The sequence below is a fragment of the Pinus tabuliformis genome, chromosome 3_2 (genome assembly GCF_031772625.1).
Source record: "Pinus tabuliformis cultivar Carrire ecotype Pingquan chromosome 3_2, CPIR1, whole genome shotgun sequence".
NCBI classification, from domain to species: domain Eukaryota; kingdom Viridiplantae; phylum Streptophyta; class Pinopsida; order Pinales; family Pinaceae; genus Pinus; species Pinus tabuliformis.
This window is the reverse complement of record NC_142302.1, coordinates 273,115,177-273,259,355: the sequence shown is the minus strand read 5'-3', so window position 1 is coordinate 273,259,355 and position 144,179 is coordinate 273,115,177. Positions and strand designations below refer to the sequence as shown.

The 144,179-nt window shown below is 40.3% G+C and overlaps 1 pseudogene; it reads left to right on the top strand.

Moving 5' to 3' along the window:
- The first annotated feature begins 37,759 nt into the window (after positions 1 to 37,759).
- On the top strand, positions 37,760 to 127,573 carry LOC149180703 (annexin-like protein RJ4; annotated as a pseudogene).
- The last annotated feature ends 16,606 nt before the right edge of the window (positions 127,574 to 144,179 follow it).

Below are 144,179 nucleotides of genomic sequence, written 5' to 3'. Positions count from 1 at the left end.
AAAACGAACGGTGCAGATTGGATTATAGAAGCCATCGAGAAGAAATTCGAAAAGGAGGATCATGGACCGTCGGATCATGATCAGGGAGATCCGACGGCTGACGGGTGGCAAAGATGCGAGAGCGTTAATGAGCGGGGGGGAGGGTACGGTGGCGGTAAGCGGTTTCCCCGCACCGCCTTTTGGGAGAAGGTGGTTTACGTACGAGGGCATGTGATCCAACAGATTTATGACACGTGGCTGGCGGGAAACCACTTCCCCGCGGGTTATTGGACGAGCAAGTAGGCAGAGCGGGGGCTGCGGATACCGTCAGATCTGCGGGAGATGATCGGACGGTCACGGTTAGCGCACATATTTGTTGGCTGATGTGATAGGTACAGGCCCACCAGGTTATGTAATTTTTTATTATATGCGTGGCTATAATGGATTAAAACGTTAGAGCCAGGGTTAGAATGAAAAATAGGTTAATGCGGGGTTTTATGAGGTTATCAGGATTTATAAAGGTTTTCGGGGGTTTATAGGTTTTAGACAAAAAGAAGCCTGGGAGCCTGAAAAAGGGTTTAGGCGGGGTTTACAAAAGACTATAGAAAGACATGAAAATAATGGGTTAGGGGAGAAATAGGAGAATGGAAGAGGAGGTGGAAACGGAGGTGTGGGAGTTATAAGGAGAAAAGGGAAAATGAAGGAGAAAGCATGAAAAACCACTGCCAGCCTTATACAACCAAAGCAGCACTGCTCAACACCTATTTTGATCCATCAAGCATCAAAGAACATAGCAGAGATAACAGACACTATGCATGGGAGTGTATGAGACAAACATTCCCTTCATGCTGGTATTGTACTCAGTTTGACCATGCGATACAAGAATTCCCTATATTGATAGCTAAAATGCAGGAGAAGAAGGCGCCTAAGCAACCTACCCAAAATCTACAAATTATGAGGGCTGAGCCCTGCAAAGAAGATCCCAACATGAATATTGTGCTACGAAGTGGGATTATGACCGGAGATGATAAAGGGAAACAACCTAAAGAAATTGAGTGGGTTCGCAAGGCTCTAGAAAAGGAGGTGGGATTTGATCTAGAGCGTGAAAGGGAAATATTCATGGAATCAAGGAAAAGCTTCGTTGAGGCCTCTGCCTCAAGAAGTCGAGATAATTTATCTGAAGAAGTTGAACCCTCTATTCTTACCCCCTTTTTGGAGGCTTGTATGAAGTTGTTTCATGACAGAAGGGTTGTGAAAGGGGTACAGGAACTGATAAACAGATGTGCTAGTAAGGAAACTTCTCATGAAGGGTAGCGCACAGTCAGAAAGATAGGCAAACACAAGATGATAACAGGGCATGAGATGAGGCTCACTGCGCAAATAGGAGAGTATGAAATGGACCAAGTCATTCTGGATCTAGGGTCAGATGTGAATGTTTTTCCTAAACAGACATGGGAAATAATGGGGAGACCTACACTGCAGTGGTCTCCGATTCAATTGAGAATGGAAAATCAACAGAAGATTATCCCTATGGGAAGATTGCATGGAGTAATAGTAGACATAGAAGGCGCGAGCGCATTGGCCAATTTCGAAGTGATAGAGATTGTTGATGACAACAATCCATACCCCGCACTCCTTGGAATTGATTGGGCTATCGACATGAATGGGGTAATCAATCTGAAGAAGCAGACAATGTCATTTGAGAGGAAATCGCTCCACGTAGTAGTACCTTTGGACCCTACAGAAGGACCACGCTACATTGAACTGGTATGTGATTATGAGGAAAACGATGATGATTTGGATCAAATCTATAAAATAACAGCGCGAGACCAAGATTGGGTTAATCTGACTGCTGATGGACGCATTGCATGGGACTGCAAAAGTTCCTGGACATCAGATTCAGATGAGGAATTGGAACCCTGGCAGAATAGACTGCACGAAGTATCCATGCTATGCTGTAATATGTTAACTAAATCGTTGTGCTGTGTATCATCGGAGGTAAGAAGTTTGCCTTATTATGATGGTCTAACTGAAATAGATAAATTCTTGGATGCATTTGAATGGGAAGTGCCTGAGAAGCATCACTTCCAAGCACTGGATTTGGTGCTATGTGCTACGCTCGTAAAGGTGGTGGGGTACGCATAAAGACAATTTTGATGGGTGACACAAGTATAGAAAAATGATGAGATTGTGGTTTGGTCACCCAAAAGTTTGGCTAATAGAGAAATATGATGGAAGGAATGATCTGTGAGATCATTTAGCAACATGGACTGAGGTTTATGGAACTGTGTTGCAACCTGAGTGGGTGCATTTATTTTGTCACACTCTGGATGTAATACCAATGAATTGGTACCTGGAAATAAAGCTCTGCCATGACACTGAAGAGTGTGACATTTTGAGACAGGGATTCTTGATTACATTCAGCTTTGAGGATGGGTTTGAATACATTTATAAGGCGCTGCAGGAGGTTGAGGCAGCGATCTTTAGAATACCACAGGATCCTTTGGACTTGATTCAACCAGATTGGAGCACCCAGTTGCGCCATGCATTGGACTGCTATAATGTGACTGTCGAAGACAAAGAGGATGATCCTAGGAACATTAACATCCCAGATGCAGAAGGCCACTGCGAAGTTGAGGGGCCATAGATAGAGAATCTAGATATCACCGCGCCGTTGAAAACTAGACAAGAAAACATTGGCAATGAAATGGAGCCAAAGTTTGCAAATATTGGAGACTATTGGGATGATGCCACAGTAAATAAGGTTGGTGAGCTGCTCTGCGAATATCAAGATTTATTTCCCACAAAATTTTCAGATTTAAAAGGCATCATAGGCAATTTGGGAGTGATGAAAATAACTTTGAAACCAGACACAAAGCCTGTTAAGTAGAGGCCATATTGCCTTAATCCCCAATACAAGGAAAAGGTCTGCCTGGAGTTGGACACAATGTTTGCAGCAGGTATTATTGAACCAGTGGAGAAATCTGATTGGGTGAGTCCAATGGTCATTTAGGAAAAGAATCAAAAGGATGAAATAAGCATTTGTGTAGATCTCAGGAAGCTCAACGATGCTTGCATTCATGATCCTTTTCCAACTTTGTTCACAGATGAAGTATTGGATAATGTTGGTGAGCAGGAGGCCTATTTATTCACTGATGGGTTCTATGGATACCATCAGATAAAGATCGCACCTAAAGACAGGAGTAAGACTACCTTCGTGACTGAGTGGAGATGTTTTCAGTATACAGTAATGCCTTTTGGACTTAAAAATGCGTCGGCGATCTTCTCATGCGTAGTCATCGCGGCGTTTAAAGAGTTCATTCACAAATTTTTGGAGGTGTATTTTGACGATTGGACAGTGTTAGGATTGGTAAAGTGCCATGTAGCTAGTTTATGCTTGATGTTGGACACATGCCGAAGGTATCCAATCATGCTAAACTTGAAGAAATGCTTATTTTTCATCCCCTTTGGAATTTTTCTAGGTCATGTGGTATGCAGGCAAGGATTTATTGTGGACCCTACTAAGATCGCGGTTATAATTAATTTGGAGGTGCCAAGGAGTGTTAAATAGTTGTGTGCAACACTGGGTCATATTGGATACTACAGAAAGTTCATTAAAAGTTATGCTCAAATTACAGTGCCTATGGAAAAGCTACTGAAAAAGGACACTACATTTTGTTGGAGCGAAGAGTGTCAGCGGAGTCTGGATGTATTAAAGGAAAAAATGGTCACTGTGTCGATCATTGTCTTCCTGGATTGGAAGAAGGAAGTTCATGTGCATGTGGATGCGTCATTTATTGTGCTAGGAGCAGTGTTAACACAAGCTGATGAAGGAGAACTGGATCATCCTATAGCGTTTGCGAGTAGGAAGTTGTCTAAGGCTCAAAATAATTATTTGACAATAGAGCGTGAAGGATTGGCTATGGTATACGTGCTCCAAAAGTTCCAACATTACCTGCTAGGTGGGCATTTCAAGATGTACACATACCATTCTGCATTGAAATACCTAGTTAATAAGCATGTGTTGGGGGGTGCAATATGCATGTGACTGCTACTGTTTCAGGAGTATGATTTTGAGATGATTGTGAAGTCAAGATGGTTGAATGCAGGGCCAGATCATTTGTCACGCATTGAAACAGGAGAGGAGCCCACCAATTTGGATGAAGGGTTGCCTGACACACAGCTCTTCACGGTGTGCATAGCAGATAATCACTTTGCAGACATTATCCACTTCTTGACTACAGGAACGACGTGAGAGGGATACACAAGGCAACAGAAGAAAGAATTAGTAGTGCGCATGGCATAGTTTTCAGTTATTGTAGGGCATTTTTACAATATGGGATCAGATGAAATATTGTGACATTATGTGCCTAATTTTGAATGAAATAGTATCCTTGTTGAAGCTCATGGAGGAGCTGCAGGAGGCCACTATGCACGGAAAGTGACATCGCAGAATATTTTATGCACTGGGTTGTGGTGGCCAACATTGCATAAGGATTCCAAAGCATATTTTCGGGCATGCGATGCATGTCTGAGAATGGGTCGGCCATCGCAGAGGGATGAGCTACCTCTAAATCCACAAGTGTCATTGCAGCCATTTGAGAAGTGGGCAATTGATTTTTGTAGGGCCAATTCAACCTCCAGGAAAGAAGACAGGTATGCGGTATATCATCACCGCAACCGAATATTTGACCCAGTGGGCGGAGGCACAACCTATGAAGGACTGTACCGGGGCAACAACAACGAAATTATCTTTTGAATATGTGTTTACTAGGTTTAGTTGCTCGAAGATTTTGAAGAGTGATCGCGGTACGCATTTTCTCAACGAGACAATCAGTGCACTGACAGAAGAGTTCCAAGTTTCTCATCAAAAGAGTATTCCATATCATCCTCATGCCAATGGAATGGTTGAGACTTTTAATAAGATATTGGAGAACGCACTGACAAATGTGTGCAACGCGCTCAGAACAATTGGGACATGTGCATACTAGAAGTGTTATGGACTTACAGAACTACCTGTAAAAAGCTTACTGGTCAAATACCTTTTAGGTTGGTCTATGGCGTAGAGGCTGTGATGCCTATGGATTATATCATGCCTATTCTATGCATAGCAGATTTCATAGGAATGGCGGACCGTGGAGATTTAGAAGAAAGCCTCGCGCAACTGACAGAGCTCGAGGAAGATAGGTTTTTGGTTGGATTCCATCAGCAGGTTCAGAAGGAACGTGAAAAATATTGGCACGATCAGCACATCAAACTACGCACCTTCAAGGTAAACGATTTAGTTTTATTATATGACAGTAAGTTTGATAAGTTTCCAAGAAAATTTCAAATGCACTGGCTTGGGCCATATGTTATCAAAGAGATTATAGATGGTGGAGCAGTTCAGCTCGCGAAGTTAAATGGAGATCCATTTCTGGGGAAGGTAAATGGAAGCTAATTGAAGCCATACACTAGGGATCCGGCCCAATGACTACCTAACGGTAGCAAAGTCTTAGCGCTCCAGGCAGCTGCAAGGAGGCGCGGAACTATAAACTACACTACTCGGTTTGAAGACCTGCATGACAGGGGGTCTGCACGAAATAGGATGGTGTCATAGTATCAAAAGAAGCATGAAGGGAGCTGCGCTCTAAGGGGAGAAACCCCATAGCACAGCTAGAAAGTAACCGTTACAGTCACTATTCATGATTTGACTGCCAGGAGACGGTTAAGAGGAGAGGGGGGCGACATTTAAGGCTGAATTTAAGAGTGAAATCTTTGGGAATCTGCCGCTAATCTAGAATTTATGGATGGATTTTGGGGGGAATGGTACAATTCGAATTCAAATTCACCTATAAATTATGTGTGGTCGTCTAGCGGAAAACAATTTGCCTCCCTAGAATTTTTGTATTGTGTTGTCTAGTGTGCATGAATCATGAGTATTTTGAAGCTCTGATCGCAAGCCCTGCATTCAACAAGTTTCCTGAGTTAGATAGACAACTCATCACTGACATCATGTTAGGACTAGGTTCCGCTAAAACCGCTAGCACTGGAGGAACTATTGCCTCTAAGGGAGCTTCCCCGGAGGTGATGAGCATGGAGGTTCCAGTTGCAGTGCCTACGACGCCTAGGTCAAAGCCTACGCCGGTGAGGGAGGTCCCCAAACCAAATAAATATAAGAAAAATAAGTCGGTGTAGGTGTGCAAGTCACCAAGAAAGAATGCTTCCACACATGCCCAGAGGAAGGAAAAGTAGAGCGCAAAAGAGAAGGGGAAAGTGGTGGATCTAGAGGCTGAGGAGGGTGCAGAAGATATAGACATCGAGGAGGTGGATCCTGTATATAAGTTTTCAGATTATATCCCTCCGTGCAAGGGAAAAGTGAAGGTCCCTAAGGACCCATATGCAGTACAATTCCTCCTCAACACACCCTTGCTACCAGAGAACCTAACCTTTGAAGGTCCGCGCTTGGCACAGATTCCACATTTGAAGCTAGAGGATTTGGATTTAGAAGACCATGAATGGTTCCCCCACCTTGCTATAGACACCTACATGAAGAGGTTCTTCTACAAAGAAGCTGGTGTGACCACATTGGAGCCTATGGAATGGATTCGTAGAGTGAACCAGTCGGGGTTGTTGAACCTATTGTGGGTGCCCCACTACCACCACTCCAATATTAACTTGATCGTCACTAAGCAATTTCTGTGCCTGGTGCATGACAGGTGCTTATGGCTAAGTGCACCAATCCCCATCAACAATATGCTGATCCATCGGATCACGCTATTACCACACTCAGGGTTAAATCCGGCCAAGGAGTTTGGTAGAAAGACGAGCGAGCGCGACCTCGCTAAGAAGATGACGGACAAGTTTAAGCTTGTGAAAAAAACATGCCGGCATTCTATCACCTCAATCACTAACCCTATGGTAAAGGTTGCCATGCAGATCCTAGCTAGCAACATTATGAGAAAGTGTCGCGCGGACGAGGTGTTGGCACCAATGGTTTCTTTGGCTGCACAGTGCCCAGAGGGCGTGCAATTCAACTGGGCGCACTACCTGTGTAGTGAGCTCCTTGCAAACTGCAAAGAGGCACAAGACGAGAGTAAAACATTCCACTATTCATGTTTGTTGCTCTTAATTGTGTTGGTTTCCTGGGACTGGACGAAGGACAGCCAATTTCCTGTCATAAAGAAAGATTTGTCGAAGGTTACAAAATTTGCATCTCTATGGGCCACAACGATGTTGTGTGGGTCACAGAGACCAAAGTATTTTGGGTGCTGAACAGAATTCATGGTTGTCACCAACCGTATTTGAACAGCTTTAAGGGTACGTGGAGTTCAAATCTGACTTCCACTGCGTATACATGTGAGCACAAAAGGATCCAGAGAAAAAGTAGTTTGACCTACCCTACCTCACTTCAGATGACACTATCGAGGAGGTGATCAAGCACTATGCAACATATTGGTATTCACTTCCGATCTAACTACAGGTACCAAAAAGTTCACGGAGAAAAAGAAGAAGGATGCAGCCAAACAAAAGGTTCAGTAGTTGGCTGAGAAATAAAGGAAAGTGGCCGAGGAGAAGGCCCAGGTGGAAGTGGAACGCACCGTGAAGAAACAGGCTGAACATGAAGATCTTAGCTCCGAGCAGAGAGATAAGTCTCCTTCACCCCAAATGGAGGAGAAAGAGCAATCAGAGAAGGGTGGCATGGTCAGGACAAATAGAGCACTCCCTTCTAAGTGAAGCAGTACAGGAAGCAGGAAAAGGAAGGGCCACGGAAGAAAACAAAATCCACCAAGTCGTCGTTGGATCCAATTACTTTGATTGACGGTGACCTAGATGAAATAGCTGATAAGGTGCGGGATACCACTGTAGAACTGTTGTAGCAGTTCGGGTAGCAGCAACAGCAAGCGCTGAGTGTTATTCAGAAGGATCTGTGCGAGTTGCAGATCTAGGAAAATAGGATCCAGGTTGGTGCACGGTAGAGCAGTGTTGCATCAACAAGTTTGGCACCGGGTACCACTCAAGCAACCGAGATGGTCCGGTCACTGGATCTCCGGGCAGTCGTGCTGCCAGATGGATCTTTGAGTGCGGAGGTGGCCGCTGACAAGGCTATTTTCAACTCTCTGAAGAAGATTGGCCTCAAGCTAGCCATGCTCCTTAGCAAGTTTCTTCACACGCTGCAAGCAGGTGTGATAGCAGAAGTTAAAGCTTAGGAGCAGCGCTCAATAAGCCTTACAAGTGAGTATAGAGTAAACAACAAACAAGTGTTCTTTGAGAAATCAGCAATGCTGGAGGCATAGAAGAAAATTCAAGCGCAGAACACCACCTTGTAGCCACGGTAGCAAAAGCCTGCAAAACAGTCCCCAAACTACATATACTAGTGGAAACGTTGTTGGAGGCGAAGATCAAAATGCTAGATGCAGGTGTGCGTAACGCCAAGTCAGATGTGGCTAGAGTTCATTTTGAGTTGAACTTGAAGATCACAGAATTAGAGTTGAAGTCACAGCCTTCAACTCCGCTAGAAGTCAGGGAACAGCGTGAAGCTGCTGTGAAGGATGGAGTTGCGACAATGGATGCACCACGCTTTTTTGGAAAGAAATGGAGGTAGTCACGGCTTTGTAGAAAGATCCCACCCCGCAAGCCTTGAATACAGAAGCTCACAAACTCCAGAAATAGTATGATGAAGTCAAAGCAACGGCGCGCACCGTTGTTGCCGCACAATGCCTTGCTAAGTTGCAAGAGGCAAGACAACTGCATCTACAGGTGGAAGCAATGTAGAAGAAAGAGGCGGTCCTCAAGGCCAGATTGGGGCCTTGGCTGGATGAGGCCTACATTATCTCCGCCAACATTCAAGAGAAGTTGTTGAGACTACAAAGCACGTAGTAGAAAATCAAGGAGGAAAGTGCAAGACCAGCAACAGAGCAGCTGGTGGAGCAGATCAAACAGGAAGCCACGCAGAGCGCGACTGAAGTGGCAGTGGCACAAGTAGAGTTGGGAGGTATTCACAGTAAGATCTTCGCACAAATAGAGTGACTCAAGGGTGAGTCATGATCTTTACGTTGGGGGCCTGTTGGGATGGGGTCCCCTAGGGTCATTTTTGGGAAAAAGCCCAAGTTTTGTTGTATAAAATGTAAAGTCTCCACAAGTTGTGGTCGCAGAGCACGTAGATAGTTAAAGTGTCATAAACGGTTTTACCCTTATTTTATGTAAGTTGAGTCAGCTTTTGAATATCTACCCATGGTTTGCGAACCATCGGATTGTATAAATAGGTGTGTCTTAGGATGTCGAAGGAAGCAATAGAGAGAAAGATGAATGTAATGGGTCAATAAGAGAAAGAGTTTAGAAGTCTTAGAGTAGAAGAAAGGCTCTGCAACCGTGTGTGTAGAGACCTAGAGTCGGTTCTGACGCTAAGTGCACGGACCACTCCAGCTGAGTGCGCAAGAAAGTCTTGAATCTGCTTACTCCAAAAATTCTAGAAATTAATAAAGAGATTATTCCAAAAATTCTTGTGTTTTGTCTGCTTAATCTGTTTTACATGAATGCGTTTATATTGTGATAAATGATGGGTTTATGAAATGATACTGTATTGATGCGCGAATTTACATGATTTGTATTTTTATATGAATTCAATTGATGATAACTATTTACGTGAAGATTATCTTGTTGTATGTTTGAGTTATTGAACACTTAAGTTGATCTAAATAATTAATGTGTTATAAGTCATCTTTGATACGCGTAAGTAGTTGATCCACCTATTCAAGGTCCGTGAACGATAGTCATAGATCTTCATGGAGGTCTAGAGGCTAATTAAAGGGAGTTATATCGATAAGCCTTAAAGTCTTATCGATCTACGTGAAGGCAGATTCAGGATATAAAATGACATTACATTGATCTCTAGGCGCGGAAACTTGGTTCCAGCATCCCCCCATACTGCTTCGGGTGAGACTTCAGTCTGAAAGGGCCAGTAGTGTAGGGATTTTTTTGGCAAAACTAATTCTGAACACGAGTCAGGACCCCAACATGTGCGATGGGCGAGCACGCCCCAACATGTGCGACGACCAAGCGCATCGAGCAACCCGCATCGGACGACTGGGTGGGTGCACGCCTGGGGAGAGTCAACCCAGTAGGCAGAGCGACACAGAGGGTGAGAAAATGGCCAAAGTGTGGTTTTAGCTAAGTGTGGGATGAGTGCAATTGTGGAGAGTTTATAGGTAGAGGTCAAGTATATTGGCTGGCCGACATGATTAGCAAGGGGTGCAACACGATGGTTGAATAGGTCAGCTTGGATAGGTCAAGCCCCTCCATGTGTTTGCAACTGTATATATATGAAATGGAATTGAGGTGAACGAGGCAATCCAAGGGGAACGCAACCAAAAAATAATCTTTGGCGAGCAAGAGAAGAACAAGTGAAAAGGGCAAGGAAATAGGTGGACAAGGTGACAAGCCGAGGACCGAATTTTTCCACATTCGAACTCAAGGTTTCTAAATGGGTGAACCGACGAAGCCACATAACAGGCAAACCAACGGGTAGGCATGTCTAGTCGGGTGGACGTCTTAATGGTGCAGTCAAACGGATTGGTGATTCTGAACGGCGTGCAGGTCGGGCTTACCGTTGAACATGCATGCGGGCCAGGTGAGTGTCTAAACGGGTGCGTAAGTCGAGTGACCGGTGAACGGATTTGTGAACAGGTGTGCAGCTGGGTAAGGTCTGAACGATGAACGGGTAGATAGTTGAACAATGTGTGGGCTGGGTAGGCAAAAAGTGCAGCCGTGTAGACAGTTGAATGACCAAGTCGACCGTATGGAGGCCTGAACAGGTTGAATGACAGTGTGTAGCAATGAACGGGTTGAACGACCATGTGCAGCAGTAAATGGGCTGAATGACTGTGTGCGGTAGTGAACGGGCTGAATGACCATGTGTAGTAGTGAACAAGTTGAATGACTGGGTGAACGAAGGAAACAAGAAGTGAATTGTTGAAGCATGCAACAATGCTGGTAAACTGAATGCACTTGTATATTGGAGTGTTCTGACTGTGTAGATAGCACCATTATTGTAAAATTGAATTGGACTTTATAAATGTGTATTTATCCATTGTGCATATGATGATGAAGATGAATGTATGAATGTTTTATTTCCATTGCGATATAACACTAAGTAGAATTGGAAAAAATTAATTAAGTGTTGAGTGTTAGGCTTATTCCGTACATGCAAGTATTGGTGAAAAGAAAGTGTGTAATAGTGTTGCACCAACTTATGTGTGGTTGAAAGGCTACCATGTTGAGCATGGAATCCCTCCAAAGTATGTTTTGGGGCTCAAAGCCCAAGTTTTGACCGAATTTTGTTGTAAAGCTCCGTGAATTACGGGCGCGGGGCACAAAAGTATGATAGAGTCATAGGGTTGTCCGTGAACCATGGGATTGTATAAATAGAGCGAGGCTTTAAGTGTAAAAGATAGATAATAGAAGACAAGGGTAGAGAAGAATAATGAGTCTAAGTGATTGAGTCGTAAGTGTAAAATGTGTCTTTGGGTCGCAGACTAGGAGAAGGCTCTGCAGCTGAGTGTCCAGAGGCCTAGTAGTCTGCAACTGGGTGCACAGACCCCTACAACTGAGTGTGCAGGGCAGAGTCGAGTCTGTATTGAGGAAGAAATTAATAAAGAGAAGTTTTATCATAATTCTGTTTATCTGTTCTTGGGTTAATTCATGTTTGATATAATTTGCGAGCATATTGTTTATTTACTGTGCGCACCTATATGAATGGTTTATATTGTTAAGTATACTTAAAGCACTCAAGTAGGAAAATTTAATTAACTAACATTGGAATACCATTGATGTCTTGGGTAATAATGCAGAGTGCAACGTTCAACCCCTCGGTAGGGTTGCATGAAGGCAGTGTATCAGGCTGCAAGGTAAGGGAAAGTGAGTGTAGCGAGTTGCATGCAGGATCAAACCGCAGACCACTTGAACTCATCAGACATCTCTAGGGTGTGGAAACCTGGTTCTAGTACCCTCCCATACTACTTCGAGTGAGACCTCAGTCCGTGCTCCGTGGACTATTGCTGAAAGGGCTAGTAGTACCAGGATTTATTTGGCTAAATCAACTCTGAACTTGGGTCTGGCCCCACTAAGCAAACAAATGGTTCCGTTGTCGAGACCAGGATCTGCATAAGAGATGTCTGATGTCATATAACTGGAATCCTACAAAGAAAGGAATTGAAGAGTGGTTGGACAAGAAGATTCAGGAATTCGTGGCACAGGAAAATAGGAATCCGCAATTATCAAAGGAAGAGTGGTTAGATTGCTACTTATATACGGAAATCCATGAAATTTTATTTGCATCCTTCCCCTCTAATTTGTACAAGTGGATCACGAAGCTAGCAGATAGTCAAGGAAGGTGTAGGCTTGACAAACCTATTGTGTGGACTCTAGAGTTGGTGCGCAAACTGGAAGCATCAAATGAAAGGATTGCGCGCATTGTGGACCATTGGCTTGACCGAATTATAGGAGGGTTTATCCCCGAGTTCACAGTAGATACTTCAGTTAGCTATAGCGAGGTGGAATGACGCTTCCTCAAAGGACCGCGAGGTAAGTAGGTTAAATCTTTGAACACTTGGATTAAGATGTTATTGTGTGAAAAGCAGGTTATGCGAATAAATTGATGTTTGGTGCTACGCAGATTGGGAGGCTCTACAGAAACGAAGGTAGTGGAGAACTAGAGTCTAGCCCCTTGATTTCACCTCCACGGGAAAGCGAGGAAGAGCTCGTGAAGGTCTCACCAAGGAGTGTGATCAGTTTGATAAGGCAGCGAATTCTGCGCATACCACTTCCACCTACACCACTGCCAGTCTCACCATCTTCACCCCCATCTTTGCCCACACCACCTCCGCCACCACCACAGTTCAATATGGCAAGCGCGATAAAATTTCCAGTGTTCTAAGGAGTAGGGAATGAAGATCTGGACCAATTTTGGTTCATGGTAAAGGTTGTATGGGAAGCACAGGGAGTCACTGATGACAATATAAAGAAAGCAACGTTGGTCAGCAATTTACAAGATCGCGCACTAACGTGGTATATTAAGCATTCCAATGACAACCAAAACGTAGAGATCGCGGATATCCAAGTTGTACTAAATAGGGAATTTAGAAGGCCAAAATTAGAGACAGTCGATTATTGGATTTAAGGAAATCGTGATGCTTTAAGGAGAGACCCCCTGGGAGCTAGATTAGAGACTGAAGGGTATAATTTGTGAAGCCAACATGACCTTGACAGATGGGCAACACTGCGCATGGTTTGTAGCATCACTAACGTCGCATCTAAGGAATGCCTTGTCACAGTAGAAGCTAGCCACTTATGCCAAGGCCTTGGAGATTGCAATGAGATTGCATTAACCCTGATACAAGATCCTAACCTGGGAGTTCAACACATCCACGTGCAGTTGAAAAAATTGTGTCTTGAGATGCAAAGTTTGAAACAAGACAAGGCAACTCACCTAGAAGTGCGCAAGGAGGTGTGGTGCGTAAAATGCAAGGGCCAGGGACATGACAAGGAACATTGTCTAGTCTTCGAGAACTACCTGGCGAGAGGAGGACCAATGCCATTGAGACCAGAGGCACAAGTAAGACCAAGCACGGTGCTTGCATTGTGGTGCGCAATTTGTCAGATATGAGGGAAGCATGCTATAGATAACTGCCATTTATTACAGAAGTATACGCAGACTTCCTAGCAGTTGTTCTGTAATTTCTGTAGGTTAGTAGGCCATGATGAGCATACCTGTAGAAGTTATGAACTGATGATGGATCGAACTCCTACCTATAGAGTTTAGACTGAAATGCGAGCCCTCGATCTAAATGCAGGGATGGCGCACATTGGATTTCAGGGGCGTGGACAAGGTCGAGGTGGAATGGGACCAGGAAGAGGACACCGACAGCTGATTTGTTACAATTACATAGGGCCAGGGCATTATGCCCGCGATTGTACAAATCCGACGAGACCATCATGCTTGTATTGTACCTGGTTTGATCATGAGACAAAGGATTATCCCATGCTAATAGTGAGGTTACGTGATAAAGGAACACTCCAACCTCCCCTGACTCAGAACCTGCAAATGATGAGATCTGAGCCGCGCGAGGAAGACCCGAATGTAAATATCGTGCTCCGAAGCATCATTACGACAGGAGATGACAAAGGCAAGTAGCTTGAAAAGAGTGCCTGGGTTCACAAGGCTCCAACAAAGGAACCAGAATTTGATTTGGAGCACGTTAAGGAGACATTCATGGAAGCTAAGAAGAGCTTCACGGAGGCCTCCACTTCAGGTAGTAAAGACAAACTAGAACTGGAAATGGACCCATCAATGCTCACTACCTTTCTGAAGACATGCATGAAGTTTATGCATGACAGCAAGGTTGTGAAGGGGCTGCAAGAACTCATAACTAGATGTGTTGGGACTGCGCCAGGAGAACCGCGTGTAGTCTGGAAGCTCAGGAAGCACACAACGCGAACAGGAAGAGAGATGAGATTGACTGTGCCAATCAGGGAATATGAAATGGATCAAGTGATTTTGGATCTAGGATTGGACGCAAACGTCCTACCAAAGCAGACATGGGAGCACATGGGTAGGCTTGCGTTAAAATGGTCCCCTATTCAATTGCAAATAGCAAATCAGCAAAAGATCCTACCTATGGGAAGATTGCAGGGAATAACAGTAGATATTGAAGGTGCGAGTGCACTTGCAGATTTTGAGGTGATAGAGATTGTTGTTGACAACAATCCCTATCCTGTGCTATTGGGAATAGATTGGTCCACTGACATGAATGGAGTGATAAATTTAAAGAAGCATAAGATGATTTTTGAGAAAAAGTCACTTCACGTAGTGGTACCTTTAGACCTTGCAGAAGGATCGCGCTACACATAGCCAGTGCACGACTGCGAGAGCAACGACGATCTCAACTGTATCTACAAGATAACCGCGTGGGAGCAGGACTGGGTGAATCCAACAGTGGATGGCAGGATTTTGTGGGAGCGCAAAAGCTCCTGCACCTCAGATTCTAACGAGGAAATAAAACGATGGCAAAACCGATTACACGAGGTAACCACGCTCAACTGAAACATGATGATAAGGTCCCTACACTGCGTGAAAATAGAGGTAAGGGATCTGCCTATGTATGATGGGTTGACATAGGTGGATGACTTCCTGAACAAATTTGAAAGAGAAGTGCTAGAACAACAGCAGTTCGATGCTCTGAAATGGGTGCTGCGCGCTACGCCTGCAAGGTGGTGGGGTACGCATCAAAGAAGTTTTTAGGACTAGAGCGAATGAAAAAGGATGATGCACATGTGGTTTGGGATGCCTCAGATGTGGCTAACAGAAAAATATGACAGACGGGATGATCCACTTGCACACCTCGCAAAATGGACCAAGGTCTATGGGGAAGAGCCACAACCTGAGTGGGTGCATCTGTTCTGTCATACCCTCGATATAATACCCATGAATTGGTATACTAAGACGGTGCTCCACCATGACATGAGCGAGTGGTATATCTTTCCCGAAGGATTCTTGTTAACCTTCACATTTGAGGATTATTGGTGGGATACTGTTGATGATGCGCTGCAAGCAGTAAAAGTAGCTATCTTCAAAATACCCCAGGAGCCAATGGAAGTGCTTCAGCCGGAATGGGCGACCCAGCTGAGTTGCGCGCTCGAGTGTTACAATGTAAACATTGAGGAGGAGGATGAGGATCCATGGATAATTAACATTCTAGAAATTGAAGGCTATTGCGAGGTTCAGGGACCATTGATTGAAGATCCTGACATCACCGTGCCGGTCAAAACAAAGTAGGTAAACATTCGGACAGAGGCTGAACCGAATTATGCAACGCTCAATGACTATTGGGATAATGCCACGGTGGATAAGGTCATTGAGCTACTCCACGAGTACCAAGACTTATTCCCAATAAAGATTACATACTTAAAGGGGATCGTTGGCAATTTAGGGATAATGAAAATCACCCTAAAACCTGACACGAAGCTGGTTAGGCAGAGGCCTTACTGATTGACTCCGAAGTACAAGGAAAAGGTCCATGTAGAACTAGACAAAATGCTCGTAGCCAAAATTATTGAGCCGGTGGAAGAATCCGACTGGGTGAGCCCTATGGTAGTGCAGGAGAAAAAGCAGAAGGGTGAGATAAGAATATGCGTGGACCTCAGGAAGTTGAATGACGCCTGTGTACACGACCCATTCCCGACCCCGTTCACAGATGAAGTATTAGAAAATGTCGGCGAGCAAGAAGCATATTCTTTCACCGATGGGTTCTCAAGGTACCACCAGATCAAAATCGCATCAGAAGACAGGAGCAAGACCACCTTCGCCACTAAATGGGGCTGCTTTCAATACATCGTCATGCCGTTTGGGTTAAAAAACGTGCCAGCCATCTTCTCACGCATAGTTGTTGTCACCTTCAAAGAATATATCCACAAATACCTAGAGGTCTATTTGGATGATTGGACTGTCTTTGGATTAGTTAAGCACCATGTAGCAAGCTTACGATTGATGTTGGATACTTGCCGACGGCACCAGATTGCGCTGAACCTTAAGAAGTGCATGTTCCTCGTTCCCTTTGGGAACCTACTAGGACATGTGGTTTGTAAACAGGGACTAATTGTAGACCCCGTGAAGATTGCAGTAATTCTGAATTTTGAAGCACTGCGAAGTGTTAAACAGTTGCGCGCTACCTTGGGAAACACAGGGTACTAAAGGAAGTTCATCAAAAGCTATGCCCAAATCACCGCGTCGATGGAGAAACTATTGAAAAAGGATGTCACATTTTGCTGGAATGATGATTGCATGAAGAGCCTGGATGTCCTAAATGGGAAATTGGCTTCTGCTCCAATCTTGGTCTTCCCAAAATGGTATGTGGAGTTTCATGTCCATGTTGATGCGTCGTGTATTGCACTGGGAGAGGCACTCACACAAGAGGGTGTAGAGGGTGTTAGAGTCGGTCTAGTAGCCCTCCACCAGAGATCAAAGCTCTTTGCATTTCATGATTAGGTGTCCCATCAGTGTGATCATGTTGCATTCTGTTAGGCATGCCATAATCCTGGTGGAGGGAGTTTGTGTCTTTTATTCCCCTCTTGTTTGGCACTGCTGGTTCAGGTTTGTTTAAGTTAATAAAATCTTCAAAGGGTCATTCATCTTGCTTAAAGTTTCGAGGTCTTAGGTCTAGGGTTGAGTCAACTTTTATCTTGAGAGGTCATAAAGGACCAGCAGGCCAGTGGGATGTCCTTCATTAAACATTATTTCAATAATTCTCACTATTGTATAGCTAAATTTTCACCTTGTTTTCAAAACCCTGTTTTTGAAAAACAAAGGTCATTATCTCGTTTTTGTAAAAATTCTCAAAATTTCAAATTCTCCAAATGACGAAGTGCAGCCTTGGTCTCCTTTTCCAAAGCATCTTAGAAGCTATCCCTGCAAAAATTTTCATAAGAAATCATCATTTCAACCAATTTTTCAAAGAAAAGAAACCAGAAGTCAGAGCTAATTAATTCAAAGAAAGTGTCAACACTCAAACATTATAAAGTGGGTTTTGGGCAAATAAAAATCTAAAGGAAGCCTATAAAAGCACATCACTCTTCATTATCAACTCATTTGCCTCTCACAAGCTAAGTGAATCCTTGCAAAGGCGATTTCAAGAGTTTTTGAGCAAATTGGGCAGTTTCATAGGCGTGCTATGCATCAGGGAGGGCGCGCTACACAAGGGGGCGCGCTACGCATCAGGCTGCCTTTCTCAGTGTTATTTTGCACGTGCGCTACGCGTCAGAGGGGCACTACGCATTCCGTTTTTCGCTCAACAAACTGTCAGCAAGCTATCAAATCGACTTTTCTCTCAAGCAAATTGCAGGTAGGCCTCTCCTTCATGGCTAAATTTGGTTTTGCAAGTTGAATGAGAAATTAATATGTTTAAATGCCATAAAAATGAGAAGTCAAAACTCTACTTTGATGTGGAAGATTTAAAGCCTTTATGGTGCTAGGGTTTCAAATTTCTTTTGCTGTCCAAGGTTGCCCATTTGTAGTCCCTTTTTTCCCTTATTTCCATCAACATTCTCCTTCAAAGTTTCCCATAAAATTTCATACTCTAAAATACCTAAAACTTACTACATTCCCAAACCCCATTTCCACCTTAAAGTCCCACAATATTATAATTTCCCATGTTGCTTTCCCTAAATTCCTTATTTTTGTTTATTGTCCCTAATTCCCTCATGTTCCCCTTTCCCTAACAATCCCCTTGTATTTATTCCCCCATGGTGACAGCATTTGAAAAAGTCAAACATCAGTTAATTGGGTGCAAAGTCAGCATTACATTTCAGTTATCTTGCCTTCAAAACCATGTCAGAAACCGAATCAGATTATCAGCAGAGTTATAACAGTGATTCAACACCAGAGGTAGAAGTGCCAAGGAGGCATCACAAGGGTGGTAAGGGTGGTCGGCATGTCAAGGAGGAGCCCACTTCTCTGGCTCATTTGCAAGCTTGTCCACTTGCAATGACATGTTTTCAGTATCAATCATGCCTTGGATATTGTGAGTGAATCTCACAAATTCAACATCACAGAGAACTAGTCCGCTTGTTTGTCTTTCATTTGCACAATGGTCATGTGAACCTTGCAGGAGTGGATTTCACTCTATCACCTGAAATTGTTGCTCAAGCCACCGGGATACCAAATGTTGGGGAGGAGTGGACCAAGTGCAAGCAGCTAGACAGATTTCATTATCAGCCATACATCAAACCCGGATGCATGAGACACCTAACTTCGGTTTTTCCTTTCAAATACTTAAGGGATGAGTATGCACCCTTGATGAGGCTCATTATGCGCTATTTCACTTGTGAGGGCAGATTTTCACGTTTATATTCGTACCATATCCGTTTGTTGATGCATTTCACCCGGGTACGAATGATGAACATTCCATTTTTCATGTGCCGAAATATAGAGAAGATGGTGCCCATAGTGCAAAGGAAGAACCCCGCACAGCAACACAAAAGTATATATCATTATGCACTGATCGAGATCATAGTGATGCATCAGTTGGCACAGCAGGGTATTGCTTGGGAGGATTTCATTTCTCGCGACTTCTTCATGGTGCCACAGCCACCTCCTGAGATTGTCCATGATGAGGGGGGGCCTTCACAACAGTTTCACATTCCAGAGCTCGAGCATGTTAGCACTCCAGCATGTGTTACATACCAGAGAGGCCACAGGGCCTTATTTGCATCTGCACGGCGAGTATTATCTCCACACCAGGTGGAAGGGGTCTCGCCTTCGACATCAGCACAACGAGCGTTATCTCCACATCAGGTGGAAGGGGCCTCGCTTTCGACAGCAGCACAGGTACAAGAGAGAGGCAAGCAGCCCATGATTGATGAAGGGCCATCAGGTGATCCGGACATAGATATTGTTGACCTTGACATCAGTTCTCCTAGCTCGGAGCCAAAGGAGATCATTCAGCAACTAAAGGCTGAAAATCACTTGTTGCAGCAAAAGTTGGAAATGGAAAATTGGACAATCACATACTTAGAGCAGCGCAACAAGCAATTAGAGGATGAACACACTCTTGATGAGTTGCGGAGGATCCGAGAAGACCGGAACTTGGCTCGCAAGAGACCCAGTGATTTGACACCAATTGAGCAAGGGTCTATGCTCATCCGGGTCAACACTCATTTGGAGAAATTGATAGCCAAGGCAAACAGGGACAAAGATATGCTCCGCCACATGAAGAATCATTATTGGGCTCGTATGCATGTGTGCAAAGCAAAAATGAAGGTACTCAAAGCACGCTTGGCCAAGGCACTAAAACAGAGGAAAAGGCCCAATCCACTTCAAATTTTGGCTGAAGCCACCTTGAAGGAGCATGGTGCTCAATGACACACTCCCAGCTCAAAATTCAGAAAATTTGGAGCAATTTTGGTCAATTTTGAATTTTTTTTGCTAAAAACAGGTTTTTGCCCTCAACGCGTAGCGCACCGCGCGCTACCCTTAAGTTGGGGAGGTCCATTTCACAAAAACTCAGCATTTTTGGATTTTTCATGAAAAATTACACTTTCTCAGCCACTGCCAAGACATTTCATGGAGATTTGAGCCCCCAAAAGGTCAAAAAACAAGCAAAAAATGACCTTCTGCCACTTTTTGGACACACAGGAAGCAGTCTTGGGAGATTGCATTTTTGGAGGGGCAAATGGCCACCAAATTGGGAAATTCCACTTGGGCTGGAGAGTAGACATCTAGACCTTTCCAACAAGCCCACTTGTGCTTCATTTGGATGCCAGGAAGTGCCCTAAAAGTGGGCTGAAAGGCGCGATACGCGTTGAGAAATGGCGTGCTACGCATGAGGACATTTTCTCAATTTTTCACCTTCAGCTCAGAAAAACGCAGCATTTGACCATTTTTGACTTTTTTGTGGGATTTTTCATCCTCCTTGATGTAACTGATGTAATTTCATGTTGACATGACACTTTTTTACTTATTCTAGAAGATTCATTCATAAAATGGCAAAAAATTAATGAATGAATTGGTTTCCTAGCTTATAGAGGCAAGTTGTTTTGATTGCCTCGATTGTAGTGCTCAGTTTAGAATTGGTTGAAACAGCTCCTAAGATGATGAGATCGACCCCTAGAGGCAAGGAAATGTGTTAGCTTGCCTATATTATGTACTTTCTTAGTCATTTTCATGGTTGGACTCTTGAGGGATAAGCTTAGACTGTATTACTCTTTGTATCTCTGCAATTTTGGCAAAGGAAGGACCAGGGTTTTGCAGCACTATTTGGGATTCCTGTGGTGATTTGTGTTGATGGTGTGTTTCTCTCATGTACTTGTAAGTTTGTTATGTGTATCATTTTCCTACTCTTCTCTTCTGCAAATTAAGTAAATGAAGTGTTAAGGTAGAATTCATGGTTTCTATGCTCTGCCTTTAAGTTTGCTTAATATCTATGTTTTCATCTATTTAAGGAGAACTCTCGATGGTTTCTTGCTCTCCTTAGCTCCTCACCAGTCATATCTATCCATTCACTTATTTCAAAGGCATCAAGACAATCTCCTACCTTGCCCCAAAAAGACCTCTGCAAAAACTGTGTCTCATCCCCGCATCCAAAATTGTTGTGCTCAGTTTTCCAACAAAACCCTAAAAATTTAAAATCAAACTTTCCCTATCAGTTTACTAGCCTAAAATCAGTGTTCTTTATTGGTCATCTCAGCCCTTTGAAAACCTTTTGCCGAGATAGACCCGGAGAGAGCCCTCTCCTGTCCCCGTAGGGCTAGCTACGAGGCTAAGTGGTTTGATGTTGCCTTGGATTTTGTATTTTTCAGCCTGAGGCCAAATTCAAGCGCTAACATATTGGCGACCATACTGGGGAGAACAAATTGTTTGCTGACTGATGTGTTTATTTCATAAGTCTTAGATGGAGTTTGAAGATATGCTAGGTAGCCTTCGAAACGCTTTTGCTTTGCATAAGTGCAAGTAGATAAACGCTGCTTCAGTCGACCTCCGTGAGCTTGTGAATGTAGCACTTCATTTGTATTTCACCCCAGTATATTGGTAAACTCTGAAACTTTTGATAATAAGTTGAGAGTTTTCACAGGCTAATTGGCTATTTGTTCCTTGATATCCAAGCTGGCTTCAGATTCTAGTCATATATTCAAATCTCACTCATGTCCAGCTGTTTTTGAGTATCTTGAAGACATTGATTTTGACGAGAGTTTTGAGTTGTCCCTGTTCAAAACCAAATCTGAAAGTGCACTTGATTCTCTAGTTCCCAACCCTGATTTTGCTGCTGCCCTTGAAATTGAGAGACATAATAAATTGGTTGAAAATTTCATCCTAAGGCACCTTCAGACAGATATCCAAGTCACTAATCTTGCTGATTTCCTCGAAACTATATCTGGCAATATTGGATCTACTATCACGGCTTCAGTTCCACACGAACAGACCAATCCTCCTTTTATTTCTATATCCCCTATAGTTACACATCCTGAATCTACAGTCAATTCTCCCTCTTCATCTCATATCGCTTCTCCTCTGCCTACACCTCCCTATACCCCTCATACTACAACTACACCTACTCCACCTACTACTCCTAGACCCAATCTACCTAAAGCAATGGCTGCCCGGTTTGCCCCACTTGCTCTTCCTCAAAATCTGCATGATATGCCAGCTGATTATCAGAGTAAAATTCCCATGTTTGATGGCACTCCTCAGGGTTTTTCCGCTCAGCAGCATATAGATAAAATGACAACTTTCTTTGATCTATATGAGATAGATGAAGAAGATGTAACTATGCGTTTGTTTGTGCAAACATTCGGAGGAGAAGTAAGAAAATGGTTCAGAGGTTTGACAGCTAGAAGCATACCCACATTGGATGAACTTCAGAAGCAGTTTCTAGATCGATGGGAAATCAGAAAGGATCCACTTCAGATCAATGCCGAGTACAACAATCTCAAACGTAATCATGGTGAGTCTGTCCAAGATTACATTATCAGATTTAACACAGTTTACAATGCTATTCCAGATGATTTAAGACCATCTAGAAAATCAGCTCTTCTCAAATTCCCGGATGGCTTTGATCCGGAGATGGCTTATTCATTGCGAGATAGAGATCCGCCTACCTTGGAGGATATGCAGAAAATCGCTGTTAGTGTTGAAGCGAATTTGAATGATAAAAGAGCAAGGATGAAAGCTGAAAAACGAGTGACAATCAAAGAAGAAGCTTCTACATCAGATCAGCTCCTTCGCAAGGTAGAAAGGGTAGAAAGGCTGCTTGAAAAGACGCATCTCGACAAGCCGGAACCACAGATTCGCAATCCTAATTTCCGAGGTCCGCAGCAGCCACAATACAGAATTAAGCAGCGTGAAACAAGGGCACAAGAATCAGCAGTTCAGCAGCAAATAAAACCTCCACTTCAGCAGAATTTTGTTAGCCAAGAATCCGAGGATGAAGGTGATACTATCGGGGAGGAAAATCATATTTTCACTCCTGATGATTTGCCTACTTATATTACAGAAGAAGAAGAATTTGTGAGAAACTCCATCATCCATCAAGATGAGAATTATATCTTATCAAATGATGCAGCACTTGAGGAAGAATCGGAGGAGTACCAAAGAGGATATCTCAATGCTTTGTCCACTCAGCAGAGACAATTAAGAAATCGAGCTGTTCCTATAAATCCCATTCAGAAGAGGAAAGATACTTCAGCAAAAAATGATTCAGCTTCCCCACAGACAAAAGGAAAAGATATAATTGATCCCCCAGCAAGTCAATCATCTTCAGCATATAAGGTAAATCAGCCACCAAGTACAATGAGGGATAAAGTTGAAAGAAGAGAAGTTTTGGCCAAAGAAGGTGAAAAGGTTTCAGCATTTAGTTTGGAGAATGAAATTTCAAAGCTGAAAGTATCTATTCCATTGACCGAAATCATGAAAAACACCACCTACCGAGGTCAAATTTCCAAAATTCTGAATATTGATCCAATGCTTGACATGGTAAATGTAGAAGATGATCAGCCGGAATTAAGGGCCTGCTTTAAATGGTGAGTCTCCTAAAAATGATGTTCCTCCCTTCTATATCAATTTGAGGTTGCACGAGTATGTTTTACATAATGCTATGTTTGACTCGGGTGCTTCGCACAATTTGATGCCGAAAGCAATCATGGAAAAGTTGGGATTAGACATCACAAGAAAATATCATGATTTGTATTCATTTGATTCCAGCCGGGTAAAGTGTATCGGATTGATCAAGGACTTGGTGGTAAGCCTAGATCAGATTCCAGCTAAGAATGTCTTGATGGATGTGGTTGTGGCGGATATTCCTCCGTGTTTTGGTATATTACTTTCAAGGTCTTGGGGAGCTAAGTTGAAAGGTACACTTCAGCTAGATTTTTCTTATGCTACAATTCCAGTCTTCGGTCAAATGAGAAAGTTATATCGGGAGCAAAAGATGAAATACATGATAACTAGCAAAGAAAAGCCAATAAATCATCCTGTAAATTATGTACATACAGATTTAGAGTCGTTTGTTTTGTTTGCTGATAATTTTAATGAGATAGATAGTCAATTAGTTCAGGCAGAGGATATATCAGAGATTACTGAAAATTTTAGAGAAGTTTTGCAAAAAGAAAGAGAAGAAAAGCCAGCTGCCATGAAGCAAACAGCTGAAGCTAAGGGGCAGCAAACAGAAAAAACAGAGGCAACACAGTTTCAGCAATTGGAAGAAGATGAAGATGGTCTTTGGACCATGAATTTCGATGGCGCTATGGGCAGCGATGGTGCTGGTATTGGTGTGTGGATTCAAAGTCCCTTTTTTGCCCGAGACAAAGTCCCAAGCAAGGTGAGAGTGTGTTCTTATAAACTAGCATTCGATTGTTCAAACAATGAGGCAGAATATGAGGCTCTCATTGCTGGCCTTAAAATTCTTCGTAAGCTGAAAGCAAAGAAGATTGCAGTCTATGGTGACTCCGAGTTGGTGATAAAGCAAGTTAAAGGTGAGTTTCAGGCCAAGCATCCTCGTATGAGGGCATATCGAAATGCTGTCCTAGATATTTTGAAATTATTTTCTGAACATACTTTGACATGTGTGCCCCGCATACAAAATGGTGTTGCTGATGCATTAGCCAAGGCAGCAAGTAACTTAAAAATTCCAATGAATTCCAGCAACAAATTTGAAATTTATGTGAAACACCGCCCCACAGTTCCGGATAATCAACGATGTTGGCAAGTCTTCCAGGATGATGAAGAAATCAAAGATTTTCTGCAAATTGAAGGTGAGTTTAAGGACATCTCCATAGATACTGAACCAGATGAAGTAAATCAAATGGATGTGCTGCAACTTAAGGACAATTTTATTCCTAAAGGATTGATTCCTTTGGAAGAGCTGTTTGATCAAGATGATGTGGCCCGCAAACCGACATTGAGACCAACTGAAGAAGGTGTTGAAGAGGTAAACATTGGAGTAGCTGAGAATCCCAAGATGGTAAAGCTATCTAAGTCATTGTCACCAAAGGTAAAGAAGGGGTATGTCAGATTGTTATCTTCGTTTTCTAATGTCTTTGCATGGGATTATTCAGATCTGAAAACATATGACACTAATATCATTCAGCATACTATTCCTATAAAGCCAAATCAGAAACCTTTCCATCAAAAGTTGAGGAGAATCAATCCTAAATTGCTGCCATTGATAGAAAAAGAAGTTTTTGGATTTAAGAGATCTGTGGTTTGTGTCTTTTAAATTAGTGATCGGAGAATCCATAGTTTGAACATCTTTATAACAACGTTTCAAATCCCAAGTGGGATCCATCATCAGGGTTGAAGAATGATGATACAAGAAGAGCAGTAAGGCAGAATAAATACTAATGAGGAAGAAGATTAAGGAAGAATATAAAGTCGGCTAGAAATTTTAATTTATTTTATATATTTTTATTTTTATTTTTATTTTATTCATAACTATTATTATAAATAATTAATATTTATAATAAATTAATTATTATAAATAAATAAATAATTAATATTAATAACATTTTTTATTGTTATACATATTAATTATTATAAATAATTAATATTTACAATAAATTAATTATTATATATTAATTTTAATAATTAATATATTAATTATAAATAATTATTAATTATGTTTAATAATTAATAATAAATAATTATTAATTATGTTTAATAATTAATATGAATAACAATAAAATATCATTATTAATAACTATTTATAATAATTAATTTATTGTAAATATTAATTATTTATAATAATTAATATGTATAACAATAAAAAATGTTATTAATATTAATTATTTATTTATTTATAATAATTAATTTATTATAAATATTAATTATTTATAATAATAGTTATGAATAAAATAAAAATAAAAATAAAAATATATAAAATAAATTAAAATTTCTAGCCGACTTTATATTCTTCCTTAATCTTCTTCCTCATTAGTATTTATTCTGCCTTACTGCTCTTCTTGTATCATCATTCTTCAACCCTGATGATGGATCCCACTTGGGATTTGAAACGTTGGTATAAAGATGTTCAAACTGTGGATTCTCCGATCACTAATTTAAAAGAAAAAGAAGTGAATAGGTTGTACAAGTCTGGAATCATAGTACCTATCAGATTTTCCGATTGGATATCCAATTTGGTACCCGTAAGAAAGAAGATCGGTGAGATCCGTTTATGCATTGATTTCAGAAATTTGAATAAGGTCTCTTTAAAAGACAATTATCCGTTGCCCAAGATGGATCATATATTGCAGCGAGTAGTTGGAGCATCAAGGATGTCGCTACTCGATGGCTATTCCAGGTACAATCAGATTTTGGTGCATGAGGATGATCGTGACAAAACTGCATTCACTACTCCATGGGGAACATTTCATTATGCAAAGATGCCGTTTGGTTTGAAAAATGCAGGTGCCACTTTTCAGCATGCGATGGATATGGCCTTTGCCAACGAGAAAGATGTCTTTTTAGTTGTTTACCTTGATGATTTGACTATATTTTCAAAATCTAATGAAGAACATTTATATCACTTGAATTTGGTTTTTCAAAAGTGCAGAAAATATGGTATTTCGCTGAATCCAAAGAAGAGTCTTTTCGCCATGAGTGAAGGCAAGCTCTTGGGCCACATCATTTCCAAAGATGGCATCCGTATAGATCCTGCACGTGTTGAAGCTATTCAGCAACTTGAGCAGCCTCGGAACAAAAAAGAAATACAGTCCTTTAATGGTAAGCTGAATTTTCTGCGTCGCTTCATTCTGAATCTTGCTGAGCATCTTAGAGAAATCACAAACATGCTGAAAAAGGACAGCCAGCTAAAATGGACCGAAGAGGCGGTAAAATCTTTCAATTTGGTAAAGTTGGTTCTATCTTCAGCCCCTACTCTAATCAGTCCGGATTACACACAAGACTTTATTTTGTTTTCATTTGCCTCTGAGCATACATTGGCAGCTGTTCTAATGCAAAAAAGAGATGGAGTTGAGAAGCCTATTGCTTTTTTCAGCCGTATTATAAGAGACGGAGCATTAAAATATAACATCATTGAAAAAAAAGCACTTGCGCTTGTGAAGGCCTTGAAGGATTTCCGTGTGTATATATTGCATTCTCACATTATAGCATATGTTCCTAACGCGGCAGTAAAGGATGTTTTGGTACAGGCAGAACTAGAAGGAAGGCGGGGTAGGTGGATTGCTGCATTATTGGAGTATGATGTGGAAATTAAACCCACTAAGCTGATCAAAGGTCAAGGTCTTGCCAAATTAATGGATGAAACAAATCTACATGTCCTAGACATCAATTTGATAGCTGCCATGTCTGATGACGATGAGGAGAATTCAGCACAACAGGTATCTGACATCTTTATTTCTTCTCCTTGGTATGCTGATATTATATATGTACTTCAAAATTTGTCTTCACCTCCCGAGATGCCTCGAAATAAAAGTAGGACATTGAAGTTGAAAGCAACCAAGTTTTTCATCCTTAAATCTGCACTATATTAGAAAGACCCCAGTGGAATATTGCTGAATTGTTTGGTCGAGGAGGAAGCCAAAACAGTTGTGGAAGATTTTCATAAAGGTGACTGCGGGGGCCATTTGTTTTGGAAGACTACAGCAAATAATATCCTAAGGGCAGGTTTTTATTGGCCTTCATTGTTTTCAGATGTATATAAAGCTGTTAAGAATTGTCATGAGTGCCATATTTTTCAAGGGAAACAGAAATTACAACCATTGCCTCTCAAACCAATTGAAGTTAGCGCACCATTTCAGTAGTGGGGCTTGGATTTTATCGGCGAGATTCATACGGCATCGTCAGGACAGCATAGATGGATATTGACAACTACCGATTACTTCACAAAATGGATTGAAGCCATTCCCACCTGGCAGGCCACGGATGCGGTAATTATTGCTTTCCTTAAAAATAATATACTGTCACGATTTGGCTGTCTAAGTAAGTTAATTACAGATAATGCAGCAGCATTTAAATCAAAGAGAATGATTGACTTTTGCTACAAATACAATATCAGCTTGGGGCATTCTACCGCCTACCATCCGCAAGGAAATGGGTTGGCAGAATCTTCAAATAAGTCTTTGGTAAATATCATTAAAAAGTTGCTGGAAATCAATAAGAAGAGCTGGCATAAAAAGTTAGTGAATGCACAGTGGGCTGATAGGGTAAGTCAGAAAAAGTCAATTGGAATGTCTCCTTTTGAGTTGGTGTATGGGATAGATGCAGTGTTTCCTACTTCGCTTGCTATTTCGGTAGTCAAATTGCTTCAAGAAGCTGATAGTGAGGAAGATCCCATGCAGAGGCGGATTAATCAAATGATTCATTTACAACAGACACGGGAGGAGGTTCTTCACAATACACTCAAGTTGCAAGAGTGCATAAAGAAGATTTATGATAGGAAAGCAAAACCAGATGACTTCCAAATAGATGATGTGGTTTTGAAGTGGGATGCTCGGAATGAAGACAAAGGGAAGCACGGCAAATTTGATAATTTATGGAAGGGTCCCTATAAGATCGCAGCATATCGTGGCCAAAATGCTTTTCTTCTCAAGGAAATGAATGGAGATGATTATCCCGGAGGGTCAATCAATGGTCGGCTGCTAAAGAGGTACCATGTCTGAGCATTTTCTGTTCTTGTCACCATCATTGTACATACCGTTTTACTCTTATTTTATCGCATGTGTGTACTGATCTTTCATCCTCAGTCTGGGGCCCACGGTGAAGGCTATAATTCTAAAGATGAAGATTGGTTGGTTTGAGGTTTGTTAAGGTGTTTTTACCAGCTCATTTTCTGTCCACAATTGAGTTAGTTTGGGTCAAAGTTGTGTCCAATTTTCAGTCAAATCTGCAGTCACTAAAGCTGTCAGAGTTTGTGTCAAAAGAGTAAATAATGACTCCATCGTCCAATGGTTGAAAGCACTGGTCTTCTCTCCAGGAGGTCTGAGGTTCTTGGCATCTCCAAGGAGCTACCATCCCCATTGGAGCCAATGTTAGAGTCGGTCTAGTAGCCCTCCACCAGAGATCAAAACTCTTTGCATTTCATGATTAGGTGTCCCATCAGTGTGATCATGTTGCATTCCGTTAGGCATGCCATAATCCTGGTGGAGGGAGTTTGTGTCTTTTATTCCCCTCTTGTTTGGCACTGTTGGTTCAGGTTTGTTTAAGTTAATAAAATCTTCAAAGGGTCATTCATCTTGCTTAAAGTTTCGAGGTCTTAGGTCTAGGGTTGAGTCAATTTTTGTCTTGAGAGGTCATAAAGGACCAGCAGGCCAGTGGGATGTCCTTCATTAAACATAATTTCAATAATTCTCACTATTGTACAGCTAAATTTTCACCTTGTTTTCAAAACCCTGTTTTTGAAAAACAAAGGTCATTATCTCGTTTTTGTAAAAATTCTCAAAATTTCAAATTCTCCAAATGACGAAGTGCAGCCTTGGTCTCCTTTTCCAAAGCATCTTAGAAGCTATCCCTGCAAAAAATTTCATAAGAAATCATCATTTCAACCAATTTTTCAAAGAAAAGAAACCAGAAGTCAGAGCTAATTAATTCAAAGAAAGTGTCAACACTCAAACATTATAAAGTGGGTTTTGGGAAAATAAAAATCTAAAGGAAGCCTATAAAAGCACATCACTCTTCATTAGCAACTCATTTGCCTCTCACAAGCTAAGTGAATCCTTGCAAAGGCGATTTCAAGAGTTTTTGAGCAAATTGGGCAGTTTCAGAGGCGCGCTACGCATCAGGGAGGGCGCGCTACGCATCAGGCTGCCTTTCTCAGTGTTATTTTGCACGTGCGCTACGCGTCAGAGGGGCGCTACGCGTTGGGTTTTTCGCTCAACAAACTGTCAGCAAGCTATCAAATCGACTTTTCTCTCAAGCAAATTGCAGGTAGGCCTCTCCTTCATGGCTAAATTTGGTTTTGCAAGTTGAATGAGAAATTAATATGTTTAAATGCCATAAAAATGAGAAGTCAAAACTCTACTTTGATGTGGAAGATTTAAAGCCTTTATGGTGCTAGGGTTTCAAATTTCTTTTGCTGTCTAAGGTTGCCCATTTGTAGTCCCTCTTTTCCCTTATTTCCATCAACATTCTCCTTCAAAGTTTCCCATAAAATTTCATACTCTAAAATCCCTAAAACTTACTACATTCCCAAACCCCATTTCCACCTTAAAGTCCCACAATATTATAATTTCCCATGTTGCTTTCCCTAAATTCCTTATTTTTGTTTATTGTCCCTAATTCCCTCATGTTCCCCTTTCCCTAAAAATCCCCTTGTATTTATGCCCCCTTGGTGACAGCATTTGAAAAAGTCAAACAGCAGTTAATTGGGTGCAAAGTCAGCATTACATTTCAGCTATCTTGCCTTCAAAACCATGTCAAAAACCGAATCAGATTATCAGCAGAGTTATAACAGTGATTCAACACCAGAGGTAGAAGTGCCAAGGAGGCATCACAAGGGTGGTAAGGGTGGTCGACATGTCAGGGAGGAGCCCACTTCTCTGGCTCATTTGCAAGCTTGTCCACTTGCAATGACATGTTTTCAGTATCAATCATGCCTTGGATATTGTGAGCGAATCTCACAAATTCAACATCACAGAGAACTAGTCCGCTTGTTTGTCTTTCATTTGCACAATGGTCATGTGAACCTTGCAGGAGTGGATTTCACTCTATCACCTGAAATTGTTGCTCAAGCCACCGGGATACCAAATGTTGGGGAGGAGTGGATCAAGTGCAAGAAGCTAGACAGATTTCATTATCAGCCATACATCAAACCTGGATGCATGAGACACCTAACTTTGGTTTTTCCTTTCAGATTCTTAAGGGATGAGTATGCACCCTTGATGAGGCTCATTATGCGCTATTTCACTTGTGAGGGCAGATTTTCACATTTATATTCGTACCATATCCGTTTGTTGATGCACTTCACCCGGGTACGAATGATGAACATTCCATTTTTCATGTGCTGAAATATAGAGAAGATGGTGCCCGTAGTGCAAAGGAAGAACCCCGCACAGTAACACAAAAGTATATATCATTATGCACTGATCGAGATCATAGTCATGCATCAGTTGGCACAGCAGGGTATTGCTTGGGAGGATTTCATTTCTCGCGACTTCTTCATGGTGCCACAGCCACCTCCTGAGATTGTCCATGATGAGGGGGGGCCTTCACAGCAGTTTCACATTCCAGAGCTCGAGCATGTCAGCACTCCAGCATGTGTTACATACCAGAGAGGCCACAGGGCCTTATTTGCATCTGCACGGCGAGTATTATCTCCACACCAGGTGGAAGGGGTCTCGTCTTCGACATCAGCACAGCGAGTGTTATCTCCACATCAGGTTGAAGGGGCCTCGCTTTCGACAGCAGCACATGTACAAGAGAGAGGCAAGCAACCCATGATTGATGAAGGGCCATCAGGTGATCCGGACATAGATATTGTTGACCTTGACATCAGTTCTCCTAGCTCGGAGCCAAAGGAGATCATTCAGCAACTAAAGGCTGAAAATCACTTGTTGCAGCAAAAGTTTGAAATGGAAAATTGGAAAATCACATACTTAGAGCAGTGCAACAAGCAATTAGAGGATGAACACACTCTTGATGAGTTGCGGAGGATCCGAGAAGACCGGAACTTGGCTCGCAAGCGACCCGGTGATTTGACACCAATTGAGCAAGGGTCTATGCTCATCCAGGTCAACACTCATTTGGAGAAATTGATAGCCAAGGCAAACAGGGACAAAGATATGCTCTGCCACATGAAGAATCATTATTGGGCCCGTATGCATGTGTGCAAAGTAAAAATGAAGGTACTCAAAGCACGCTTGGCCAAGGCACTAAAACGGAGGAAAAGGCCCGATCCACTTCAAATTTTGGCTAAAGCCACCTTGAAGGAGCATGGTGCTCAATGATACACTCCCAGCTCAAAATTCAGAAAATTTGGAGCAATTTTGGTCAATTTTGAATTTTTTTTGCTAAAAACAGGTTTTTGCCCTCAACGCGTAGCACGCCGCGCGCTACCCTTACGTTGGGGAGGTCCATTTCACAAAAACTCAGCATTTTTGTATTTTTCATGACAAATTACACTTGCTCAGCCACTACCAAGACATTTCATGGAGATTTGAGCCCCCAAAAGGTCAAAAAACAAGCAAAAAATGACCTTCTGCCACTTTTTGGACACACAGGAACCAGTCTTGGGAGATTGCATTTTTGGAGGGGCAAATGGCCCCCAAATTGGGAAGTTCCACTTGGGCTAGAGAGTAGACATCCAGAACTTTCCAACAAGCCCACTTGTGCCTCATTTGGATGCCGGGAAGTGCCCCAAAAGTGGGCTGAAAGGCGCACTACGCGTTGAGAAATGGCGCGCTATGCATCAGGACATTTTCTCAATTTTTCACCTTCAGCTCAGAAAAACACAGCATTTGACCAGTTTTGACTTTTTGGTGGGATTTTTCATCCTCCTTGATGTAATTAATGTAATTTCATGTTGACATGACACTTTTTTACCTATTCTAGAAGATTCATTCATAAAATGGCAAAGAATTAATGAATGAATTGGTTTCCTAGCTTATAGAGGCAAGTTGTTTTGATTGCCTAGATTGTAGTGCTCAGTTTAGAATTGGTTGAAACAGCTCCTAGGATGATGAGATCGACCCCTAGAGGCAAGGAAATGTGTTAGCTTTCGTATATTATGTACTTTCTTAGTCATTTTCATGGTTAGACTCTTGAGGGATAAGCTTAGACTGTATTACTCTTTGTATCTCTGCAATTTTGGCAAAGGAAGGACCAAGGTTTTGCAGCACTATTTGGGATTCCTGTGGTGATTTGTGTTGATGGTGTGTTTCTCTCATGTACTTGTAAGTTTGTTATGTGTATCATTTTCCTACTCTTCTCTTCTGCAAATTAAGTAAATGAAGTGTTAAGGTAGAATTCATGGTTTCTATGCTTTGCCTTTAAGTTTGCTTAATATCTATGTTTTCATCTGTTTAAGGAGAACTCTCGATGGTTTCTTGCTCTCCTTAGCTCCTCACCGGTCATATCTATCCATTCACTTATTTCAAAGGCATCAAGACAATCTCCTACCTTGCCCCAAAAATACCTCTGCAAAAACTGTGTCTCATCCCCGCATCCAAAATTGTCGTGCTCAGTTTTCCAACAAAACCCTAAAAATTTAAAATCAAACTTTCCCTATCATTTTAATAGCCTAAAATTAGTGTTCTTTATTGGTCATCTCAGCCCTTTGAAAACCTTTTGCCGAGATAGACCCGGAGAGAGCCCTCTCCTGTCCCCGTAGGGCTAGCTACGAGGTTAAGTGGTTGGATGTTGCCTTGGATTTTGTCTTTTTCAGCCTGAGGCCAAATTCAAGCGCTAACAGAGGGCTTGGATCACCCTATGGAATTTGCAAGTCATAGATTGTCCAAAGCCGAAAATAACTATTCCACAACCGAGCGTGAGGGATTGGCTATGGTGTACGCTCTCCAAAAATACCGGCACTATTTGCTAGAAGGAAATTTCAAGATGTACATAGACCATTCCACGCTAAAGTACTTAGTCAATAAGCCTGTGTTGGGGCGGCGCATCTATAGGTGGCTCTTATTGTTCCAAGAATATGACTTTGAGGTCGTGGTAAAACCTAGATGCCTGAACAAAGGACCGGATCACTTGTCGTGTATTGAGACGGGCAAGGAACCTACTAGTTTGGAGGAAGGATTACCTGACGCACATCTCTTTGTTGTACATGTCACGGACAGACACTTCGAAGATATAATCCACCTTCTAACAATAGGGACTGTGCCAAAGGAATACTCCGTCCAAGAGAAGAAGGAATTGGTGGTGCACGCGGTGGATTTTTCTGTCATTGCGGGGCACCTATACAAAATGGGAAATGATAAGATTTTGCAAAGGTACGTACTTGAATTTGAACGAATTCAGATCCTTGCAGAAGCACATGGGGGCACTATAGGAGGACACTATGCAGGATGAGCAACCACACAAAAGATTCTCCACACAGGGTTGTGGTGGCCAACCCTTCATCAGGATTTAAAAGCACACTATAGGGCCTGCGATGTATGTCAAAGGACCAGAAAACCATCGTTGAGGGACAAGATGTCATTGAATCCACAAATGACGCTACAATTGTTTGAGAAATGGGCAATCAACTTTGTAGGACCTATCAAACCCCAGGGAAAAATGGGCGCGCGATACATCATCACCGTGACGGAGTACTTGAGTGCTAAGTAGAAGCGCAACCGATCGAAGACTACAGGGCTGCTATGGCTGCGAAGATTTTGTTTGAACACGTGTTGACCTAATTTGGCTGTCCGAAAATCTTAATGAGTGATCGTGGTACACATTTCCTGAATGAAACCATTAGCACGCTCATAGAAGAGTTCCAGGTGTACCATCAGAAAAGCACACCGTATCACCCACAAGCCAATGGGACAATAGAAGCATTCAACAAAATACTGGAGACTGTGCTAACCAAATTGTGCAATGCACAGTGAAATGATTGGGACCTGCAAGTACCTGCAATACTATGGGCTTATCAGCCAACGTGCAAGAAACTGACGAGACAAACACATTTCTGGTTAGTTTATGGCGTGGAAGCTGTCATGTCAATGGAGTATATTGTACCTAGTCTGTGCATAGCAGTGCTCACAAATATGACGAACTGCGAAGCTCTAGAAGAAAGGCTCATGCAATTAGAATAAACTGAAGAGGAATGGTTCCTGGCAAGATTTCATCAACAGGTACACAAGCAGCGTGAAAAGGCCTAGCACGATCACCATATTAAGTTACGCACCTTCAAGGTAAATGACTCAGTGCTGCTGTATGACAGTAAGTTCGAAAAATTCCCAGGAAAGTTTAGAATGCATTGGCTGGGACCATACGTGGTTAAGGAGGTCACAGACGAAGGCGCAGTACAGCTAGTCAAACTAAATGGAGAGCCTTTCCCAGGAAAAGTGAATGGCATCCACTTGAAACCCTACACGGGTGGTCCGACGATCTACCTAACTGGTGGAAGCACAGTCTTCACGCTCCAAGGATTTAGACAAAGGTGTGGGACTATAAAAAAATGCAAGGGATACCGGCATAGATGTAGAGAAGTAGTTCAGACACAAAGGCCTCGGAACAGTGTATGCAGTAGCTCCAGCAAGTAGCAGCTCAGCGTGTTGCCGACCTCCACGCTGTTCGAGAACAGTTGGAGGGACTCCATGCAAAGATCGTAGCACTGACAGAGTGACTCAAGGGCGAGTCACGATGTTTTTGTTGGGGGCATGTTGGGCATGGAATCCCCCCAAAGCATGTTTTGGGGCTCAAAGCCCAAATTTTGACCGAATTTTGTTGTAAAGTTTCGCGAATTGCGGGCGTAGGGCGCAAAAGTATGATAGAGTCACAGGGTTGTCCACCGTAGTTTTTTAATGTAATGTCGGCCTACCCATGGTCCGCGGACCATGGGATTGTATAAATAGAGTGAGGCTCTAAGTGTAAAAGATAGATAATAGAAGACAAGGGTAGAGACGAATAACAAGTCTAATTGATTGAGTCGTAAGTGTAAAGTGTGTCTTTGGGTCGTAGAGTAGAAGAAGGCTCTGCAGCTGAGTCCGCAGAGGCCTAATAGTCCGTAGCTGAGTGCGTAGGGTAGAGTCGAGTCTGTAACCGAGGAAGAAATTAATAAAGAGAATTTCTATCATAATTTTGTTTATCTATTCTTGGGTTAATGCATGTTTTATATAATTTGTGCGCATATTGTTTATTTACTGTGCACACCTGTATGAATGGTTTATATTGTTAAGTATACTTAGAGCACTCAAGTAGGCAAAGTTAATTAACTAACGTTGGAATACCATTGAGGTCTTGGGTAATAATGCAGAGCGTAACGTTCAGCCCCTCGGTAGGGCTGCATGAAGGTAGTATATCAGGCTGTGAGGTAAGGTAAAGTGCGCGTAGCGACTTGTGCACAGGATCAAACTGTGGACCACTTGAACTCATCAGACATCTCCAGGGTGTGGAAACCTGGTTCTAGCACCCTCCCATACTACTTCGGGTGAGACCTCAATCTGCGCTCCGTGAACTGTTGCCAAAAGGGCCAGTAGTATTGGGATTTGTTTGGCTAAATCAACTCTGAACCTGGGTCAGGCCCCACTAAGCCAACATACCACCAAGATAGGGGCGTGACAGGTGGTATCAGAGCTCGATTGGATATTTGAAGAGAAGCATATATCACTACACTTCATGACAGTTGGTATTAAAGGCTTACTTTTCATAGGGCTCTGATTGAAAGTTGAAGAAATTCGACAGGGACAAGTGCAGGGTCGAAGTTGAACGTGAAAGTGTGTGTTTTTTACAAGATCAAAAGAAAACATGATGGTTGACCAAGTGGAAAAACCTCAAGTGGTATCGGTTGAATCTAGTAGTGATGCCGGGACAGTTTTTATGGACAAGGTATTGGATAAAATAGAGGAACTTGCTGCAAATATGGCTTCATGGGAGGTTGGGAGTGAATAATTTTAAGAGAAGTTCACAAAACTGAACGAAGAGCATGAATACCTCAAAGTTTGGTATGAATATACATAATGGTTGTATATGAAAACAGAAGAGGAAGTCTAGGACATAGGTGCTACAAGGGACCAAGGTTTGAAGGAAATATTGAAGTTGCAGAAAGCTCTTGACGATGCTCAGAATGAGATCATTATTTTGAAGAAAGAAGTTGGGCAGGGACCGGTTGGAGGAGTTGCTCATGTGAAAGTCGACGAACCTAATTTTTATGATGGGATGAGGAGTGTTAAATCTCTTGTCAATATCTTATGGGATAGGGAGCAATACTTGGAGCACTTGGGCTTACTAGATGATGAAGCTAAAGTCAAAGTAGCTGCTCAATTCTTGACGAAGGATGCTATGATGTGGTTGAGACAAAAGTTGTATCAGATTGCCAGTGGTGATGTTGGTGATATCTCTACTTAGAACGATATGAAGAAGGCTTTGTAGACTCATTTTAGCCCACAAGATGAGACTTGGGATGCAAGGAAGAATATAAAGTACATTAAGCAAACAGGGAGTCTACAGTGATATCAACGGGAATTCTCCAGTGTGATCTTGGAGCTACTTGATATGGCGAAGAAAGACAAGGTGTTCAATTTCATCATAGGATTGAAACCTTGGGCACGCAATGAGGTGAAGAGGAAGAATATCAAGACACTAGAAGAAGAATTTGTTGTAGTTGATCACTTCATAGAACATTATGATAAAGGGACTGAAGAGAGAAAGAAGAAGTCTGATAAACCGAAAGAGAAAGCTACAAAGGAGGAGCATTCGAAATCGAATGATAACTCAAAGATGAAGAAGCCTCTGAAATGTTGGTTGTGCGAAGAGAACCACATGGTGAAGAATTTTCCTTCAAGGCTGATGGTGGCTGCAGTTGCACAAGCCAATGCGAAGAAGAAGAAAGAGGAACCAGCAGTTGGGGTTATGCAGATTTTGGGAGCTACAATGGCCATGGAATCTATCCCACGACGGGATCCTGAGAGGAACAAGTTGGAGTATGTGAATATGAAGATTGGGCAAGGAAATTTACTCATGATGGTGGATAGTGGTGCAACTCATAACTTCATGAGAGAAGAAACTGCGAGGAATATTGGGTTGAAGCTGACACCAACTCAAACTCGATTGAAAGCGATGAATTCTCCACTAGAGTCAGTGATTGGTATCACAGAGAAAGTGGATGTGGACATTTGAGAGTGGTATGGAAAGGTCGACTTCACAATTATTTGGATGGATGACTATGAAGTTGTACTGGGTATGGAATTTATGAAATATTTTGAAGCTATGATGGTGCCACACATGAAGAAGTTGTACATTTATGACGGATGGGATGATGATCCTATAGGGGTGTCAATCGTGGGAGATACAACAGCTGAGTGTAAATTGATAGTGATGAATGTGGATGAGATCAAGCGGGATGAAGAATTTATAAGAGGTTGTCTTCTACAGAGGCAAAACTTATGTAGCAGTCACAAGTTATTAGAGCATTGCCTAATAGTATCTTGGATTTGACAAATAAACTAGAGGCAGTGGAAGAGGATGGAGATGCTAGACCCAAGATCCAGGAGTAAATTCGTGAAGCATACATTCAGATATTGGAGGAGGAAGATACAAACATGTGGATTGAGCTATTAGCTGAGGAAGAGGGAGAGCCTTCGACCTCCACTTCCTCCCTCTCTTCTTATACTGACATGGAGATGAGGCTCATTGTTAGTTTTTCATGCAAGTGAGTCCTCTATATTTTGAGTAGACACTGGGGTGAGATGGATACGATTGACAACAGGATGAAAATATGAGTCATGATGATGTAGGAAGCATGCTTCTTGTGGAGGTGATGTATGGTTGGATTAGCTACCCAACTAGTCAACAACACAAGGGGATCCAGCACATGATTTTCTTGCAGAGTTTGGCAGATTGATAGCATGTAGTAGGTCATAGGTGGAGATATCTAGGTGCCCATACTTATGGCGATGGATGTTGCTGAGATGGTGTTGTTAAGGATGACAACATTTTTAGAGTGATGGAGTATGTCAGGCCCACGAGATGAGTCGGGTGCGCCCATGTGTGCTACAGGCGCCCGAACTCAATTTTATGCGACAATGGAACTTTAGTTAAAGGTGACCATGTTAAGATGGCTGCGCCCATGTGTGATGGGCACCCATACTAACTCAGGTCGTGTGCGATGGGTGGGTGCGCTCATGTCCAATGGGTGGCCACGCCCCGAGATGTGCGATGGGCAGTCAACACAAGTGAGCACATTGGACTATTGGAGATCAGATGCACAGCAGAATTAAAACAAATACACACAGCTATTAAATCAAGCACATAAGACAGAGGTTTAACGTGGTTCACCCAACCAGTCTGGGCTACGTCCACACAACATAGGCATCGGCAATCTTATTAATCAAACAGGAGATTACATAATTAAATCCTCACAAACTCTCACCCTCATACCAAACAATCCGTATGGAAACCTGTTATATAGTAAAGAGAATCTAACTGCCTCATAAATCCTCTCAACTCAAATTTAGGATGCATTAACTCCCTCCCAACAAACTAGAGCTAATCTAGGAACTAATTCCTATTGTTGACTGAGATTTTGCCTATTTTATTCAAAACAGAAAATCTCAACAATCTCCACCTTGACAACAATTAGCTTGATGCCCTGTTATTATTATTTTATCTTTTCTGCAAGCCAAGAGAAGCCAAACACCAGCGTAGCTTCTCTAACAAAACTGGTTTCGTGAACATGTCTGCACAATTCTCCTTTGTATGCACCTTTTCAAGAGAGACTCCCCTTTCAGTGATAACCTGTCTTAAAAAATGGTACTTAATTGGAATATGCTTTGATTTACTATGATAGGCCGGATTCTTAGCCAAATTTATTGCACTTTGCAAGCATGCGAAGCAGCAATGTATTCTGCTTCAGTAGTGGATAAAGCGACAATGTTCTGTAGCTTTGACATCCAACTTATAGCTCCACCTGCAAGAGTAAAGACATACCTTGAAGTTGATCTTCTCTTATCCAAATCACCTACAAAATCAGAATCAACATATCCACAAACAAATTCACTACTCTTATTGTAAGTGATACAATAACTACTTGTGCCTCTCAAGTACCGAAGCACCCATTTCACTGCTGACCAGTGCTCTTTACCCGGATTTTCCATGTACCTGCTGACAACCCCAACTGCATGTGAAATATCTGGTCGTGTACACACCATCGCATACATTAAACACCCTACTACATTAGCATATGGAATTCGAGACATATAATCCTTTTCTTCATCTGAATTAGGACATAAACTAGAAGAAAGCTTGAAATGGGAAGCGAGAGGGACTGACACAGGCTTCACGTTATTCATACCAAATCTCAAAAGTATTTTCTCAATATACTTTTGTTGTGATAGCAATAGCTTACCATTGCTTCTGTCTCTGAAAATCTCCATGCCCAAAATCTGTCTTGCTGCTCCTAGATCTTTCATATCAAACGTCCTTGCCATCTGAGCCTTCAACCTGTTGATTTCTTCTATGCTTTTGCTTGCTAAAAGCATATCGTCAACATACAATACCAAGATAATGAATATGCCATTATTTAACTGTTTAAAATAAACACAATGATCATATTCACTTCTAACATATTTCTGACTCAACATGAAAAAATCAAACTTCTTATACCACTGCCGAGGCGACTGCTTCAGGCCATATAATGACTTCTTGAGCCTGCAGACAAATTTCTCATTTCGATGCTGAACAAACCCTTCTGGTTGTTCCATATAAATTTCCTCATCTAAGTCACCATGTAGAAATGCAGTCTTAACATCTAATTGCTGCAACTCTAAATCAAGCAAAGCCACTAATGCTAACACAATTCTAATTGAAACAATTTTAACCACTGGTGAAAAAATCTCATGAAAGTCAATACCGGCTTTCTGAGAAAACCCTTTTGCAACTAGCCGTGCTTTGTACCTGTCTTCCATATCATTCACACCCCGTTTCAACTTGAACACCCATTTACACCCCACAATTTTCCTGCCTTTCGAAAGCTCAACCAGATCCCATGTGCCGTTCTTACCCAAGGCCATCATTTCGTCCTTCATGGCTGCTTTCCACTTATCACTTTTCGAACCTTCTATTGCTTCCTGATAGCACAGAGGTTCATCGTCATTAGCAGTAAATGAAACAGAAGTGACATAATCATCATACCTTCTCGGTGGCCGTTTGATTCTTTTCGACCTCCTTAATGATGTTTCTGGTGCTTCCTCGATTGGCTGACTACCATATGTAGGAACTTCTTGATGACCAGTATCTGAAACCTGTTCATGATCTATACCTGAACCCTGTTCATGTTCTGATTCTGAAACCTGTTCATGACTAGTATCTGAACTATGGTCATCATGACTATCATTAGAAATGCTATCAAACTGAATGTGCTGAAAATCAGATACATCATCCTATTTCAATCTACTATCTACATCTAACTGTACAAGAGAGGATTCATTAAACTTTACATCTCTGTTGATGATGATTTTGCGGGTAGTAGGATCCCACAATCTATATCCCTTTGTTCCAACACCATACCCAACAAAGATATACCTTTTCGACTTTGGATCTAATTTAGTTCGCTGATGTTTAGGCACTAGAGCATATGCATCACAACCAAACACTTTGAGTTTAGAATAGTCACAAGGGTGTCCTTTCCATACCTCTTGTGGAATCTTGCAGCCTATCGCCGTTGATGGAGATCAGTTTATCACATAACAAGATGTTGCCACTACTTCCGTCCACAACTCCTTTTGCAACCCGGCGTTACTCAGCATACTCCTTGCTCTCTCTAGAAGAGTCATGTTCATGCGTTCAGCAACTCCATTCTGCTGAGGAGTATAAACCGTGGTCTTATGTCTCTCGATCCCTGCATCCTTGCAATAGCTGTCAAACTCCTTGGAAGTAAACTCACCACCATTTTCAGTTCTTAAACATTTTATTGTTCTACCAGTGCTGTTTTCTACCAATGCTCTAAACTGCTTGAAAACTGAAAAAACATCAGACTTCCTTTTCAACATGTAGACCCACACTTTCCTAGAAAAGTCATCAATGAATGATACAAAATAAGACGAACCACCATATGAAGTTGTAGGAGCTGGACCCCACACATCTGAATGGATATAATCAAGTATGCCTTTACTAGTATGTTTGCCTGTTTTAAACTTTTGTTTACTTTGTTTTCCAAACAAACAATGCTTACAGAAATCTAACTTTCCAGACTTTAGATTTAGAAGTAACTTGCGATCAGCCAAAATTTTTAACCCTCTTTCACTCATATGCCCCAATCTTTGATGCCATAAGTGAATGGAACTACTGTCATGCTCAGACACCGTAGACACATAATCTGACCCTGTACTTCCTTCTAACTGAAATAGATTTCCTACCTTCTTAGCTTTCATAACTAGTAAAATACCTTTGTAAATTTTCATTACTCCACCTTGAATTACAGTTTTATATCCATTTGAATCAAGTGCTCCTAATGAAATCAAAATTTTCCTTAAATCTGGTACATGCCTCACATCAGTTAATATTTTTGTTGTCCCATCAAACATTTGTAGTTGTATGCTCCCAATTCCCACAATATTACATGTTACATCATTACCCATGTACACAACACCATCATCAATTGATTTATATGTCTTAAACCATTCTTTATGAATACACATGTGGTTTGATGCACCGGAATCTAACAACCAATGTTGACCATGATTTGACACATTAACTGATAATACTTCATCACTCATACATGAACCAGATGTCGAACCTGTATCTATCATATTTGCCTCCTTCTTCTCTGTCGAAGAATCTGCTTTAGAAGTTTGTTGCTATCGCTTCTAGCAGTCCTTCTTTAAATGCCCTGATTTTCCACAAAACCAACACTTTAGCTTACTCTTCTTCCCTTTTGACTTTGAACGTGAGTCGCTCGGCCTCCTGGAGTGTCTTTCTTTCAAACGACCTCTAACCATCATAGCTTCTGATGTAGAGGTTTCAGAATGCGATCTTCTCCTTGTTTCTTCCGATAATAGGGATGCAACTACATCATCAAACTCAATAGTTTCTGATGAACTAAGACTTATAGAAGTAACAAAATGATCCCATGATTCGAGCAACGAGCACAATAAAGTAATAGCTTTATCCTCGGATTGAATATTTACTTCTATACTTTGTAATTGCACAAGAAGAGTATTAAAAGCATTTAAATGATCAGCAATCGATGTATCTTCCCTCATTCGCAAACTGTACAACTGTCGCTTCAGGAGAATCCTATTGGTTAAGGATTTGGTCATGTACAGTTTCTCCAGTTTCGTCCACAAACCAGCAGCTGTTGTCTCCGACACGATATTAAACAGGACATCATCAGCTAGACACAGTCGAATAGCACTTATCACCCTTTCATCCATCTCGACCCACTCATTATCTGTGATGTTATAAGGCTGTTTGGATTTGCCCAACAACGCCTTTGCCACACCATGTTGGACAAGCAAATCGTACATTTTCACCATCCAGATCTCGAAATTATTCTTGCCATTAAACTTCTCAATTTCAAAACGGGCACTTTGAGTTTTCGCCATCTTGTATCAGTAAAAAACACAATAATCTCCAAAAAAACCAACTTTAAATAAATGAAGTTTGTGTTTAAAAAATGCCTTTGCCTTTAAAAAAAACAAATAAATATCTGCCCTTTTTATTTCACATACAAATTTCTGCCATATGCCTTTGCTTTAAACAAAAAAAAATTTCCTTTTACTGCAACTGCGCAGCATAAATACAGATTCCATTATAAATCCTTTGGCGGAATCCATTGTATAGGATAGGATAGATTTCCAAAAGCGTTCTGCTATTTATTGCTTTCTTTTGATTAAAGCGGTATAGAATAGGTTTTAAAAAAATATTTAAACAGCGTTATTTCAACCTTACATTAAGTGAAGACTCACCCAACTGCAATAACCATTTGAAAAATTTCTATGTGCCCATACGGTCTCCACGCAATAGCGCTCCAGCAACACCAGGCAATTGAAACCTTCACGCAGGTTGGACAACTCCAGCAATGTTCAACGCAGTAATTGCAAACCTCCAGCATTCAATAAACTTATACCAGCGTTAAGGCTTTTCAACGCAGCACCAGCTTCGGGACTCCACGCATCAGGCAGTGATCACTTACACGCACTCTCCAGCACGCACCTCAATCTCTACGCAGGTTGGACAGCAGTCCAACATGGCCACGCAGCAGTCGAATACCTCCACGCACGCTGCCAGCAAATGATCCACGCAACAGCAATTCTTTAATCCACCACGCACGCAGAGAATCCTCTCAGCACCAGCACCTCCACGCCTTTGCGCTCCACCTCCAATACGCAAATCCAACTCGCCTCCAACTGCTCTGATACCAATTGTTGGAGATCAGATGCACAGCAGAATTAAAACAAATACACACAGCTATTAAATCAAGCACATAAGACAGAGGTTTAACGTGGTTCACCCAACCAATCTGGGCTACGTCCACACAACATAGGCATCAGCGATCTTATTAATCAAACAGGAGATTACATAATTAAATCCTCACAAACTCTCACCCTCATACCAAACAATCCGTATGGAAACCTATTATATAGTAAAGAGAATCTAACTGCCTCATAAATCCTCTCAACTCAAATTTAGGATGCATTAACTCCCTCCCAACAAACTGGAGCTAATCTAGGAACTAATTCCTATTGTTGTCATCTACTGAGATTTTGCCTATTTTATTCAAAATAGAAAATCTCAACATGGACGACCCACATCAGGCAAGGGGTGTGACATGATGGTTGAATCGGTGGACTTGGAGTAGGACGAGCCCCTCCATTTGTTGGCAATCGTATATATATGAAATGGCATTAAGGTGATTGAGGCAATCAGAGGGGAACACAACCAATGCATAAGCATTGGCGAGCAAGAGAAGAACAGATTGAAAAGGGAAACGCAATAAGCGGACAAGGCAAGGAGTTGAGGACCGAAATTTTCCACTACCGAACTCAGGGTTTCTGAATAGGCAAACTAGGGAAAGCGTAGAACGAACGAACTAACGGACGGGTGTGTGCAGTTAGGCGGAAATCTGAATAGTGCAGTCAGGCAGACCGACGAGTTTGAAAGGCATGCAGGTCGGGCACACTACCGAACAGGCGTACGGGTCAGGTGAGTGTCTAAATGGGCGTGTAAGTCGAGAGACTGGTGAACGGACTCGTGAACGAGTGTTGTAGGCTTGATACGGTGTGAACCAGGTTCAAAGTTAACTGTGAAAACCAAAAAAACCCTAACTGTTGTCCCTTTCAGCAAGAACCCGCATAGCACAGTCTGGAGTCTCACCCGAAGCAGTATTAAGGGATGACAGAACCAAGTTTTTGCATCCATAGGCCTATGTGATAGGTTCCTGCATCTCCTAGGGCTTAGTTTTGTCTTTGTGAACCCTAACCCTTCTAAAACAGATAATTACAGTAATTCACTCAAACGGTATCTATACCTTTGTGAAGGTCATGTAACATTCATAACATGTATAAATTATATTGATCTACCACATTCATGCACAAGATAAGCATTTATTCATATAATTTTCAATACAGAGCGAAAATACAAAAAACTTCAAAAGTAAGAATAAATACACAGATGCACAAATATTGGAACAAAATAGTCTTTATAAGATGTAACCATTCAAGTACAGACTCGTTTTCCCTGTGCACTCAGTTGTAGGGGCCCGCACACTCAGCCTGCAGACTTACAAAGGTCTCCACGCACTCAGCTGCAGGAGTCTTCCCCTTCGCCTAAATATAGGAAACAGACCTTTCCTTCCTTAGCTTACTTTCTCTTACCAAGATTTCTCTCAATCAGTTACTTTCTAGACTCGGTATGACTCTTCTATTTATATCCCTTTCTTTTACAATACCATGGTCCATGGACCATGGGCAGGTTTCAAAACCTTCCTATCACCTACCCACCTAAGGGACTAAAGCCCCTTTGAATCTTTCTATCTTCATGCTCCACTTCCACAAATCGCGAAGACTTTACATCTTTACAAAAAGGACTTATAAAATTTAACAAAATTTAGCCCTAGGGACCCCATCCCAACAGGACCCCAACACAATTTGGTGACTCGTCCTCGAGTCACTCAGTTGGCACTTCAATATTGGCTTGGAGTTCATGGAACTCCAACTACATAACCTGTAGATGATATTTTCCCTACATAGCTTCCTGTTACACTTCCTTGACCAATTTCTCTGTAATGGAGCCTTCCACTGTGAGGCCCATTGTCATGTGACTTTGTTGTATGATGTTTAACATGTTTTTCACTCACAGAGTGAGTTGGCTAACTTCCTCTATCCAAGGCTGGGTTCTAGCCCTAAGAATGGCCTCTTTTCGGTGTATCTCTTCAATTTCAGTTTGTAGCTTCTTTCCTTCCTGTAACCGTGTGAACCGTTGTATTGGCACCAATGTGCGCACAATCAACCTTATCTCATCAAATTTTTGTTGTTTTTCTCTAAGGTCAGTGTCGATCTTCTGTAGAGTGGGGTCCTCCTGCAAATATGTCCAAAGCTCCATGGAATGTTCATATAATTATGTGCATTCCTTGACTGTTGCGTCTAGTGTGGCCATTCCCTCCTTGATAGCGGCTTCGCGCTACTCGCAAACCTCTGGCGGAGTTGTCGGCTACAGCTTCAATTACAACTCTGAAATCTATAGTTGTATCTCAAATCAGACTTGGACGATTTCATCCTTAGACTTCTTGACCACTGCAACCAGCTTCTGGATATTTTTTGTTGATTCTGCATCCACTGTAATGCTGAGTTCAGGCAGCGCATTACAAGCATGTGTAATCATTGCTTCTAAGTTCTTGTTGTGGGCAGAAAATTCATCCTTCTCTTTCAGTGCATATGCCTTTTCTTGAAATATATGTTGGTTATTGGTCTTAACTTCATTAATGACCAACAACGCACGCTACTCCCTAATCCTCAGTTCATCTGAAACGCCTTGGTGTAGCTCATGTAGAGTCTGGATAGGGAGTGTCGTGAGGTTGATGCCTATATCCTTGATCTGTGAAAGTTAGGTGTTGCCCTCTTCTGATTGAGCACGTAGGGCCCCATCTGGAAATTGAATAACACGGAGATCCAAAGTCTGATCCGTGTCCAATACTATCACACTTTCTTGCTACAGGCTCACCTGAATCCTACCCACTTGACCAACACTCACTTGCAATCGCCCTGTCTGGATCTACAGATCGTGAAGTTCCTTCTGCACATTTCCCAGTGCCTGCTAGTACTGCTACTCAAACTGGGTCCATAAATCTATCGTGGTGTCCCAGACCTTGTCTCTAAGTCCCCCTCAGAGAGGACTAGCGGATCCACCTAGGAGAATCTTTTGGACTTCTACTTCTTTCGTGGTCCCGAGGTGGTCTTCTTTGTTCTTTTCTTGACCACAAAGGGGGTTCCCTACTCCATGCCCCCACATCCTTCTATATCCGACCCTTCTTGGTATTGGGTGTGCTGAGAATCAAACTCCTCAATCTCTATCATAGTTTCCTAGGTGTGCTGAGAATCAAACTCCTCAATCTTTACCATAGTTTCCTCGGTCGCCTGCTCTTTGTCAGCAGCTACCTTAACAGCATCTTCCTTGTCCACAGCTTCCTTAGCAGCAACTACTTTCTACTGTTCAACTTTCTCCCAAGCTGTAACCTGCTAGGCCTCCTTTTGTTTCTCTGTTGCTGAGGTTTGTGCGGAGGTACCTTCCATTACCTTTCTTGTTCCTACACCTAGATCAGATGGGTAAAGCCACTCCCCTAGCCATTTACCATCAATTTCTTGGACATCCACCTCGCCAACAACATAAGGGAACTTATGCCATATCTTCTTCAAATCCCTTCACATGTGAATAGATACATTATGGAATTCCACTTTGAAATCTACATAGGGCTCAAGTTCATCATGTAAAGTAGGTGATAGCCTCAGCCTTTGGCTGATCACCGTGTGCAAATCCATCTCCACTAGCACCAAAAAAATATTGGTCTCAGTCACCCACACTGCATCTTTTGTTTCCCATAGTGAACTGAACTTCAATGCCTCCGGAAGGTCTAGGTCTTGAGGAGGAAACTGACTGTCCTCCAGCATCCTCCATGCTACTAATACGATCAAAACTAACAACCAAGCATAATGAAATGCCTTGCACTCATCCTGGGCCTCTCAAAAATTCGCCGAAAACTCCTTACACAGGTACTGAGCCCAATTTCACTAGACTCCTTTGGCACATTGCGCAACTAAGGAGATCACTGGCACCAAAACCTCGTTTGTGCGGCACTTGCACATGATCTTGCATGCCAAAATCTGTGTGGCGAACTGCACCGCGGGGTCTCAAATGGAGTGGATGGAATATCCGTGCAAATTTTTCACCAATCCAAACTCATTCTTCATCTGATCTCTGAGTTGCTTCTCCTTTGTTTCACCTCCAAATGCCTCTGTTGGATCGACACCTTCATAGGGCAGCAAGGTGATCTGGTGGATCAGCATGTCAGTGATAGGGATGGGTTATCCTAGCCAGAGACACCCATCGTGCACCAAAGTGAGTAATTTTCTAACACATATAGTGTTAATGTTTGTACGGCTGAAGTGCAGCACCCAGAGCATGTTTAGAAGGCCCATTTTCTCAACCCTCGCGACCCACTTCATAGGCTCTAGTCACGTAACCTTGGTTTCCTCATAATAGATTTTTTCCAAATATTGTTTCGGTGCAAGGTGAGGGAAATTCTCGTGATCTCCCAAGTCCCAATCCTCCATCTTGAGCGAGGGAATGCGGCCCAATAGCGCACCCTCACAAACGCCACCTTCTTTGGAAACAATGGTGCAGAGATCATGAATTTGGCAGTGTTCAGGTCTTTAGGCACCTTGGTTGTGCCCTTATGTGGTGGGATGTATTTCAGGAGCTGAGTTATAGGCTCATCCTCATCGGCATCCATCTCCTCAATGCCTCTGTGAAGTGCTTCTTCATCTAAATCAAGGGGATCATGTGGCTGTTGCGCTTTGTCCATTTTTCCCTTTTCGCGAATCTCTATGGGAATTTTTCGCGGTGACTGCCTCACCAAAACTTGCTACGGCTTTTTCTGCTTTATATCAGCTACGAAGGGCTTAGGTCTAGGAGACCTAGGAGCCATAGTCAGAAATCTCATAGGAAAAGAGGGTGTTGTTTCAGTGGAGGGTGCGGCTTCAGAGGGCGCAACATCGGTTTTGGGTGGAGTGGTTGTCATTCTCTCAAGGATGATCTCTTGGCACCAATTAGGTAAGTTGGCAAACTCTGGTCGTGCTAAAATGTCCTCCCAAACCTTCTCAAATAGACAACAATCGTTCTGGTAGCAAATATTAAGGAAAACTTGTTGAAATCAAAATGTTCGAATGCTGGATAGCCTGCCATATTTATAGGCGAATTCGAATTTGAATTCAATTGTTCCCTTCAATTTTCCATCACTAAGGCATCTTTGGCAGTGGATTTCCAAATATTTTCCCCATAAATGAGCCCTCCCCACTCCTCCTAATAGAAATTTTATTGTCCAATGGCCTACAGTGCATTCAACGGCTTTGACCCGGTTGCACGGCACCAACCTCCATGGTGCAACCACCTTAGCGCAGATTCCCGCGGCACCCTACTTTCTTCCATCGTGCAACCCTCTTACCTCGTCTTTCCAATTTTTGGGCGGTGTAGTTTATAGTCCCGTACTTCCTTGCAGCTTCCTGGAGTACTAAGACTATCCCACCATCATATAATCATTACGCAAGGGTGGGATCACCCTTGTACAACTTCAATCGATTGCCATTGACTATACCTAGAAACAATTCTCCATTCAGCTTCGCATGTTGAACTATGCCACCATCTATAACTTCCTTTACCACATAGGGTCCAAGCCAATGAATTTGAAACTTTCCAAGAAATTTCGCAAACTTGTTGTCATATAATAAGACCAAATCATTAACCTGTAAGGTGCATTTCTTTATATGTCAATCATGCCATTCTTTCGCGCGCTCATTTTTCACCTGTTGGTGAAATCCTGATAAAAATTGAACCTCCTCTAATTCCATCAATTGTGCGAGGTGCTCCTCCATGGTCTCGCGATCAGCCATATCGGTTAGTGCAAACTCAGCATAATATATTCCATGGGAATCACAGCCTCCTGTCCATAGACCAATGTTGGGCATGGAATCCCCCCAAGACATGTTTTGGGGCTCAAAGCCTAAGTTTTGACCGAATATTGTTGTAAAGCTCCGCAAATTGTGGGCACGGGGCATGAAAGTATGATAGAGTCACAGGGTTGTTCACCCTAGTTTTGTAATGTAATGTTGGATAGATAGACCTACCCATGGTCCGCAAACCATGGGATTGTATAAATAGAGCGAGGCTCTAAGTAAAAAGAGATGAGAAGTAAGGAAAGTCGAAGGGATTGAGTTGCAAGTTGAATTGTTTCATTGGGTCGTAGAATAGGAGAAGGCTCTGCAGCTGAGTGTGTAGAGGCCTAGTAGTCTGCAGCTGAGTGCGCAGACCCCTGCAGCTGAGTGCGCAGGGAAAAGTCGAGTCTGTAACCGAGGAAGGAATAAATGAAAGAGAAGTTTTGTTATAATTTTGTGTGTTGGATACCTATACCAATAGGTTTCATATTTCATGATTGGCAAGAGAAAGGCCAAATATGCTCTGCTTTGGTATCCCAAAGATCCCATATTTCCTGGAAAGCAAGAGGTGGGTAAAGTGTTTCAAGTATTGAGGACCTTATTTCAATTTTGTGGATGATTCAACAGTCTAATCTGGATCATGCCATGTGTTCAATTTTGAGTTATAGAATAGAGAAAGAAGTCTGTCCAAACTGTTTAATCTTGGCAGACAAGTAGTTTAGGTAGAGAAGCAAAGGTTCCCAACAGCTTAATCTGGGACCTTGGAAGAGATAAGGGTAGAAGTAGATAGAAAAGAAAAAAAAAGAAAAAGCCAAAGAAAAGAAAAGGCAAGTAAGGGTTTGCAAGTCCAAATGCACCCTCTATGGAGAAACAAAAAAATGCTAGGGAAATAGCTGGGTAGGCAATTGTGGTTGCAGAAAGGGTATTTTCACCATTACACATATGTCAACAGGTGTTTTGCCAAGGCAAAATCTATTAATAGAAAAAGTGGTTAATTCCATCATATTACAGCAAGGAGCATGACTAACTTCCCTCTCCCCCTTTATTCCATTACTAACACTCCCTTTCTTTCAGCTGAGATTTATGAAGAGAGATCATGGTTTTATGGTGGTTCTAGTTCATTCAGAATCCACATTTCTTGTCTAAGATCTTTTCATTTTGATCTACTCTCAAAACCAAGTCAATTTCAGATAAACTCAGTAAAATCCCTTTCATTTGCTCCCTTCATTCATATTAACCTCTAATTTTACTATATAGCTCCCCTATTTTACCCCTTCCCCTAATAATACTAACACTAAGGTGTATAAAGCCCCAAATCTTATATATACTCCCTCCCCTTGGCATTATAGCCATATGGTCTTCAAAAGGGACCAAAGTGACATCTGGTCACTTTGGTGAACCTGTCCCATCCCATTCCCCCTTGCTGCAAGTCAAACTGCTCCTCAAACCACCATTTGCATTGGAAAACCCTTACAAAACCCTATTCCGCCTTCAAATCCTTTGCAAAAAATTACCAAAGTCCAAAAAACCCGCCTCTGGCGCATTTCCAAAGGGTTAACGCATTATTGGTTAAATGAAAAAATCATTCGAAAAACCAACAAAAAACCCATAAAACCTAAAGTTCCCCGCCCGCATATAACCCGAGCACCTCCATACTCCGCCCACCGTCGGATCAAGGCCCGAAGATCTGACGATCCACGTCAATATCGGAGCGGCTCCCACTGCTGTCCTTTACCGCCCGAGATGCTGACGTTGCGTCACGTCAGGGCCTCTCCACGCGTCAATCACTGAGGTATCTCGGAGCCGGGCCTGACAACTTCCGCGCCGTACCCAAACCGCCCCGAGAAACTGTAGCGGTTAGCTTTAACCGTAACCGCTACGGTCCTAACTGCCACCTATTTTCCGCTAATTCATCGCCACGTCGCGTCCGCTCGTACTCACCTCTGCCATTCGTCCACCTGTCCGCTGACGTGGTTGCCACCTCATCGCCCCTTGGACCAATAATCTACTGCCACGTCACCCGACGACGTCAGCTGACGTCACCTCACCGTGACCCACCAATGACGTCATGCTGACGTCATCACGAAAAAGCGCCAAAATGGTAAAAAACCCATATTTACCCAAAAAAGCCGTGTTTTTTCCCACTTTCACTCCTGTCGCTATTGTTCTCCCTGCATGGCTGTTTACGTTCGAATTTCCGCCAACCTGTTGATTTAACCCGGGCGACCTCCTCAGCAGCAAACGTGCACACCTGCTCGACCTCTGCTCGCCAATTTACAGGTATTTACAGTTGTCTTGCCCTCCATACCACTGTTATCGAACTTTAATTTGTTCAGAAGGATAAAGGCACCTCAGAAACTATATTTACACCGCCCATTTCCCTCTGCAAGTCCACATTTGCCACTGTGAAGTCGAAAAACACCAGCCGAGCCATAATTCCGGTAAATTTACCCAAAAACAATACTCACTGTGTATTCTCGGAAAATTCCTTGTTGGTCTCAATTTACCCACAACAAGAGGACATAGTCAGACCTTAAGAGAAGCTCTGCTCCTAAAAAACAAACAGTATTTCAATTGCTGTTGAGTAAATTCCCCTCTGGTGTCCAAAATACAAACTGTCTTTACAGAGAATCACCTCTATTCTGTGTTGCTTCCATTTTGACTATTCACCTACAATTGTTGCACTTTGAAGAACTATGGAGACTCCTATTGCTCTAAATATCAAGCCCCTCAATGCTCCTCACCAGGAATTAGCATGGAAACCCCTGGGAGACATGGATTACCAAATGCTGGACTGGTTCCCTATGGGAACCAAATACAATATCCAGATGATGAATGAGTTAAAAGCCCAGCACCTGAGTGGGGCAGACATCTTGGGAATTTGGGACTCAAATTTACCCATCTACAACCTTCCCCAAGTAAATCCTATGCAAGAACTCATCTACAGCTGCCAGGAATGTTATGACCCAAGCCAAAGAGCTGTCATCAGCCCCACAGGCTCAATCCTGTTCCAGATTACCCCAGAAAGTATAAATGGAATGCTGCACTTCCAAACTGCCAAGCAATTGACTCCCCTCTTTATGCAGAATTTGATAAACAAAGGGACCAAGCTGTCAAATGACCAAATCATTAAAATCAATCAGTTGTTTGTAAGACCAGGCTCTGAATCAGTCAGAACCCCTCCTATTGGGTATCACTACTTGAATGATTTGGGCAGGATGTTAGTGGATTTAATCAGTTATGTCCTAGGATTCAGGGGGATAGAGGATGTGGATGATAGCCTAATGGCAATGCTGTCTATATTATCTCCTGGTAAACCCCCAGCTGTACATTATGACTATGCAACCTACATTGCAGATAAAATCCATGAGCAGTTTATGAACTTGAAGAGGGAAAGACTATTCAGGTATACTTCATATATATACCATCTATTCTTGTTCTATCAGCCAGCCACCTTCTCTGTTCCTTTGAAACCACTCAATGCCCAGGGAATTCCAAGGTCAGTTGTGTTCTGGACTTCTATTTTTCATCATATCTCTGTATCACCTTACACATACACTGAGTTCATTGACTTATTCATCTATCCAGTCATGACAGTATTGCATGGTACTCCTCCTCCTAGACTAACTGATGACATGAGGAGAATTCTCCACTTGAATAAGTCCTACAGCATTGGTAATTGGTACTTCTACCAAAACCACACAGTCATCAGGATATATGGCTGTGAGTTGAACCCATTTAGGTTGCCAAGGTATGTCCCCATGAGGCTTTTTGCCTTGGAATATTTCAGACAGTTTGGGGACTCAGACTATCTTCATTTTCAGAGCAACAACAAGAAGTCACAATTGAAGGTAAGGAACCAGCTGGGTCCTTTCCTATATAACAAGAAAGAAGAGGGATGGAAGGAGGCAAACACTATCCTGGAAGGCCTCAGACTGCAAACCAGCTTTGAATGGATACCCTATGACCCCAATCATGCTATCTCCCTCAGGAGGATTAGATACAAATTGGGTAGCTATGCACACAAGAGACAACCTGAGATTGAACAGTATGCCAATGCATCAAATTGGGAGGAGGGTACCCTAGAGGAGGAAATTACTAATGAAGAGTTACTTGAGAGAGAGGCTAGAAGTATGCAAAAGGAAGCTGACTTGGAAACTTGTGGACAGGTGCCCCTCTCCTACAAAAAGCAACTTGGAGCAGCTGCTACATCATCAACAGCACAGCAGCAAACTGCCGAGAAAGCACCACAGACAGCAAGCAGAGATAAAGGGAAGCAGGTGGAACAGCCACCTCCATTGACAGAAGAACAAGTGGACACATTGCTACAGCAGCAAGAAGAGATGGAGCAGCAAGAATTCGGGCAGCAACAGGAAGAAGAACAGTTTAGTGAACAGCAGCCCTTGCAGCAAGAAAAAGTGACTGATCCTCCAAGCTCCACTGAGCAACAGGCTCAGACAGTGGTGCCTCCTAGAGCAGAAACCACTGTTGATACCTCGGTCCTCCAAACCCCACAAAAGGAGGACTTCACCAGGAAAAGGGATAGAGAGACTCCCCTGACTTCATCCATTAATCGGGGAGAGAAAAGACAAAGACTAAATGACTCCCAAGAGGATGACATAGCAGTGAGGCAAGCAATGGGCATGGGCCCACCCAGTGGAGAAGTCTCAGCCAGTTCATCTCAGCATGAACATGATAGAACTATAAGAGGAGAGGTCAGCTCCTCCAGCCAGCACAGAGAGGGACAGTCAAGCATCAAGCAGCAATTTATTGACATTAAGAGGAGGAGTGATCCTATTAAAATACGGCTGTACGATCATTTGCTGAACCTGGCTCCTACAAATCAGCAAAGACTCATGTCTGCCTTTGATGTAAGTGAAGGCAAGATGATCATGAGTCACTTCATGCCCACAACACTGCATCCTCAATCTACCTCGGATTACCTAAGAACCAACATGGAGGTGCTGGCCAAAGACATACACCCTATGGATAAGATTGAATTACATAAACAAACTGGTGAAATGGTGTATGCCTCCTTGGCAGGTGAGACATTGGAGAACTACAAATTGAAGAGCAGCCTTGATAATACAGCCTCTCAGCTGGAATTGGAAAGAGCATCATCACAAGCCAAGGACAACCGGATCAAGTCCTTGGAAGAGGTAATTATCGAAATAGGACATGATCCTAAAGATGTTAAGGGTATCCAAGAACTCCTGAAGATAAGGGATGCAGACATGGCGGCTTTAAGAAAGAAAATCAAGCTCCCAGCTACCATCCATCCACAAACAGATGAGGTTGCCCAGCAAAGGCAGGAAAAGGATGCTACAGACCTGCTGGTATCCCTGTACAAGGAGCTGGTTCGAACTCAAGACCAGCTAGGACAATCAGAAGCTGCAAAGGCAGCACTACAAACAGCAATGAAGCAAAGAGAAGAGGGCCAACCCTCCCAGCCTCCTCCTGTGATAATTAATCTTGAGGAAGTCCCTCCAACAACTACTCCTCCTCCTCAGCAAACGGGAACTACAGCACCATCTACAGCAACGACTACACCAACACCAGGACAGACTCCCAGTCTGGATATGCAGAAGCTACAAGCTGAGATCCAAATTCTTGAATCCCAAATGAAAGAGCTTGATGAAGTCAAGAAGACTTTGGCCAAGGTGAATGAAAAATTTGACAAAAGCAAGCAGAATGAAGCAACAAAGGAGAGAGAGAGATAAAAGCTCTAAAAAAGAGAATAGCTGAACTAGAAAAAGAGCTTGCACTAGAGAAGGTAACAGCAGAACTAAAGGCAGTCCTCTGGAGTAACATCGGTCGATCCATCACCAATCAGTGGCAGTACATTGAGACTATGGATGAGCAAATAGCACTCATCACCAAGGCAAACAAGGAAATACACAGAGCAAGAGCAAGCCTTGGCCACATGCCAGATGCTGCCAACAGAATGGTCAATGTTTTAAATAACAAAACTAGCTCTCAACTAGCTGCCATGGGAATTACTAACAGGACTGAAACAATCTCAGTAGTTAAACGAGTCCTGACACTAAGAAACCTAGTTGGAACACTGGAGAGGAGAACACAGGACATGCAGACTGAAATCAACAAATTCCTGGACAGATTCCTGGCATTACAGAACAGAGGCCTCCCCAGTATTTTAAGCAGTGTAGGAAGACTGCTCACCCTAGAAAATTACAACAAAAGGATTGATGCCTATGCGGTAGCACAAATTGCAAAACAGCCCAGTACTTCAGCAGACACAGGGCTAGCATCGGGGCAGAATCTGTATGATAGGGTGGATAATCTGTTTTTTATTATGAATGAAATTGATCATCTGTTTGATACACCACCGAATTTCTTTAAGTATACTGAGGGAGATGAGACTATGGGGGCAATCATAAGACACCAATTGCCCACGCAGGAAGAGTGGAGGAATCTGACACAGGTAATCTTATCAGGTCCGAACCCGTGAGGTTAGTTTTTTCTCCAGCACATGAGCAGTCATACGCAGGCACAATTTTGATGAATAAAATCTACAAGGAAGAGGCAGAAGTTGAGCCAACTCAGCAGAGCTATTCTCTCACCACTGCAGCAGTCACAATCACAGGTGACAAACACAGCATACAGCGCACAAGCCATAAAGTCGGGTTCTCCAGCATTCAATCAAAATATCTCAACCGACTCAGCAGATCCCAAAGGCCAAAATATCTTCTGACAGAACATTAAAGCGCCTTTATTTTGTATTCAATGCTGTAATAAATTTCTGATAATAATATCTCAAAGTTGGTAAGAACATTAAGTCTGAGATAACTCAGGACTCAGATATTTTTGTAAACAATCGCAAGTATATATTGGCCCCTCATAGAAGCTTAAGGGGTTGTTGTTATTTTCCTTTTGAAACTCTCACTTGCTGTAAGAATTCTCAAAGAAATGATACAAAGGGAGAATGGAATTTCCAAAGCGTGGTGTATTTGGTGCGTTGTGATGAATGGTGAATGTCGCAGGATTCCAGAGTGTTTCATAAAACAATAAGTTTTCTCAAATCTCTGTATTACATGTTTTCGAGTCTTTTGTTCTCTTTTATTGTCCAGATGTTTTACACTTAATAGCAAAGTAGAAGAATGGTTCCAGGACTTAATCCATGATTACCCTGAACTCAAACTGAGCTATTATCCATGTTTTCCTCAGATACAGTAACAGAAGTGTAATTCTTAGTTGCTGCACTTTGAAACTATATCTTTCGCTGTGATAGACATTCCCGGGGATTCAAGTTTGCCCCTGTGACATCTGTCTTTTCTCATAACCAGTTTGGTGGAAACAGTTAACAACGAGTGAAAATTTTTGAATGCTTTCATTGTTTGTCTTACCTGTTTCCTGTTATTAATCAAAATTTGTTCTATGAAGCATCCAAATGGCCCTGTAAGTTTCACCGGTTCATCTCAAAGTTTCTAGACACCTACCGCTACAGACTCCATTGCCCAATGATACCTGACTCTCTGAATATTACATCACAAGAGATCTGAAGGAAATTCTTCAACCAAAACATAATCAAAACCTGTGCATAATAGCTAGCCTAAAACCCTATCATAAACAGTTACAAATCATAAAGAGAGAGCCCTCTCTAATCACAGTTTGGCTAGAAACAGTGATCCAAAGATTGGTTAGTGGTTACCCCGGCCGTATTCCCTTGGGAGTCATAGGGAACAACCTGGGTGTTAACACTGTGTATCTATTTTTGGGTTAATGAATGATTGATATAATTGGAAAATATATTGTTTATTTACTGCGCGCACCTGTATGAATGGTTTATGTTGTTAAGTATAACTTAAAACATGCAAGTAGGCTAAAATAATCAACTAACATTGGAATATTAGTAAGTTCTAGGGTACTAATGTAGAAGCGCAGCATTCAACCCCTGTGTAGGGCTGCGCGAAGGTAGTATATCAGGCTACAAAGTATGGCAAAGTGTGTGAAGCAACCTACGTGCAGGGTCAAACCGCGAACCAGTTGAACTCCTCAGACATCTCTAGGGTGCAGAAATCTGGTTCTAACACCCTCCCATACTACTTCAGGTGAGACCTCAGTCCGCACTCCGTGGACTTTTGCCGAAAGGGCCAGTAGTACCGGGATATGTTTGGCTAACTTAACTCTGAACCTAGGTCAGGCCCCATTAAGCCAACAAATGGTTCCGTTGTTGGGACCGGGATCTACATAGAGATGTCTGATTTCATATCACTGGAATCCGACAAATAGAGGAATTGAAGAGTGGTTGGACATAAAATCTCATGAGTTCGCGACGCAGGAAAACAAGAATCCATGATTATCGAAGGGAGAGTGGTTAGATTGCTACTTATATACAGAAATCCACGAAATTTTCTTTGCGTCCTTCCCCTTTGAGTTGTACGAGTGGATCACGAAGCTAGCAGACAGTCAAGGAAGGTGTAGGCTTGACAAACCTATTGTGTGGACTCCAGAATTGGTGCACAGACTGGAAGCATCAAAAGATAAGATCGCACATGCTGTGTATCACTGGCTTGATCGAATTATAGGAGGATTTATCGCCAAGTTTGCGGTAGATACCAGTCAGCTATAGCGAGGCGAAATGATGTTTCCTCAAAGGACCGCGAGGTAAGTACGTTAAATCTTTGAACAATTAGATTAAAATGCTACTATGTGAAAAGCGGGTTATGCGAATAAATTGATGTTTGGGGCTACCCGAAGTGGGAGGATCTATAGAAATGAAGGTAGTGCAGAACTAGAAACTAGCTCCTTGATTTGACCTCCATGAGAAAACGAGGAAGAGCTCACGAAGGTCTCACCAAGAAGTGAGATCAGTTTGATAAAGCAGCAAATTCCATGCCTACCACTCCCACCTACACCACCTCCAGTTTTACCATCTTCACCCCCGTCATAGCCCACACCACCTCCGGCACCACCACAGTTCAATATGGCAAGCACGATAAAGTTGCCAGTGTTTAAAGGAGTAGGGAAAGAATATCTAAACCAGTTTTGGTTGGTGGTAAGGCTATATGGGAAGCACAAGGAGTCACAGATGATAATATAAGGAAAGCAACACTGGTCAGTGCTCTATAGGATCATGCACTGACTTGGTACATTAAGCATTCCAATGACAATCCGAATGCAGGTATCACGGATATCCAAGCTGCACTAAACAAGGAATTTAGCAGGCCAAAATCAGAGACACAATCGATCATTGGATTTAAGGAAATCATGATGCTTCCAGGCGAGAAGCCCTGGGAGTTCGATCAGAGACTGAAGTGTGCAATTGATGAAGCCAATATGACCTTGACAGATGGGCAACACCACACATGGTTTGCAGCATCACTAACGTCGCATCTAAGGAACACGTTGTCACAGCAGAAGCTAACCACTCAGGCTGAGGCCTTGGAGATCGCGATGAGATTGCACGAGACCCCTATAAAAGATCCTAACCTGGGACTTCAACAGATCCACGTGCAATTGAAAAACTTGTGCCTTGAGATGCAGAGTTTGAAACAAGACAAGACGGCTCACCCAGAAGCACACAGTGAGGTATGGTGCATAAAGTGCAAAGGCTAGGAACATGACAAGGACCATTGTCCAGTCTTCGCGAACTACCTGGCGGGAGGGGGACCCATGCCATTGAGACCAGAGGCATAAGCACGACCAAGCGTGGCACCTGCATTATGGTGCACGATTTGTTAGATAGGAGGGAAGCATGCTACGGATAACTGCCATCTATTACAGAAGTACACGCAGAATTCCCAGCAGTTGTTCTATAGTTTCTACAGGTCAGTAGGCCATGATGAGCAACCCTGTAGAAGTTATGAACTCATGATGGATCAGACTCCTGCCTACAGATTTTAGACCGAAACATAGGCCCTCGATCAAAATGTAGGGATGGCGTGCACTGGATTTCAGGGGTGTGAATGAGGTCAAGGTGGAATGGGACCAGGAAGAGGTCGCGGACAGCTAATCTGTTACAATTGCAGAGGACCAGGGAATTATACCTGCGATTGTACAAATCCAACGAGACCATCATGCTTACATTGTACCCAGTTTGATAATGAGACAGAGGACTCTTCCACACTGATAGCGAGGCTGTGCAATAAAGGAACACTTCAACCTCCCCCGACTCGGAACCTGCAAATGATGAGATCTGAGCCGCACGAGGAAGACCCGAATGTAAATATTGTGCTCCCAAGCGACATTACGACTGGAGATGACAAAGGAAAGCAGCCCGAAGAGAGTGCCTAGGTTCGCAAGGCTCCAATAAAGGAACCAGAATTTGATTTGGAGTGTGCTAAGGAGACATTCATGGAAGCTAAGAAGAGCTTCGCAGATGCCTCCACTTCAGGAAGTAAAGACAAACTAGAACCGGAAATGGACCCATCAATGCTCACTACATTTTTGGAGACATGCATGAAGTTGTTGCACGACAGAAAAGCTGTGAAGGGGTTGCAAGAACTCATCACTAGATGTGCTAGAACCACGCCAGGAGAACCACGCGTAGTCTGGAAGCTCGGGAAGCACACAATGCGAACAGGAAGAGAGATGAGATTGACCACACAGATCAGGGAATATGAAATGGATCAAGTGATTTTGGATCTAGGATCAGACGTGAACGTCTTGCCAAAGTAGATGTGGGAGCGCATGGGTAGGCCTGCACTGCAATGGTCTCCTATTCAATTGCGAATGGCGAACCAACAAAAGATCCTGCCTATGGGAAGATTGTAGGGAATAACCGTAGATATCGAAGGAGAGAGTGCACTAGCAGATTTCGAAGTGATAGAGATTGTTGATGACAGCAATCCCTATCCCATGCTATTGGGAATAGATTGGGCCACTGACATGAATGGAGTGATAAATCTAAAGAAGCGCAAGATGATTTTTGAGAAAAAGTCAATGCACGTGGTGGTACCTTTAGACCCTGCGAAAGGATCGCACTACACAGAGCCAGTGCGCAACTACGATAGCGATGATGATCTATACTATATCTACAAGATTACCGTGCAGGAGTAGGACTGTGTAAATCCAATAGTGAATGGTAGACTCTCGTAGGAGCATGAAATCTCCTGCACCTCAAATTTGGACAAGGAAATAGAACGATGGCAGAACCAGTTACACGAGGTAACGACGCTCAACTGTAACATGATGACAAGGTCGTTGCGTTGCGTGGCAACAGAGGTAAGATATCTGCCTATGTATGACAGGTTGACCGAGGTGGATGATTTCCTGAACAAATTTGAAAGAGAAGTACCAGAACAACAGTGTTTTGATGCTTTGAAATGGGTACTACGCACTACACCCACAAGATGGTGGGGTATGCATCAAAGAAGTTTTGAGGACTAGCACGAATGCAAAAGGATGATGCGCATGCAGTTTGGGATGCCTCAAATGCAGCTAACAGAAAAGTATGATGGATGGGATGATCCACGTGCACACCTCGCGAAATGGACCAAGGTCTACAGGGAAGAGCCACAACCTGAGTGGGTGCACCTGTTCTGTCATACCCTGGATATCATACCCATGAATTGGTATACTGAGACGGAGCTCCACCATGGCACGAGCGAATGGGATATCTTGCGTGAAGGATTCTTAACCTTCACGTTTGAGAATCGTTGGTGGGATACTATTGATGATGCACTACAAGCAGTAAAACCAGCTATCTTCATAATACCCCCGGAGCCAATAGAAGTGCTTCAGCCAGAATGGGCGACACAGCTAAGCTACGTGCTAGAGTGTTACAATGTAAACATTGAGGAGGATGATGAAGATCCACGAAAAATTAACACTCCAGAAACTGAAGGCTATCGCGAGGTTCAAGGACCATTGATTGAAGATCCTAACATCACCGCGCCGTTAAAAACGAAGCAGGTAAACATTGGGACAGAGGACGAACCAAAGTATGAAATGCTCGGTGACTACTGGGATGATGCCACGGTGGATAAGGTCACTGAGTTACTCCGTGAGTACCAAGACTTATTCTCGACCAAGATTATGAACTTAAAGGGGATCGTTGTTGATTTAGGGATAATGAAGATCACCCTAAAACCCAACACGAAGCCAATTAAGCTGAGGCCTTACTGCTTGAATCCGAAGTATAAGGAAAAGGTTCACGTAGAACTAGACAAAATGCTCACAGCCAAAATTATTGAGCTAGTGGAAGAATCCGACTGGGTAAGCCCTATGGTGGTGCAGGAGAAAAAGCAGAAGGGCGAGATAAGAATATGCGTGGACCTTGGGAAGTTGAATGACACCTATGTACACAACCCATTCCTGACCCCATTCAGAGATGAAGTATTAAAAATGTTGGCGGGAAAGAAGCATATTCTTTCACCAATGGGTTCTCAGGGTACCACTAGATCAAAATTGCGTCAGAAGACAGGAGCAAGACCACCTTCGCCACTGAATGGGGCTGCTTTCAACACACCGTCATGCCATTTAGGTTAAAAAATGTGGCAGCCATCTTTTCACGCATAGTTGTTGATGCCTTCAAAGAATATATCCACAAATTCTTGGAGGTCTATCTGGATGATTGGACTATATTTGGAAGAACCATGTAGCAAGCTTACACTTGATGTTGGATACTTGCCGACGACACAAGATTGCGCTGAACCTTAAGAAGTGTACATTCCTCGTTCCCTTTGGGAACCTACTCGGACATGTGGTCTACAAATGAGGACTAATGGTAGACCCTGCGAAGATTGCAATAATTCTGAATTTGGAAGCACCGCGAAGTGTTAAACAGTTGCGCGCTACCTTGGGACACATAGTGTACTACAGGAATTTCATCAAAAGCTATGCCCAGATCATTGCGCCGATGGAGAAACTATTGAAAAAGGATGTCATATTCTTCTGGAATGATGATTGCATGAAGAGCCTAGATGTCCTAAAGGAGAAATTGGCCTCCGCTCCAATCCTGGTCTTCCCAAAATGGGATGTGGAGTTTCATGTCCATGTTGATGCATCATGTATAGCACTGGGAGCAGTGCTCACACAAGAAGGCGGAGAGGGCTTGGATCACCCTATCGCATTTGCAAGTCATAGATTGTCCAAAGCCGAAAAGAACTATTCCACAACCGAGTGCGAGGGATTGGCTATGGTGTACACGCTCCAAAAATACCAACACTATTTGCTAGGAGGACATTTCAAGATGTATACAGACCATTCCACGCTAAAGTACTTGGTCAATAAGCCTGTGTTGGGGGGGCGCATATGTAGGTGGCTCTTATTATTCCAAGAATATGACTTTGAGGTCGTGGTAAAACCTAGACGCCTGAACGCAGGACCGGATCACTTGTCGTGTATTGAGACGGGCGAGGAACCTACTAGTTTGGAGGAAGGATTACCTAACGCACAACTCTTTGTTGTGCACGTCATGGACGGACACTTTGAAGATATAATCCACCTTCTAAAAATAGGGACTGTGCTGAAGAATACTCCATCCAACATAAGAAGGAATTGGTGGTGCGCGCAGCAGATTTTTCTATCATCACGGGGCACCTATACAAAATGGGAAATGATGAGATATTGCAAAGGTACGTACCTAAATTTGAACAAAGTTAGATCCTCGTGGAAGCGCATGGGGGCACTGCAAGAGGACACTATGCAGTACGAGCAACTGCACAAAAGATTCTCCGCGCAGGGTTGTGGCAGCCAACCCTTCATCAGGATTCAAAAGCGCACTATAAGGCCTGCGATATATGTCAAAGGACCGGTAAACCATCGCGAAGGGACGAGATTCCTTTGAATTCACAAATGATGATAAACCCTTCGAAATGTGGGCAATCGACTTTGTGGGACCTATCAAACCCTCGAGAAAAACAGGCATGTGATACATCATCACTGCGACAGAGTACCTAACACGCTGGGTGGAAGCACAGTCGGTCAAAGACTGTATAGCTGCTACAGCTGTGAAGTTTTTGTTTGAACACGTGTTGACCTGATTTGGCTGTCGGAAAATATTAATGAGTGATCATGGTACACGTTTCCTAAACGAAACCATCAGCACGCTCACAGAAGAGTTCCAAGTATATCACCAGAAAAGCACACCGTATCACCCACAAGCCAATGGGACAGTAGAAGCATTCAACAAAATATTGGAGACTATGCTAATCAAAGTATTCAATGCGCAGTGAAGAAATTGGGACCTGCGCATACGTGTAGTATTATGGGCTTATAGGATGACGTGCAAGAAACTGATGGGACAAACACCTTTCCGGTTAGTATATGGTGTGGAAGCTTTCATACCAATGGATCATATTGTACCTAGTCTGTGCATAGCAATGCTCACAGGTATGACGGACCGTGAAGCTCTAGAAGAAAGGCTCGTGCAGTTGGAAGAACTTGAGGAGGAACGGTTCTTGGCTAGTTTTCATCAACATGTGCAAAAGCATCATTTGAAGGCCTGGCAGGATCGCCATATTAAGTTGCGCACATTCAAGTTAAATGATTTAGTGTTGCTATACGACAATAAGTTTGATTAGTTCCCTGGAAAGTTCAGAATGCATTGGCTAGGACCATACGTTGTTAAGGAGGTCATAGAGGGAGGCGTAGTCCAGCTAGTCAAACTCAATGGAGAACTTTTCCTGGGCAAAGTGAATGGCAACCGCTTGAAGCCCTACACGGGTGGGTCGGCTATCTGACTAGCCGGTAGAAGCACAATCTTCGCACTCCAAGCATCCAGACAAAGGCGCAGGACTATAAACATATGCAGCAGATACTGGTACAGATGTAGAGAAGCACTCCCAACACAGAGGTCTCGGAACAGCGTATGCAATAGATCCAGCAAGCAGCAGCTCGGTGCGCAGCTGACCTCTATGCAGTTTGAGAACAATTGACTCCGTGCAAAGATCGTTGCACCGACAGAGTGACTCGAGTATGAGTCACGATGTTTCTGTTGGGGGCCTGTTGGGCATGGAATCCCCCCAAGACATGTTTTGGGGCTTAAAGCCCAAGTTTTGACCGAATCTTGTTGTAAAGCTTCGCAAATTGCAGGCACGGGCCGCAAAAGTATGATAGAGTCACAGGGTTTTCCACCCTAGTTTTGTAATGTAATGTCAGTTGGATAGACCTACCCATGGTTTGTGAACCATGGGATTGTATAAATAAAGCAAGGCTCTAAGTAAAAAGAGCGGAGAAGTAAGGAATTTCTAAGTGATTGAGTCACAAGTTGAAGTGTGTCTTTGGGTTGTAGAATAGGAGAAGGCTCTACAGTTGAGTGCACAGAGGCCTAGTAGTCCACAGCTGAGTGCGTGGACCCCTGCAGCTGAGTGCACAAGGTGAAGTCGAGTCTGTAACCGAGGAAGGAATTAATGAAAGAGAAGTTTTTTTATAATTTTGTGTATCTATTCTTGGGTTAATGAATGATTGATATAATTGGCAAATATACTATTTATTTACAGCGTGCACTTGTATGAATGGTTTATGTTGTTAAGTTTAACTTAAAACACGCAAGTAGGCTAAAATAATCAACTAACATTGGAATACCAGTAAGATCTTGGGTACTAATGCAAAAGCGCGGTGTTTAGCCCCTGGGTAGGGCTGCACGAAGGTAGTATATCAAGCTGTGAAGTACGGGAAAGTGCATGAAGGAACCTACGTGTAGGGTCAAACCATGAACTAGTTGAACTCCTCAAACATCTCCAGGGTGCGGAAATCTAGTTCTAGCACCCTCCCATACTACTTCGGTTGAGACCTCAGTCCGCACTCCGCGGATAGTTGCCAAAAAGGCCAGTAGTACTGGGATTTGTTTGGCTAACTTAACTCTGAACCTGAGTCAAGCCCCATTAAGCCAACAACCAACCTAAAGGGGGTTTGGTGAGTCAGCTTGTTGTAGAGGCTACAACCACCCTCCAAATTTTTTCCTTAGCTTCGTTTTTTAGCCTCCCTACCAATATTCCTCATCAGCGTATCTTGCCTTGTCAAGTAAACGAGCTTCAGTGATTTTCTAGTAGATTTCTAGCCTGTGCATCAGAGCTTATTGCATCCCCCTCATAGGTTGTTTCTCCAGACTTGGTTCAACTGCACGCTGATCAAATCCCTCGAGAAATTGTGTAATTCTGGAGGGGAACTAGCCTTCCCTCCAAAAATTGTGCAATTATGTCTGGAAACCTACTGGGCTCTAGAATTGCGCAAATCTGCATGTCAAGCTTCACTGAGAAAATTACACAATTCCTCCCAGCAGGGTTGCTCAGCCCAGAAATTGCACAAACCTTCTGGCCAACCAGCGCAGCTCCCTCCCAGAAATGCACATTTTTTTCTCTCAGTTGAGCAGGCTGTTGCATGTGCCATTGAGTTGACTGGTTCCACCCGGGACTGAGAAAACTTGACTTGCATGCATGGGCTACTTTTTCCCAGAATAGCAAAAAGAAACATGCAAAAAGCATCACTAGATTTTAGGGATCTATTTTTAGCAGCTAGAGGTTACATGCAAAGATCGTTTTAGAATCTTTCCTCCAAGTGTCACTTTTTCCTAGATTTGTGGCATGCACGTCATGAGCCTCAAACTTATTTATTCGATGCTTCAGAGCTCACTTATTCACATCGATCTTGGAGCTCTGACATCCCACAGCACATCCAGGAGTCTTTGACACATCCAACTTAGCTATACACTGGTAAGTCGGATTGGCTTGTATTTTGTAGCATTTCTATCACTTTTTGTGTGTTGGCTTGTGTGAGCATTGTTTTCCTGATTTCTGTGAAGCCTTTTTGTCATTTACATGAATACTATCTTGTACTAGCATCGTTTCAATTTTCGTTAACATCTCACTATTGTTGCATGCATGAAATTGTTTTGCACGAACGGTCGTTGATTTAGCAACTCGCTTCACCCACATGCATGTTGTTATGTTTTCTGAATCTTACATTCACTGTTTTCATACATGATCATTCACAATTGCTTACACTTAGTATCACCATGCATTCACATTCACATTTGCTTTTAGTTGCCCGTCGACGGGTCTGGGTAGCCTTGGCTCGGACTCTACCTCACCAAGATAGCATTTCACAATCTTGAGAGGGAAGGCTCTGTCTTCCCCTCAGGAAATGTGCATTTCTTCCTAGTGACAATCCTCTAGTCTTGCATTATGCAATTCTGAGGTACAGTGATTGTTGGCCCCAGAAAATTGCGCAATGCAGTCACTGGGCCTGCAACCATTGCCAACTGAAATTGCACATTGTGCAGTTCTAGCAGCCAGCGGACCAACCTGGATTGCGCATTGTGAAATTCCAACAGCCAGCCAACCTCCCCAAGCAGCCCAGACTACCTTTTTCACAGTTCTGGCATCCAGTCTCCCAACCTCCCAAGAAAAATTGTGCAATGCTTGCCAGTCGATCCCTAGGTATGTTGCATGTCGTTCCTTAGTTTGCTTTGGTTTTAGCTGACAAATTTCTTGCCATGCATGTCGCTTTGTCTCGGGGTCTAGCAAGTGTTCATCTGCCTCTTAGAAGTTCAAGATCAATAGCCTCCAAGAGATCAGGATCAAAGGACACTATGGAAGTGCAACTGGAGCAACAGTTGAGAGAGTGCCTACAAGTCTATCGATCTATGAAGATACCAAGCTGATTGTAGACAAGGACATCAAGTTGAAATGGAAAGATTTCAATGATGCATTTGTAGGCACATTTGGGGAAGACCTCAAATATCTCCAAGTCTATGTGAACATCCACAAGTCCGGCTTGTAGTAGATTGCATGCAGGTATCTCGTGCTCCCATGTGCAGACATGATACATTGGATCGTCTCGCACACTAATCCTGAGACGATGACATTGAGCAGTGTCAGCGAGATAGAGATTGCTACCTTTAGGGAACAGGATTATGATGAGAAGTATTAGATGTCAAAGCCCTTGATCATCATGGAGACTCCCTTCAGCATACCCAGAAGTAATGCCAACTCCAGAGATATCTTGAAGAACTGGGTGAAGGAGTCGGCTAAATTCAGGATGACACCCAAACATATCCACAAGATGAAGATACTGCGGAAGGAATATCAATACTTGGTCATCTTTGCATGTCATCTCTATGGCCAAGAAAGCATAGAAACATTCCCACAAAGTTGGGTGATCGGATTGGACCAACTGGCTAGAGAAGGCAAAGCATGCAACTGGTTCGACATGTTGTCACATCAGCTAAAGGAACAGGTAACAAGGGCTTGATATCCACCCAAAGGTATGCAAGCAGGAATCTACATGTCCACCCACATCTTGGATGCAATTTGTGCCCGTCAGGAGTTTCTGGACTTGAAGTGGGCATGGACACTGGCAGAAGCCTCTGTGAACACTTATTATATGATTTTGTCCGAATGCAGCTTCATAGGAGTTATCACACAGCTGTACATTCATTTTTTCACCTCGATTTACAAGATGATATTTGAATAGGATCCATCCTGCATGTCAAAAGCAGCAATGGAGGCACTGATCGACATATTTGATTGGTATGCCTCACCGTCCGGCACCTTCATATGGATGTACAGCGCAGAGAAGCCTTTGCATGTTCTACTGAAGTTTTCCTTGGAAAAGCTCATCATGTAGGAAATATCATATCACATCTCGGTAGGATTGATAGCTAGGCTGCATCGAAAGAAGAAGGCACCTTGGCTCGCTCTTCCATTGCAGATTGGGTTATACGATATACGGAGTTTCAAGCATGCGGATGTCGAAGCAAAGCAGATGAAGAAATATCCATTCAACCTCTGAAGTTACAATCTGTATGACCCGCATTGTCTTGTGAAAGATCACTGCGCGAGAGTATAGTTCAAATGGATCCACTGGGCATGTCACTGGGTGGAGGAAGATCCATGGAGATGTTATTACAACTCCTCCAGACTCAATGAACTGGTCGGCCTCACTGTGGAATGGATAGCGAAGCAGCATCCCAAAGAGTACCAAAAGCAGCAGTAGCAACAGAGGAGAACATACCAGTGCACGACAAGGGAAAGAGGAAGATTGTTGATAGCATGGAGGAAGAGCAAAGCTATAAGTTCCGATCAGACCCACTTGTGTCGAAACCATCTTTGGAAATAGAGGCGAAGAGGCAACAACGCGACAAGAGAAACGTGCAAAGGCAGAGAGAGAAATGGAGAATGGAGGAAACAGAGAAGGAGTTGCATGAGTTGAAGGAGCATCTCTGGAAGGAACAAGATCTGCACAGACAGGAGAAGGAAGCACAATAGGAACAAGTATAGCAGGGGGCGCAACATGTATAGATAGATGAAACTGTGCCCATATAGGTAGTAGACACATCTGAAGATCTGGCATCTGGCAGACAGGGTGAACCATCGCAGGAGCACAACTTCACTCAGGAGACAGAGCAAGCACTTAAACAGATGGATATGAATATGGAGCAAGAGGAGCTAGATCAAGATACCAACCTCATGCCTCACCATCAAGAGGTCGACCCACTAGCTTCACCTCATCCAGAAGAGGAGAAAGTCCCAAGTGACTAAGGAGACACTGAGATCCTTGGAGATCAGCCAGAAGGAGAGATGCACAACATCTCATTCGACGAGTCTCAACATAGAGTTGTGCAATCTCGCAGAGTGTCGACTCTGGATGATCATATATCTCCTATGAAGTTTGAGGAATGAGTGACTGTGTATGATGTGCACAAACATTTAGAATCATTTGCTGATACCAAAACATATGTCGAAGCCACTAGCTTGAGTGTTCGCCTCCTGATAGCTGAGAAAGAGTGAATGGCTAAGGACCTATAGACGGCCAAGTAGGGAGGAGAATTGGTTACAGCATCTACTGGAGCAGAATTGGTTACAGCATCCGCTCGAGAAAAATTGAAGAAGGCAATACTAGATGAATTATTGTCCCTTGACACAGTCATGCGGGCATTGTATTCCAATTTTGGTACAATGCATAAGGCAGTCATCCATCTCAATGGTTGGTAGCAACGATGTGATAGAAGAGCATGTATCCTGTTGAACGTCCATGTTGTTGTTGATTACATGCAAACATGGATGATGAGATTAAAGGGAGCCCCACTTCACTTGCCTAAGCTGATGAAGCCTAGAGACGTCAAGTTGAAGGTGTTAGTCCTTACAATCTCCTAGGCTGAAAAGGAAATCGAGAAGGGTAACCTCAAACCACTTCAGCTCAGTAGCTAACCCTACTGAGCATGAGAGGAATCTCTCTAAGTCTCTTATCAGTGATATGACTTTAAGGTAAATGAATTTTAGGCTAGATATGTGTGTTTGTTTGTTTTTATGTGAAAATTTGAGTTTTAGGGTTTGCTGAACTTAGGGTTTGGAGCCACAAATAGATCTAGGTTGTAGAAGTGCAGGAGCAAATATGAGAAGGAGCTAGATATCAGAAGCCATGGTGTATTTAGAATATTATCAGTGTAGTATAGAGGAGAAAGTGTAGAAGAAACTAATGAGCATAAGAAAACATTATTTTATTACACTACAAGAAAAAAGGTCATTGGTGAGGGTCATGCCTGTGATGGACCTTTAAGGTCCGTCACTAATGTGACATATGGTGAGGGTCTTTAAAAAATCATTGTTGTAAGTGTATATAGTGATGGTCCTTTAAGGTTTGTCACCAAAGCCATTTTCAATGACAATTTTGGTGAGGGTCATTAAAGGCCCATCACTAATTCTCTATTTGGTGACACTTTTGATGAGGGTCGTTAAATGCCCATCACTAATTCTCTCTTTGGTGACACTTCTAGTGACGATATTTTATTGACTGTCACCAATGATCCTTTTGGTTACTTTTGGTGACGGTCAATAAATGTTCGTCATCATTGATCATTCCAATGAGTTTTTTATGACTCTTCATTCCTGTGATGGACCTTTAAGGTCCATCACCAATGTCGCAAATGGTGATGGTCTTTAAAAAATAATTTTTGTAAGCGTATATAGTGATGGTTCTTTAAGGTTTGTCACCAAATCCATTTTCAATGACACTTTTGGTAAGGGTCGTTAAAGGCCCGTCACTAATTTTCTCTTTGGTGACACTTTTGGTCAGGATCGTTAAAGGCCCATCACAAATTCTCTTTTTGGTGACACTTCTAGTGACGATATTTTATTGAACCTCACCAATGCTCTTTTTGGTTACTTTTGGTGACGGTCAAAAAATGTTCATCATCATTAATCATTCCAATGAGTTTTTGATGAAGCTATGTACTTGTTACTATATTTTTTGTCAAAAGATAATGATTTAAGACCATTGTTGTGGAGTCTTTTTTATTATGTGTCCAAGGTCATAGGGGTTATAATAGTCAATCAATTTGTTAAGAATTAATTAGTGTGTATCATTTCCCTCAAGTCATAAGAATATAGTTTTCCTATAAGCCAACACATGATTTATCTCTATTAGGTTTATTATCTAGCAAATTTCCTTTAAATAAAGTTCCACTAGTGTGTGTAGGAACTATATTATTTTATACATAATCAAGCTCTATCAATTCTATTAATGAGAGAGACCTAGCACTCCTCAACACTCATGGCACACCTTAACATGCTTTGGAATAGTACACTAACATTCCTTTGCACCTTGTATGTCTTGGAACATCTTTGTACCTAGAACATCTTGCCATGAGTAGGACGCCCAAGCACATGTTAGCATGCCCTAGCATAGCATAGCACTCCCCTATCATGTGTTGGCATGCCTTGGAACACCTTGGCATAATATTGCATTGAAAAACATTAGCACTTGGCACACATTGTCACTTGGCATGTATTGGAACATATTATTAGTGTGCCTAGCATGCCCATTTTGAAAAAGATAAAGTCCTGACTTATTAACCCTCTTATGTGTTCATTTCCTTGCATTTTATCTTGGTTATTCCTTTTGTTGCCTTGAAACTCCTTGACGAATATTGGTATACTATGGCACCATGCACATCCTAGCATGTCTTAGCACCTGGAATGCCTTGGCACTATTTGGTGCATGCTAGCACACCGCGAAAATACCTAACACACTCTAGCACTTCTTGACATTCCCTGATATTCCCTGGCATTCCTTACCCATTCTTAGCATACCTTGTCACTCCCTCCTTGGCATGACAACTAGCACTCATTAAGACTCCCCGACACACCCTTATATTCATTTACTTCCATGCATTCTGACCTAGTGCTCCGTTGTGTTGTCCTAGTATGCCCTAACACTCCTCAGCATGCATTGGCACTCTCTAGCACACCTTAGCACTCTTCAATATGCTCTTCCACTTCATAGCATGCATCACACTCCCTGACGCACATTGGCACTTGGCACGTGTTGGCACTTGGCAAGTATTAGCATGTTTGGCATGCGTTGAGATGACTTGGTATGATTTGGCATGGTTTAATATTAAATTTATTTGAGATCAATTATTGGAAACTAGATGAGAAGAAACAAAGGAAGATTTGGCACTTAGAATGCATTGAAACTTGGCACTTGGCACCTCTTAGCACCTAGTGTTGGTTTCCCTAGCATGCCCCTCATGGAAAAGGTAATTTGATGACTTATTAACCTTATTATGTGCTCATTTCCTTGTAGTTTAACTTGTTCCTCCCTTTTGTTCCCTTGACAGTCCCTGGCATGCATTGTCACACCCTTGTACATCTTGGCATGCCTTAGCACTTGGCACATCTTATCTTGTTTGACATGTCTTCGTACTATCTGGCACATGTTAGCATGCCCTAGCATTCCCTAACACAACTTGGCAGTTGTTGTACCTTAAGAAACCAATTTCCTGGCTATAGAAAAATTGTGCTTAAGACATTAATGTTTGTAATTACTGTCACTTATTCGTCACTTAATTATATGTTGTGTTCTCAAATGAAGGACCTAGGAGACTTGGTTTATAACTCTCAATACTTAGGTGACAAGGAAACATCAGAATTCCATTTGATAGCTGAATATGAATGATAAATGAAGAAAGCTTGAAGAAGTCAGAGACAATATGTTGTTTAACACAGGATCTACTATCTGTGACACTTGGAAAAGTTAAAGATAATATGTTGCCTTACACAAAAACTACTATCTGTAACTTAGAAAAATTATGAAGGTGAGAACTGAGTCATAGACAATATGTTGTTTAACACAAGATCTACTATCTGTGACACTTGGAGAAGTTAAAGATAATATGTTTCCTTACACAGAAACTATTATCTATAACTTAGAAAGGAAGGTGAAAACTTCAAGTATAGGAGCGCTCTTTTAAGGAACTTTAACTTTATCTACATAAGCAAATAAAGACCTGCAGCTTCATTACCATACTTGAAGGAAGAAAACATAAGATGACACATAACAGAGAAGTCACAAAATCATACCCAGCAATACATGGAAACTTCTGATTCTTTCATTAATCAACAGTTATATCAGGAATACAGTGGCCTAGTCTCCGGGTTCTCCCAAAATTCTGAACCCATTACAATTCCCTTTTCGAGCTTTTATCTCTTCCCTCTCTGATTAACTATCAAATCAGTTTTGGAAACTGATTTCTCGAAACAGCTAATAAACCGCTTTATAACAGTTATAAAACTATTTCCTATTTGAAATTATTCAACTTTATTACATATAAAATATTGAAACTTAGAACATATGTAAAACTACGCCAAAAGCTTTGGAAGGGGTCCACATATATGTCGGGAGTGTTCTGATTAGCGGAAACACAAAGAAACCTGACCAATCACCTTTTCTTTGGATTCATCTCTAACATTGATTTTTCCCTTCACACAGCAAAATCGATGCAAACCTTCAGTTACCGTGGAACTCAAAAAAGAATTAACTCTGTTTAAAACCCATTGGTTTCACCTTTTCAATGGTCTTCTGACTCCCTTATGGACTTGATTAGACATAAATCTGTATTTAATAATTCATCGGGTCTGAAACCCATCGCAAATCGCAATCGGCGGAATGAACCAACACATATACATAAGGCGTTCTATGGACCCCCCGAATTATTAAATGCAATACATATATTTTTGGTTCTGGACCTTATTGCAAATCGCAATCGGCAGAGTCTAGGTGATACTTCATACTACTACCCCACTGTGATTTGCGAGTGCGATTTGATCGCATCGCAACCTTGGCTGAACTGGGGACCGATTCTTTAACAATTGTTTTTTTGCGATTTCGATATATTACAACAAACAAAATACTTCATTACTTTTAGACTTTGCAGGGGTAAAGAATATAAAGGAGCTTCATTGAGGTTGAACCCCCGCAGTGATTTTAGGCCACACATTGTGATAAAATTGATAAATAAGGCTTAAATCACAATATAAGCTACAACATCTGGCTCCACCTGGGGATAGTGATTTTGCCACAGAAGCACTAAGAACCGTATATTAGTGCCTTTTCCTTGAGCATGGAGTCATATATTGCTTTGCCAAACTTAACTGTGTAAAAATTTTGTACAGTGAACCCATGCTGATATCTGCAATGATAGGATGCTTGTTCTTTGATAGCAAAATATTGAGAATCGTAGATCAGTAGCCTTAATTGGGCATGGAGTCCAAAACTGTGAAAACCCTGAAATTTGAAAAACTGAAACCTGACATTCTTGAAGTCTGAAACCTCTGCAAACCAGTTTCCAACTGGGACAATCATCCTTATTTATCCACTAAAATTAAACTAAAGAACTACAACTGAAAACCAAATGCTCAACACCTGAGCTTATTTATGTACAGGTTCCTGAAGTCAATCTTCCAATGGTACCAGGTTAGCATTTGAGTGCCTGATCTAGAACCATTCTGCCAGTGAATCTTGAAAATACAATTCATCCTGAACCAAAAATAAACTATGCATAAGGGCAGCTCACAACAAAAGTTAGGAATATATCCACAAAGTAGTATGTGTAGACTGCTGATAAATTCCTCCATGTAATCTGCCACAAGATCTTCAAAAGTATAAGAAAAAATATGGTCCTGATTAGCTCCAAAAAAGAAATTCTCTATGTGTGAAGATTCTTGCTTGAATAAACCTTCTATTGGGATAATATGCTCAACAGAACAATTAGCAACATCTTTAAGAAAATGATCTATGTCACTTTTATGTCTCCACTTTTCATCTCTAAGCTTTGATTGAAAATAATTTGTAATTATAACCTCAGGAAGAAAAAGAATTTTTTTCACATCACTATATGACATATGGTCAACTTCAAATAGATTGTTTACCTCTGATCCATGGGCATCATTGTGTTCTTCAATGCAATGATATACAATCTCTTTATCAGCTTTCTTTTTACATAAGATAGCCTCTTTTGCTATGATAAATGGCTCAATATATTGTTGTCCAACATATCCCACTTGTTGGTTTCTTCCTCTATGTTCAACACCCAACTGATGAACTTGAAGAGCTTCGTCCTGTTCCCCATTTAAACCATTTTCATTATAGATAGGAGGACCATCAAATTTAACAAAATAAGATCTCTGGGGATTTATTTGCAACTTAATTATTTCTCCCTCTTCTTGACTACTGAGCAAAAATTCTTGATGCATGTTTGAACTTTCCTCCATCTGAATACTCTCTTGATTTGCTTGGAACAGAGTCAACCAATTCTCTGCTTGGGAGATTATTGAAGAAAAATGTTTTATAAACTTCTTTGCATCATTTTGAGAAAATGATAGTTCTTTGCTTTCAGAGACTTGCTCATAATTAATCTAACTATAACCTCTCTGAATGCTTGATATATTATCAACAAGATCATTAGTTTCCTCAACAGGATTATCTTGAGCTTTTAAAGTTTCTTTAGAATCATAATATTCACAACAACCTTCAAAAAGAAACTTGTGTGCATAATAAGTTCTACAAAAAGAATTGAATACTGAATGGAAATCTTTCAAAGATGAAATGCTTGAACGAGGCAGAGACCTGAACCAAACCCTAGCTTCTTGGTCCAAAGAAAACATAAATAGCTTCATCTTAACATCTTCATGAATGATGCCCTTCTGCTCCATGCATTCATGAAACTCTTGGAGGTGCTGACCTGGATCTTCATATTCCTTTCTACTAAATTTTGGAAGATACTCATTCCATGCATAAAATGTAGGTATATCATGAGGATAGCCGGTGATCCCAGTAAAATCAAATGGATCAAATTTATGGACTAAGAATGCAGGGAGAGCCATTAAAACCCAAAAAATAAAATTTCAAAGTGCAGTGGAGTCGCCAATTAATGTTGTAAGTGAAAATCACAGGTGTGAATGTACAACCAACTGCTGAAACTTGTCACTCTCAAGAATCAGCTTCAAACTTAATAAACCTAGGGAAAAGTGTTCTTATTCAATTGTTTTGCAGGCTGTGGTTCTTGCTATTATGGAGTCGCCTTTTATTGCTTTTATTCAAAACAACCAAGTATTTCCTCCTCACTGAACAACCAGAGGAAAATCTTAAAAACCCAGGGAAAATTGTTCTTGTCTTCTCTCCCTGGCAACTTTGCCAATTAATGTTGTACCTTAAGAAACCAATTTCCTGGCTGTGGAGAAATTGTGCTTAAGACATTAATGATTATTGTTTGTTGTCAATTATTTATCACTTTATTGTTTTTTGTGTTCTCAAATGAAGGACATGGAAAACTTGGTCTTTAACCCTTAATACATGTATGACAGGAACATCTCAGAATGCCATTTGTTGCTAGATATAAATGATGAATGAGGAAATCTTGAAGGAGAAGTTAAAGATAATATGTTGCTTAACATAGAACCTACTATCCGTCAATTAGAATAATTATGAAAATGAGAACTGAATCATAGACAATATGCTTCTTAACACAAAAACTACTATTTGCGACCCTTGGAGAAGTTAAAGATAATATGCTACCTTACACAGAAACTATTATCTGTAACTTAGAAAGGAAGGTGAAAACTTCAAGTATAGGAGCACTCTTTTAAGGAACTTTAACTTTATCTACATAAGAAAATAAATACCTGCAGCTTCATTACCATACTTGAAGGAAGAAAACATAAGATGACACATAACAGAGAAGTCACAAAATCATACCTAGCAATACATGGAAACTTCTTATTCTTTCATTAATCAACAGTTATGTCAGGAATATAGTGGCCTAGTCTCTGGGTTCTCCCAAAATTCCGAACCCATTACAATTCCCTTTTTGGGCTTTTATCTCTTCCCTCTCTGATTAACTATCAAATCAGTTTTGGAAACTGATTTCTCGAAATAGCTAATAAACCGCTTTATAACAGTTATAAAACTATTTCCTATTTGAAATTATTCAACATTATTACATTTAAAATATTGGAACTCAGAACATATGTAAAACTGCACCAAAATCTTTGGAAGGGGTCCACATATATGTCGGGAGTGTTCTGATTGGCGGAAACACAAAGAAACCCGACCAATCACCTTTTCTTTGGATTCGTCTCTAACATTGATTTTTCCCTTTACACAGCAAAATCGACACAAACCTTTGGTTACCACAGAACTCAAAAAAGAATTAACTCTGTTTAAAACCCATTGGTTCCACCTTTTCAACGGTCTTCTGACTCCCTTACAGACTTGATTAGACATAAATCTATATTTAATAATTCATCAGGTCCGAAACCCATCGCAAATCACAATCGGTGGAATGAACCAACACATATACATAAGGCATTCTACAGACCTGCCGAAGTTATTAAACACAATACATATATTTTTGGTTCTGGACCTTATTGCAAATCGCAATCGGCGGAACCTAGGTGATACTTCATACTACTGCCCCACTGCGATTTGCGATTGCGATTTGATTGCATCGCAACCTTGGCTGAACCGAGTGCTGATTCTTTAACAATTGATTTTTTGCAATTTTGATATATTACAACAAACAAAATACTTCATTACTTTTAGACTTTGCGGGGGTAAAGAATATAAAGGAGCTTCATTGAGGTTGAACCCCTACAGTGATTTTAGGCCACACATTGTGATAAAACTGATAAATAAGGCTTAAATCACAATATAAGCTACAACAGTAGTCATGACCTTACAACTAGCATTACATTTTTCCATGCCTTGGTAACATTACATTTACTAAAACACCTTGGCACTCCCTAGTTTTCATGCCCTCTGTTATCCTCCACAATGTCCCAGGCTTATGAGGAGATAGACAGAGGTAATCACAGAAAAAGTTTTTAGTTTGGTAGCTATCCCTACCAAACTAGAGAGGAATCTCTCTATGAAATCACAATAAAGAGATGACTGGAATGTAAAGGATTTTATGCTAGATAGCTAGGCTCAGGTGGGTTTTGGAAAATTTAGGGTTTTGTTGTTGGATAAGGAAGAAAAGCCAAGTAGCTAGGTCAGAGGATCAAAGGGTTACAACAACAAATATAAAAAGGAGCAAGCTAGAATTACTTTTGTAATGGATCTTAGGGTTTGTCGGTGTAGTGTAGTGTTTAAATGAAGCGAAAGGTCTTAATGAGCATGAAACATGAATTCATTAAGCAAGAAATAAAGTAACACATAATGATTTTTCCATCAAAACAGAGGTTTATGCAAATAATTTTTTTTATAAACTGTAAGGAACCATTGAATAATTGATGAATGGAGAGAGAAGATTAATATCTTTCATATAAAGCTATAAAAAAGAAAAAATAACATCACAAACTTACTGCACATGTTTTCCTAGATAATAGTTGCAAATTGTGTCCTTTGATTTCTAGAAAATGTCCAAGTACAAGCTACAATAGTTCTCTCCTCTGAAATCCAACCCGTTCTATCACTGAGAAGCTGATACATAAAGACCAAAACAACATCTCCTCGCTCTCAGGGGTCAAATCAATGACTCTAGGAACTATTCCATGAGGTGTTCTAACCAAACCCTAATGTCTAGGGAAGTTAAAAACGACTTCTACAATTAAGTTTGACTCCAACCTCTCTCATAAATGAGGTCAAATTTACATCAAAACGGCTTATAAATACTAACCACCCATTATTTACATTTACTTTTACCCCTCACATTCATCTACTTCACCCTTTTGACTTTTACCAAAGTCAAACTAGGAATTACAAAAAATTACACAGTGAAAATTTTACAAAAATCTCAGAAATTTCCAGGTGTACAGTGAGCTATTGGAGGCCATTTTTGAGTGCCTTTCTAAAGTCCAAATCCAGATTGGAAGCCTTTTCTGGAAATCTGGGAGAGTGTAGATGTCTTTAGAGTATTTGTTCACTCAAAATGACCCATTTTTGGCTGAGATATGGCCATTCTCCCAAGGTGTCTCCAGGTGCACAATGAAATGGAAAGAGAGGGGCATAAAGGTTATTTTTGGCCTCTTTTTTTGCAAATTTCTCAAAACCTGAGCCCCAGACCAGGAAAGTGGGAAAATGGGGCTTGAATGGGGTCATATGCTTTCCAAAAATGTCGATTTTACATTATTTGGAGTCCTAAGGAAGAAGCACAGCGTGAGCTCGCTGGGCTCCTAGACAAAAAATTGCCAAAAAATTGCAAGTCTGCACCAAAACACAAAATCATCTCCAAACCCTCCAAAAATTTGTCAAGAAATGCCTCCTTAGCACACACAGAACTTGCTAACACTCCCTATCATACACTATTATTCATTCATTTCCATGCAATTGAAGCTAGCCCTTCCTTGTGTTTCCTTGGCACTACCTGACATACCTTGTCAATGCCTCCTTAGCACACCCAGAACTTGCTAACACTCCCTATCACACACTCTTATTCATTCATTTATATGCAATTGAAAGTATTCCTCCCTTGTGTTTCCCTGACACTCCCTAGCATGTGTTGGCACCACACCCTAATACCTAACACCTCCTAGCATGCCTTAGCACTTGGCATGTCTTGGAATGACTAGCATGCCTTGGAACTTTCTAGCATGTGTTATCACTTCCTCAAATTCCTTGCACACCTTGGCACTCCCTAGCTGTCATGCTCTCATAGATAGCCTTAATTTTTTTGTGACTTGGGAACCCAACCAAGTCATTGAAAAAATAGTGTTGTCCCTAGATAAAAGTTTCCCTTTGTCTAAAATTCCTTTTTCCGTCCCCTTATCGTAATCGTAGGCTTACCTATTGTGAGTCCTATTATGAAATTATCCTAATACACTTCATCCTTGGGACACCTGGAAGACACTCTTATTCGTTCGTTTCCATGCACTTTGACCTAGTTCTCCCTTGTTATGCCCTCACACTCCCCAACACTCCTTGACATGCGTTGACACTGTTTGGCATGTGTTATCATGCCTTTTAATTCCTTGGCATGCCCTGGCACTCCTTAGCTATCATGTCCTCATAACTACCCTTATTGGTTTTAATACTTGGGAAGCAACCAAGTCTTACCTCGACTACAATATCTTGACCAAGTTACAGTTACTACAACTATACTATCCCTTGTTCACCTAAGAATGGCCTATAACTCATCTTAGGCTACTCATGCCCAATCTTAGCTCATCCCACTTAAGAAGTTACCAAGTCAAGGCTCACGTCTAACCATGGCCATAAAACAACTAAGCAACATAGTTTACATCTTCACATGGCATAGCACCTAGCATGTCTAACAATCCCTTGGCACTATGTGGCACATGTTGGCATTCCTTGCATTCCATGGCATGCTTTAGCACTCCCTATCATACTGTACCACTCCTTGACATGTCATGGCACTCTTAGACGCCTTGGAACTACGTAGCATATAACTTTGTCACTCCCTCCTGAGCACACTTGGAATTCACGGGCACTTCCTATCATACACTCTTATTTGTTCATTTCCATGCATTTTGAACTAGTTTTCCTTTGTGTTTATGTCACACTCCCTAACACTCCATGACATGCATTGGCACACCCTAACACTCATTGGCATACCCTAGCATGTTGCCCTAACACTCTAGCATTTCTTGGCATCACCTAACATACCTTGTCGTCCCCTCCTTAGCACACCTATAACTTGCTGACACTACTTGTGACACACTCATAGTCATTCATTTCCATGCATTTGAAACTAGTGCTCCCTTATGTTTCCCTAGCACTCCATAACACTCCCTGGCATGCATTGGCACACCCTACCACCTGACACATCTTCGCATGTTTCTCTGGTTTCTAACATGCCTTAACACTGCCTAGCATATCTTATCACTCCCTCCTTATCACACCTGGAACTCACTAACACTTCCTGTCACGAAATCTTAATCATTCATTTGCATGCATTATTTTCACCTATTGCTCCCTTGTGTTCCCCTATCACTACTTAACACTTCCTAGCACACTTTTTTAATGGAAAAAACACTATATATAGGGCAGCTCATCCTCCATTTGTGGACAAGAAAAATTGGTTAAGTAAGTCTGTAATAAGAAGTGCGAAGATAACCAACCAAGAGAAGGAAACAAAGGGAGAAGATTTTGGTGTTGTTTATGGGTTTGTTTTAGGGCTAATAGATCCACACGTGCAAAGGAAGGAAAACTATCTACTACAGAAAAGGTTGAAGATCTTGTTGGTGTCCAAGAAGTCGAATTGAGGAAGAAGATAAGAAAGGTTACATGCCGAATTATAATAAGAGTTCATACCATCCAAGTGAAGAAGATCAAGGTTCAAAAGGTTGGTCAACCACACATTCTAGGGTTTATGCAATAGGGCCAAGAACTACATATCTTATCCATGGAACTAGCATTTGAAGGATAGTTGAGTTATTGAAGGAAGAAGCCTCATCATTGTTGACTCAAGGAAAAAGAAGGAAGTTGAATCAAGGAAGCTTTTGACTTGGTCTTCGAGAGGTCATTGAGTCAAGGGTTTAGGCCATGGTCTTCGTATTCGTCAATTGAAGTCTATATAAGAAGAAGATCTCTTTTTGGTTTTCCTCTCATGTTGGAGAGGTTTTGGCCCTGGTTGATCAGATATTCGATGTGTCTCTTGTCTCCTCATTGTTTATGCATTGGTAGATGTTTGATGAAGAATATTTTTTTGAGCATTGTTTGTTATTGTGGATTAGTCTTGAATGTGTTTGTGTATGAAAAATTGGTTGGGTTTGTAAACTATGAGTAGAGCAGTGTTTGATTGATGCATGCTTCCTACAATAAAATGTGTCTCTTACTTAAACAATTAATTTAGTGGAAACATGGGTATTTGGACAATTATTTTGGAATTTATGCACCTTACAAGTACATCAACTCATATAATACATAAATATAATGGAAAGTTGTAACGTGTTGCAGCATAGAAAGGATGTTGATAAAATCTGATAGCTTAAATGTACATGATAGTTTGGAAAGGTGGGGAATAACTCTTATTTAGTCATAGGTAGCCTAATCAATTCCTTTTTTAATCTGTAAATGTCCATGATGATTTTGAAAGTAGGTGGGTAGCAATTCTTACTCATGTCATAGATAGCCTAACGAGTACTTTTCTCTATCTAGAATGATACTAGAGTCAAAACTTTTTTGTATTGTTTTCTTCTTCAAAAAAATTTATAATATATGATGTTATAAGAACTTTAAAATAAGCTTCTCACTTTGGTTCTTGCATTTGTGGTAAAATCTGAACCTAGCTTCTGAAAGTAGTGTTATTCTGGAGGATGCCATCGATATTTTTCATTCCATAAAGGTTTTAACCTATCTTTAGTCTTTGATGAGTTTTTTTGGATGGTTTTACTTTAAAAATAAAGATGCATCTGCAGTTTTCTCACTTGCTAATTTAGAATCAATGAAAAAAATCAAAATAATTACTTACATTTATTTGTATAGTTTACCTGAAATTGACGGACCATGGTGATTACATCAAATGAGTGTGAAATTGAATTTTGAAATTTTATTAATGTCCTCAATGCTTGGAAAATGTAATGGGATCAGATGATAAGTTAACATGTAAGGTATTTAGTGAGACATTGCTTCTCTTCTAAGAAAAGTATATCTAAACCAAGTGCAATACCAGGGAGAGAGAGGATTATATAGTGTGCAATGCTTAGGAGAGAGAGGATTATGTAGTGTGAAAAGCTTGGTTGTGTGGGTTTGGGGCTAAGGTATAGTTGCTCCATTTAAGTGAAGTAAAATGAGAGGAAATGAGGTAATGCATACTTTGTAAATATTAGCTATGAGGATTTGGGGTTCAAGGCTTAGTAACTTCACAATTGAAATAAAATGAGATCAAATGAGACAAGGACTTGAAAATTATTAGTTATATGTAATGACATTAAAGTGAGTAAACACAAAGTATCAAAATTCGAAGTAGAATCAACCCTTGTGTATGAAAATTCAGTCAAGCATTTTTTTTATGGCTGAATTCCCCCTCAAATATACATTTGATTAATGCAAAAGCTTAGAAAACCACATCTATGTAATCGAGGTATACCTATTAGATGCACAAACCTTTCCCCTTGGTTTCCCATTTACTTTGAGGTTGTGTTCCCCTACACTCCTATATGCTTACTAGGGATACTACACTCCAACATGACGAATTCTAAGATATATTGCAATAGGGGGGACAAGGGTTTCGGAAATTCTTGTTGCCACAGGAAGGTCTTGTCATGTTTAGTTCAACAATACGGAAGAAAAATGCTCATGTAGAAGGATTTATGGTGCTTTTTCAATTGTGGGAAATAGAAATTCCATACATTATGGTGCTTCTTGTACAATATTATTGATTCATGGAGAAAGATCAATGGTTCCTTGGGTGAAACTATACCAATGTGTGGGTGGGACTAGGCTCATGAAATTCATTTTTTACTACCATCACAGTGAACTACAACCAAATTGATTATAGAGGATTTATGCAAAGGCAGAACTCATGAGATTCATTTTTTATTGCCATAACAATGAACTACATCCAAATTGGTTATAAAAGATTGCATTGGTAAAAGTTAATTTTTAGCTTTAATGTTTGACATAATAATTATAAAACCAAATCTCATTTGTTGTATAACATGGAAACCCACAATATTAGTATTAGATAATTAAACATTAAAAAAAAAATATTTATAGTTTGTTTGTTTAATTATATCAAATCCAAATCTGAATTTGTTTAAAATTACAACTTACAACATGGTTAATTATTTTGTAATTTTGAAAAATAAAAAAAAAATAAAAAAAATTTGAAATGAGTATACAATAAGATAAGAAAATACACATTCCATACATTTTGATATATTCATAAAGTATAATGTTTTTAAAATATATACAAAAATAAATAATTATAATTAAAAAATTTAAAGATCATCCAAATTAAAAATTTAATTCCTGCCACTTTTTCTTTCCCGCCTTAGTGTATTAGAGTGAATGTTGAGTAGTTGAAAAAAATGAAAGACCATTCTGCCACGTTTTCTTCCCCGCCTTAGTGTATATGAATGTTGAGTAGTTGAAAAAACCATTATGTCGCGTTTTCTTCCCCGCCTTAGTGTATTCAAATGAATCTTGAGTAGTTGATAAAAAAAAGGAAAGACCACAACAAGTTTTCTTCCCCGCCTTAGTGTATTCGAATGAATGTTGAGTAATTGGAAAAAAAAGGAAAGACCATGGGCACGATACAATCCGATCTGTGCCTATATGGAAACAAGTACGGGTCGCTGGATCGATTTTTAGGGTTTCTAGATCGATTGCCATTCTTAGAATTGATTTTCACATGAAATGTTTTATATTTGTTTTATATTTTCACATGAAATGTTGCAGTGATTCCCTGGCAGTTATTGTTTCATGGTTGAATTTTGATGCATTGAGACATAAGATTGAGGAGGATCTCTTCAATGGCTTGCTCACAAAACATGGATCAGAAGCCTTAGTCTTCTTTCAAGAGCCCAAGAAAATACTTGCACAAGTACCCTTTCTCTCCTTTAATTTCTTCCTCGATTTCAATTGCTTCAAACAATCTACCAACGTTTCCCCTGAAATTAGGATATTTGGGTTTTGTTTTTTCAAGAATTTAGCTTCAAATGAACTAGCCCCATAATTACTATATTGGCAATGAAATTTATATTAAATATACACTGAACTCTTATAGTAATTTGGTAGTATACCACACCAAAAATTACAAAAACTAGGAAAACCCAACAGAAAACAGCGGAAAAAACAACAACGGGGACTTCTCAAGGTAACTCCCTGCCCTCCCTCATTTCAATGCAACACGAAAATATTTTCTTACTCTATTTCCATTTCACTCAGTTCTTAATCATAAATCTCAATTTCAAGCTCTGTTACCAGAAACGGAACGAAAGTCTTCCTTTCTGAAGAAAAAAAAAAAAACCTTATTATACGGTAGCTTTGGTTTTTTAATGCAAGAAACTGGGTTTTCCAAAAATGGTTCGTTTCTTGAAACTGTTTTATGGAAAACGTAAATCTTCTTGAAACTGTTTTATGGAAAATGTAAATCTTCATTTGCAATATGGGTCTCTTCCCGATTAGATTTCAACGTGAATCATAAAAAGTAGAGTTTGGTTTTTTGGATAGTTTTTGAAGGCATTTTCATAGTCTATGGTTAGAATTCAACCATAACAGAATAGGTTTGTTGCAATTAGGTTGGTTAGTCTAGCAAATTAAATGAATATAAAGTACAAAACCATGGAATATAACAAAACTATTGGCGATAACATTTTTTCAAAAGTTATTTTAACATAAACAAATCTAGGGACTAAAAAAGAATGGTTTGGTAAGTTCTAACCATGGGTGATAACATTTTTTTTAAAGTTATTTTAACATAATCACATTTAACAACTAAAAATGAATGATTTGGTATGTTATAACCACAAGTGATATTTATATATAATATTTAACTAAGTAGAAATTTAAAAAATCACAATTTAATAATTTATTTCACTTATTTATATTGATCAACCACACGTGTTACTCAGATAACAAATTTTAATGGATCCAAAAGAATAAAATCAAAATTAATAAAAAATAACTAATATCAAGAAAGAATATCTAAATTTAACTATTAAAATTTAACATAAAAATAAATTTACTACACAAAACCATATATATGATGCATTAAAATAATTAATATAAAACATGACTACATATAATAATTATTTAATCAATGCAAATACAAATATGAGACAACCATTATACACTTTAACAATAATTATGGTAAATAATATATAATAGCCTAGATCCATCTTAATTTCGGATATACCAACACCCTAAAGGGATCAAATCTCTTTTATAAATTAGTAATGTATATAGATATTATATATATATTTTTATAAATTAGTAGTTAGATAATTTAGTTAATTTTTTTTTCTCACAAACTAGCAATTTACTATCTAGTTCAACTATACTTTTAAAATATATTATTTTTATTATTATAAAGATTAGTTTTCTATTATAATGGATTAAAGATGAAGTTTTGAAAGTTTTCTCTTTAGATTTTGTCTTCAAACACATGTTGTAGTATTTATGGTTCTGCAAGTGACAATAGTTCGAGACAACCCTCTATTTTTGGCTCTATATCCAATGGAGATCAACTCAATCTCCACCATATTCTTACCCAACCATGAAAACAATAACCCAATAACTGTGTGGAAAATGCTACAATAGATCCCAAATTTGAGGTCCACTCAAGTCACATCCAAGAATATATACAATGTATGTGGGATCATGTACTCATCCGAAAAATGCAAAGGCTAAATCAAACTTGAATTCGGTGCCAAGTGTTTCTTCACTATTTTATTTGCTATCTTAGAGGATCAAACATGGGTATTCAAGAATGGCTTATGTGAGCAATGGAAGCTTTGTTGATAACTATAAGTATTAAGGAATGGCCCATGTGAGCAGCTAAAGCCTATGAGCAACTACCTATGAACCATAGTATTCGAGAATGTTAATGATGAATGCTTGGTTTTATGTTTCATATTTTTCTTGTTTTTTCTCTCTCCTCATTTCTTGAATGTGAAACAAATGCTTGGTTTTATGTTTCATATTTTTCTTGTTTTTCTCTCTCCTCATTTCTTGAATATGAAACCTCCAAACTCCGTTTCTCGTCCCGTTGTCGTTTCTCGTTTCGTTTCCTCTTTCTGGTTTCTAGTAACATAGATTTCAAGCCCTTCCTTCTAGCTTTGGTTGAATTTCTGCATTGCTCTCAACTCCAAAAGCAGGTGATAGAAAGGATGGGTAGAAAGCTTGGTACCTGAGATAGAGTTAAAGAGGAAGAAACATTGAGTCAGACACTACAAGATTCCTCTCGTGGGGTAAAAGGATCACAACAAGGCCACAGTAAGCCCCCGAGAGAGAACGAAGATGCTACCGCATGCAGTGGTAACAATCAGAGTATGGTGCAACGTCGTATATTAAGGTCCACCAATGACATCATATTAGCAAAAATCTAAGCATGAAAATAGATTGAAACAAAAACAAAAGGGAAACCCTCACTAACTCGTCAGGCCCTTTCTCAATAATCGGGCAACATTTGGGTATGAAAAAACAGGAATCCCTTCTTCAAAGTCCCTGTTTGCTTTTATAGATCTCTTCATATTGATGGATGGCTTCGACCCTCCTCGAATGGCCATTGGATGAGTGCTAGGAAGTTGCATTCGTTAAACTTCCTGGCAACTGTTTGAAATTTTTTTAATTTAAAACTTTTATACAGAACTTTGACTTTTGCATTTTGTAATTTGGTGCATATGTTTTTCACTCAGGCCACATTTGTTTAAATAAACTACATATTTATTTTCTTTTGATTACATTTCTCAACTATGGGTATGAATTTATCCTGGACAAGTAATGAAAATAAGATATGTTCTAGGGAATTGAACATATGTTTTTTCATCACTTGTATCGATATACTTTGACAGGACGAGCACGGAAACCTGAACCCCTCGCTTCATCGCACTATGACCGATAGAGACTTTCCTAGCTGTTGAGCACAACACATAGCCCATATCATTCAGAGATATATTGGTGTTATTCTTTCACCTTGAGATGGATATATATTTGTTTTATTGCAGCAGGGAAACAACTGCTACATTATGATACATCAACTATACTCAAAGGCAAAACTATTTTTCCTGTACAACCACGTTGAGAGTAATAAGTGTCTTCGCATGTGTCATCATAGAAACAGATTCCATTTTGCTAATTCATCGTGTTTCTCATTCTAGTGGCCACCATTATTGTGCAAGTTTCTCCTGTCACTTTTTGCCTCCATGAAAGTTGATAATAAAATGCGACGACAATGCTAAATGTCAAATTTTAGCAGACATTCTAAAAACCTTTTTGATCCATTTTCTAACATGGTCCACAATCTACTTTGATAGTACTACGATGTATCTCTTCCAATACTTGATTGTCTTTCATAGTTGGACAACTAATTTGATAAATGATCTATTTAAATCTATCTTGGACTCGAAAGTTATTGGATGTTCTTGAAGATGGGCCAAGTGTTCACCCAAAACGTCCAAACATATCAATAACAACACATAGTTTAATAGAAATATTCAGCCTCATCCAATTATTAAATGTGGAAATATTCCTCTAAAAGCCTGGATTTCCCATACACTGGGCCTATTACTTATATAACCCCTGGTTTTAGTTTCTCTTGCATGTTTGGTGATTTAGCTGGAATATGTCAAAATATATAGTTCCTTGATGTCTTCACTCCAACTTCTTGGATGCCATCTAAAAGAAAGGCTCAAAGGATATTCAAAATATTATCGTTAGAGGTGGCCATTTCGACCTAAAAGGCCGAGTATCCATGCCATCAGTCACACTCTTCTATGCATGTGTACATTACCAAGAAATTTATCATCAATAAACATTGTTGCAAGACAATAATTGTTCAAATAAATTTCTGAGACATTTTGGATATCTAAAGAGATTTCCTTATAAAGCTCAAGTTCAGCAAAGCATCCAACATATGGATCATGAAACAATGGATCCTCACACTAATATATTTGCCATGGGATTGAGACAAAGATATACAAATTGTAAACTCCCTCATGTAGATGAGAAAGTGGTGTTGGAAACTCTCCACATTAAATTTCTTAGACTGAAGGGTGAGGGAACCATGAGTACCATTTAGAATTGACATTCTTACCATATTCAAATGGTGTCCTTCCTCAATGTAAACAATTCTTCAATAATATTTCCACTCTCCCACATGTGTCACTTCTCCCAATCCTCATGCTTAATTGGCACACTGCACCTACGCATTTCATTCGACAATGCATATGTCTTGGGACTTTGTATCCACTATAGTGGGCCTTCATCCCTCTTTTATTACAAAGAAGACTTCTCAAGGTAGGGGAAATCACAACTCCCTGCCCTCCCTCATTTCAATGCAACACGAAAATATTTTCTTGCTCTCTTTCCATTTCACGGCAGTTCTTCAATCATAAATCTCAATTTCAAGCCCTTCCTTCCATCTTTGGTTGAATATTTGCATTTCTCTCAACTCCAAAAGCAGGTGATAGAAAGGATGGGTAGAAGGCTTGGTACCCAAGCTAGAGTTAAAGAGGAAGAAACATTGAGTCAGACACTACAATATTCCTCTCGTGGGGTAAAAGGATCACAACAAGGCCACAATAAGCCCCTGAGAGAGAAAGAAGATGCTACTACATGTAGTGGTAACAATCAGAGTATGGTGCAACACTGTATATTAAGGTCCCATTATCATGCCCTCAAGACTTCGATTGCTGAGGAGAGAGAAAATATTTTAAAAGCAGAATCTGGCAAATTTCAGGCTATAATTAGCAAAGTGGAAAACTTCCACAATCTTGTTTAGAAACCTCGTGAGCAAGTTGCAGATGTTGATACACTCTTTGATCTCACATCCACACTCCTCGCTACTATTAGAAAATCACGAAACAATGATGTTGCTACTCCAGTTGATTTTATTAGCAGCGACATTCTAAGAAACTATAGTGACCAAGCATATGGAAGCAGGTCTTTGGAGGGAAATGACGATCAAACCCAAATATCATGGAGAAATCTTGGGCTTTTAGCTGCTTCTGTTTTCCAAGATGCGGCAGGAATTTTCACTATGCTTGGACCAATGGATAATGAACCCAAGCAAAGGAAAGCTATAGTACATAGAAAACAGACTAAGCTGACAAAAAGCACTCAACCTGAAGTAGTGAAAGAGTCCCCGGAAGATGAAAAATTAGAAACATACAAGAATATGGCAAGCATATTTAACATTTTGTGAAAACAGAAGCAAGTCAGATTAGAGAATTTGGTTCTAAATAGAATATCATTTTCCCAGACAGTAGAAAACATCTTTGCGTTATCATTTCTAGTAAAGGATGGTAGAGTTGAAATAAATGTCAATGAAAATGGAAAACATTTTGTTGTCCCCAAAAATGCTCCCAGAGCTATAGAAATGGCATCTGGAGAAGCTTCTTACAACCAATTTGTTTTCCGGTTTGATTTTAAAGACTGTAAGTTGATGATGGAAGCTAGTGGTGAGGAGTTGATGCCTCACAGAACCAATCCACTTATGATTCCTTGTTCTGAGAAGGCTACAGAGACTCCTATCAGAGAGATTTCAAGAAACAGGGGCAGAGTGGTACCTGCAGCTCTTGAGGTGCAGGAAGGTGAATGTGGAAGTGATGATGATGGTGGAGGTCTTCAAAGACCAGCACCAAAGAAGCAAAATAAGTGTCCCCTATGACTTTTGCTGCTTTTTTGGGTGCTTTTTATTGGAAACTATCTATGTTTCTATCAGTGCATTGTAATTCATATAGGAAGCTAATCTTTAATTTAAGAAATCTGGTATATAAAGAATGCTATCTTGTTCTCATAATTAGTTATAATTAAGTTGACTGGCAGTGCAAACCCCCGATCATGTAGTACACCCATTTAGCCATGGTTCCAAGGCCTAGGCAAAAGACTGGCATCACGTAAAAGAAAATTGTTAATGTAAGATGTCAATTTTGATCTGTTAAACCATGAGTAGTCTCCTTGTGACAGTATGTTGTAATTTTATGTTTGAAAAGTATTTTGAGATACCACACAAGAACAAAGTTTCTGATTGTGTAGTTGGTTTAATTTGAGAATACATAGAGATGAGAGTAGGGTAAGGCTAGGCAAAAATAGATGTAAATAAAGAGGTTCAAAAAACTAGCTAGCAGCCCTTACCATACCCAAACCCTTTTGCTGGCACTATAGGGATAAAGATATCCACCCAGAGGTGTGTGGAGAATAAGTAGGGATATGCATGCTTTGGATTGACTAATTGCTTGAGCCTGGCTCAAGCAGGCGCAACTAGCAAATAGCAAGAGATTGGGAATATATATCTATTAAGTATGTGTATATGAAATTCATTATGTCCCCTTTTGATTTTCAACGTGGGAGGAATGAAATGGAGAAAGGGAGATCGTATTTGTCCTCTATATCCCACCTATCAGGACACTAGGATAAGTCCCAATAATAAGAGTTGGGTTTGCTCATAAGTATCTGATTGTAAAAGGCCATCATGAACTTTATTAAGCTAAGTCATCCTTTAGTTGAGTTTCATCCTTTAGTTGAAGCTTCAAGCAAGATACTCAGCCTCTTTTCAGCCCTTCAGTCTTCCTAGAATGGCTATAGAACAACCCTATTTCACCCACGTTGAATGCCTCTTCTTGCTGTGATCTTAAACTTCAAACTTTGGCCTTTCTCCCTACAAGAGCACCCAAGAACAAAACATAAGACTTCCACGTTGTTTCTAGGGCTTCTTTCTTGCTATCTTATGGATTCTTCTTGTAGTGGCTAGGGCCTCCCTTTGACGGCATCTAGGGCCTCTTTCAGTGCTGCTTTAGACCTTCCTTGACTGCGGCTATATGCTTCTTCTTGATGGTTGATAAGGGCCTCCCTATTGCTACGGATTAGGGCCTCCTTTGTTGTGGATAAGAGCCTTCCTTTTGTTGCGTATCTGGCCTCTATTGACTGTGTCTTTATTCCTCTCTTGACTGCATCTTAGGCCTCTCTCTAGACCATGTCTTAGGTCTCTCTCTTGCTGTGGCTAAGCCTCCTTTTGACTACGGTTAGGGCTACCTTTTACTGCAGCTAGGGCTTCCTTTTCGACTATGGATAGAGCTCCTTCAAGACTGCCACTAGGTCTCCCTTCATGACTATAGCTAGGGCCCCTTTGTGACTGCAACTAGGGCTCGTACTATTGCAGCCTTCTAGCCTCGTGCTACCCAGGGACTCCTGCACTGTAGCACTCTTTGTTGCTTCATCTGCATCTGTCTCTACCCACATCCACCAGTCCTGCTACTCTCTCTTTGGGGCTCCCATAGCAAGGTATAGTCCAAGGATCTGCCCCTGATTGCCTGTAGTCCTCCTAACTACAGCTCAATGTCTCCCCACCTCTTCTCTAGATGTACATGAGCACTCCCTGTAGTCCCTAGCATGCCCTGGGACACTACGACATGAGAACTAGTGCATTAACTATGCTAAAAGGTCACTTTCTTGTTAATTTGACCATGAATATCTCTTTTACAAAGAAATATTTCTTAGCTTTGTTTACGTTAGTGTTTGATAAGAACATTTCTACAGTCTCTTCACTAAATTTCTTAAAGTTTTTACATTTATGCTTTTTGACAAAAAATGGCTAACATTTTACCCTAGCTAAGTAAGGATTCTTTAAATAACCATCTAGCTTGGTTCCTTTTTGTTCAATCTAAGCTTGGAAAAGTGTCATGAATTTACATTGAACAATGTAAGAATCTAGTCTTCTCCATAATCAATCAAGCCAACTCTTTCATTTTGCAAATTACCTACCAGTTCTAGACATATTATTTGAAATTTCTATGCTGAAGGTGTTGGATTTAGGTAAGTGATACAGAATGCACACCTACAGTTCTATTGTTCACCTATTAGACCAGCGCAAATTAGAAGCAAACTTGGAAGGGTTGGACATGATTGTTCCAACCATACTCTTATTGGCCTGCAATACATATATTCATAACACATACCTACAATAATATTGTTCACCTATTCGGCTAGTGCATATTGTAGGCAAACTGTTAAATGTTGGACTTTTTTTTCTCAAGTTCACACACTAGCGCCAAATATGCAACATATTGCGTGCATCCTTAGATATGTTTGAGATTGCAAGCTAACTATATAAATAAATGCATTTATAAAACTTCTATATTAGGAAAATAACCATCAATATTTTTTTCTAGCATTTTGGGCTGAATTCACAATAGTATGCTAAAAAGTTTCATTTCAATGTCTGGAAATTAGGATATATAAATGTGAGATATATACTCTACATCTTTGCATTATCTCCTTTTCAAATCTGAGCTTTTTTAGGCTACATGTTAATTGTTTGAACTTTGAACTTTGAATAAATTCCTGAATGGACTTCGTAAATACTCTAATGAATGGACTTCGTAACGCAGTGGTACCATAAATTGTGTTATTTCAAAGATTTGACTTCCATATTTTCACAAAACACAATGTCCTCACTAAATACTTATATGTATAGATACTTATGTTTAGGATTCTATATGTGTTGGAGCGGTTCCTTTCTGTTTTACTATAATCTTGTTGCTGACAAGCTTTAGCTAAATTTTTTCATCAATTGTTCATAGAATATGCAAAAGATTTCATTGTTAAAATGTGGCAAAAATTACATTTCTCCTGATTTATTTTTTAATTGTTCATGACAAGATAATCATGTTGCAGGAATGAGGTATCCTACAGTCTGTTTCAATTTGTGGATATTATTTTTCCTCCCATTTTTTTACAAGGATGTAGATTTGATTTTCATGTTGATGGTTTTTTCATGTATCTTATCTAGACCCAAATGCTGGTAATGGAGTGGATCTTGAGAAGTAGTCATGGAAACAGACTATCAAAGGTTAATGTTACAATACCACTTCCACCTGGTACCAAAAAAAGTTTAATGGTAAGTGACATAAAGAAGAGTTATTTAACGACAGGGTTGAAAGGGAAAACTCATGTCTTAGTTCTAGGTCATTTATTTGCATTTCTTAGCTCTAGTTCATCTATTTTGAGCTTTACTAGATCAATTAATTCACTAATCCAATATGCATGGATTGTATTTCTCACTCGATGTTGGTTACTTGACGTGGTTGATATAATATTCAATTCTAGGCCACTTTTATTTTAAGTCAGAGAACTTATTGATTAAAAGGATGTTCATATTTTGATTGGTTTACTTGGAGCTTGATTTTAAAAAGTTTTGTAAATTACACGTGGATGTTATTTTTTTAGGGTGAGCTCTTTGCACCAGTAAGGTCAGATGAGTCCTGGAACATAGGTATACAATAAGAACATCTTTGGCCTTTGTTGTGTATATGTTATTTTTTATATCATTGATGGATGGTTATTGATTATGTAAAACAGAGGATGGGAATGTCCTGCCAATTCTCTTGACAAAATAAAATAAAATGGAGTGGTAGAATTGTGTTTTAAAGGGTGAGCCAGAAATCAGTACTTAAAAGGTAGAACTTGAGAATGGAAAGCTATCTGATCTGGATCTAGAGACACAATAGACTGTGGAAAAAAAATGATGGTATTGATGAGTCTTCCCAGAAAATAAGCTCTAATTGTTAGACCACTGCCCAAATTTCAGTTATCTGCAATGGAAATAGTGACTCTAGCTTTATTTGTATGAATAACGACTTTGGCCATTGTCCTATTCATTTCCTATGAATGATTTTGATTTTCAAACTCCAACTAGTTTGTTGTTAAATTAATTAAAGCTTTGATGACAAACTTATAGTTTTCAAAGCTCTTTTCTAAATCTATTTTCTTGAGCAAATTTGTCTTTTTACTTTAGGTACTATAGATTGCTACTGTGTGACATATGCTATGATATAATTACCTAGATAAATAGACAGAAGTGTTGTACAACATAGTCTTTTTTAAATCTAAAGAAACAGTATTTCCAAATACAAAGTTTATTAATTAAGAACATCTTTTAGACTTCTTTGCTAAGTTATGATTATATTTCGGTAGGGGATTTTGTGTACACTGATATTGTGTTGTCTCTTTGGTTTTTTTTAGGTAACAATGGTTAATAAGGAATGTGTTCTTGAGCAATAGGCACACATCTTATTCTACTATCAATAGGAAACTCCATGGTTTTCAAGCATGGCAACAAAAACATAGATGTTAGTGGGATATCAAAACTCCATGTTGGATGAATTTAATACTAATGATGATTTTGATTCCTTGTCAGATAAAGAATGTCATGAGTAAAATTCAAATAAACAGAAGCCACTCAAGAATGAAGGTGAAGCTATTGCTTTCTGTCCAAGTCAATTTCTTTTATTTGTTGGTTGCTATCATGTTTTGAGTGCAGACTTGTGAAATTCCAAATTGCATGTTGGTTTATGTAAAGGGGATATATATATATATATATATATATATATATATATATATATTATATCGTTTCCAGAGATCCGTGTTACATTTGCACAGAATTTTAGATATCATTCAGATATATAAACACCAAACAACAACAACATTGAGATTTTTCTTTCACTCAACCTATAACATATTGCATTTGTCTTCATAAATGTTCTTCTTCCATATGTTATCAACTTATGACATTTCATTTGCAATATTTGGTGCATTTTCTAGTTATAGGTCATTTATAGATTACAAATGTATTCAGAGTTTCACTTCTAATCGAGTATTCAACTGAACACATTGATTCTATTATACATAATTATTTTTCCCTCCACGTTAATTTATTGAAATTTGTAGAATTTACAATTTATGAAGTTTCAAGGTCTAATTTTTAAAAGTTTAATTCTTTAAAGGGTGCTAGCTCAATGGAAGAGCACCTGCTTTACAAGAAGGAGGTTGGTATTCTTTAAAGGGTGCTAGCTCAATGGAAGAGCACCTGCTTTACAAGAAGGAGGTTGGTGGTTCAATTCCATCATGCCCTAACATGATCCATATGGAATGAGATTTTTACCATCACCAATGAGCTTTGGTGACATTTTTCAATCCTCACCAAAATATGAAATGGTGATGGTTAATGAACGCCACCATATATATGCATCAATAATGACGAACCTCAAAGGTTTGTAACCATAAATCATTGTTGTTGATATGAAATGGTGATGATCGATGTCCTTCATTATAGTCATTATTCGTGATGAACCTTGAGTGTCACCACATCACCTATACTTATGGCAATGCGGCTTTTGGTGAGGGTCAATGAACGTCACCATATATATGCACCAATGGTGACGGCCATGAAAGATCCATCACAATAAATCATTGTTGCTCATATGAAATGATGATGGTCACTATCCGTCATTATAATCAATATTCGTGATGGACCTTTAATGTCACCATAAAACCTATACTTTTGGTGACGCCACCTTTGGTGACATTTAGTTTTTGGTGGTGGAGGCTATGGTTCGTCACCATTGCTCATATGAAATGGTGACGGTCGCTATCTATCATTATAAATCATTATTGGTGATGGACTTTCAATGTCAATACAACACCTATACTTTTGGCGACGCCACCTTTGGTGACGTTCAGTTTTTGGTGACGGAGGCTATGGTCCATCACCATTACTCATATGAAATGGTTACAGTCACTAGCCATCAATATAAATCATTACTGGTGACGGACTTTGAATGTCACTACAACACCTATACTTTTGGCGACGCCACTTTTGGTGACGTTCAGTTTTTGGTGACAAAGGCTCTTTTGACCATCACCAATGAGCTTATGGTGACATTTTCGCCCCTCACCAATGTCCTTTTTTCTTGTAGTGTTAGCTTAGGAAGACATAAACATAACTATGAAAACCAGATAACAGAGCTTGAAAAACAAGAATTTTGCATATTTCACTAAAAGGAATCCATAGAAAGAAGATATATCATGTAGATGAAGATGTTTTAACCATTAAAATGCAAATAGAATGAAGTACAGACACCATGAACTCATTGAGCTAGAGTTCCTTGAAAATAGTTGCAACCTGTCTCTGTATTAGCTGAAAAGATGATTACATGCAAGCCTCCTTCACAAAAAGTTAAACCTTCTTCCCCTAAAGAGAAATGATATATATAGACTCTCCTAGACCACTTTCCCACCTTCAGGAGTTGAATTCCTTGGTGAAGGAACTGACTCCAAGATTCTCTCAACCAATAGATGAGAGTGAGAAGGTGAAACTCAAACACTTCATGGAGAGTTTGTTTAGGAGTTTGCTTCTTTTATGAGGCCTAATAAACATCAAAAAACAACCTATGATAAACATTTATTCATGCCTACATCACCTAGCCTTGAAACTAGTGCCATTACATAGAGAATCTTGAATTTGACTGAGTCAAACTAGAAACTAGAAATTTTACACACTGAAATTTACAAATTAAAACACAGAAAAGTGCAGAAGCGTAGTGCCGACTTTGAGCTGATTTGTAGGTGCCTTCCAGGGGTCAAAATGAAAAATGGAGAGAATGGTCAACTATCCCTTAAAGTCTAGTTTCTATAACAATTTTAATGTTTGAATTTGGACCATGGGAAGGCCTTCAAATATCCATTCTCCCAAGGTCGCGCACTGCGCGCAGCGCTGTCAAAAAAGGGTCCAAAATGCTAGTTTTTCACCACGTTTTTGCATTTTTCTCCAAAACTAAGCCACCTCTGCAAATCTGATAAAATGGTTTTTTAGAGGATGGCAAGATATTTCCAAAAATATAAACTTTTCCTCAAATGGAGGCCTGAGGAAAAAGAATTGCGCTTCTGGAGTAGCTGATTTTCTGAATTCAGCCCAACAATTCTCAAAAAACTTAAAGTACTCAGAATTTTCTAAAAATTGGATGGAAGGTGTAAAAATATGTTTTTTAAACCTTCATAGATGCTTCAGCAAGCATCTCCAAGTTTCCCTCATCATTTTTTTCTTTTCTGGCTTCCTTGAGCTTGTTTTCAAGCTACTTTACCTTGACATTGGCGATCATGTTTTGAGCCTGGTAGTGGTGCGCCATATGTCTGAGCCACTGATTATCTCTATTTTCCTTCTCAAGGAGATTCTCCAAGTGTTCATTCACCTTGTTGAGCCAATAATCCTTGTCTTGATTGACCTCAAGAGCAATTCTATCTTCTACGTCCATGTCTTCATTCAATAGGATGTGTTTTTCCTCTTCTTGCAAAGCTTTCTTCAAGCCCTTTGTTCTTGGCCTTTTCCTCTTTCCTTTCCCTTTTGATCCTTAAAGCTTGCTTGATTCTATAGGCACAATGGTATCTTTGAGAATGAAAAGTGGAGATGGTCTTTGAACCATTAAAATCATGATTCCTTTAACCTATTCACAAAAACTTCCCCAATACCTAATTCATGGATTTTCCCTAAAACCTCGCCATATTCTATCCTTGTTTTATAGATACCAATGCAAGATTCATAACATGGTATGGTGGAAGAAGAGATTTGTGTCCCAAGAGTGGATTAGGCATTAGTTGTCTCTGTTTCTTATTCCTAATTCTTAAAGGTTATGCTTAATGATTTCCTCCTTGATATTCTGCTTGATCAAGGAGTGATTTGGGAATCAATTGATTCCTTTTGAAACAATTTATGTGCTTGCAATGTTTCTGTGGTTTTAGTTGATAATTTTTCTACTTATCTAGCAAGAATTTTCAAGTCCACACCTCCAAGCTTTTTAAGTGCCTCCATCCCCAATATCGAAGCTAAGGCCTCTTTCTCCTGATACGTCTCACGTCCCTAGATATATAAAATAATTTTTGGTTTTTAAATTTAGAATATAAAAAAATAAAAGAAAAAAAAAAAAAATAATTACATATCTATAAGTTCACAATGACTTACCTCGTAATAGCCCTAGTGAAAATTCCATGTAGTAAAAGTTAATGAAGGAAAAAATAATAACCATGGTTAATGGGACACTTATTCCAAGCTTAATGTTGGGAAAAACATCCTAGTGTGGGTGTTCATTGGTTTAGTATGGCTAAAGTAAATTGGCAAAGGCTATGGCTAAGGCTTTGTGAAGGAAAAATGGCATTTTTGTCACATATATTTATGAAAATAATGGAAATTAGGAGAAATGGAAGGTGAAAGGTCACAGGTTTCATGTGAGGAGGAAAATGAAGGAAAATAATGGAAAATGAAGAAAATAGAGGCTTAATTGATCAAAAGGCTTCTGAGGATCAGTATGCAACCTTTTGTTAGTTCAATTTTGGAGCTCTCTCATTATTCTCTTTCTCTCTCTCTCACTCACTCTTTGACACTTAGAGTTTTCTTGGAGCATTTTGGCATTGGATCAAGAAAGGAAAATAAGGCAAGAGGAAGCAGAGATCAGGAAGAGCAGAATCAAGCAACTATAGAAACATTCTTTCTAGGTATTGATTTTCATATGTATTTTCCTTGCTAGATTTTGCATACATGGTATTGCATGTTGTTCTTTTGTTGTTATGGCATGGGTTTTTCCAGGTGTGATAATATTTTCAACCTAGCCTTTCCATTTCTGGATAGCCATGGTGTGATGGGATTCTCATGTTTTGGTTGACATGGATTTCCAGATGGATTTGAAGTTGAGTGAGGTGGATCTCCAAATGATAGAGCACATGGCCTAGTAGTCCCTAAAATGGATTGTGGATCACAGTAAAGCCACTGGCCTAGTAACCCTTGAGCCAGATTGTCGGTTGTAGTAAACCGAGGATTTTGTTTCCTTGGTGGGCCTAGGAATCCTTGTCGGTGAATGGAAGGATATACGGTAAAGCCAAGAGGTGGATTTCTCTTCATTGGGCCTAGCAATCCTAGGTCGAGATATGTGTAAAGCCTAGAGAGTGGGTCTCGGTTTAGGGCCAGCAATCCAGTGTGGATTGCAATAAAGCCTGATAGACTAGTAGACAGGAAAATTCCTCATGATGTAGGTGGAGAAACCCGGTGGCATCCATGCTTATTTGGCCTAGTGATCGAATGGAGAACATGGTAAATCATGTTATTTCCTGTTCATTGTGTTGGCCTAGTGATCTAGGATGGATTATAGTAGAGCCTGGTTTCTATTGATGAGGATGAGGTGGTTTAGCCTCGAGATGCCCTGGTTGGCTCTTTTGGTGTGAGTCCCACATTCTTGCGTGGAATATGGCACGAGGGTGAATGGATGAAGAGATATTTGGCTCAACTATTCTATGGTTGGGTCATCAATAAGAGGTTATTTCTCATTGTATTTCTATGAGTGCTATACTAGTTTATATGTGGATCATATGGTTCTGATTTCCTTGGTATTTGTGTTGCTATTATGTTGGTTATGTATGTGTTTTATGACAATGGCTATGCATGGATCTCATCATGTTTTTACATGTAAATGAATGAATAATGTACTTATGACCTAATAGATGATAATGTAGAAAATTATATAAGGGAACAATGCTTCATAGCGATTCTTGGATAAATATGAGACCCCTATGCTTAAATCTATTGTTTACACCTATAGATTACATATTCATGATATGTTTGACAAAATGACTATCATGGCTAGTAGGGGTCTCGATGGGGGCTTGTTTAAGTATTTACATTTGCATCATTGTTTCCTTGTTATCGCTTTGTCATGAAGGTGTCATTCAATTCTGGGCAATGACCTCAGCTCTGGGCCTGAAAAAGTGGCTCAAATCCCAGGGACGTTGGCACAGCACTGGGAAAAATAGTCCTTAGACATTGGCATGCCTTGGCATGAGAGCGTCCAGACCCTCCTGGACGTTGTCAGGTCCATATCATGGGAATGTTCAGGATTCAAGTGATCTAAAACCTCAATGTGACCCATGGGCTAGCTACCTAAGTCATTGGGATGGTTCCTGGAGTCCTATAACTGATGTGGAAGGTTTGTATGTTGTGTTTTCATTGATTCTACTTCCTTAAGGTCACATATGAGGTTGAATATAATCATAGTACCCTCTCATCACATGTTTACCCTGGTTGGCTGGTTACTTCGGTAGATGTTGGAGGAGTATGTTACAGAGTGGTATCAGAGCATGGCTCGCCCCTTGGAATGGATGGGTGGTGTATTGGTCATGCATTCATGTCGTTTTCACTTGTGTTAATTATTCTTGTGGTCTATGTGCTTGTTTCATATGCATGGTGTCATTCATGGATGTAGTGATGTCGCCATGTGAAATAGGATGTTATTTTTATGAAGTATGTTGTCATGAGTGTATGATTGGTTACATTTTGTTTATTCTTGCTTATTGTCGGTCTACGTTGGTATGGTTGTTGTTGTCATTCATAAGGTCATGGTATGTGTAGTTAATATGGTCATGCATTGATGCCTAGACTCTAGATAGACTAATGGTTACATGGTTATATGCTTATGTATTATATGTCTATATGTTATTATGATTATGTTATACATGTATCACGCTGATTTGATGATCTTGAAGATGAGATATCCTCCCTGAATTATGCTAAGGTACATTGGTTTTTTTGTAATTTGGTTTAGCTGACATAGTATGCCTTACAGGAAAGAGATAAAAATGATTAGCAAGACGGTAGACTACAAAGACTCTCCCTATGAATCAGATGAGCAATGTGGTGTTGGGCACTCTTCTGATTTGGCAAACACGTTGAGAAGCTTGAAGGAAGAAATAAGGAGTTGTAAGGCAGACAATGAAAAAATCATACGAGAACAAGAGAAACAAGCAGAGGTTAATGTTATACTTCTTCAAAGTTTGTCAGAATTGGAGTGACAATCGCCACTTCGGATCAACCATGGAGAGGAGGATAAAATAATGGGGCATATGGTAGTAGGTCTCATGGTGGTTACAGGTCAGATAGAGATGACACAGTTAGAGATGGCAGATTGTTGGATACTCTGGATAGGAGAGGTGATGGATACAGGTATTATTCTAGTTCTGGTTTTGATAGGCATCATGATCATCATCATTATCATCCTTACAGGAGGAGTGATAGGGGATACTTTCCAAATGAGTTTAAGAAAGAAAATCCACCTACTTTTTATGGAGATGTGAAGAAGTCAAAAGATGCAGAGGCTTGGATACTTGGAATGAATAAGTTATTTGAGTTGCATGAGTACACAGATAATATGAAGGCCATAATATCTATCTTCAGCCTAGGAGGTAAAGCAAACATCTAGTGGGAAGATGTGAAGTAGGTTAGAGACATCAGGATAGATGACTTGACTTGGCACGAGTTCCAGAGGCTTTTCAGGAAGAAATACTTGTCAGAAAGGTACTACAATAGTAAGGCCAAATAATTCTATGAGATAAAGATGGGATCAATGATAGATGAAGAGTACATGACTAAGTTCCTAGAGCTATTGAGGTATGTATCGTATGTTAAAGATGAGAAGGCTAAACTTTAGTGATTTGTCAGTGGATTTTCATTAGAATTTAGAGTTCAGATTGAGAAATTGAAGCATTGATATGAACAGTCAAAGTGTAAGAATGAACCCTAGCAATGATGGAAAGGAAAAGACAAAGGTAAAGGTAAATGGAAGTTGAAAAGAGAAATGCCTTAGAATGTAGATGAGAAAGAGAATGTGGTACCACAAAAGAGGTTCAATATAGCTAGACATGGACATGGGGCATAGAAGCAACATAGAGGTGATGGTAGTGGTCAGCTGGAGTGTTGGACATGCGGAAAGGAGCACTTTAAGAGAGATTTTCCATAGAATCATGGTGGTAGGCTTCAGATATATAGTGCGCAGGAGGCACATACTATTGGGGATGTTGGTCAGAGCGTTCCTCATATTTATGAAACATTGGATAACAAACAGGTAGACCATCAGGCATCTATCATTGAGATGGATGGTAAGTTTTGTGATCAAAATATTTCTATTTTGATTGCCCTTGGATCTAATTATAGTTATGTTAGTCCTAACTTAGTGGATAAGTGTGGTTTGAGTAAGGATTTCATGTAGAATCTTGGTTAGTGCAATTGGTTACAGGTACACAAAAGCGAGTTCATCATTGGGTAAGAGCTTGTGCATTTGATTTGAATGGTATGCCCACCGCAACACATTTGAATGTATTACCATTGGGATCATACAACATGTTGTTAGTCATGGATTGGTTGTATCTTCATAGAACCAAGGTGGATTTGTATGACAATGCAATTGAGTGTGTGGATGACAATGGGGAACCAAGAGTCTTATAGGGAAAGAATAAAGACACATCAATTACGATGGTGACAGCTATGTAGGCAAATGGCAGTCACAGGAAAGGGTGTGTGTTATTCGTCGTACATATTTCTAGTGAGAAAGATAAGGAAGTTGAAGATGCATATGTTTTGAGAAGGTACCCAGTTCTATAGCAATTTCGAGATGTGTTTCCCAAGGATATTTCAGATTTTCCACCTCACAAAGGAGTATACTTTTCTATTGAGTTAGTGCTATAGGAAGCTCTAGCATCAAAATCACCTTACAGGATGAGCACACCTGAGTTGGTAGAGTTGAAGTTGCAGTTGAAGGAAATATTGGACAAGGGATACATTAGGCCAAGTGTATCACTTTGGGGTGCACCGGTATTGTTTGTGAAGAAGAAAGATGGTACTCTCAAATTGTGCATTGATTATAATCATTTGAACAAAGTGACCATCAAGAACGGGTACATGTTATGGAGGATTGATGATTTGTTTGATCAATTGAAGGGAGGAGCATTTTTCTCTAAGATGGACTGGAGATCCAGATACCATCAAGTACACAACAAAGAATATGACATCCACAAGACCGCATTCATAACTAGGTATGGGAGTTATGAGTTTATTGTGGTTCCATTAGGTTTGACTAATGCTCCAACTACATTTATGTGCTTGATGAATAGTGCGTTATGTCTGTATTTGGATAAGTTTTTTATTGTGTTCATTAATGACATATTGGTATATTTTAAAAATAGGGAAGAGCATGCTAAGCATTTAGCAACAGTGTTGGGGTTGTTGAGAGAGCATCAGTTGTATGCTAAGCTGAGCAAGTGTAGTTTCTTTAAAGCTGAGGTACATTACTTGGGACATGTAGTCTCCAAGGAGGGCATTGCAGTAGATCCAAAAAAGATAAGGGCCATCATGGAGTGGGTAGCTCCTAGAAATGTGGATGAGGTGAGATATTTCATGGGATTGGAAGGCTATTACAGGAGGTTCATCGGGAACTTCTCACATTGTTTATCCTATTACATCATTGCAGAGGAAAGGCAACAAGTTTGACTGGACCAAGGAGTGTGAGGCCAGTTTTGAGCATCTTAAGCAGTTGTTGACACATGCTCTAGTGTTAAAGATTGTAGATCCGGACAAGGAGTTTGTAGTATGTACAGATGCTTGCAAGAGAGGACTTGGTGGAGTCCTTATTGCAGGATGTATAGGTGGTAAGCTATGAGCCATGAAAACTAAACGAGCATGAGAAGAACTACCTGACACATGATCTTGAGTTAGAAACGATCATACATGCATTCAATATTTGGAGGCAATATATTCTTAGCGGGAGGTTTGTGCTGATGAGTGATCACATTTGGTTTAGGTATTTGTTTAACCAACCAAATTTGAACACCCAATAGACTATATGGTTGGCCACGATCAGTGAGTTTGACTTTGAGATCAGGTACATCAAAGGAAAGGAGAACAGGATTGAAGATACTATTAGCAGGTTGGTACAGGTAAATCACTTAGTAGTTATGCACTCCTATGGGATAGACTTAGAGGACAGGATCTTGCAGGCAGGTAAGCAGGATGTCAAGTATATGGAGATTGTGCATAGGTTACAGTAGAGTACAGGTACAGGTATAGGTACAAGTAGTAGTACAGGTATAGGTAGTGGTACAGGTACAGGTACAGGTGCATAGGATGTGGACTATTGTCATGTTTGTTGTGGATAGGTTGACAAAGGTTACAAACTTCATTATAGTGAAGTCTACATTCTCAACTAGTGATGTAGCACAGGTATTCATCAGAGATGTGGTTAGATTGCATGGTGTTCCAAAGAACATTGTGTTAGACAGGGATGCAAAGTTCACTTCCAAGTTTTTCAAGGAGTTGTTTGCAGGTTTGGGTACATAGTTTGCCTTTAGTACAGCTTATCATCCGCAGACATATGGATAGACTGAGAGGATCAATAGGATATTGGAGGACATGTTGAGGATGTACGTGATGCATCAACACTGAAAGTGGGAAGAGTATCTTCCACTGGTAGAATTCTCTTACAACAATGGGTATCAAGAATATTTGAGGATGAGTCCATTTGAGGCATTTTATGGGCAAAGTTGCTATACTCCCATCAATTGGAGTGATCCAGTTAACAGGGTGTTGATTGGATCGGACATGTGGAATAGTAAATGCAGGTTATAAATAACAATCTAAAGGCAGCATAGGATAGGGATAAGAGCTATGCAAATCGAAACAGGTTGTTCAAGGAGTTATAGGTTGGGGAACAGGTGTACTTGCACATCAAACCAAAGAATATCTCCTTACGGATTGGATCATGTACCAAGCTGGCACAATGGTTTTGTGGACCCTATAGTATTGTTGAGAGGATTAGGTCAGTAGCCTATTGACTTGCACTTCCTCCAACAGTGAAAGTCCATGATGTTTTTCATGTTTCATTTCTTAAGAAGTATGTTAAAGATGTTTATCATGTGATTGGTTGGTTTGTATTGAAGGTGGAACCAGATGGAGAATTCTAGCAAGAGCCTTAGTGTATATTGTAGAAAAAGGTGTTCATGCTCCATAACCAAGCAATCGAGGAGGTTAAAGTGCAGTGGAAGTACTTTGGGCCTGATGAAGCTACATAGGAGATGGCGGATCATATGCGAGTTATGTATCCTTCATTGTTTTTTGATTGAGGCAAAGCACTTTTGGTATGGTGTTTTGGTATATGTTTTGGTACATGTTTGGTGATGTTTTGGTATATGTACATATGTATATGGATATAAATACCTCCATGGGCTATGTTACAAAACTCCAATAAGCGGTATGGGTGTCATGTCATTATGATGTTATGCTTGTTATGTTTTCATGTTGGTTTGCTTCTCAGCAGGGTGATCATTGTAAATACTGCGTCGAGCTATGTTATAAAGCTCGATGGGACGTATGTTTGTTTTTCAGCGATTTTGCTGATGTATAGGAGTGGTTGAACACTGCAGATGGTGTCCCCCTAGGGGTAGGGTTCTGTAACAGACCTAGTGAAAATTCCATGTAATAAAAGTTAATAAAGGCAAAAATAATTACCACGGTTGATGGGACACTTATTCCAAGCTGAATGTTGGGAAAAACATCCTAGTGTGGGTGTTCATCAGTTTAGTATGGCTAAAGGAAATCGAAAAAGGAAATGGCTAAGGCTTTGGAAAGGCAAAATGACATTTTTGGCACATTTATTTATCAAAATAATGAAAATTAGGAGAAAAGGAAGGTGAAAGATCACAAGTTGCATGTGACGAGGAAAATAATGGAAAATGAAGAAAATAGAGACCTAATTGATAAAAAGGCTTCTGGATATCAGTTTGTAACCTTTTGTTAGTTCAGTTTTGGAGCTCTCTTAGTATTCTCTCTCTCTCTCTCACTCTTGGACACTTATAATTTTCTTGGAGCATTTTGGCATTTGATTAAGAAAGTCAAAGAAGGCAAGACAAACTAGAGATTAAGCAAGGAAGAGTAGGATCAAGCAACTACAGTAGTATTCTTTGCAGGTATCGATTTGTATGTGTATTTTCCTGGCTATATTTGTAATTCATGTGGTTCTTTTGCTATTATGGCATGGGTTTTTCCAGGTGTGCCAGTGTTTTCAGCCTATCCTTGTCATTTTCGAATAGTTGTGGTGTGATGGGGTTCTCATGTTTTGGTTGAGCTGGATTGCCGGATGGATTTGAAGCTGGGTGACGTGGATCTACGAGTGATAGAGCACAAGGCCTAGTGGTCCCTGAAATAGACTGTGGGTCACAGTAAAGCCACTATCCTAATAACCCCTAATCCATACTATGGGTTGTGGTAAAGTTAGGATTGTGTTTCCTTGGTGGGTCTAGGAATCCTTGCCGATGAATGGTAGGATATACGGTAAATCCAAGAGGTGGATTTCACTCCATTAGGCCTAGTAATCGTAGGTTTGGATATACAGTAAAGCCTGGAGATTGGGTCTTGGTTTAGAGCCTAGTGATCTAATGTGGATTGCGGTAAATCCTAAGAGACTAGGAGACAGGAAAATTTCTCACGGTGTAGGTGGACAAATCCAGTGGCATCCATGCTTGCTTGTCCTAGTGATTGGGTGGAAATCATGGTAATTCCTATTATTACATGTTCATTGTGTTGGCCTAGTGATCCAAGATGGACAACGGTAAAGCCTAGTTTCTATTGATGAGGTTAGGTGGTTTAGCCTCGGGATGCCCTGGTTGATTCTTTTGGTTTGAGTCCCACATTCTTCCTTGGAATATGGCACGGAGATGAACGTGGTAGTCCCATGGCAGTTTGGATTTTGCATCATCAATATGAGTTTATTTCTCCTTGTATTTATATGAGTATTATACTAGTTTATATGTGGATCATATGGTTGTGATTTCCTTGGTATTTATGTTGCTATTATGTTGGTTATGTATGTATTTTATGATAGTGGCTATGTATGGCTCTCATCATGTTTTTACTTGTAAATGAATGAAAAATGTATCTATGACCTAATAGATGATAAGGCAGCAAATGATATAAGGGAACAATGGTTCATAGTGATTCTTAGATAAGTACAAGACCCCTATGCTTAAATATGTTGTATACACCTGTAGATTACATATTCGTGATATGTTTGACGAAACTCCTTTCATGGCTAGTAGGGATACGGTTAAGGACATGTTCAAGTATTTACATTTCCATCATTGTTTCCTTGTTATATCTTTGTTCTGAAGGTGTCATTCAATTATGGGCAGTGACCTGGGCTCTGGGCCTGAAAAAGTGACTCAAATCCCCGGGACGCTGGCACAACACTGGGAAAAATAGTCCCTGGATGCTTGCATGCCTTGGCATGAGGGCATCCAGAGCCTCCTGGATGTTTTCAGGTACATATCATGGGAGCTTCCGGGGGTCAAGTGGTCTAAAACCTTAGTGGGACGTAGGCGCTAGCTACCTTAGTGGTTGGGATTGTTCGTGGGAGTCATGTAGCTAATGTTGAAGGTCTATATATTTTATTTCTATCAATTCCACTTCCTTAAGGTCACATAGGAGGTTGAATCTAATCATAGTAGCCTCTCATCACATGTTTACCATGGTCAGCCGATTACTTGGCTAGATGTGGGAGGAGGGTGTTACATACCTCATTATGTCCATTGTCTTCTCCCTTCCCTCTACTCAACATTTTGAGGTTGGGCTATCAAATCATGTCTTTGGATGTGAGCCAAGGAAAATAGTGTGTAAGGAAGCAACCCATGCTATGCAAAGGGAAACAATTCAAGCCGAGGTAAGAAATTCGGCCATCACATACACACAATTTGCCTAAATTAATCAGGGAAAAACACATGTTCCTTTGGAATCCGCACGACCATCACATAATATATATCCCTCATGAAAAAAATTAGATCATTCGGATTATAAAATGTAAAACATGGGATGTCCTTGGAATTCTCACACATATAGTATATACACACAACTCGCATAAAATACTTAATCCAAAACATGTGATTCCCTTACCGCCCTTGCATGACCATCATATACACACAACCTACAATTAAAACACATACATATTCATTCACAATGTCCAATAAACATTTGCGAGAATGATCCATGCCCAGATTCTTATGCTCGTGAGAGTGATCGAGAGGAAGATCCATATGTCCGGGATCGAGGCCAAAGCAAGGACAAAGGAACCTACTATTTTCTTTCCTGGTCTAGGCCTATCAATAATGAAATAATTCTTAGAGGAGAAAGAAAGAGTGTGACTTTTTTTTAGTTCAATAGTTGTTGGGTATTTAATTTTGAATTTCTGGCTCGCAGGGATTTTTAAATTTATACCCATCGATCATTGACTTTAGCATTGAATCAGATCTCATAATGTGATCCGTTGAGGCACAAATGTTGGCGCAAATGGCACCTAGTCTAGTGCCATCAAGTTATTTTTTTCATCAAAAGCTATACATAGAAATGTTACAAGAATATAACATTATTCTGAAATAAAATCAAATATTAATAGAATACATTCAATAGAATAACCATAATTTCAATAATCCACTATATTCACTATAGAGTAATTTAATTAGCTCTAAAATTATTGCATAAAGTAAGTTATAAATGAGGAATGAAGCAAAATTGATATACACACTAGTGGTAAAGTGTGTTGCATGCGGAAAAATGCTAATCTCAATTAATATTTATATTGTACAGAGAAATTATACTCTATTCAAAATATAGTTTACCAATAACTATGCCCCTACACTTATTGTTTTCATTTCTAATAATTGGATTTGATTAGTGTACTAAAAAAATTTTCATTGTTGTACATTACAAGATCTAGAGGAGGCCATCGACATAGGACGTGGACGGCATAGAACTACCAAATAACAGAGAGGAAAGTGGGTCAAAGAAGATATGGCAACAGAATCTACAAATACAATATAGGTAATAAGACAAAGAAATCTCAACCAAAGGAGGAAGGTCTATATGAATTTACAAATACTACAACATAGAGGAGAGAAATTCAATTGTATTCCATGAGGCCTTTAAGGTAAAACATATTGGTTGAAAATACACAGGAATGGTGATTAAATGTGACTATATGATCAAGGGAAACATTTGAAAATTAGGATGGCCATGTGGGATAGGGATGTGGGATACTTTGCTTATCGTAATTTTAGCTCGATGTATATACCTAGGGCCATAAAATTAATTTTTTTTCAAATCCAAATTAACATGATATCAATATGTCAAATATATTACTAAAGTTAAGTTTTGTGTTGGATAGAATATCCATTGAAATAATATAATTGGTGTACTAAACATTATTTACTATGCTATGTATTACAGGATCCAGATGAGGCCATGGCAACAAATTGTGTCATATCAAAAGAGGACACAATGGATGACATAGGACATCAGATACTCAAATTTTGACTCTACTTAGGAAAAATGATATAATGGAATTTTGTGATACATCCATCTTTTTTCATGATATAATTAAAATTTATAGTTTTTTATCCAATTTTGATAGAAATCAATGCATGTTGTTGATTATTTTAGATGGAGATTGGAGCAAACGCAGAGCTTAAGCCTTCAACTCACAAAAGAACAAGATATGTACGTGTGTGTGGACCTAAAATTGTTAAATAATGTAGAGGACAATGGTTGGAAAATGATATGACAATGGATCCTGCAGACACAACAAATGATTGCAGTAAACAAGAAGTTGGTTAAGACTATAGTGCATGGGATGAATACTTTGAGAAAATTGTTGTTTGTAGATGTTCTATATGTCATGGAAAGAAAAAATTCAAATGAGTGATTGTACAAATACATTACACAGATGATGAGCTTCCAGTGGGTATTATTCCTCCTGCAGTCGATTTGAATCCAATAGGAATTGTGGTAAGGAATTTTCCAATTTGATATAAATAATATATATTCTTCTTTTAAACATTGTTTTCTATTATTTAAATAATCATTTTTTTCTTAATTATGGGATAAATTTCTTGGTTTAAACTTTCCTAGAGCACCAACGTCTAGCCTAGAGGGTGATTCTCATTTATCGGATGATACATTGAACAAAAAAATGTGCACATGTACCAACACATAAGATGAGGAATTGACGCAAACAAGTAACAGAACAAGAACCAGTGTAAAGATGGATAATTTTCTTAAAGACAAGGGGAAGGTGGACTACATACCCTATGAGAATGAATGTGATGGATATGATGATTTTCCCTTGATTTCTAGGTCAATTTGCAAAGAGACATTTGATCGTCAAATATATTGTGCTTGGCCCAATGATCAACAACTACCTAGCGTGTACGAGGTGTTTCAATTTTGGGGATACAGCTACATGCCACGACCCTCATATATTCATGGAGTTAATCTAGGCGTCTTTATTGTCCAAAATGTCCATATGGGATCTAAACATAGAAACAATTCACAACAAACTACTAGGATATTAATGTCATATCATGGTCTGTCATATTAAAGTGGTGAATGGAGAAGGATAGCAGAATATAAGCATAACATCTCAACATATGGTCTAAATTCGAATATGTATACACATTTTCTCCAATTGGAAAGTGTAAAATAAATGAATAGAGGCCATCTTATGCATATATATATGGATGTGCAAACACACACAAAATATTGCATGATTTTTAAATAGTAGTAAGGAAAGGACCCTACTGTAAGACCGAATTGTCAATTTTTTGAGGTTATAAATGATAAAGATGGAGATATGGAAAGAGAGGTTGATAGATTAGTAATGGTTGAGCTTATTATGGACCTTACCATTGGGGATGAGTTATTGGTTAATTACCCCTACTTAAAATTCACTCTTGAGCAAAAGAAAAGGGAAGAACAAGGTCTCCCTAAGGATGTTATTAAGGGCAGAAAACCAAAGCATAATCAATGAGTGTGGACTGGCGTTTTATAAACTATGTTGTAAAAATTATGTTTTATTTTAAATTATTCTATAAAAAAAAGGGTAGTCTATAAAATAATGTTCCATTATTCAAGATATATATATATATATATATATATATATATATATATATATATATATATATATATATATATATATATATATATAGATATATATATATATATATATATATATTATTTGTTAAGACATGTTTGATTATATTTCTTGGAAATTGATACATTTATGGTTTATCCAATTGTTGACTAAAATTAAATAATGCTTGTGTTTTTTGATAAGTAAAAGATATTTATTATACCCAAGATCAAAACCAGGTTATTAATATTTGGACGGGATGATCCAAGCCATCTTTAAACCATACTAGGTTGAAAAGAGAAAGATATATGAGAACACTACTAACCGAGAAATTTGAAGAGTGATGAGATTAGCATACATTGATGGCATTCCCCCTAGCCTTAATGATGATGATGATAGTTAAAATGCAATGCATGAAGAAGTATTGAATGAAATTCTTATAGGTTTATTTATGGATGGAAACAGTGATGACAATATTGATCATATGGTTGAAAGTAATGATGATAACAGGGGTAATTACCACCAACGTAATATTGATGATAACAACCTATAAGACTCAATCAAGCAAGAAGATAAGACACCCGTGTTCAGATCAAGTGAAAGTATAACCTCAAAAATTGCATGCACATTACCATTATTAGAAATAAAGCCACTATTTGGTTGGTCAGACAAAGGATTCACTACCCTACTAAAGTGAGTTGAAATATATTTCTTACTTTGAATTGTCAATTGGTGTACGTAATTCGTTAAATTCATCAAGTTCATTTATATTTATTTAACGGGATTTTAAAACCATATATTGTATATAAACAGTCCTAGTTAGATTGACATATCAATCGTGTTCATCATAAGTCAAACATTCAATTGATTTAATCTTAGGAAATCTTATAGGGCACTAAAAAGTACAATATTTCCTTAAGAGAATGTGTTTCCATCAACTTGCAGAGAAGTGTGTCAATTGTTGGTTGAGTTGGGGATTGAACATAAACAAATTCATTCATGTAAAGATGATTGCATTTTATACATAGATGAATATCAAGACAAGGTAGAATGCCTTGTATTAAAAGAGAAGAGATATCATATAAATATACAAGGTCGTACAGTTCCAAAGAAATTTTTATGGCACATGTCAATTATACCTAGACTTCAATGAATGATTCGTTACAACTCACTTACACAATTCATGGACCGGCATACAAAGAATAGAAGTAAATATGGATTCATGCAAATTTCATCTAACTCTAAAGTAATGAAACATATAGAGGAAAAATGGCCAAAAAAGTTCAAAGATGAACCCCTTAGTATTAGGTTTGGTCTTGCAATTTATGGAGTGTGACCGTCCTCTTTCCTAAGCTGAAATTATAGTTTTTTGTCAGTCGAATTGATAGTATACAATATTCCCCCATGGATGACTGTTAGAAAGGATAACCTTATATTGACTCTCATTATTCTAGGAAAACATCAAGTAAAAAAAATGGATGTTTATATTGCACCTTTTATTGATGAGATGAAATTGTTATGGAAAGGCATAAGGATGTATGAAAAATCACGTCCTCCATCAAATAAGTCCTTCATGTTGTATGGTGTGCTATATTGGACTATTCGTGATTTCCTAGGACTTGGTGTTTGTTCTAGTAAGATAAAATATTTATCTATTTACAATCATAATTTATTTTCATCCCAACTTTCATACTTACGTTTATACTATTATTTTGATGTTTTTAACATTACTTATTGAATTATAGGGCTTCAAACAAAGGGGATGTTTCATGTCCAATATGTGCAAAACAATTTCAAGGGCATTATTCTAAAGATCTCCATAAGTTTATTTATGCAAACAAAATGTTTTTTCTACTGCCAGATCATAAGTTTAGAAATTTCTATAAGAATCAATTTGATGGAAAAGTTGAAAATAGAGGCCCTCCCCTGATTATGGGTCCAAGTGATTGGCTTAATAAGTATGAAGATACATAATCAAAATCTTGGGAGCATTTTTTTGATCAGGGTGACTCAATTGAAGAACCATAACAACTTGTAGTTAATATCCCAAAAAGAATGAAAAGGAAATCAATATTTTATGATCTCCCTTACTGGAAGGATCTTTTAATAAATCACTTATTAGATCCCATGCACATCTTAAAAAATATCCCATATTCTATATTTCAAGATATATCGGGAAAAGAAAAGGACACCTTGTCTTCAAGGAGAAATATTTATCTTTCACATACCAAATTTGATAGAGGACATTGGTATCCAAACAAGGAAAAGGAAACATATGCAGAAGCTCCATGGATTTTGAAAAAAAAAAAAAAGAGATGAGAAAACTAAAAAAAGTCATTCGTTTAATGAGTACACCTATTGGCTATGGGTCATCATTGGAAAAATATTTTACAGTTGATGGACATGTGATAGGATTTTAAAAACATGATTTTCATAATTTCATGAAGGTATTATCATCATTTAACTTTTACTAGTAACATTAATTAAGTGAAAAATATATTTTGATATTTTGTTATATGAAAAAAATTACTAATGACCTTTGAGAAATTTGTTTCGTAGCAAATCATGCCATTATAGATTAGGGGAGATTCATTTCTTACCGTTGACTTAAGGAATGCCATAAGTCATGTTGGCTTGTTGGGGTCTGACCCAGGTTTGGAGTTAATTAGCCAAACAAATCCCTGTACTACTGGCCCTTTCGGCAATAATCCGCGAAGTGTGGACTGGGGTCTCACCCGAAGTAGTATGGGGGGGTGCTGGAACCAAGTTTCTGCACCCTTGAGATGTCTAAGGGTTTGATCCAGTCCAACTTCTCATTCGTGCATGCAGGTTGCTTCGTGCCCTGATATACTTGCCTTCGCCAAGCCCTAACCAGGGGCTATGGGCCTTCCACGCTACTGGAACGGCGCTCTGCACTATTTCCCTAAGTTTCACCTGAGATCTTACCTATCTTCCTTCACTAGTTAGTTACCTTTGAGTAAATAGAAGCCTTGTGTTATATTTATTTATATAGCACATATATATAAGTTCGCGTAGCAAATAAACAATACACTTGCAATTTATACCCAAGAATACATTAAACAGGAAAAGATACACAGAAATATGGTGAACTTCTCTTTATTAATTCTTCCAACGATTACAGACTCAACTTTCCCTGCGCACTCAAATGTAGGGGTTCGCGCACTCAACTGTGGACTACTAGGCCTCTGCGCACTCAGCTGCAGAGCCTTCTCCTACTCTAGGACCCAAAGACACACTTTACACTTTGACTCAATCTCTTAGACTCATCATGCTTCTTTTCTATTAGCTATATGCTATACTTAGAGCCTCACTCTATTTATACAATCCCATGGTCCGCGGACCGTGGGTACATCTATCAAGTCGACGTTACGTTACAAAAACAAGGGCAGACAACCCTATGACTCTATTATGACTTCGCGCTCTGCGCCCACAATTCGCGAAGCATTTACAAAGGATTTGGTCAAAACTTAGGCTTTAAGCCCCAAAACATGCCTTGGGGGGATTCCATGCCCAACAGGCCCCCAACACAAACATCGTGACTCACCTTTGAGTCACCCTATTAGGGCGGAGATCTCCGCGCAGAGTCCCTCCCACTCTGTCCGAACTGTTGCAAGTTTGGCACCGCAGTGAGCGGCTACGTGATGGATCTCCTGTATGCGTTGTTCCGAGACCACGGTGTCGGAACTGCCTCCCTAGACCTGTTCCTGCATCCCCTGCATTTGTTTATAGTCCTGCGCCTTTGTCCAGCTACTTGGAGCACAAAGACTGTGTGTCTGTCGGCTAGTCAGATAGTCAGGCCACCCATGTAGGGCTTACATCAGCTGCCATTCACTTTTCCTAGGAAAGGCTCTCCATTTAGTTTCATCAGCTGTACTGCGCCTCCGTCTATGACCTCCTTAACCACGTATGATCCCAACTCATGCATTCTGAACTTTCCTGGGAATTTATCAAAATTACTGTGGTACAGCAACACTAAATCATTTACCTTGAAGGTCAGCAACTTAATATGGCGATTGTGCCAGGCCTTCTCACACTGCTTTTGTACCTGCTGATGGAAGCTAGCCAGGAACTGTTCCTCTTCAAGTTCTTCCAACTGCGCGAGCCGCTCTTCCAGAGCTTCGCGGTCTGTCATACTTGTGAGCACTGCTATGTGCAGACTAGGCACAATATACTCCATTGGCATGGTAGCTTCCACACCATAAACCAATCGGAAAGGTGTTTGGCCCGTCAGTTTCTTGCACGTTTTCCTATAAGCCCATAGTACTACAGGGACGCGCAGGTCCCAATCAATCCGTTGTGCGTTGTATACTTTGGCCAGCGCAGTCTCCAGTATTTTGTTAAATGCTTCTTCTGTCCCATTGGCTTGTCGGTGATATGGTGTGCTTTTTTGATGATACACCTCAAACTCTTTTGTTAGTGCGCTAATGGTTTCGTTCAGGAAATGTGTACCGCGATCGCTCATCAAGATTTTCGGACATCCAAATCAAGTCAACACGTGTTCAAATAAAAACTTCATAGCCGTGGTGGCTGTGTAGTCTTTGACCAATTTCACTTCTGCCCAACGAGTTAGGTACTCTATTGCGGTGATAATGTATCACGCGCCCGTCTTTCCCTGAGGTTTGATAGGTCCTACAAATTCGATTGCCCATTTTTCAAAGGACTGCAAAGTAATTTGTGGATTCAAAGGCATCTTGTCCCTTTGTGATGGTTTACCTATCCTTTGACATATATCACAGGCCTTACAGTGTGCTTTTGAATCCTGATGAAGGGTTGGCCACCACAACCCTACACGGAGAATCTTTTGCGCAGTCGCTTGCCCTGCATAGTGTCCTCCTGCAGCACCCCCATGTGCTTCTGCGAGGATTTGACTTCGTTCAAATTCAGGTACATACCTCAGTCGTACCTCATCATTGCCCGTCTTATATAGGTGCCCCGTGATGACTAAAAAATCTACCCTACGCACCACTAGTTCCTTCTTCTGTTGGACGGAGTATTCCTTTGACACAGTCCCCATTGTCAGAAAGTGGATTATATCTTCAAAGTGTCCATCCACTACGCGCACAGCAAAGAGTTGTGCGTCAGGTAATCCTTCCTCCAAACTAGTAGGTTCCTCTCCTGTCTCAATGCGCGACAAGTGATCTGGTCCTGCGTTCAGGCATCCAGGCTTCACCACGACCTCAAAGTCATATTCTTGGAACAATAAGAGCCATCTACATATGCGCCCCCCCAACACAGGCTTATTGACCAAGTATTTTAGCGTGGAATGGTCTGTATACATCTTGAAGTGTCCCCCTAGAAAATAGTGTCAGTGTTTTTGGAGCGCGTACACCATAGCCAACCCCTTGTGTTCAGATGTGGAATAGTTCTTTTCTACTTTAGACAACCTACAACTCGCAAACGCAATAGGGTGATCCAAGCCCTCTCCACCCTCCTGTGTTAGTACCACTTCCAGTGCTATACATGACGCATCAACATGGACATGGAACTCCACATCCCATTTTGGGAAGACCAGGATTGGCGCGAAGGCCAATTTCTCTTTTAGTACATTCAGGTTCTTCATGCAATCATCATTCCAGCAGAACATGACATCCTTTTTCAACAGTTTCTCCATTGGCGCAGTGATCTTGGCATAGCTTTTGATGAACTTCCTGTAGTACCCCATATGTCCCAGGGTAGCATGCAGCTGTTTAACACTTCGTGATGCTTCCAAATTCAGAATTATTGCAATCTTCGCGGGGTTAACCATCAGTCCCTGTTTGCATACCACATGCCCCAACAGGTTCCCAAAGGGAATGAGGAATGTACACTTCTTGAGGTTCAGCGTGATTTGGTGTCGTCGGCAAGTATCCAGCATCAAGCGTAAGCTCACTACATGGTGCTTAACCAATCCAAATACAGTCCAATCATCCAGATAGACCTCCAGGAATTTGTGGATATATTCTTTGAATGATACAACAACTATGCGCAAAAATATGGCCAGCGCGTTCTTCAACCCAAACAGCATAATGGTGTATTGAAAGCAACCCCACTCAGTCGCAAAGGTGGCCTTGCTCCTATCTTCTAGTGTGATTTTTATCTAGTGCTACCCTGAGAACACATCAGTAAAGGAATATGCTTCTTGTCCGCCGACATTTTCCAATACTTCATCTGTGAACGGCGTTGGGAATGGGTCGTGCACACATGCATCATTCAATTTCTTGAGGTCCACGTATATTCTTATCTTGCCCTTCTGCTCCTTTTCCTGCACTACCATAGGCCTTACCCAGTCGGATTCTTCTACTGGCTCAATGATTCCAGCTGTGAGCATTTTTTCTAGTTCAATGTGGACCTTCTCTTTGTACTTTGGATTCAAGCGGTAAGGCCTCTGCTTAACCGGCTTCGCGTGAGGTTTTAAGGTGATATTCATCATCCCTAAATCGCCAACGATCCCTTTTAATTCCGTGATATTGGTCGGGAATAAGTCCTAGTACTCGTGAAGTAACTCAACGAACTTATCCACCATCATGTCACCCCAGTAGTCATCGAGCGTTGCATACTTACGTTCGGATTCCATACCAATGTTCACCTGCTTTGTCTTTACCAGCGTGGTTATGTCAAGGTCTTCAATCAATGGCCCTTGAACCTCGAGATAGCCTTCCGTTTCTAGAATGTTAACTTTTTGCAGATCTTCGTCATCTTCTTCATTATTCACGTTGTAACACTCTAGCGTGTAGCTCAGCTGGGATGCCCATTCAGGTTGAAGCACTTCTATCAGCTCCTGGGGTATTTTAAAGATAGTTTCTTTTACTGCTTGTAGCGCATCATCAACAGTATCCCACCAAACGATCCTCAAACCTGAAGGTTAACAGGAATCCTTCGCACAAGATATCCCATTCACTCGTTCCATGGTGGAGCTTTGTCTCTATATACCAGTTCATGGGTATAATATCCAGGGTATGACAGAACAGGTGCACCCACTCAGGTTGTGGCTCTTCTCCATAGACTTTTGTCCATTTGGCGAGGTGCGCGCATGGATCATCTCATCCATCATACTTGTCTTTTAACCACATCTGAGGCTTCCCAAACCGCATACGCATCATCCTTCTACATTCGTGCAAGTCCTAAGAAATTCTTTGGTTCATACCCCACCACCTTGCGGGCATAGCCCGTAGTACCCATTTCAAAGCTTCGAAACGTTGTTGTTCCGGTACTTCACTTTCAAATCTATTCAGGAAGCCATCCACCTCACTTAACCCATCATACGTAGGTAGATCCCTTACCTCTGTCGATACGCAGTGCAACGATCTCGTCATCAAGTTACAGTTTAGTGTGGTTACCTCGTGTAACCAGTTCTACCATTGTTCTATTTCCTCATCAAAATCCGATGTGCAGGAGCTTTCACATTCCCATGAGATTCATCCATCCGAGGTCAAATTCACCTAGTCTTTCTCTTGTGCGGTTATCTTGTAGATGCATTCCAGGTCGTCATCGCTATCGTAGTCGCGCACCAGCACTGTGTAGCGCGATCCTTCTACATGGTCCAAAGGTACAACTACGCGCAGAGAATTCTTCTCAAAAATCATCTTACACTTCTTCAAATTGATCACCCCATTCATGTCAGTGGCCCAATCTATTCCTAATAGCACGGGATAGGGATTGTTGTCATCAACAATCTCTATTACTTTGAAATCTACTAGTGCTCTTTCTCCTTCAATATCCACTATGATTCCCTGCAATCTCCCCATAGGTAGGATATTTTGTTGGTTCGCCATTCACAGTTGGATAGAACACCATTGCAGTGTAGGCCTCCCCATGCATTCCCATGTTTGCTTCGGCAGGACGTTCACGTCCAATCCTAGATCCAGAATCACTTGCTCCATCTCATCTTCTCCAATCTGCGCGGTCAATCTCATCTCCCTTCCTGTTCATGTAGTGTGTTTTCCGAGCTTCCAGACTACGCGTCGTTCTCCTAGTGCAGTCCCAGTGCATCTATTTATGAGTTCCTGCAACCCCTTTCAGCCTTGTTGTCACGCAACAGCTTCACGCATGTTTCCAGGAACGATGTGAGCATTGATGGGTCCATTTTTGGCTCTGGTCTACCTTTACTTCCTGAAGTGGAGGCATCAGTGAAGCTCCTCTTGGCTTCCATGAAGGTTTCCTTAGCATGCTCCAAATCAAACTCTGGTTCCTTCGTTGGAGCCTTGCGGACCCAAGTACTTTCTTCAGGCTACTTACCTTTGTCATCCCCTGTTGTAATTCCACTTCGGAGCACAATATTTACATTAGGGTCTTCCTTGCACAGCTCAGACCTCATCATTTGCAGGTTCTGAATCGGGGGAGGTTGGAGTGCTCCTTTATCGTGCAACCTTGCTATCAGCGTGGGACAATCCTCTGTCTTGTGATCAAACAATGTACAATACAAGCATGACAGCCGCATTGGATTCATACAATCACAGGCATAATGTCTTGGCCCTTCGTAATTGTAACATATCAGCTATCCACGACCTCTTCTTGGTCCTCCTCCACCTCGGCCTCGTCTGTGCCCCTGAAATCTGGTTCGCACCATCCCTGCGTTCGGGTCAAGGGGCCTCGTTTTGGTCTAAACTCTATAGGTAGGAGTCTGATCCATCATCAACTCATAACTTCTACAGGTACACTCCTCATGTACCACTATTCTATAGAAATTACAGAACAACTGCTGTGAATTCTTCTTGTACTTCTGCAATAAATGGCAGTTATCTGTAGCATTCTTTCCTCCTATCTAGAAAATCGCGCACCATAATGCAGGTGTCGTGTTCGGTCCTGCTTGTGTCTCGGTCTCAATGGCATTGATCCTCCCCCTATGAGGTAATTCATGAACACTAGGCAGTGGTCCTTATCATGTCCCTTACCCTTGCACTTTACGCACCATACCTCATCGCGCACTTCTAGGCGAGCTATCCTGTCTTGTTTCAAACTCTGCATTTCAAGGCACAAATTTTTCAACTGCATGTCAATCTGCTGAACTCCTAGGTTGGGATCCTATATCGGAGTCTTGTGCAATCTCATTGCGACCTCCAAGGCCTCAGCCTGAGTTGTTAGCCTCTGTTATGATAGCGCATTCCTTAGATGCGGCGTTAACGATGCTACAAACCATTCGTGGTGTTGTCCATCCGTCAACGTCATGTTAGCTTCACGACTTGTGCACTTCAGTCTCTGATCCAAGTCCCAAGGGGTCTCGCCTGGTAGAATTTTGATTTCCTTGAATCCAATGATCGACTCTGCCTCTGACTTTGGTCTACTAAATTCTTTGTTTAGTGTAGTTTGAATATCTACGATCCTTGCATTCAGATTGTCATTGGAATGCTTAATGTACCAGGACAGTGCATGATCCTGCAGAGCAATAACAAACGTTGCTTTCTTTATATTGTCATCCGTGACTCCCTGCACTTCCCATACAGCTTTTATCATGAACCAAAATTGGTCTGGATCTTCATTCCCTACTCCCTTGAACACTGGCAACTTTATCGCGCTCGCCACATTGATTCGCGGTGGTGGCGAAGGTGGTATGGGCGAAGATGGGGGTGAAGACGATGAAACTAACAGCAGTGTGGGTGGGGGTGGTATGCACGAAATCCTCTGCCTTATCAAATTGATCGCACTTCTTAGTGAGACCTTCGCGAGTTCTTCCTCACGCCGTCGTAGAGGTGAAATCAAGGGGCTAGTTTCTAGTTTTGTACTACCTTCGTTTCTGTAGATTCTCCCACTTCGCATAGCCCCAAACATCAATTTATTCACATAACTCGTTTTTCACACAATAGAATTTTAATCCAAGTGTTAAAATATTTTACGTACTTACCTCGCGGCCCTTTGAGCAAGCGTCGTTCTGCTTCACTATAGCTGACTGAAGTATCTACCGTTAACTCAGTGATGAATCCTCCTATAATTCAATCGAGCCAGTGATCAACAGTGCACGCAATCTTATCCTTCGATGCTTCCAATCTGCGCACCAATTCTGGAGTCCACACAATAGGTCTGTCAAGCTTACACCTTCCTTGGCTATCTGCTAGCTTCGCAATCCACTCGTATAGCTCAGTAGGGAAAGATGTGAAGAAAATTTCATGGATCTTTGTGTATAATTAGAAGTCTAACCACTCTTCCTTTGATAGTCACGGATTCCTGTTTTCCTGCGCCGCAAACTCGTGAATATTTCTATCCAACCAATCTTTAATTCCTTTCTTTGTTGGATTCCAATGATACGACATCAAACATCTCTATGCAGATCCCGGTCCCAGCAACGGAACCATTTGTTGGCTTGTTAGGGCCTAACCCAGGTTCAAAGTTAATTAGCCAAACAAATCCTTGTACTATTGGCCCTTTTGGCAACAGTCCGCGGAGCGCAGACTGAGGTCTCACCCGAAGTAGTATGGGGGGGGTGCTAGAACCAGGTTTCCGCACCCTTGAGATGTCTGATGGTTTGATCTGGTCCAACTGCTCGTCCTTGCACACAGATTGCTTCGTGCACTCCCCTGGCCTTCGTGCCCTGATATACATGCCTTCGCACAACCCTAACCAGGGGCTATGGGGCTTCTGCATTTCTTGAGCGACACTCTGCACTATTTCCCTAAGTTGCACCTGAGATCTTACCTATCTTCCTTCACTAGTTAGTTACCTTCGCATAAATAGAAGCCTTGTGTTATATTTATTTATATAGCACATATATATAAGTTTGCATAGCAAATAAACAGTACACTTGCAATTTATACCCTAGAATACATTAAACAAGAAAATATACATAGAAATATGGTAAAATTCTCTTTATTAATTCTTCCAACAGTTATAGACTCGACCTGCCCTGCGCACTCAGCTGTAGACTACTAGGCCTCTGCGCACTCAGCTGTAGAGCATTCTCCTACTCTACGACCCAAAGACACACTTTACACTTTAACTCAATCTCTTAGACTCATCATGCTTATTTCTATTAGCTATCTGTTATACTTAGAGTCTCGCTCTATTTATACAATCCCATGGTCCGTGGACCATGGGTAGGTCTATCAAGCTGACATTACGTTACAAAAACAAGGGCAGACAGCCCTGTGACTCTATTATGACTTTGCGCCCACAATTAGCGGAGCTTTTACAAAGGATTTGGTCAAAACTTGGGCTTTAAGCCCCAAAACATGCCTTGAGGGGATTCCATGCTCAACAAGTCAATTGTCAGCGTTTGCAAGGTGTTATCGCAAGGACTTACTCCTAGATTGCAAAAGGAGTAAGCCTTACACATCATGATTTCGTTTCAAAATCTAAAAAGGTTTTTTGAGTGGTGGGATGGCTTCTGAAGGGGTTTTGAAATGATTGAGTTCCTCTTTAACTTCCATGCATTTGGCAAGTTGTGGCAAGCATAAATTGTATGGTTAATTGAGTAGTATAGGGGAGCAGAGGAAGGACAACAGGTAGCTGATACTTATCCTAAGAAAACTGAGTATCTTAAGATGGCCACCTCAACTACATAAAGCCTTATAGAAAACTATGTTTTTTGATAAGGAGAATAACATATAGAAAGTAGGAAAAAGTATAAAGTATTTCAAAAATCCTTTGTGAAACCTTCACTAACAATTTCTACTTAAACTAATATTATGATTTACAACAAATTGGATAGTAGAGAAGTCATCATTAGATCCTCTTAATGATTCTCACTCATACTATACTAGTTGTTGTAATTTATCATTTAAAAGATTAAAACATGCTTGACAAGGAAAACAACAATTAGGAAGTAAAAACAAGGATAAAGTATCTCACAAATCCTTTGTGAAACCTTCACTAGCAAGTTCTACATGAACACATATTATAATTTATAGAAAACTGGATAGTAGATAAGTCATCATTAGATCCTCTTAATGATTCTCACGCATATTATACTAGCTACTGCAAATTTATAATTCGGAAAGTTGAAAACAGGAGATAAACAAACCACACATTAGATATGACTTGAATCACAAAATCCTCCAGCATGAAGTGTAGAAAAATATATTTTATTAAACTGAGTCTTCAGGTGAACCAAAATCCAACCCTGAAATGATATTTACAAAAGGTATATATAGGGAGAGAGGCACCAACTCCAACTCTCCTAAATTAGTGGTTCCACTATATTCTTGTTACATGAGTGTCTTTTAGACATTAATATCATCTCCCATTGAATTACAACAGAAAGTATAGGTGTAGATGAGAAGAAGGGGAAGAATGACAATTTGCTGCTGGAAAACTAACTAGCTGCCCCTTTTGCTGTTGAATTTTCTCTTTATGGTCTTGCCTATTGAATGACCATATTTCTTCATTAAACACAACCTTCAACAACCTCATAACTGTCTTATATCCATGATCTTTCTTATCCATATCGTTATGATTTGTTGTCTTCCAAAACTGACTCGGAGGTTTGTTGTTGACAGCTGTATATTTCTGTTGTGAAAGGTGCTACCGGAAATTCCGGTAATACCTGTAATGGCGAAAAAACTCGAAACACTTTGAAACTTTCGGTAGGATAATGTTTCCACTTCAAAATTTCGAGAAAAATGCTTCAAAATACCCTTTCATCCTATATGAGTTGCAGCCTCTACAAGCTTATCCAAGTTGGTGTTAATTCTAGCAGATTTAGACCTTGTGATTTTTGTTGTGTCTTCTTTGATTATGGTCTCTTTCTTTTGTGCTTCTTTTTGGATCTTTCTTCTTTGGAAGGCTTTGATGGCTGTTCCATGGGAGCTTTACCTCTTTTCTTGTTCAAGGATCTTCTGATTTCTGCAATTTAGGGATCATCAGTCTACAACGTTGTAGGTTGTTCTTCTATAACTATTACTTTAGTCAGCAAACTAGTATTATTTAGGGCCTTTGATTTCAATTTGTATTTGTTCTTTTCCCTAGTATGCCTCCTCCTAGTTCGAGCAACTGGTTTTAGCTCTTCTTTCTTGTTTTTACTGGTTCTTGTATACCGTGCTTCCTTCAATATTTCCTCATCAGAATCAAGAGGCTAGTCTTCTTATTGATGTTCATCTGCTTCTGGAATTTCAGGAAACACCTATGCTTTAGATTTCTCTTCAGCTACAAGTTTTCCTCTTTGAGTTCTTATGTAAACCTTAGGAAAAGGTTTAACATGAGGAATCATTTTTGAGCTTTCAACTTTCTAGGCAGAAGAGCTTTCTCCTTGCTCCTTTTTCTTTTCAGTTTTAGTAGCTAAAGGCTTCTTTTTATTGCTTTTGGCCCCTTTTCTCACACATTCCCTTCTTTTCTTTCTTTTGGAGCTTCCCTCAGCTAATGCAGTGGATGTCCTCTTTGTCTGAACCTATTAAACACACATGGACAGCAAACACAATATGAAAGATAAAACATGCAATACATTTTTTTTTTAACAAGAGATTTACATTTATAGTACATTATGTGACTCTTGGGTTTCAGATCCCAAGGTCTCTTGGACTACTTTGGTCTATTCGGCTTCCACACTAACCCATTTAGGATTAGGTGTCCAACATTCCCCCCCTTAATCCGAAGGGTTATGTATGAGTCCAAGAAGAGAGCTGTAATACAAAATGTGAAAATATGCATGGTAGCACTAGGCTGAATGTGCTCTATGAAATGTTGGTATAAAGGGCGGTGGTTTAAGGATGACCACCAACACTGGAACGCTTAGTGCAGTTCCCGGAACTCTTCCAAAACTGGCAAGAAGCTGAAGTCTTCTGCTAGAGGAAGTGATCCTATTGTTTTAAAGAGGGAAACCTTCAACCATAAAAGGGAGGTCTCACCCCACATAAAAGGTAAAACTTCAACCTGAAAAGGGAAGTCTCAACCTGTGATGGTTTAAGGATGACCAACAACTCTGGAATGCTTAATGCAATTCCTGGAACTCTTCTAAAGCTGGCTAGAAGCTGGTGTCTTCTGCTAGAGGAAGTGTTCTCAATTTTGTTCCCGAAACTCTTCCAAGGCTGGCAAGAAGCTGAAGTCTTCTGCTAGAGGAAGTGTCCCAGATTGCCAACTGAAGGCATGTTCAGGGGCATCTTTGTCGCTGGCTACAACTCTGAAACTAGTGTGGCAGGTTGTGGCTCAGGCTCGCTTGATGTGACTTTGAAGCTTGTAGATGACCATCATTTCCCCCCCTGTCAGGTACAAGGTGAGAAGATGGAGAAAACTCAACTGCAAGACTGTTCAATACTCTAGAACAAGTTCTGATATGTGTTTGGAATATCTTCTTGGCTATTGATGCCCATTGCCAAGAAGCGATCCATCCAAGATGAATCTTTGTTCTTGCAGGACGTTTGTTTCTGAAGCATCTGTGTGAAGAATGGTTGGTTTTATGACAGTGCTTACATGGATGAAGATCAAAACAGTGATCTTTCAAATGGCCAACTCGGTCACAGTGTTGGCATTTCACGATCTGTTGTTTTTGTTGTTGTTGTTGCTGTGGAAGAGGGGCAGAGTCTGGAACAGCTGAAGCTAAACTGTCATGAATGAATCCAGCACTCTGAAACTGAATGGGCTTGGCATAGTCTAGAATATGAAAGGACAAGTCCTTGTCATATCCAAGACCAGTTTTGTGCTTGTTGTGGACAAGCTGTTCCCAAGGTCTGATGATGGGCTTGGGAAGTGCAGACTGAGTTTCTGCATCTGCATATACAACTACTGCTTTATTTGAATGAACTGTAACATTATTAACATGCTGCTGATGGGTGGTTGTCTCAATGTTCTGAACAAAAACAGGTTCAGAATGGTGTCTATTTTGATGTAGCTCTTCTTGCTGTAGCTGTGATTCAAGCTGCAAAAAATCGATCTTTTCCTGTGCATTTTGTAGACATGTCTGAATTTCTGAGAGAGATCCTTTGCTGATTTGTAATGTGTCATCAACAGTAGATAATATCAGAGTTTTAAGGAACTTTAATACTTCACTGGTTCTGGCCATTTTTTCTTCAATGTCTGATTTACACCTTAAAAAACTGATCACAACTACTACTCAATGCAGAAAAGTAATATCTACTCACAGTACACAGCAATATCCTTTATAAATGTCAGCAAATGATCAATGTGCAATATAAAAGATTACAATCAGTTCACCAAAATCTTTATGCAGCAGTGGAATCAAGGAATCAATGCACTATAATGAGTTTTAAATACAATGCCACAATTGGGGCAGCAGCAACTGCAAACTTGTTTGGATCCTTCCAGTACTCCTTCAGAAATGATGGTTATCAAAACTTCAATAATTATAACACCATGTCATGGGCATTCTTTGAACTATAATTTACAGCGGTCAACCTCAGCAAAGCATTAAACATATGAATGGCACTAGCAATCAAATCGGATCCAACTATAGGAAGAGAAGCACAGAATCTCGGTTGCAAATGGAATTCGAACTATTCAAAGTGTATTTGAAACCAATCACTATACCATTGGATCGTATACCATTCAGGCCTCATACGAACTTATTTAAAACAGCAGCTTCAACGTATTTCAGGCAGCATCATAACGCATTCAGGAAGCTTTCCAACGTGGACACCAACACCAGAAATGACATGCATAGTATTGTCAATGCAGGTAAATCACTTAGTTTAATGATGGGTGAAGAGAAGCCCCCTCCCTGTAAAAGGCCTCGCAGAGATAGGAGAAAAAACAGAGTTTGTAGGGAAGTTGTTGTAGTTATGGAGGAAAATATCTGGAAAGAGCACAAATGAGAAGTCAATCATACAAATATTAGGACATAGAACTGCAGCACAACGCAAAGTAATCCGTCAAAGTTATTTTCAACTGTATGAAGAGGATCTCTTGAAGCGATTGGAATCTGAGCTTTCAAGTGACTTTGAGAAAGTTGTATTCCTTTGGGTACTAGATCCAGCTGAACGTGATGCGGTTATATCTCATGATGCAATAAAGAAGTGGAATGGAAAGAATATATCGCTTTTAGAAATTTTCAGTGCTCGATCTTCGGCTGAACTATTGATGGTGAGGCAAGCATATCATATTCGGTACAAAAAGTCCCTCGAAGAAGACGTGGCTGAAGATTTCCAAGATGCAGTGTGAGTTGTGATCAAGTGTATTTGTTGTCCTGAAAAACACTTCACAAAGGTTTTGCGCTTAGCGATAGAAAAACTCGGGACAGATGAAGATGCACTAACACGGGTGGTTGTAACACGTGCGGAAGTTGACATGAAGCATATCAAAGAGGCATATGCTAAGAGGACCAGCAAGACTTTGGAACATGCAATAGCGTCTGAAACCTCTGGAGACTATCAGGATTTTTTTGCTTACATTGATAGGCAAAGATCATGCTTAAGCTCATTCATCCGAATGGCGCCTTTTGAAACATTTATGCCTGAAATGAAGAGCTTTAGAATCTTAATAATTTCAAGCACACAACCTGTAGACACTTTTCTTTGAGTAGTTTCAAAGTTGTCTCGACTCACTGGATCATAAACATAATGCACAATTCATGTTGTTAACTTCACCATCTGATGCAGCTTAAAAGGGACTATTTTTTCCTTTCGAGTAATGATCCCAATGGAAAATCATGAGAGCTGTGTAGATCAATATACAAAGACTCTAAATAAATTTGGAATTTGACATTTTTATTAAATTGTAGGCGAGTGGGCCGCCTTTTCATTTCGGTTTCTGGACCAAAAGATTACAGCGAGCCTGGTGTTGTTCCATGTCAATGAATGCTACGCACATTCGTAGGATGTTTTCCCCTTGCTTTGATATCGCCGCTGGTTATAGCCTGGCCCTTACTCTAAACATAGGCTTGTATGGATATATGCACCGATTTACCACAGGCTCGCATATATATCTCTGTCCCTATGCTGCTTTCGGTCAATGGATATATATATATAATTGCAATTGTTCGACCAAACCACGGCTCTATACAATTCCACGTAACCTTCTAATGTGTCGCCAGTCCCGCTGTTCGGCGATGCTCAAACCATGACTTCCGCTCCTCCAGAACCGATACTCCCATATACACTGGTTAATATTTCTGTGGTTCCGTTATTTGGCTAGTAAATTCGGAACTTTGTTACGCTGTGGCTCTGAGAGGCTTTGTAAGCCGAGCACACAGTTACTATTTCAAAAGGCTTCCCACGCTAATACAGTCTCGGACTGTCTTCTACAGCCACTTAATGAGACTCGCAGTGGTTAATGCTTCCACGATTCCACTATTCGGCGGTCCACCTCCGCATGACGGACTGGCGATCCATATATGTTACTGCAACTTATATCGAATCGCTCCTTAATTTCTAGAACTCGCCATCAAATATATACGATGCAGTTTATCTATCCTCGTGGTTACCTTGATATGGCGCAGCTATTCGTGTTATCATTTAACAATTAAATTCTCACTTTACATATATACGTCCAAACCTCTTATCGCTCAAAGTCTTCGACGCCGGTCGTAGTCTCCATAGTGATAATAACTTCCAGGTATAACAGAGATGGGGATTCAAGCAATAGAATTTCACCGAGAGAGCTTGGGATTTGACTTCACAAGTCTGCTTTCACAACCAGCAACGACACTATCAGAACCTTCAACAATCAATTCTTCAAAATCAAACTCGAAAGGCCATCATCCATGGCTGGCTATCCATTGCAAGTAACCACAATTTGGCAAGTCAGACCAGTGATATTCACTGAGCATAATGGTTGGAGGGCGGCCTATTCAGAGAATAAAACGTATACTGACACCATCTGCATGGAGCAGGCTTCAGGCAACAGCAGCGTATTATATGTCAGAGCAGAGCAGAGGAGCAGCGCTTTTATATGCAGGTGAATAATAGACAGAGAGCAGTGTTTTGTATGCAAGTGGAGCAGCTAGGAGCAGCATTCAGGCCAGTGGAAGCGTCAGGGCAGGAGAATAATGATGCGTTGCGATTTGGAGCATATGACCAGCATGGAGAGAGCAGCGCTGTTGTGCTTTGGATTGATAGCCTATGGCTTGAGTGGTGGATGTAACGTATTCAGAATTGGAGGTTACATTCAAATATTCTGTCAAGAACAATAAAATGGCTGCAATTCGTACTACATAACTGGGCAAAAAAGATAGCTAAAATATAGCCGACAAGATTCGCTCTAAGGTAAATGTAACACACAAGCTGGGGAGAAGGCAGATTGGTCAAAGAAAAGGGCACAAAAAATTATTATGGCAGAGAGCCCAAAGCGCAGAAAGGAAAGTTATGGACAGAGAGCGCAGGTAAAAATATGGCAGACAGACTTGTCAGAAGAACCGCTTGGACAGTGTTGGACAGCGCCAGGAGCAGCTAACATTTAGCTGAAGAAATATTCGTGAGAAAATATTCCTGAGATGCAGAATTGATGGCAGAAATGACTGCACATAAAGGCCATAAGAAAAATGGCTCACATTAATTATGCAGGGCAGGAATACACCTGCTTTGATACCATGTTAAACACACATGGACAGCAAACACAATATGAAAGATAAAACATGCAATACATTTTTTATTAACAAGAGATTTACATTTATAGTACATTATGTGACTCTTGGGTTTTAGATCCCAAGGTCTCTTGGACTGCTTTGGTCTATTTGGCTTCCACACTAACCCATTTAGGATTAGGTGTCCAACAGAACCCACGTTGAAGAAGGCTTATTAGTTTCTTGGGGTTTTGGTGCAGGTTGGCTTGCTCTATAAAACAAGAAATGGTCCCAAGTCTGGTTCCTCTTTTTCAATTATTCTTCAACCAGAACCTTGATAATTACCTGATGATACATTTTGTACTCTGATGCTTCATGATGTGTTTGAATCCTAGCTGCCATTTTGGTTAGGATCTTCAATATAAAATAAGGTAGATTAAGAGTCCTCATACTTGCAAAATGAAACAGAAACCTCATATGGTACAGAAAAACTATTGTATATCTTCTCTCACAAGTGAGGAAGATCTTAACTAGCTTTATTGTTTCTTCCCATTCTTTCTTCAGATAACTGCTGGGAATTCCTTTGTCCCAGTTGGGATCTTGGTATTCATCTCTGATAAAAGCATTGAGATCTCCTCTTGTGATAAGTTTTCCTTTGAACAACTTTTCTCCTTCCTGAGGAAGGTTAAAAGCCTCTGCAATAGATTGTTCTGAAACCTGCAACTGAAAACCAAAAATGATAGCTTCCTGGCCATTGAAAGTCTGAGAAAATTCACGAGCTACTCCTTGATGTGAGTCTCCTAACCTCGTGCAAAGTGGATACCAGCCTGCCTAAATGAACAACCTTCTTACCTTCGGATTAGCGTCGACTAACTCAGCTCCTTGGGGTTTAATTATCTTGAGCTTTCCACCTTTCCTAGACTTTGGTGCCATAGAATATCTGCTTGTTGATTATGAAGAATAGGTGTCAAAGTGTTTGAATCCTTACCCAATAGTTGTTGCAACTATCTTGAGTTAGGTTGCCTGGAAATCTGGGATATGTTCTTTAACTCCTTAATCAGTGTCTCCTTAGCTGCTCTTCAGAAATTCGAAATGGTGACATTTCTTTCACTTTCAAATATTTGAGATGAAGCCATGGTTCAATCTCCCATGCATATAATCCTTCCTGATTACACAAGATTTCATGTCATGATAGATAGCATGTTGTTGTAATGATGAAGTCGAGTTTCCTTGGAGAGTCCAGTTGATCTACTACAGGTGGTTGTACGAGAATCTTGCAAATCTGGGAATTTTCTTGCATTAATTCGGACTGGCTGGAAATTATGGTAGCGTATTACGTGGAATGGAAAGAATGGTTGTCAGAATTTAAATGTCTGGCTGAGACTAACACTGGAGACACACTATAGATTTTGGGAAACCCAAGTTATTTAAGATGGGTGGGGTAGAAAACGGTTGGCTATGGCTATGGCTGACACCTAACAAACATGATCAACCAAAATGATTAATGACTACCACTTGACTTGACTTGGGGTTTGTGACCTATCCAATCACGAAATCTCATGATTTGGATTTGATATTCCATTGTCATGACATGTGGACAATCGGAAATGGTTGTTTTTTCGGATTTATTTTTAAAAACGGGAAACACTACGGGAAATTCCAGTAGTATCAGAAATTTTTTAAAGAAAACAGGAAATAAAACAATAACTGAAAAATTGTCCGAAAAATAGGGGAGACTATCTGAACGAAAAAATCGGGTGCTACCAAAAATTCCGGTAGCGTTTTAAAATTTTTTGAAATTTTCAAAATTAATCCTAAAAAAAATTCAAAACCTACTCATGACTTAGCCTAGAACTATGCTAACACAAGGTATGTGATATGAAATTTTCATGAGTGAGAGGCATAGAGATATTATATTACTTTTTAATTTTTGACTAAAGTTGTATACTAATTTTCTATTCTTATATTAGGTGAGTTAACTCCAAGGAGATACATGAATCTGAAGTGCCAAAATGGAAGAAGGAAATTGCATAAATTCTAGGTGTATTTGAGAATGAGCTCCCTACAAGTTTCATGGACCTACAAGTCCATTTACTTATACATCTAGTCGATGACATTGAATTAGTGGGTGTCGTATCAACGAGGTGGTTGTTTTTCTTTTATTGTTATATGAAAACTCTCTGAGTGTTGCATGGATGAAGGGTATGTATTGAATGAAGCATATTTATTCATATGTGAATTCCTTGGTAAGGATTTTGAAGGTGGGCCACGCTTCTATGATGAAGAACAAACATCAGATATTACTGATGGAGAAAAACCACAATCTAATGGTGTTCATGTAGATATTAATAAGTAAATTCATGATCATTTTGGTTGTTTTCCTTGCAATCATTCACTTACTTTGTAATTTATTTGTCAAATTAACAACGTGACATTTGGAGTTTGAAATAAACATGTTGACATGTAACAGGTGTAGAATAAAGTGTTATACTCGACAAGTTCATTATGTACCACATGGACTTTATGAACAAATGGATTGATGTATATGGAAAAAAAGTATTAGAAGAACGGAGGCAATTTAAGAGATCGAACCCAAAGAACACTCCACTTCCCACTAATCTATTGGAAATAATGTTAATACTGAGAGTGGGGTGAATCAGTATTAAGATTAATTTTTACTTTTAAGCCAATTTATTTTTTCTCATTCAAACTTGGCAACCATTATATGAGAGAAACCATTAGCAATTATAACAATATCCATATCACAACACAAGCATACAAATCATGAGAAGCTAACACATGAACACAGAGGTTTTACGTGGAAACCATTTCGGGGAAAAACCACCAAATTTTGTTATTGTTATTGATGTAAATTAAGAGCACCTACTCTATTACATCAATCTGTTTTGTGAGCCACCACTCACAGGAAGCACCAACTCCCTTTTATTTTTTTCTAGCACCCACTAGTAGGAAGCACCAAGTCCCTCCATTTGTAGACACTTGTCTAGCTTACCAGAAGCACCATGTGAAGCACCAACTTCACAGATTTGTTGCAAGAACGAACTTGTATCTCCTTAGATTTATGAAAGCACAAAATCGCAGGAGGTACCAACCCCCAAGCCTTCTAAAGCACCCACTAGAGATGGAAGCATTAACTCCATGTATGCAGGATCCAACCCACACTCAAATAGGAACTTAATGTTCAATTTTATTGGCATCCACTCTGCCTTATATCAACTTTGTTCTCTTCAACCCTTGTCCCATGCAACACTATGTCTCTTCTTACTTTGCTCACTCTACAGTAGCCTATTGTCACCACCACAACATCATACTACTCTCAGCCCTCTATCCATTACACACATCATCACACTCTTCTCAACCTTCTTCCTCTGCACAGGAACCTTCAGCCTTTCACATAGCAGCACGGGCTCTCTCTCAAGGTCTCTTTCTTCTGCTTACGCACTCTCGGCCTTTTACAGCAAAATGGGCTCACTTTTCCTCACATGCAGCAGCGCAAACTTAGCACAAATCTCTCCTAATAGCTCATCTCTAGAACAATGTTTCACACACTCCCACTTGCTCAATGGAGATCCATAGGTTTTTTCCTTTGCTGCATTGAGCTCAATGTTGCCTCTGCTGCCTATTTCCACACTGCCTAAGTGTACCTTTGTGTGGCCTCTTCATTCTGATGTTGCATATGATTTGGTTTTTTCCCCTACCTTAAACACAAGGAATTGGCTCCTGAGTGATATCCATATTGAAATTAAATCCTTAGTCCACCTGCACACTCCAATGAGCCTCTCCATGCTTTTTCATGTTCACGGAGCTAGACAGTACTTCAGGATGGATTCTCTGCCCTTCGTTTAATTCACTAAGGCATGCACAGGAAGATAAGAGATGGATTTGTTTCAACTCAAGACAACCCCAATGCTCTTCTCTTTGAATTGTGGTCCTTGTTGTCAACTCATCAATATTCCATGCACCTTTGTGTTGCCATTTCAGGAATTTTACTCCACAATGAAATTACGGAACCCAAACGTTTCGTAACCCTTATTATTTTTATGTTTTGAAATCCCATTATTCTAATTCCTTAAGCTCCTTCTTTCTTAGCTCCTTTTCCTGTTTCCCCTCCATGGGACCTTATGTTGTGACTGATGGCTTCATTCTCCTCTGTACAGCAATATCGGGGCTCCCCATATCGTAACTTGTATTAAAAAGATGTTATGAGGTCTCGAGGTTCTGAGTTCCTTTTTCTTGGCTCTTTCTTGTTTTACACCATGGAACCAGGAGTTGTCACCAGTTGCTTAGCTTTTAGGTGCTAAGGCCTTCATATCCCGCCTGGGGCCTATCTTCCTTTATTGACTGCTCTCTGCCCTTGGTTCCTTTAGTCTCCTCGACCGAGAACCACCATATCAAAGCTCCCTAGATCAAGGCTTCCTTCATTTTTCAATTTCGTCGGAGTTCTGAAATTCTAACTTCTCAAATACTTCATAGCACTTGGGTGCTAGACCTGTTTTGTGCCCTCGATTCTTTGAACTCCACAACCAAGTGTGAACACGACATCATAGCCCCTGGTATCATGAATTCTATTTAAATGCAATTATGAGGGAGTTAAGAAAACTCCAACCTCTGAAGTTCCGACCTCCGAGATGACATCATGCTAATGTCATCAACTCCACGTGGCATCTCCTTAGTGGTGACACGTGTCACATGGAGTTTCCCTATTATGACACCCAAATTTGCTGAATTTGATTGCCACATGTCCATATTATGGAAACGTCATGTTGACATCATCTACCTCATCAGCTTCTAAGGGCCAATCAACTCACACCATGTGTCCTATCTTGAGAAGAGAGAAAGGGTCCCTCAAACATTTGGTTTTGTAGCAATTGCCTTCATAATTCCTATTCTCCACATCTTTGGTTCTTTTTAAAGAATTGCATTCATAAGAACTTACGAGGTTCCGAAAACCCGAAGTTCCAAACCTCTAATTTTATTCTTCCTTCATTCCATTTCGATTCCTTTTTTAAATAAACCGTTGAGGTCCCAACGCTCTCAGGTTCTGAAATGTTGCCATGTGTCATGTCTTGTCGAGGTTTCGATGTGCCCAACCTACTAAAAATTGGCTCTGATATTCATCCCTATATTCTGTCATTCTGAGGTTCCATCTTGCTCTGACCCGCAAAAATTTTTACCCCTGGTATTTTGGCCTCCCAAAGCTTCGAGGTTCTGATATGACCATCCTTCCGAAATTCACCCTGTTAAGGACTTTGAGACCCTAAATTCAACATTCAATAACTTTGGATCCTGATGACCATCCATGTACTTCCACATACCGTTGCAAATCTCTTTCAGAGAACTTTCCCGTGGAGAATATTTGATGTAGTCTTTGAGACCATATGCTTCCTAAAATATGGCTACAAACTCTCTACCATTATTTCCACCTTTTCTCTTCTTCTTATGCCTAGAGACTTGCTCTCAGAGGCATTTTGCAAGGTTCCACATACTATTGGAGAGATATTTTAGAGAACTAACCAATTGTTCCATCTCCAGTAATATATGAGCTAATCTCTTGAGGCATAACCTCCTCCAAATTATGGGACTCCCAACCATCATAGTCATATTTTTATGGTTTCTCCAATAAGCTTGCTAATGCGATGATTCTCTACAAGTGACTGAAACAACCATGGGATGGATTCCGAACCACCATAGCCATCATTTTATGCCTTCTCCAATAAGTCTGCTACTATGATGATTCTCTATAGAGCACTTCAGAAACCATGGGAATCCCCTTGATCTTGACACATCAAGCACATAAAACTAGCCCAATTACCATCACAACTAGGTTAGGGGACATCAAAGCCAACATATGTTGCCACAAACATCCATGATATCTGCTTTACATCAATTCCAACAATGTTTCCAATATTTGGACAATGCCAACTGCACAATAGATCTCCTAGCATGATTATTGACATCAATGCCAACACACTTCTAGCCACTGGCCATCTAGACAATGCCAACCATCCAACAATTCCGCCCTTTGGCATTGATGGAAAAACTGGCTACCTAATCACTTCTTTACTTTAATGGCCAATCCTCATGTTGCTTCCACACTTATCTTGCATGGGCCACCAATGGATTACTCTCCTTTGCATGGGCCATCACAGCTTCTCCACAACTTCTCCAATAATTCTCTCCCCCTTTGACATCAATGACAAAGGGCTACAAGTTGCTTCTTCTCCCCCATCTAATTATCAACAGTCAATGACGAGGTTCTGTCTGTTGATGTGTATTATTATCTGCAAACTTCCCTTCAAGGACTAATCATTGTTGATCCATAAATTGCACATATGTGATATGCTCTCGCTGAACATAAACTGCCTTTCATTTGAATGCCTCCATTTTTGAATCCCTTAGGTCGATGGTTGAATACTTCTCTTGCCAATGCATCTTTTGTATTAGTTAAAAACAAAATTGATACCAATTAAACTGCTCATGGTATTTTTGTTGCTACAAATACCAATCAATGATATTGCATTTCAGCTTACTGATACCACTAATTCATCCTCTATGCTCACTTATCTTGAGCATCTTAAACACTTCTTCTCCCCCTGAACCAATGCTCTCTGATCTCCTGCATCCACTTCCTTTATTCTATGTGGGTACTGATCTTGTGGTCCTTACTTAACTATGGGATTCTTGTCATCCCACACTTCTAATACATCTTACCTTCTTCTTTTCACAACATAAGATATTTTTGCGTACTCCCCCTGAAACCAAATTGGTTTCACTCTCTTCTTCTCTTGCAATATTGATATATACAAAATAAACAAATTCATCACTGTAATCAGCAAGGGAACTCAACCATACCTATAAAAATCATATGCACCTCTCTATCTTTGCCTTCTAGCTTCTAGCATCTGACTCATTCAGCCTCCCTTGAGGCCGTTCTCTTCTTTTACTGAAGAGAAACAAAGGATCTACTCCCCCTGAGCATATAATCCTCCTTCTTCTTCCAAACTTTCAAAAGTTGAGTCCTGATAAAGGCTTTTCCTTCCAGCTTCATCTTTGAATAGATTTGGACCTTTTCTTGGTTGTTCGTGTGAGGGGAATCTTCTCCTTTCGTTCCTCTTTCTTCACCCAAATCTTCCTGTTACCTTTCTACCTCACAGGAGGGTCCGCCACAAGGGGAAGAGGACCATTCTTCTTATTTCTTCATCCTCTTTTCATCTTTCTCTTTTGACACAAAGCACTGAAGACAAACTTGTATTCCTCACCTCCATTGTTTCTTCTTGTCTTCAAATCCCGAGTTGTTACATTTGTATGCATATGTTGAGAAGCATGCCATTTCTTCTCATATCTACAACTCGCTCTCTTGTGCCCAATATTGCCACAACTGTAGCATTTGATATGGCTTAAAAATGGGAAGAGGAATTACCATATCTACCAGCAATCTTTTCATGACTCCTATCGCTGCCAACATGCCTTCTCCTAGCCTCTTTACACATTCTTGGGTTGCTTCTACCCAATGCATACCATTTTCTTGTGTGCCATATACACTTTATGGATTTATGTCCAAATTGTTGCAAGAAAAAAAATAACCATGAAAAGGATTTTGAGGACTGAAGATAACTTTTCTTTGAGGGCTTTATCCTTGAGGATGAAAGGACCTTTTATGGTTCTTCATGTTCCCTTCATGACAGCTTACATTGTTTCCTTGCACTCTTTCTTGCATATTATGAACTCTCTTCTGCCACTCTACTTGCTGCTACTTCTTATGCTTATGTTGCTGCCTTTTCTTCTTTTGTTGCTACTTCTTTCCTTGTTGTTGGAGTTTAACAACTTCATTTCCTCTGTTGTTGTTAGAACCTTGAGATACCTTTACCTGGGAAGTTGACCCTTCATCCTTCACAATTTTGGATCTTGGTTTTTCTTTGAAATCCAACCCAGCCTTGATGAGAGGGCATTTTTTCTTACCAAGCATCTCATCCAAGACTTTCTTTCCTTCCTCAAGCTTTTGATATTGAGAAAACTCTTTGTTTGAATTTTCTAATTCATGCCTCAATGAGACTACTTCAAATTGTAGTCTCTTACAGTAAGATTCCTTCTCACTCAGCTGATTGGTCAACGTGCCACTTAGCCTGCTAGCTTCTTCTTGTTTAAGATTTACTATTGTTTTTCTCAACTTTTCATTCTCAAACTCATAAATTTTTAGTTTCTCCTCTTGTTTGAGATTTGCCTCTGATGCATCCTTGATCTCCTTTAGAGCAGAGATAAAATTCCTTCTAAAGTATATCCTTTCATTCAGATCCTTCCCTTCACTATCAAAGGTTCTAGTTGAGTCACCATAGATATCTAAACCCATATTTGTGTCCATGGAGTCTTCCATAGTTCTAAGGGGTACCCCTTTTTCATCACTACTAGGATTACTCTTATTTTCTCCTAAGGATGAGCACACTTGGGATCTCTCTTTTTCCTCTGAGGTACTCTCATTTTCTACTACTACAAATGTAGGTCTCTATTCACAACAACTAGATGTATGACAATCTTTATCTTCAAAAGAAGAAAATGTACATCTATTGGCTAAATGACCTAACTCTTTACAATTATCACAAAACAATATTTTAGCTTCAGAGTCGCATGGCCTCTCATCCAGGTCTTCTTCTTCACCATCCTTGGAGTGAAAATCAACAATCTTCTCACGGGAAGAAATATCTTCAATTTTTTTAGCATCTTTCCTTTTAGATGCCTTCTCCTTTTTCTTCCTTCTCTTCTTATCACCAGTAGTTGCATGTTCTGGTTCACTACTTGAGCAACAAGGTTCCTCAACCTCTTATTGAGCCACATGGTTGTCTCCTTCATAAAGAAATTTCAGTTTGTCCAAAATTTCCCTTGTTGTCTTTAAATGCCTTACTTTCTCAACATCTGGATTAGACAACCCTTTCATGATGACCTCCTTGGCTTCTTCATTCTTCTCACTCTTTTCTCCATTCAATACGGAGCGCCATACATCAACATTAAAGTCCATTAAATAGGATTCCATTCTAATATTCCAGAATACATACTTTGATCCATTTAAGAATGGAACTCCTTCTAATGTAAGTAAATTTTGATTAGCCAATGTTTCGCTTTGATCTACCTTCTAGCAGTTAAGCTATTCATGAAGGAACTTTCTTCTAATACTAATTGTTGGAAACAATGTTAATATTGAGAGGGGGGTGAATCAGTATTAATGCTAATTTTTAATTTTAAGCCAATTTATTTCTCCTCATTCAAATTGGGAATCCGTTATATGATAGAAACCATTAGAAACTATAACAACATCCATATCACAACACAAGAATACACATCATGAGCAACAAACATATGAACACAAAGGTTTTACGTGGAAAAACTTTAGAGAAAAAATCACCAAAGCTTGTAGGAATTATTGATTTAAATTAAGAGCACCTACTTTATTACATCAATATTTAAATTAAGAGCACCTACTCTATTACATCACTCACAGGAAGCAACAACTCCCTTTGATTGTTTGTTGGCACCCACTGGCAAGAAGCACCAACTCCTTCCATTTGTAGACACATGTCCATCTTACCAGAAGCACCATGTGAAGCACCAACTTCACGTATTTGTTGCAAGAACCAGCTTGGAGCTCTTTGGATTTATGCAAACACCAAATTGAAGGAGGCACCAACCCCCAATCCTTCTCAAGCACCCACTATATATGGAAGCACCAACTCCTTGTATGCAAGCTTCAACCCTAACTCAAATAGGAACTCAATGTTCACTATTATTGGCAGACACTATGCCTTATATCAGCTTTGTTCTCTTCAACCCTTGGCCCACACAAAATTTTGTCTCTTCTCACTTTTCTCACTTTACAATAGCCTACTGTCACTACCACAGCATAATACTGCTCTCGTCCCTCTATCCACTGCCCATAGCATCACACTCTTCTCGGTCATCTTCCTCTACATAGAAACCTTTGGCCTTTCACACAATAGCACTGGCTCTCTCTTGAGGTCTCTTTCTTCTTCTTAGGCACTCTCAGCCTTTTATAGGAGAACAGGCTCACTTATCCTCACACACAGTAGCGCACACTTAGCACAGAGCTCTCCTCACAGCTCATCTCTAGAACAATGATGCACACACTCCCACTTGCTTAATGGAAATCCTTAGTTTTGTTCCTCTACACTAAGCTTGATGTTGCCTCTGTTGCCTATTTCCACACTTCCTGAGTGTACCTTTGCGTGGCCTCTTCATTCTACTATTGCGTCTGAATTGGTCTCTGCCACTGCATTAAACATGAGGAATGGGCTCTTCAGTGATCTCCATACTAAGAATTAAATCCTCAGTCTACCTACACACTCCAATGAGGCTCTCCATGCTTTCTCATGGTTCACAGAGCTGGATTTCACTTCAGGATGGCTTCTTTGCACTTCATTTAATTCACTAGGGCGTGCATAGAAAGATCAGAGATGGATTTCTTTCAACTAAAGACAGCTCTGATGATCTTCCCTGTGAATCATGGTCCTTGCTACCAACTCATCCATCTTCCATACACCTCTGTGTTGCCATTTCAAGGATTTTACTCCACAGTGAAATTTCAGAGCCCAAACATTTCATACCTCTTATTATTTTGATGTTACGAAATCACACTATTTTATTCCTTCAACACCTTCTTTCTTAGCCCCTTTTCCTGTTTCCCCTCCATGGGACAGTATGTTGTGACCGACAACTTCATTCTCCTTTGTATAGCAATATTGGGGCTCCCCATATCGTAACTTGTATTAAAAAGGTTTTACGAGGTCTCAAGGTTCTAAGCTCCTTTTGCTTAGCCCTTTCTTATTTTACACTTTGGAACTGGGAGCTGTGACGAGCTACTTAGATTTTAGGTGCTAAGGCCTTCATATCCTGACTGGGGCCTATCTTCCTTTGTTGACTACTCTCTGCTCTTTTTTCCTTTAGTCTCCTCGACTAAGTACCACCACATCGGAGCTCCTTGTATCGGGACTTCCTTCATATTTCAATTTTGGAAGAGTTCCAAAATTATGACCTCTAAAAGACTTCATAGCACCTCAGTGCTAGACTTGCTTTGTGGCCTCGGTTCTTTGAACTCCACGACCAAGTGCCAACACGGCATCAGAGCCCCTAGTATCAAGACTTCTCTTCAAATAAAAATTACAAGGGAGTTGCAAAAACTCCAACCTCTGAAGTTCTGACCTCTAAGATGACATCATGATGATGTCATCAACTCCACGTGGCATCTCCTTAGTGGTGACATGTGTCACCTAGATTTTCCCTATTAGGCTACCTAATTTTGTTGAATCTAACTGCCACATGTCCATAGTACTGCCATGTCATGCTTACGGCATCTTCCTCATCAGCTTCTGAGGGCCAATCAACTGCCACCATGTGTCATGTCTTGAGGAGAGAGAAAGAGTCCCTCAAACCTTTGGTTTTGCAGCAATTTCTTTTGTAATTACTATTGTCTACATTCTCGGCACTTCTAAAATAATTGCATTCGTAAGAAATTATGAGGTTCTAAAAACCCGAAGTTCTGAACCTCCAAGGTTCGGCTTCCCTCATGCCAGTTTGGGTCCTTTTTTAAATCAATCGTCGAGGTCCCAAGGCTCTGAGGTTCCAAAATGTTTCTATGTGTCCTTTCTTGTCAAGGTTCCAACGTGCCCAACCTACCAAAAATTGCCTCTGATATTCAGCCCTATGTTTTTTCCTTTGAGATTCTAGCCTACTATAACCCACCGAAATTCTAACCTCTGATATTTCGGCCTCCTGAAGCTCCGAGGTTTCGATATGACTATCCTTCTGAAATTTGGGGTCTGAAATTCGGCCTGCTGAGGACTTCAAGACCCTAAATTGTTGGAAATAATACTGGGAGGGGGGGTGAATCAGTATTTACAAATCATTAATTTTTTCATTTCCATAATCAGATTTATATATGCTACTTCAGTGAAGGGAAATCGTGTGTGCACGCAACTTTTCTTAAGGCAACCAACGTATATCCAATGAACTTATGATTCATTTAATTCATCATATGTTGATCTTTAATCAATGCATCTTTACTTTATTAAACATTAAACAGTAACCATGTGCAGTAATAACAGAATAAACCATCACACACAAGCAACACACATGAACACCAAGATTTAAGGTGGAAACCCAATGTGGGTGAAAACCACCTGTTGTTGTCATCTCTATCTTCTTTTAATAATAAGAAAATATGTTTGCAATATTGTATTGGTGCAGACTCATACTAGTACGCAGGCACCCACCTGCAGAAGGCTACAACCTTCTCTTGTTTTCCAACTACTACTGGAAGGGAGCTACAACCCCCTAGCTCTTGTACTAGCCAAACCGTTTACTAGTACGTAGGCACTGACCTACAGAAGGCTCCAACCTTCACTCGTTTTCCAGTTGCCACTGGAAGGGAGCTTCAACCCCTTGGCTCTTATACTAGCTGATATGTTTACCAGTATGTAGGCGCCAACCTATAGAAGGATATGACCTTCTCTCTTCCTCCAGGGACCACGTTTCATAACTTTTCAGACTGGATACTCCTGGAACACAACACCATAATCTGAAGGCCACGTTTCATCAAATTTTCATACTGGACCCATCAACAACATTGAAGCTCAAAATAAATCACAACTGCAATACAACCATCAAATACATTTGTATCAACCAATCACTAAAACCTAATCAATCTCTGACATAACTGAAACCCAATCATCAATCTCTGATATAACCAAAACAATCAATCATTGAAACCTTTGAACCTCTGACACAACTGAATCAAACAATCACTGAACCTCTGACACAAGTGAATCAACCATTCATTCAAACTTAATCAAATTCAACCATTCAACTGGAACAGACAGATCACTGTAACCAGTACACAGATATGAACCGAGAACACTGCATCAACAACCAAAACTAATTGTAACCTCAAAAGTCATGTGTCAGAATGTATATGCTCCTTTAATGAATCAAACTTGCGTGTATACGTTACTTTCTTTTGCCCAACCTGCATATACCTCTAAAGATACTGAATCGTAAAACCTCTGAACCACAAGCTGTAGCAATCAGTGACATTCTGAATATCTACTGTCATATTACAGAGATCTAACCAGATAGCAACAAGGATCACCCTTCTTTCTCAATCAATTAATCAATGAGACACAAACTCTTTATGAACTCAGTTTTACTTTCAGATCTAAGAAGACATCATTGACAAACAGCAGTAATACAGCAGCAAAACAGCAATATTGATCTGATAGATCAGTCATCCCTGAACATCAAGCTTTTCTTTTGCATACTCTACTTGGAAGATCTGAACCAGAATGTATACGCACCTTCACCAAAGTGAACCAGTGTATAGATCTACAAATACATACTTATAACTTCGCTGCAATGCCAGACTTCAGACATACATCATCATATATAAAGGATAAAATGTGCATTAGCAATCAGATCTAGCCTATCCATTGTCAGATCACATAATGCTAAGTCATTATGATCCATAATTATATCTCATCCATCATCAACCACATAAGTTCTTCCTTAGTTCAGATCAAGAAAAGAATCAGAAGCCCATAACCTGCATCTTTGATCTAACACTTCATAAGATATTCAATACTTGGACATACTAGCCTAATGATCTTCTCCTCATTATATATTTTTAGGCCTTTCTCAATACCTTGGACCAAAACCACTTAGGACAAATACCTTGGACCAAATACCTAGGGTCAATACCTCGGACCAAATACCTCGGACCAAATACCTTGGATCAATACCTTGGACCAAAATACCTTGGACTAAATACCTCGGACCAAAACCTTGGTTTTCCAACATATACGTGCTTTTCCTCCTATGAAAGTTCGTGTATACATATATGATCCTTTTGTTCTGTTAACCTGCATGTATACACCGCTTGGACAAGGTGAACCAGTGTATACTTCTTAAACTACTCTCTTTCTTCAATCTCTGGAGTCTGATTTGTAATCCTTTGTTGTTAACCTACTACACTGTGAACTGTCATCTGAGTGAGTTGCCATATTCCTTCTGAAATGATTCCTTTGAACTGCCCTGCATTTTGTCACATCTGTAAACACAACTACCATGCATTTTGTCACTTCTGATATCTCTCCTCTAGATTCATCTAGTTACCATATACAAGTGAGTTGTTCTACTACTAGTGGGTTGCCATCAAGTACAACACATGTATCATAATGCAAACAACTTCAACAGTCAATAACTTTTGATCCTGATGGCCATTCATAGGCTTCCCCATACCATTGGAAATATACTTCAAAGAAATTTCCAATGGAGAAGGTGTGATGTAGTCTTTGAGCCCATATGCTATCTAAAATTTGGCTACAAACGCTCTACCATTCCTTCCACCTTGGCTCTTCTTCTTTTGCCTGGAACCTGCTGTTCGAAGGAATTTTGCAAGGTTCCACTTACTATTGGAGAGATATTTCAAAGCAATAACAAACTATGCCAACTCCAATAATATTTGAGCTGAGCTCTTGAGGCAAAACCTCCTCCAATGTTTGGGACTCCCAACCATCATAGTCATCTTTTTATGTCTTCTCCAATAATCCTACTACTACTATGATTGATCAAGTTCTTAC